Source organism: Diadema antillarum, unplaced genomic scaffold, assembly GCF_040938485.1.
Source record: "Diadema antillarum isolate AM-2024a unplaced genomic scaffold, OU_Dant_1.0 scf00000099, whole genome shotgun sequence".
Lineage (NCBI taxonomy): Eukaryota > Metazoa > Echinodermata > Echinoidea > Diadematoida > Diadematidae > Diadema > Diadema antillarum.
Genome location: NW_027270988.1, coordinates 4,411,315 through 4,529,732, shown reverse-complemented (window position 1 = coordinate 4,529,732; position 118,418 = coordinate 4,411,315). Strand labels below are relative to the sequence as shown.

The window sequence follows — 118,418 nt, the reverse complement described above, 5'->3', positions numbered from 1 at the left end:
ACAGTGTATTATGTAAATGTAAATGATGATACAGGCACCAATAAATAGATATTTAAAAAAAAGAGAATCTCGTAGGTACATTTAGTGTCAAAACGCACCCCTCTTGAAAAAAAGCTGGTGACGCCCCTGATTATTATTCTCCAATCAATGCGATTCCCTTAATTTTAACCTTTCACTCCCATGCCAATACAATAGTAATTAACCCGTAATTTGACTACTCATCTTCCCTTGCATTATCTTTATTCAAATATCGGGGTGCGGCCTTTATTGATAACCAAATGAATCATAACAAAATTCGCGGGAAACCCAGCCAAGCATTTCTTACCGTGCTGCGAGAAGGGTGCAGCTTGCAAACCCTCAATCTCGCCAGCTGTTGGCCTAAAAATTCTTTCTACCTAGACAGTAGCCCACCGTAAACAAGAGGGTAGGAGAAAAGGAGGAAGAAAAAAAAAAACCTTCCGTGCCGTTTACCTCTGACATCCACACACGTAATACACATTCAATTCAATTCAATAGTTTATTTATTTCCATCATCACAAAGAAAAGAAAAGAAAAAGTTGACACAATCCAAAGTGATACATTTTTTTTTCATTTCTCTTACACTCGTCCGATAAAGGATTTTTTCAATACAATATAAAGTATATTATACACGAATGATGTCGTAAAAAAAAACAATGCACTTTGTCATGGCAACAAAAATAGTAAATAATCACAATGATGGAAAACAGTGTTCCACTAAAAAAGCCACGCTTGTAGAACGTGGAACACTGGAACAAAACAACAACAGCACCAATTTGTTATACCAATAAGACATATTCATTTTAAATTCTTCTATATACATTTTACTCATTGATATAATGATGTTGATACTATGAACAATACTTACTAGGATTTTAGGATGCAAACATATAAACTATATAACATATCACATTTGTGGCACAGACACTATGGGGCCAGGTGTGCCAGGAAAATTGAACGGAAAGGAAGATATGCAATCGGCCACAAAAAACAGAACGACGACAACAACAACAACAATAACACAATACACAGAAATAACAGAATTTGAGGAAATGCACTCAGACAGATACTGGACAACGAAGAACGAGGAAAAAGGAGCAGGGAAGAAAAGAGAAGGAAAAGGAGAGGGATGGAAAAGGTCTGTGGACACACTACAAAATCTCAAGGAAAAGTGAAACATGACGGGTTTTTTCATTGAACAGAATTAACTGGTATATTTAGAAAACAAATATTTTTTGAGTTTATACTTAAATGTAATTAACTTCACAGATTCTTTTAGATCATTATCTAAGCTATTCCAAAATCTGGGTCCGGTATAAACAAATGTATTTTGAGTGTGTACAGTTCTAACTAAGGGAAGATGAAATTCTTTAGATTGTCTAGTGGGATAATTATGTACGTGGCTGTTACGGTGAAATAAAGAATAAAATATTTTGGGTAGATGATTGCAGTTGTAATTAAACATAAATTGACCAAGTTGAAACAAATACAACTCTTTTATTTTCAGAATTTTGTGCTCAGGGAAAAGCTTGTCAGTATGTGCTCGGATATGAAGGTTAAAAACGATAATACACACGTAATATACATCATAATACATAATACACACGTAATACACATCATAATACATAATAAAAGGTGAGTTTGCATAATATATTTTCAATTATACTAAAATGCTGGAAATGGGGAGGATTGCTAAAAAAGCAGTGCTTGTAGGGTGCATTCCCCCATCCCACACGAAATACAACAAATTGTTTGATTGATATACCGTTAAACATAAAAAAGAAGAAATACAAATATATTACAGAAACTTAAGTATGGAAACCTTACTAACCTGAAACAAAGACCCTGGACAAAATATCCCTACACTAAGTTGTTGTCATGCAGGAAGAGAAAGGATAGATAGAGAGAGAGATGGAGTGTGTGTGTGAGTGTGTGTGAGGGAAAATTATTACGTGGTGTGACGATAAAAGATAAAAAAGATAGAAGACTATAACAAGACGAGATTTAATGGATGGCTGGAGCCGCTCAGCAGTGATTGCTTGATTTTAAAAGAAAATAGAGTTGGATTTTCCAGTTTTTAGCAACAATTAAAACATCAGCATAATTTTACAATTTCAAGATGTTGATGATACTCAGATAGATTCTTGTAAATAATCAGGAATTTTTTCTTCAAATCATTTTTAAAAGAACTTTAAGTTGGGGACGCATTTTAACTATCACAGAGGTAATTCCAATATTAAGGTCCAACATATGGAAATATAAATTTTGTAAAAAAAAATGTCTTAGTTAAAGGCAATCATATTAGTCTGAGTGACGAGTCGGGTATTTATTGAAGGAGCGGTTTCTCGGAAACATGTAAAAATGGACGATTATAAATTATTGCTGAGTTTGGACATAAACTGGGCAAGATGATAATGGAACGGATCGGTTATCTCAAAGATTCTGTTTGTGGAAAACAAAACATAGGTGTGAGATCTCCAAGATAAGTGACAAATTATTCGAGGTTTTTTTTCTTTTCTTTTTTTAGGGGGGGGGGCGGAGACGGGACAGTCGGTCGAGAAAAGCTGTATGAGTGTTACCCCAAGATATGATACCATAATCAAACTTAGGTAGAATTAAAGCTGAATATAATATTAAAAGGGTTGGAATGGAAAATAATATTTACCTCCTTCAATAACACCAATATTTCGAGATATTGTGTGGCAAACACGATCAATATCTAACTTTGAGGAGAGTGTATTGTCAATAATCAAACATAAAAACATATTTGATGTAACTTACTCAACAACTGTATCATCTATCATTGTATTAGTGGGGAGACAGTTGAAAACATTTAGATTTAAGAAGATTTAAGGACAACTTGTTTGAACTCATCCAACATAACAATTTTCAGTTCAGAGTTTCATTTATCAACCAAAATTTAAGGATCTGAATGAGAAAGAAATACATTTCAGTCATCATAAAACAGTACAAAAGATAAAATATTAGAAGCATTTGTTACATCATTAATGTATACGAAATGAGCAAAAGAGGTCCCATTAAACTATTATTAACCTGATGAACACCAAAGTTGGCAGATTGATTGCAGGAGTTCTGACCAAATAACGAAACGTACTGTTTGCGATTCCTAAGTTAGCTTCTCAACCACTCCAAGGCCTTACTACGAATTCCATTATGACATAATTTCACATTATATTTCGCAACTACTTATATAAAAAACCCTCAAATAGTAAAAAGTTTACATAATTTTTTGATACAATACAATGATCAAATTCTTCTAATTCATGGGATGAGCACTCGCTCTAACAGTTGCTACACATTATGAAACATATATTTACATACATGTAAATATGTGCATGTATTGGATTATATCATATTATGATACCATGAACATAATCATACTAACATCAAATCACGGTTTTGGAATACGTTATTTTTTTTTCTGCGCCATCGTCATGTTGGTCATGTCTGCTATACCGGTTGGTAAGGGCACTTAAGTTTTGATTTTAGCTATAAAATGAACACTTTTATACTGTCATCGCTGCGGTATGATTTTTTAAAGACATAATAACATAAATAATCATGATAACTAAGTAGGTTTTAAACCATCACCGAAGTATTTGAAAATGGCAAGAAAAGAAAAAAAGAGATCGCGTATATGACGAAAAACTACATTTTCAAAGTGGATGATTTTTCATTTGTAAGGTGACTGATTCATTCCTCGTTTATTTCCTCTCTTTGATCACGATTTCGTATGGTTCTAGTATACGTCCGGCAACTGTCTGAGGAATAAGGTTGATAACGTTCTCGCTCTCCTTGCCCGGTACCTTGGAGAAGGTGTAGTTCTGGAGGAACCAGGAGAAGATGAGGAAGAGGTCGGCCTTAGCAGCCGCCTCACCGAGACAGGTACGGCGACCCGCTCCGAACGGCATGAAGCTGGGAGGGTGCTGGCGGACTGTGCCGGCCTCGTCAAGGAAATGGTCTGTTATGGAGTGTAACAACATACAAAAATATCTATTGACCAGAACCTAAATATTGTTGATCTTGGTGTCAATGTTTTACAAATAGATGACAGGTTCATACGAAAGAGTAAAACAAAGCAGTAAAATCTACATGGAGATCATCAACTTTGTTAGATAAAAGATAATCGTACTCTTTTGTGCGGTCTTTTAACTGGTTCGGAGACCATCGAATGTATAAAGGGCCTGTATTGTTTCGTCTATGAAGCCTGCCCACCAGTTCGTTAGAGTTCAATTCTGAAACTGCAAAAGCTTCGTCCAGGGCATGTACTCCTACTTATTGTGAATGTATTCTTGCCCCCTAGGAAAGAAAAAAAATCAGGCATACAGCCATGCCCTTGGAAAGTTTTGGATTTTTTGAAGAAGAAAATCAACGATTTGATGCACATTTGAGTGCAACATTTGGATTTTTTTTCGATAAAGAACTCGATACACTCAATTGGATATCAATAATTATTGCGTTGAAAACACAAACAAACAAACGATTTCTTTTTTGATAGATCAAAATAAATTGCCGGATAAATCCATTACTAAGCGCACGACAGAGCCAGGGGAGGGTGTCCGAGGGGGTATCCCCTTCCGTCACTCTTGCTTGATCTTTGCCCTTTTAGGTTAGAAACTCAACAATCTGGTGAAAACTTCTCGTGGAATATTTGCAAACTTTTCAATCGAAAAGTAAATTGAAACGTTACTTATTTACTTACAAAAACTCAACACAAACACGTCGCTGCCTGCCACCATGGGGATGAGAGTTATTATCATCAAACTTTGTCAAATTAATGTTTTGTTAAAGCGGAATCTGCTCGCCAACAGGGGATGAAGTTCAATCTCCCCCCCCCCCCCCCCCCCACGGGCCTGATGAATCACGACAATTGCAGTTTGATAACTGTCTAAATGAAATATCTCCAATTATCCCATTTCGGAATAGTAGGCAGAGAAATGCCCTGAATACGCTAAGGACCAGGTCCGAGAATTACCTACCTGGCTTGAAGGAGTCTGGGTCATCCCATTCCTGGGGGTCAAAGTGCATCGAATGAAGGTTGATCATCACAATAGCTCCTTTTGGGATGACGTAATCACCTACATCATATGCCAGGAATGTGACAATTATATAATATTGACTGGCCCTGAGGGAGGTACCAGGAAATATTGCCCAAACTGAAAGCATATTGCCCGAGTCGAAGACGAGGGCAATATGTTTTCAGTGCGGGCAATATTTATCTGGTACCTCCCGAAAGAAAGGCCAGTCAATATCATAATTATTACCTATCCCCTAGGTAAATCAAGAAAATATGTGAATACGGCTATACACTATGATACAGATCAAGCCACATTTGGCTACCTGTAGACCATCAACATGTTGAATAGTTGCAAAATTGTTCATCAATGTATATCATTCAACTCCAACTTCAAAGATACATATGTAGTTGTAACAGGCAAACTTCAAACATCTGAACGCTCTTACACTTTATTTTTAATTTTTTTTTTAAGGGTATGTACAGTTCTGGTCGAGGTGAAGATTTAGCTTTTAACGTTTTGTGAGATATTCAGAAACCACTCTAAGAGATGTCAAAGAGCATGTGGTTCTAAGGGTATCAAAAGTTTATTCGATGAAAATCGGTTTTGAAATGGCTGAGATATCCAAAAACAAGGTGAAAAAAAGAGATACTAATAAAGTTGGGGCATGTCACCTTTTATTATTAGCACTTTTTGGGATATCTCAGCCATTTGAAAACCAATTTTCATCAAATAAACGTTGAATCCTTCTTAAAATTACATGCTCTTTCATATTTCATAAGAGGCTTTTCATTATTTCACTTAGGAATGTTCAAAACATGAATCCCTACCTCAACCAGTACTGTACACTCCCTTTAAAGTTGGAGAGTTGTAAAACTAATGGTCACTGTGCAATTACTGAGCACAAATGGACTAGTCATTGTTTGACGCCTAGTGCTGCTGTAAGTGGTCGACCGTATGAGTTGATTTATCAGCGTTCTTCTGCGGTGCGTGTAACTGACACCCTGGGCGTCCTGGAATGTTTTCTTTTTGTGGTCGATCGGAATGTTTACGTTTAAAGCAGGGAGGTGGGGAGAGAGATTCCACTCTTTCTCTTCCCACCTCCCTGTTTTACAGTGCACTCCTATTATAACGACCACGGTTATAACAAAATTCTGGTTATAACGAAGTAAAAACTTGGGCTGCAATGTCATCCACTATATGTATTTCTATTGTTTATTAATTGTTCAGTTATAACAACATTCCGATCTAACGAAAGAAAACTGCCGGTCCCGATGATTTCGTTATAACAGGAGTCCACTGTATATGTAAAACCCCCGGATGCTCGTGATATGCTCTAATGTCGCCTGCTGAACTCCCGACCCCGCAAAATACCAACTGTAATTGCCTCGCAAAACTACCTCGTATAGGTAATAATCATTATTACTGCATTTCTGAGCGGTGTCTATGGTAGTCACGTCCAACACAGAAATCAAATTCACAATCTCAGTACCGGCATTTCACGAAATACCGAACAAAAGCTACGTTGGATTGACTACGGTCAGTGATTGTGGTCTGCCGCACAAAGCCTATACCGAACAATAGCTACGTTGGATTGACTACGGTCAGTGATTGTGGTCTGCCGGACAAAGCCTCCAGGCTGCTATGGCTCAATAGTTTGGAAAACTGTGGCTCTGTGAAGAAGACCACGGATCCTCAAAATTGAGGTTCTCAATTCGACTCTACTGAAACCAACGCTCGTGCCTCGGGCACTGAAAGCAGTCGGAATTAGGCGACGGCCTTATTGTTGCTGATGAAGCATTTATCACTTCCTCAACGGATGCGTGAAATCAACAAACTCGTACCAATGTTTCTGTTTTGAATACTGTGAAAAATAAGTGCTTACCACTATATTTAATATCGCAGTACACGACCCTTTGTAACAAGATTTAATGCCTTCATCGTTGTAATTGTACATTTTTCAATCCTACTGTTAATAAAGCGCAAACTGTTCAAGGGATGCCGCTCAATGTCAAGAATGTGTGTACTGGACAGAATTGTGCTTGTGCTTTGGGTTATTAATGTACGACATTGAAAAACAAACACGAATGATTGAAAAAAATCTCCTCTTACTCTAGCAGATACTGCATTTACTATACTGTCCTTTCAAGATATCATTTTGGCATGGGACATTGCTGGAGCGTAGAGATTAACTTTGTACTCAGATTTAAAAAGTAATGTGTACGAGTCCTCTATTCTATTGAAGAATTGAAATGGTAAAGAATTACGCCACTTGATCAGAAAAGTCTAGTCAATCATTCCATACTTCCACATCTGAAGTAGCTCATCCCGCGAACATACTTCTTTTGTATCCGTCGCTAGTATCGTTGGAGGTATAGCAGCAATAAATCTAGTCATTACGTCGCTAATTCATGAGAATAAGATGACGTAAATTTGAAGAGCCTGGCGATTGATACTCACGTATCTTTGCATCACATATGGTTGAATGCGGCAGGGAGAGTGGACCGACCGTGCTGTATCTCATCACCTCGTACAAAGTGGCCTCGGTGTACGGCAGGGTCCCGCGGTCCTCGATAGTTGGCACTCGATCACGGCCAATAACGGAGTCGATCTCCGTCTGGGCCTTCTTCTGAATCTCGGAGTACTCGGACATCAAGGCAAATGCCCAGTACAATGTGTCGACGGTACTCTGTATACCACCTGGAAGTATTTGTTTTTAAACAAAAAAAGAAATTTTCTGTATGTTTTCTTTATAATTATAGTTCTACGTCTGTGACATCACATGCTGTAGTCGTCTTTTCATTTAGCAGTGACTGCACAGAAATGTAAAAATTCATAACTTTTGAACGGAATGTCCAATTATCCTAAAATTTTCATTTATGTGTTCTAGTATTTGCTGCATTATCTCCATCCACATGTATATTATAAAGAAGAACTTGTCCTGTAATGTTCGGACCTTTAATGATTATGCAGTACATGTGTTCCTGCCATATGAAGAGCCTCGGTTGCAATATATATATTGTGCTGGAATTGATATTGTCTGGGACCAGTGCAGTGACAACAGTGTAAAAGATCATGCGAGAAATAAACGTTAGAAAGGAGCCAAAAGACGAGTTCTTGGATCAAGGAAAAGAACACAAAGTCGTTTGCTTCTCTGGCAAAGCACATTGCTAATTTGAGAGTGAAAACCATCAAACAAGTTATAACCACACCTAGAAGTGCTCTGCTACCCTCCTCGACACAGACACGAGGATGATCTTACACCTGGCAGATGTTTTTTGACCCATTTGAATGAGGAAAACGGCACTACTTTACTCTGCACAGGAGACAGAGACGCAGCATGTTCAGCAGTAGCTACGGCTGGCAAGCTCAAAATCTCAAAACTGTGGTCAACATTCTTGACAGGGAAACACCTTAGCTATATTCCATCCTATGATATCGCAGCACATATTGGGCCAGAGGAGTATCAGGCTCTTCCAATGTTGCATGCATTCATTTGATGTAATACTTTCTTGTTATTCAATACCCAGGGGAAGAAAACGGTCTTGGAAACGTCTGGAATGTATTATGTGCTTGTTATGCCTTCTCATGCAATGTTCTATTTTACGTAACTTTTTTTTTTTTTCAAATAGTCCTTAATTTATGGAGAATTGAATGATCCAAGTAAGGTGTTTGAATCAGTGACTATTTTTAAAAATGGCCGCCATGGATGACGTTTGAAAAGTTTTTCAGGTGGCTCCACCCGGAAAAATACTTCCCCTGCATGTGTTAGTGTATACAACTGTACCAAATTTCGCATTTATAGGTAAAATGCACAATTCCACCGAAATATTTCTGTAATCTGCCGACTATAAGATGCGCAAGGTGAAACGCTTTATTCACCTTTTCTTCACCGAAAACGAAATCTCGTCCGATTAGCCTACACGAATTAAGACATTTTTTATGTTTTATACAACTCAGTGTATAAATGGCCATCTATACAAGAACGAAAGGAAAATTGAGAGTTTGATAAAGAAGATAAAGAACATAAAATATCAAAGGAATGCACACGGTTTGTGATCTTATCGTGGGCTATCCAAAACTGCTAGACGGCATTCGTAAATGCTCGATAGAGAAACGTGCAGTTATACCTGTTATGGCATTTCATGTGATGAGTTGTCGACCAATCGGGATGCAAAAATCTTTCAGGTGTTTAATAATTCTAAAATGCCGAGCACTGTGGCAGCCTAAACCCCGTTTGTTTAAATGTCAACAAAGCTATGGATTTGTTCTTTTCACACAATTTACTCGCATTCAATACGAGGCTTTAGATCAATCTGGCAAGAGTCTTTACCCGAAAAGATGTCCAAGATTGTCTGCAGGATGTGGACATCGGTCAGTTTGTCCACGTTCTCCCCTTCTCGCTTTGCGTCTTCTTGGGCCTTGAGCAACATGCTGTAGAAATCGCTGATGTTGTCTAAAAAAGATATTGAAGGAATAAATCTTACCTTATTCATCATGTCAGTTTGCATGCGTGTTGTATCGGACCCGGCGACCATGATATATTATATTTTGATTTTCATCTTAAGTGTAATTTAACCAATCTCTAATTGAAAAGAAAAAGCAGTGTATCTGTACTACAGACATGATTGTCAAATTCAAGAACTAAAATAATGAGTACAAAAAAATCTTGAAACGTTCTTATCCTCAAAGAAATTTCTAATTCGATTGTTCATTGGAGAAATGAATCTACTTCAATCGATAAAAGTATTGATATGAAATGAAGTACATACATACATAATCTTTAATCTAGTCAAGTGCACACAATCAAAGTACCTTACAAACAGTTCCATACCAGAACTTGGTGATTGCCTCCGAGCCAGAGGAGCCGAGAAAGCAACCTGACTGAGTCGTAAAGCTGTTTATCGAGGCAGGAGCACCTTGGTGATCTTAGTAAAACCAAGGAGGTTGTATCCCCTTGGTGAGTCATACACAGTAAAGCACCTTTGCGTGTACACGTGATGTGTATGGGGTTCTAAATGGTACATAATGTAAGGGTCGTGTATCATCATTTCATAGTCCTTCGTTTAAAAACATTAATTTCTTTTTCTTTAGTGGTCAGGTAGATAGATAATAATAATTCAAATCCCCTAACATTTGATTCAGATCAAATTCAGATGTGCAGGGCTGTATAAGGAGATTGTTGCTGTAGTTGCAGTAGTACGATAGTTAATAGGGTTCGTAAATTGTGTTGCTACTTAATACATTTCACACAAACTGCAACAAATCTGACCAGGGTCGTAGGATTGCTCTTTGTGTTGCGCCAGTTCGGACTCGACGAATTTTTCGAAGTCTACCGTGAGAGCCTTCATCAAACGTGGCCCGCTGGTAGGGAAGTACTTGGCCCAGTAGAAGTAGTCGGCTGCAAGACCGAGACCGAAGTTAGCATTGAGCTCGTCATTCATCCGCATCCAGTCCTTCACGTTAGGGTCGTGAAGGTCGTAGCTAGATTGACAAAGATCAGGATATATTTGGAATGTGAATCGAGATATTAAGGCCGCAAAGAAAGCGTTTCCAAAAAATCATTAGGCCCTACAATTTTTTAGTTCGGGAGTAGGTACGTTTTACCTAGATAGCAATGCTGCGTTGGCCCAACATTGGTTTAAGGCCATTTTGGCTGGCGGGTCAACATTGGCCCACCTAAAGTTTGAGGTTGGACCAACCTTTCATAGACCTTACATCAACTATTTTTCCAACTTGATGCTCCTTTGGCTCAACGTTGGTCCAACTGCACGCCTGTACGTTCGCCCAATGTCAGAAACATGACATTGGCTCAATATTACTTTGGTAGGCGGACCAACATTGTCCCAACAGCGAAAGCTTGACATCTGACCGACGATTTTACAATGTTGATCAAAATAATGTCAGAAATATGACATTGGCCCAACGTTGGCCGGCGGGACAAAATTGAATTGGCCAGAAAATATTTTTTGGCCAACGTCATGTTTTGATGTTAGGCCAGAGTAGGATTGCTATCAGGACAAATCTATACATCTTACATCTCCGATTGCTTTTCTAGTTGTGTTTGTGTTCGAATCAGGGAAATATGAGCGAGACCTCCCTGCTAAGATCACCCGGTTTTCAGGTCAAGTGTAATACCTCTTTCCATAGCACATCTGTGAGAAGACATTGTACATGATCAGAGTAAGGAGGAGTCGCGTGTCGATCGGCTTCTCGCCATTCTCGGCTAGCTCCTTCTCCACCTTCGGGTACACGCTGGAGATCAGCTTTTGCAGAGGTTTTCCGGTCGCAAAGTGCCTTTGATAACAAAACAGAAAATTTAAACAAAATGAGAAAGGCCAAAGATTATATTTTGCACGCAAGCTTGACTAGGATCATTTGGAGTGCGACATCGGGTGCTCGTTACAATCTCGATACCCACGAGTAATACAGCTCACAAGTCTATACTCTCTCTCTTAAAAAAGACGAGTAAAAATGTTCACTCTTGAAGGAGTAAATAACAGAAAAGAGTGATTTAAGAGTGAAACTGGAGTGAAATTTGAGTGTTTATTTTCACTAATTTTCGAGTGAACTGAAGGATCACTCCAAGATTTTCGAGTGATCCCTGAGGTCACTCCAACATTAGTGAAAATGAACATTTCACTAAAAATTCACTCTTTTCTGTCATTCAGTTTTACAATAAAGAACATTTTCACTCGTTTTTTGTGTTGTTTTTGTTTTTGTTTTTTGTTTGCTTTGTTGTTGTTCTTTTGTTTAGAGAGAGAGAGTGATAGAGTATATACAGTCCACGAACTAGACGCCATGGCCCGAATTCACAAAGGTGGTCTAAATTTAAACCATGGTTTATGTATATTTCTTCTGCGTATTTATGATCGACAGATTGCGTACGCTAACAGGCATCCAGTAAAACAACGTGCATTGATGTGCGCATGAATTGGTACGCCTATTTAACGCTTATTTTAGACCATGGTCTAAATTTGTACCATGGTTTAAGTTTAAACCACCTTCGTGAATTCGGGCCCATAAGTCAACACGGCCCACAAGCTCGACGTCTGGTAAAATAGGCCCACGAACAACAATTACGCTAGGCAAATAATTTCCACGAGTAAGACTAGGCTAACGAGGTCCATGAGCTCCACGCGAGGCAAAAGGGCCCATAAGCTCGACATTACATCACGTGGCTTCATTCATGTAGTGTCGAGATCGTGGGACTTAGTTAAGTAGTGTCTATCCCATGGGCGGTATGGCATGTATGCTGTACGTATGACTCGTGGGTGTATGATTCATGGACCTTTTTCCAACGTCTAGCTCGTTGGATGAACCCGAGACATCAAGGCCACATTGTCGAGGAATATTACATGAATCAAATAGCGAGTAACACAGCATACTTAATGTGATTTCTTGTAAAATTTTGCCGGCATTTCCCCTGATCGCCTGCATTTATTGGACAAAATGGTTTCCATAAAATCTGTGAATTTTCTAGAAATGGGCTCTTTTCAAACATGTACGATATAATAATGCATTGCCTCTGATCTTGAAATAAGACACTAAATAGTAGTAAACAGTAAATCGTCCCACAGTATAGACCTACCTGAGTGCCGTGTGTCCTAGTTTCCGATGAAGCTTCCACGTGTCAGTGTAAGTGCTAAAGGCAATGTCCTTAAACCCTTCAGTGAACAGCTCCACTGCAATGACATATCAAAAAGCGATACTAACATGTTCTTTTTTCTAAACATTTAACGAAATGAAACTTCAGCTCCTCCTCATCATAATACAATGTGTACAATCTGACTCATGTAGCTTATATACTGTACATGATACACAAATGCATGTAATTCTACTGCACTGCCGTTTCAGCATCCATCATTACCACCACAACTAAAACAGAATGATCATTCGTCCTTCTTCTACTGCCACTCATCCACTACCCCATTTTTTCTGAATGACTATTGAATAAATGGAAACAACAACAATTACGCAAATAACTGATAAAGCAAATGTTCTTTCCTACCTTCAAACTTGTAAAACAAGAAAGATTGAAAACTAGAAATGTCGTTATCTATGGCGACTGGTATGCTCCCTTATCCATTTATCCCATTAGCTTTACAGTACATATTACCAATGTGAGACCACAATGCACTATGACTGGCAAACAATAATTCCTGGTAATCATACACCCAATTTTCATGGCAACACTTAGAGCCACTTTCAAAATATGGAAAATGGGGGATATTTCAGCATTTTCTTTGACCCAATGGCACAAAACTTCTCCATCATAATAAATGTGTGGTAATGTATGCATTCACCTATAACAAGTTTGATTACACAGGAAGTATATAAGTTCAGTCAGTCGGAGAAAACAAAAATGAAATTTAGCATTTGATAGTACAATTTTAGCACTTTAAGGTGATCTTTTATACTTGATCTTCCACCTTGTGATCCACAACTTCCAAAGAGAATCAGTATCAGGAATTGCATTTATATGTACTAAGTCTAATGAAGATGCCTTGGAGAGATTTTCAAAATATGAACTAACAAAGTTAGATTTTGGTATATTCACTTGATCTTTGACTTCTGACCTTTGACCCCATTGCCCAAATCTTCCCTTACGAATGTTTATTTGGTAATAATACATTTGGCCATCAAGTTCAAGTTCAAGTTCAAATTTATAGAAATGGAGAGTTCCGCCAAAAAGCAAATCTTGTGCGATATGTGACCCTCTCAAAATACATAAGAAAACGAAAAGTAAATTAACGAAACTACAAACCGATATAAAATAAAATCAAAGGAAGCAATGTCAACTGACATGAAATCAAATTAGGGAGGAAAATGAAACTACAACACGTGCCATGTTCGACACAAGCAAACTGGATTCAGTGATGCAAGAGTGATGATAAAATACAATCTGGATTGAATATATTGGAAAGAAATGTGGGATACTAGTAAGAGTGCAGAAGAGGGGACATAAAAAGAGAGAATAAACACAATGGTATATATTCGGTACAATAACGGGAACATCCGAGGAGAACTTGTGTTTGACAGATTATTTTTCTGTAATGAAAAAAAAAAACAAGAATAATGATTAGCATACTATTGTTTAATGTTTAAAGAAATGATGAATTTACTTAAATGGTGAGGTGACCCTTATTCGGTCTTATATTATAAGATTTCCGATAGAAATAATCTTAATTTATTCTTAAAAGAATTCATAATGGTAGCTGAAAATGGTAGCTGAAAATGAAAGATGAAGGTGTTCTGAGCCAGCAAAATTCTCAACAATGGCAAATGGAATTCATTCGATCGCCTTGTTGGACAGCTGTGAACGGATTGATTTATTCGAAACATTGTTTCAAACATATCTTGAAGATTATTTTTGTTATCATTATACACAACTTACCCTAGATTAAACAAATATAAATCTTTAATACTAAATATTTTGTGTCCACAAAATAACGGGTTAGTATGAGACAAAAATGCAGTATATGGCATACGATACAGAGTGACTTCTTTTGTAATAGAAGTAATTCATCTAAAATTGTTTGATGTGAATTTCCCCACACGAGAACACTATAATTCAAAGTAAGGCAATATCAGGGATGAATATAATGTAAGCAGGGACAATAAAGGAAGAAAATGATTCTTAAGTAGTATGTTGTCCACAAAATTGATTACTGACGGACGAACAGACAGCCCGAAAAGACAATGCCTCCGGCGACACTTCGTGGCAGATTCGTCGAACCCCCCCCCCAAAAAAAAACAAACAAACAACAAACAAACAAACAAAACAACAACAACAAACAAACAAACAAAAACACAAACACAAACCTCCAAACAAATAAGAAATCAAGTCAAGTCTGCAAACTACGAAACATTTTTCCACGCAAGAGAGCTTGTTTCCAACGAAAGAAAGCTTTTTTTTTTCTACCAAGAGAGGACTTCTCCCAGAAAAGAAAATGTTTCTCTGGCAAGGAAATTTATTCTCATGAGAGACTTTTTCAAACATGTAAGAGAGTGTAGTTACAATCAAGTAGAGCTTTTCTTATGATACAGACTTCTTTCCATCAAGGGAGTGTTTCACCTAAGAGATTTCTCCTGTTCTTGTTTTTTACCCCAGGTGTTTATTTATCCACCATTATTATCTTTTTACGGACAAAAGAGAATATATATATATATATATATATATATATATATATAGACAGAAGTATTGCAACAAGTTCACTCGGTTGACATCAGGTTCATCCGTATTTTTCATCCGTTTTATTTTCATCCGTTCATCCGTAAATACGGATGAACCTGATGTCAACCGAGTGAACTTGTTGCAATACTTCTGTCTAAAGCTCTTCCTTTGAGGATATCGAGCACTCTTCATAGAAGGATAGAATCACCAAGTGTATATATATATATATATATATATATATATATATATATATACAAGAGAGGTGCAGGTGTTTTTGCATTGGTAGCATATACCACATCCGGCTTAAAGCGGGTTAGGTAGCATTATATAAGCAACATTTCGCAGCACGACAGTCAGAGACAAATGAAATTATCTCCAATACATCTCTTGATAAAAGTAATGGCAACTGTTTCTTACTTGAGTAGAAATCAGGGCGTCCGGCGAACTCAACATCCTGCTTTATCAAAGCCTGCTTTATGACGTCTTTGCGATTTAAGACCACCATCCATCGCTGTCCCACCTTGAGGCCAAAGATGTCACCGTACTTCTTGGCCCATTTACCGAACACTACCTCTGGGTTGTCAGTCATGTCTTGAAAATAACATAAGAAATGGAGAAACTAAACTGGTTCAGGTTAAATGGTTAAACCGTCAAGTTCAAGTTCAAATTTATTTCGTTTTTCGACAATAAAATAATGTATAAACGTAAATCTCACTTTCTCGAGTGACAGAAACAATGCATGTAAAGTTGTACAAAAAAAAACAACAATAATTCAAAAACTTAAAGTAGCGATACATTGAAATAAATGCTGGGGTAACGAAAGTGAAAAATTGTCAATATGCACTTTTGTGAAAGAAACGGAGGGACCCACTAAAAAAGACAATGCTTGTAGAGTGTGGGCCCCTCTTGGATTAAAAGCTCGATGCAAAAATTGATTGAAAACAGCAACAAAGCAGCACAAACAGTTTTGCACAAAAAGTTTGGCTGGCCAATGAGAGACAGACGGACAAACAGTTACACACAAAACAAAAACAAACAAAATGATAAGCATGAGACAAGACTGGGACAGCAAAAGAATAAAATGACCCGACGACACGAGAGGAAACAAGACTATAGCGTGACAAGGAGGTAACAAAATAGACAGGAATATGCAACAGAGACAACGATCCTCGGAGGTTTGAGGAAGAAGAAGAAGAAAAGAAAGAAGAGAGAAAAAATATACAACAAACCCTTCAACTGCGAACTATAGGTTAAAGAAAATCTAATCATAGTCAAAGCTTAGGCAATAGTAGCAATATTAAAAAGAACGGCAATGCAGATTTAAACAGGTTAAACCGTCCGTGTTCTTTGGGTGTCAAATGGGTTAAAAAGAAAGGTCAACCATGCAACCCTGTCTAGACAGCATCATTTATTCAAGTCCTTTCGAGGGAGAGGAATCAGAACACTGTTATTTCACATGAGACCTTCATTGCGCGTTCATAGACCTTCTTGATAAATCTGTTGTTGATCTTTTTTTTTTCTTCAGAGAATCCTATTTTTTTCCAAAGGAATATGGGCCTAACAACTATTTATATATCTTTCTTTTCATCTATATTGATATGTGGATCTCTCCATCTATTGCTGATCTTGACCTATCTCTCATACACTGCCTCTCTGTACATTATGCACACATGTTTGTGCGTAAGCATGTTTGTGCAAACAAACATGCCGCTGTGGGGTACTTCTTATGCAATGGACAGTAGGAAAGGATTGAATGATAAATACCAGACAATCAACCTGCAGAAATCTCTGACGGGACTAGCTTAAAAAAAAGAAAAAAAAAAGAGTTGCGGTCTCCCTGTCGAGAAATATGGGAGAGAACTAAAACGGAAAAAAGGAGCAAAAGAAAACCTCCAAACATCGCCACTTATTCACTCACCAAAAATACTCCCCACAATGGGAAGACCTCTTGGTCCGGGCGGGAACCTGCTTGGTCGGCTGACGCTCCATATTGCCATGGAGACCAGAAGGACTCCAAGAGTAGCTGTGATGGTCAAGCCATTGACCTGTCCGAGACTGGACTCCGTCAGGGTTCCTAGGAAGTCGATCATGGTCGATCACTGCTGCAGCAGCTGACGTACTTGACTCTAATCTGATTTCTGCTTTAGTGCGTAAAATGTTTGTGTGCTAGAAAGCTGGAATTAATAACGCATTGAAACAGCATGATATGAACATCTTGATGTGTATCAAATACCATCTCTGTCATGGTAAAAACTTTTATGACAATGAAATGGACTAAACCGGCAAAACAACACAAAACAAAAATTACGGGGATACTTTGTAAGCGCTAATTTAGCTCTACCTGATTCGTTAGAACTATACAACGCAACGCAAATCCGGATTGATAGCTAGATGATAGAGAAGTATTTTATGCGCTTTTCAAAATTCAGATTGACTTGAATTACTTTCGTTTCGGCGTAGATTCAGAGAAAGAAAACATTCTCTTCTCTAGTGGTAAAATAAGTTACCTTCTTTGGAGGACTCACTTCTACAACATGTAGAAGACGTAGACGTAATTCAAAATTAGGAGTAATGATAAAGACGAAGTGCAAGACTTTGGTTATCCTCATCAGAAGCCTCGACATTCGGAACATGCGATATTCCGAATTTTATTCCTCTTCACAACGCTTCCTTTTAATTCCCCTACCTTATGGAATAATTTACCTCAGAAATTAAGACAAAATCAATTATATAAATAAATTGAAATCTGCTTTGAAAACGCATTTGTTTACAATGTAAGCAAACATGAGGCTAGGTACCATCACTGTAATTGGAATTGTATGTTTTTGTATAATCTTTTCATTTTTTGAGCGCATAGGGACATTATCACTTTATGTTATGCGCTATATAAGCACTGTCAATTATCATTATCATTATTCCCTCCAAAGAGACAAGATAACATTCTAGTTGTAGCGAACAAGAATTCGTGTGTGACGCTTGCCTAGTGTAGTCGATTAATTTCAATGGGGGTCGCAGCGCGGTGCGTGGAGGGACATTATTATTACATAATTTTCATGTAGTGTGCTGAGTGTGTAGGCGGTAGCAATCAGGTTGAATTTACATTTCAGGTGTAGTCAAGGACCTTACCATTACTTTACAACATTATTTCATCCCTTTACTTTGAATTAAATTAAATTCAATTTTTTTTTTCGACAAGTGTATACATATCACTTTCTTTGGTGACAGAGAATAAGGTACGCAGAAACAATGTTAAATGAAAAGAGTACAGAAGAATTGTGGAATCTAATGATTCACTGTCATGACGACTGAAGTGATCAAAATGAAGTACGCAAAGTGCGAAAAATGGAGGGACCCACTGAAAAGGCAAAGCTTGTAGAATGTGGGCCCCTCTGTACTTGACATCAGTATACGGATAAAAGTTGAAACACGGAAAAATAAAATGATCTGGAAGCTCACTGAAAAGACAGAGTATCCGTGTACAAAGTGTATACAAGCGCCAGACTGCAGACAGCAGGTGGCAATCGACCGTTGCAGTCATTTAAAACTTGGGAGCTCTAGATTTGCGACGCGGACCTTTAGACAACGATTGCGTCGGCCATTCTCGCCTCTCCGTGCGTCTTGTTCTTAAATAGCTTTAGATTACGCGAGGACGCAGCCTATACGAACTAAAACGGCGCCACCATAGGATCATTGCTTCAAGTAACTCTCTGCGTCGTGAATTTGAGCGGAAGCTCAAATGAACCAGAACCGACCGGTAAACTCAGACGACGCGAGATCGATTTTGATAAACGATTTTGCGCATGCGCAGTTTTTTCCCCTCTGAACTGCGTCGCGAAATCTAAAGCTCCCTTTTATGACCGCTTTACTGAGGGAATGCACCTGTCTGGCTAGAGATATGACCGCAAGAAGAGACGGATGAAGGAAACAATTATTACTGGTTGTTTCTGCTCCAAAACATTAATGTTACGTTGTTCATAAGGCTGCTTACGTATCCAAAATGTCTCACATACAAAAGTATCAATGCATTTTCAATGTATTTTAAAGTCCTCTGCATTCTATTCGTTTCCGTAGAAATTATGTAACCAATGAAAACCCTATAGAGTCTGCCAAAGGCTTGCATGTGCGGCAGATATTGGCCTTTCAGGGTTTGCTAAGGGCTTGCCTGAACGGACAATGTCTGTCGCACATTCAAACAGAATTAGGCAGGAGCTTTTTAAATGTATATACCACGTGCGAGAAGAGATATTGTGAGGTTGCTTTGCATACATTGCATATATTTGAATTAATGAGGAAACTCATGTACTGATTGGAGCAAATCCATGTCGTACTCACCGGTCCTTGCCTTCGCCCTGTCGAAGAGCTGAGTAGTGGGACGCCCGTGACTACAGAACTGCCCTTTTAAGTATAGAAATGATATACGCGTCATGCATGGCTCTTGCAATATTGGACCAAAATTATTTGCAGCACGTACACCTTGTATGACTGATTGGAAGTTGACACAAGCGGATGAAGAAGAATGTATTGATCAAAGTTCCTCGCTAACTAAACAAGATATCCCGAGCTGTTTGATGTCTCGCGATTCTGCGTCATTACTCATCACAATGTGAATATTATTTGTACATAATTTACATACATACATTCATACATACCCATGCACACTAGAATGCTAGTGACAATAGTAGGCCACGAACGCTCCCCATTAGGCGTTTACACATCAGCCCGATAAAAATCCAAGCTCGAGAAATTTTTCGCGATTGCGATTTAGCGCGCTGTTTCATTTCTTATTCACATCAGCCCGAAGTGAATCAGCCCGAATTTTTGTCGAGCTAATTCGACAGCTGAGTATGTGCAAACAGCATAAGTAATGTGTGTGCCCTCTCAAAAATTCCTCGTGATTTGTGTGCAGTTTGCCTCGATCGATCGGGTCACACGCGCTAGGCATAATGGGATGCATCGCGCTAATTTCTCGAGTCGTTTTTCACAAATATCAAATAGCGCGCTACTATCCCGCTATTTCAGAAATTTCCCGAGTTGGACTCGACAAATTTTCTCGATCAGAGCGATACAATTAGCGCGTAATAATTTGTGTTCACATTATCAAATAGCGCGCTATTTCGCTATCGGGAAAATTTCCCAAGTCAGAAAATAGCGCGCTATTTCGAAACATCGGGCTGATGTGAAAACGCCTAAAGAAAGACCTCCGTTCATAGTCCATATCTGTAGTAGGTCCATGGTTATAGAAAGGAGCCATAAGGAGATACTGGTACTAGACTCGCCTAGTACCTCCTTGATAGGAGTGCGCTGGTTGAGTCAAGTAGGCGAAAGAGACGACTGTTTTGTTTCAACTTATTTGCGCCAGGGCACTTTGTTCATGCAAGGGGGCGGGAGGAAGACTTGAAAAAACCCACTGAGGTCCGAAATTCGAGGGGGCGAGTCATGAAAACATACCCAGTTGACTTGTTTAGGAAGAGAAGACGAGAAGGCGATTTGTGCCAAATCGCCAAGGAACCGTCTTGTCCTAAAAAGCGCCAAGTGTTGTTTTAATGACCTTCTCCTCGCGGCATGATCAAGCTTCCATATTGAATAAGCCAGTTCTGGGTTCCACTTTGCACATGAACAGGAAAACGCCATTTGTATCAACAGGGCGTGTTGTTCTAAAACTCACGAGATAAGCATCTGTGATGTAGTGATTTTTGAAGTAATCATCATAAGTGGTGCTGAGGCTGCGTTCACATAGAAGTATACTATTCGGGTATTCGGGGCTCGTTTTCGAGGGCACGCGAATAGCTTGAATCGAACGATAGGATTTTCTCACACCGGTTCACATAGGAGGGCACTATTCGAAAGTACCGAATAGCTGCGAAAAGTATAGCAAAGTGGGAATCGAGCTTGTTCGATTTTCTTACAGCGTATATCGTCTCTCGTTTAATGAAATAATGACACTTTTGGTCTGGATTTGCCCTTGAGGCTGCGTTTACATAGAAGTATACTATTCGGGTATTCGGGCTCGTTTTTCGAGGGCGCGCGAATAGCTTGAATCGAACGATAGAATTTCCTCACACCGGTTCACATAGGAGGGCACTATTCGAAAGTACCGAATAGCTGCGAATAGTATAGCAAAGTGGGAATCGAGCTTGTTCGATTTTCTTGCAGCGTATACCGTCTCTCGTTTATGAAATAATGACACTTTTGGTCTGGATTTGCCCTTTAGCAAAAATAAGCATGTAGACGACATTCTGATGCAGTTTAGAAATTGTTAATAAGATTTGCTGGGATGTAGGAGGAAGAAATCCTCACTGCATGGGATGGTGAGTTGACGTTGCGGGTGATGGTGTACTCGGTGCCCGAATAGCGAATAGCGAATAGCGAATAGCGAATAGCGAATAGCGAATACCGAATACTTCTATGTGAACGCAACCTTAGCAAAAATAAGTATGTAGACTGTCATTCTGATGCAGTTTAGAAATTGTCAATAAGATTTGTGGGATGTAGGAGGAAGAAATCCTCACTACATTGGATGGTGAGATGACGGTGCGGGTGACGGTGTACTCGGTGCCCGAATAGCGAATAGCGAATAGCGAATACCGAATACCGAATACTTCTATGTGGACGCAGCCTTATGACAGCACATCCACCTGAGAGCAGAGCTTGTATTTGGCAGAATCAATTTATCCTTGGCAAAGTCGAATGTATACGTTTGTGATGTAATTCTTGATTTATTCTGTGTTGTGTTCGTTGGAAAAAAAAAGAAGAATGAAAATAAATGAATCGAATTGAAAATTCATTCATGGACCTGGCACACTAGGACATTCATCTTTTGTTAATTAATTCATACACCTGATTCTGTCAAAAGCATTTCAAGCATGCTTTCCTGTTTAGATATCATCATCACCTTGGCAGCCAGCCTGAAGAAAAATAAGATGGCGCTTTGAGAAATCTAAAGACTACATACTCTCTTAAATCAAAAAGAATGCATGTGCAATTGTAGTGTGCGTTGGGAAATCCTCGCTCAAGCAATTTATTTGCGAAAAGCACGTAGTTTACCCGAGAAAGCAAATATTTTGGCAGGTTGATTGCGATTTGTATTAAAATTGCCCCTATTTTTCGCATATTGTTTCAGAGTGAACATGGACATTGGTCTTACCGGTATAGACTACGTGTGTGTCTTACCACTATGCAACGTTACATGGGTGTCCACAAGTGTCCTCTTCAGTCATTAGCGATTTAGTGACACAAAATTTGACATGATTTAAGGTTTGTTGCTCCCTATCATTGGTGTTTATTCAAAAGCAGTTGAGTCTGAAATGGCACCTCAGCTAAAACAAGACCAAAATGAGGGAAAGCTTCTCAGTGACGATGACCGATTACATTGTCCCAACATGTGGATGTACTGAGGGAAAGCTTCTCAGTGACGATGACCGATTACATTGTCCCAACATATGGATGTACTCATAACGATGCACGTAACCGGATGGCGGCTATGATGATGGGATCAAAGAAAGACCTCCGTTGATAATCCATGTGTGCAGTAGGTCCGTGATGCATTCAATGCAAAATAACGCAATTGATGCCTTCCTAAGTGTTAATTGATGGATCATTCTGGTTACCTGGTCTACGCAAATCCATCCTGATGAATTCCATAAATTATTACGTCGGGTAAGCGTATGTACTTTGTTGCTTTTAAAATGAATGCAATGACTACCTGAGAAAAACAAATTTTGTTTGAACCCATGTGCACATGAGCTAACTCCGGACTAGCTTATTTCGAAATCGAATGAGAGTTACATCATAGACCAGGGGCGATAGAAACAAAAATCGAATATGTCACCAAGGTGTGAGCCAGATCTCTAAATTTCAAGTTTTAAAATGCAAAACCTTTCCCTCGTGTGGGAGGGGGTATTCCTCTTCGAAACCCTTCTCCTCCACATTTCCCTGATTATTTATTTGTCTTTTTTTTATAGAAACAAAAATCGACAATTTTAAACAAACAAAAATCTACACCAGATCTCAGAATTCCCCTCCCACCCCCAAACATTTCCCTGCTTATAAACTTTCTTACTATCTTTTGATAGAAACGAAAATTGAATACTTCACCAAAAGGGATGCACCAGATCTTTGAATTTCAAGTCCAACAGTCTAAAAATGCAAAACTTCCCTCTTCAGGTTGCTCCGCTCCCTTGCACATATATTCCAAGTTTTGCCCCCGCCCATCATGAAAACGGTTCGACGCCCCTGAGATAGGACGATTGTTTGAATCGACTTAATTCAAGGAAATTCAGAAATCAGTTAGAAATAAGGAAATATCTACTACGTATACAGAAATAGACAACCATAATCCATTTTATTCATTTCATTTTATTTCATTTCAATTTATTTACTTTTTGTACGTACACATCGCGCACGTGTGCTTATTATTATGAACTTGCACTCGTGCTATTTGATGACTGTCGCCATCATCCCCCATTCCTCGGTACGGATTAATGCCCGTGTGTGCTTGTACTGTGCTCTAGGGTTCTGTGAATTGAACTGACACATCATAATAAAATGCAATTGTGATGCGTCACTGTTTGCAGCTCAGGGCATTGCAAATAAAGTTATGTTTCTCATGATACGCCTAGAGACAGAATCACACTTTCATCACGTATAGATAAATATGACAACAGTATTCAGAGAAAACGGATGTCTTAAACTACGGTTATCTCCTCATGCAACTGATGGTACTACGACACACACACACACACACACACACACACACACACACACGCATATATATATATATATATATATATATATATATATACATTATTATATATAGATAATACTTTATTTACAGCATCCCATTAAGCACTTCCTGTCATGAAATCTGTGACAGAGTTTCTTTTTCAAGCACAATGCAACCGTGGTAATAGCAAGGGTCAAAATGAAATCCTGGTATTTTTGTTTTTGTACAATTTTTATCTATTATCTCTCCATTCATCCAAGTTTTTTTTTCGGACTTTTATTAAAAACCCAGAGAATTAGTAAATGCTTAAGATATTTTTCTATACGGCGCGACGATCAAATTCCTTCTTTAATTCATGGGATGAGCATCACTCAAATAGTTGTTAAACGTATGAAATAGCCATTACTACAGATATATTAATCATTTGTACATAATGTAAATCAATAATGAACATGAAATATCAACATGAAACCAATAGTTTTGCTTTGAGCTTTTACGTGAACCTTTTTATGATGACATTGCTAAAGTATGAATAGAAAAAATTAATTTTACCATCGAAGTGAACCTATCAACCCATTTCCGTGATCTCTCTCTCTCACCCTCGTGTTTTACCTATAACCACCTTTCCATTTTCTTCTTCTCTCTCTGTTTGAATTCTCTCCCGCTTCTCTATTGCCTTGTCAAAAACTCAGGGTGTAGATTCAAATTGCATGTCAAGTGTATATTGTTTTAGCATGTTTAGTGTATTCTTTTTCAGTTGCTAAACGGTGAATGAAGTAATCTATATCGGTGACTCATCTTTGATAACAACTCTTTGACATAACGTTACAATCACGATAATGACTTGGAGGGCTTTAGATTGTCATCACAGTCTTTGAAAATGTAAAAAAGAAGCCAAACGTATCACGTTTATGATGTATAATCACATTTACCACATTATAGCGTGGTTGAGATTTCCTTATCTTGTCCAAGTAAGAGATATATCAGCATATTTCTGTTTATTTCCTTTCGTTGATGAGGATTTTGTATGGTGTCAGAAGACGCCCAGCGAATGTCTGAGGGATGAGGTTGATAAGGCTCTAGTCCTCCTTGCCCGGTACCTTGGAGAAGGTGTAGTTCTGGAGGAACCAGGAGAAGATGAGGAAGAGGTCAGCCTTAGCAACCGCCTCTCCGAGACAGCTACGGCGACCCGCTCCGAACGGCATGAAGCTGGAAGGGTGCTGGCGGACTGTGCCGGCCTCGTCAAGGAAGTGATCTTGTAACGAGTGAAAAAAAAATCTCGTCTAAGAAATCTAAACTTATATAACAACTTGTGTGTAGAACTTTCATTTCAAAACGTTTGTTTGTTCGTTTGTTTGTTTGTTTAATTTCAATGCTGTTGAAAATCCCCACAATCGGCCTTAGGGTGTTTCTCAGTGAGTCCGCATATCAGTTTATAGCATTGAACAACGCAATATGATATGGTACAAAAAAAGAACATTCACAACGAATGAGATAACATACTGGCAAAAATAAAAAAAAAAGGAACAGAGGTTGAGTAATGTTGTATTGACAGAAAAATGTAGATTAAAGGAGGAACATTATCATTTGCAATATCATAGATCATGTTACGTGACATTTATGTGAATGGACAGAGCAGAAAAATATTTTGAGTGCAAAACTATAATTGTTATAGCCACAGATCTTAATTCAGCTAATTAAAAGGGAGTTTGGGACATGAAGAGATCAATGTTTGACAAAAATCAATTAAGCATGGATTCACTTGTGAAACTAATTTAAAGGTTGTCACAGACTTTGGATGCAACATGCAATGTGCTATTTCTCTTGAAATTTGTGTTTGGTTTGTCTTTCCGCTCATCTCGGCGCATTTCGACACATCTTCGGACATATCAACACATTACGGGACATTTCGAAACATCTCGGCACATTTTGGCACGTCCCCGCACACCTCGGCACATTCGGCATGTTCTGTGTTCGGGCACAATCATGTCGACACTTGCCAGCACCCACTGTCCAATCATATCCTAGCAGAGTGTCATATGGATAATGGTGTACACTCAATGGGACTGATTTTTTCCCCGTGTTTTTGTTGTTGTTGTTGTTGTTGATATTTCCAGAACACTGAAATGCACATGGAGAACATCAGCCCTAATAGTTGTTTTTTAGATGAAATCTTATTTGTTAAAATAGGAGCCAGATAAAAACACCCCACTGAATATGTCGAGGACCAGGTGTTAGGATTGCCTACCTGGCTTGAAGGAGTCTGGGTCACCCCATTCCTGGGGGTCAAAGTGCATGGAATGAATGTTGATCATCACAGTGGCTCCTCTGGGGATGACGTAATCACCTATATCGCATCAGAGGAATATGACAATCGTTGTTTCCATGACCACCAGCGCTATAATCGTCATTACTTATATCAATATTTGTGTAATTAATAGATTATTTGTACTCGCAGTTGATTTATAAGTTGGTTTCCTCTTGTTAATAGACACATTTTGGCCAAAAACGCTTTTTTTTTCATATACTACTACTACTACTACTACTACTACTACTACTACTATAACTACTACACCAACGGCTACTTCAACTGCTACTAATTCAATCGAGAAACCAAACGGTAAATCAGTATTTCACGAAATACCCAAACAGAAGTATTTGTATATTTGTTTATCAGATCCTCTGAGCGGTTGTGGCTTGGTGAAAAAGACCTGAAACTCTCAATCTGAAAGTTCACAAGTCGAGTCCTCTGTACAAAGCAACTCTCAAGTCCTATAGGGCAAGGTAAAGTCCTGAGGAAGGAACCTACTATCGTCACGGCCACTGCGTAAGTCCATTCGTTGCTTTAATTGTTTCCTTTATGGTGACGTCAAATAATTCCATGGTACTGTTTACTGCACACCAGTAAGTACAGAGTATTTTCACCGTGGAAAAATCTCCACACAGCCTCTAACAGTCAATAGTAGATTAACCTTTGTAAAATGGTTTGAAGCATGTTGTCTTGTGATCCTACATGTCACCTGACTATGCATTACCGGACTAACATATTGTGTTGTATTTACAAAGTTAAAGAGAGGGAGAGAGAAGGGGGGGGGGGGAGGGGCAGAAAAGGAGGCAATAATTGAAAAAAAAATAAGTATACAACTTAATTACCCTCTCTGATCTTATAACATATTTTCTGAGTACGTACATTCCCTCAACCCCTTTTCAGTCCCTCAAGCCACTTATATACGTACGATATATATATATATATATATATATATATATATATATATATGTATATATATATATAATATATACATATATGGCGGAGACCAATTTTTCAACTCTTGCGCTTTTCCAAAAAGGAGGAACAGTAAGAGGAATAACGATGTCAAAGCTACGCACCGATTTCTCCTCCCTTTCTCATATCTCACATATATATATACAGTATGAAACTCTAACATCGTGAAAAATCAGCAGTGCATAGGGAGTTATTCGAGAATTCGAGAACGAGAATTCAATCTCTACGGATTGCCCTGTTCCAGTGGTATCCTATACCGTGTTCACAGTGGCCATGGGACTTCGCAGTCGATGCTCCATTTTTCCGCGAATTGTACTTCAAAATGAACTCTCGCACACGCGGTGTGGTCGCGTCTCGCTTCAACAAGTGCACCGTCTGAAATCCTTCAGGTTTGAGGAGCTGGTACAAAAGACCCTCTCGCATCACTTGCGGTTAAAGAGTAAAGACCAATGTGAATACCGTACGAGAAATCACATACATTTTACATTTCGAATCGAAAATAGATCATTTCCCCTTTCCTTTCTGATTCAATGTGGCCATGGTGACTTGACGCCATTCATGTAATGCAAAGATGAATTCAGTCATTACGTAACTGATTCATGAGAAGAATTGGAAAGGTAGGCCCTATATCGAAGTGCCAAGCGCTGAATACTCACGTATCTTGGCATCGCACATGGTCGAATGTGGTAAGGCGACAGGAGCAACCGTGCTGTACCTCATCATCTCATACAAAGTGGCTTCGGTATACGGGAGAGTTCCGCGGTCCTCGATGGTTGGCACTCGATCACGACCAACCACGGAGTCGATCTCTGCCTGGACTTTGTTCTGAATCTCGGGGTTCTCGGACATCAAGGAAAAAGCCCAGTACAGTGTGTCAATGGTTGTCTGTGTTCCAGCTGAGATGCATCCATATAAAAACAAACAAACATAAAATAGCAGCCAAATATCCAGCTATCCGTTCGATTTCCAATCGAGATAGTTCATTATTAGACAAATGGAGTTTTCGTGAAAACGATGCAAATATTTCTCATCGATGTTAGAATCCCGTACGTAGGGATAGGCCTTACTTGACATGTTTCTTTGATTTGCGTGAAAATCCTGTATACTATAGTACCTCAGATATTTGTACGGTTCATTAAACATGTACACGATACGATAGAAACCCTACCTAGATTCACAAGATTGTATCATAACAAAAATAAATTCTACTATGGAGGGTACTTTAAGCATCTAAGAACTGTATAGAAAGGATATAGAATAGCTTAGAGTGTGGTATAACGGATTGCCTGAGAAAGACTGTTTGATGGTGAAGTAAGAGCTTAATAGATCTCGGGGCTACCAGAGGGAAGAGGTAGAAAAAGTGTAGACAATAATTGAGTTGACGTGGTCATACATAAGTTAACGAGTAACACTGTCATGTGATTAATGTGATTTTGTTTGAAAGCGTCTAATTTCACTTTTAAAAAACTCATGATGTGTGTCCTTTCCTACATCGAAATCCGTTATCAGTGACGCATACTATACAAAACTAAGGGACAGGGAGAATGGAAAACTGAGAGTGTGATAAATGAACGTAGTTGGTGACGTCATCTTACACTGCATTATATTGCAGAATGTACAAAGAGCGAACATCTTTAGATTTAATTAGCTTTAGCTAAAACCCCGAAATTTATTATGGCAAGTGTTTGTACCAAGGAAGACGTCCAGGACTGTCAGCAGGATATGGTCATCGGTCAGTTTATCCACGTTCTCCCCTTCTCGCTTTGCGTCTCCTTGGGCCTTCAGTAACATGCTGTAGAAATCGGTGATGTTGTCTAGAAAATTGACACCAAGGAAATTAATATCTTTTCATCATCTCCAAAAGTTTGTATTGCGTCGCGTCTAAAAAACTGCAAGGAATGATGTTTTGATTCCATTCTGATTTTGGTAATCTACCATCAAATCCTTACGTAACGAAACAATGGTCGTTCAGCTGATCTGAAATTGAAATACTAAAAACTTGAGTACTGGTACTTAGCAGTGAAAACGTTGTCATCCTGGATTCTTTGAGTGTTATATTGGAGCAGGGTGCTTCTTCATATGATTGCGATTCTATCAATCCTGGAAGTAAGACGATAACAACAGAGTGGTGTTTTAATGTCATTAAGTACAAACATTGAAATTACTCCTCAAACAATTTCAAACTGCATTTCCACCTAATTTTGGTGATTGCTTAACAGAGCAGTCAAAGAAGCAACTTCTTCTGAGTCGTGGAGGTGTTTTCTATTATGCACGTAACTACAGCTGGCAAGTTTCGAAACTAGTTTTCAATGCTACGTGTAAACTGCCACTAAAATGTAACATATCTTACCAGGGTCGTAGGTTTGCTGTTTGTGTTGCTCTAGTTCGGTTTTGATGAGCTTTTGGAGCCCAACCGTCAGGTCCTTGACCAAACGGGGCCCGCTGGTAGGGACGTACCTGGCCCATGAGAAGAAGTCGGCTGCAAGACCAAGACCGAAATTGGCGTTGAGCTCGTCATTCACCTGCATCCATTCCTCAACGTTGGGATCACGAAGAGCATAGCTGGTGAAGGAAAGGGATGACATCCTTGTTGTATGATACATTATTATCAGAATTGAAATTTCAGCATTATCATAGTGACCTTCCAACTTTCAACGGTATGGCCCGAAACTTTTCCTCAGAGAGTCAAAGTCTGGTATGAATACATGTAGGTCTTTACGCACCAAGTTTCAGGAAAATACATTTCGGCATTGCTAAGACCTAGCATTTGACTTTAAACTTTAATCTCGTGTCTGCGTGTCCTAAAGTTGATGGTACAGTTACGTCCACTCATACATACTTATGCCAAGCTTAATTTGGGCACTTATAAGGCAATTTATAGGTTGGGTCGTCACAAAAAAATGATAAATAAATGAGATGATTATGGAGCGACGGACAACATTAAAGACATAATTCCTCCGGCTACACCTTATGCCGGAAACATAAAAAATAGAAAAAAAAAAACCGAAAAGAAAAAAAACTACACTTAGTGTAGTATTACTTTCTTGTATTCTTGAAGCCAGCATACACACACACATGCACATACACATTATACACAATACACTCGTATCAATCAACTGTGTGTCTCGTTCTGAGATCGCTCGTTATTATGTCGTATCTGTAATACCTCTTTCCAAAGCAAATCTGTGAGAGGACATTGTACATGATCAGAGTAAGGAGGAGTCGAGGGTCGATCGGCTTCCCGTCATTCTCGGCTAGCTCCTTCTCCACCTTCGGGTACACGTTGGAGATCAGCTTTTGCAGGGGCTTACCGGTACCAAAGTGCCTTGATAACAGAAGTAAAAGGTTATTAGATTCTGAAATATGACATTCATAATAACAAAATAATAACAAAAATAATCTAAAGGTAAATCTGAAAAACCCTATTGGAATTAGTATAGTCAATGATAATGATATCTAGTTGTACTAATAAAAGGGTGATAATGAAGGTGCGAACATTTACCTACCAAGATACTTGTGGAGGTAAACTGAAAATTCAAAGCATCCTGACACGTTTTGCAGCGAGCTGATACACGCTAAACACAAGAATGGCACTATTTCGATGCTTCAAACGTGTAGTAAAACCTATGCAAGCAGAACAATGTAGCGTTTCACTTCAAGGAAAACAAAGATAGTAAACTTAAAGCATACAAACCAGCAACAAATCTATCTGAATCTGTTCAGAACATGTGAATATACAATTTTGTAAGTCTAAAACAATGCCATTAGTTGTAATCACATGTAAGATTTTGTCACACCATTTTTGTTGTGACTATTTTTATTCCAAGCATATCATATTCTAAATGTACATTTTTCTCTGACCCATATCCTCCGGAAACCTGGTATACCAAGTTTTCGTTGAGTCATAACTCAAAGACTTATAAAGTCGTATTTATTCGTATCATACAGTCTGAGAAGGGGAAAATACTTTGATCGAAAGGATAAAGTTTCTAATATCAACACTAGGGGCCCTTTTCATAAAACTTGTCATCAGTGACAACTGCCACATTTCTATGACAAATTTGCTGTTAGCCAATCAGATGCAAGGATTTCAGTAGCTTGTCACATCTATGACAACTTGTAACTGATGACAAGTTTTATGAAACGGGCCCCTGGTCATTGTTTGTCTAAAAAAAAATGCGTGTATTTTTATTCTAAATCTACCTTTCCCAACGTTGTGTTGTGCCTGTTTTGCCGCAAAGGTCTTCTAAAAACATACGTAGCAATCGAGGCTATCAAAGCTCACAATAGGTTGATTTTGCTGATTCCATCGCGGCGCCCCTATAAGAGCAAAAGAACTTTCGAGCTCAACGCACGCTTAATGTTCCATCGGCTCGCTTGATTCTATTTGTGCCATGTTTGCACGTCCGACACAGTCAACGGCGAACCAACTTTGCATATCGTGCTCAAAACCACAAACCCGCCAAAACCAATCGATAAATTGCCAAATGCCGCAGTACAATGAAAGCTTTTCTCGAGATTCCTGTCACCTGTGGCTTACACATACAATGTAAGTAATGTTGGCTATCATGTGGTGTTCCCAACTGGATTTGCGAGTAAAGTTTAAGTTTCAGCCACTGTTTTGTGTGCAAAAGTCGTGCCTTCACAATAATGTAGCTATACTGGTCATTGAAAAGAAGAACGATCATTGATTTGTCATACAATTTGCACCGAAGGAAAGCTTGTCATTTTCTCTACGCCTTTGCTGATTACATGACCAGGGTAACTGAAATCTTCTGAATTTACGTAGAATTGAAGAGCAAAAATGTTTCCTCAAAGCATGAGTACGTTACTGTCTCATAATAATGTGGCACACAGGGGGTTTACACCATGGTATATAAATAGTTGATTGCGTGATTGAATACGCACTAGCGGATTACCAACCTGTCCGTTCTCTGCCGACGGGCAAAAACGAATCTCGTCTGGGGGCATTGAAGGAACATGATTATCGATCCTATTCTGATGCATTTGGTTATTTCACCTTCAAACACCGTTAATTTGAGGATAGTTTACCGGAAATCGTCGGATACCTGAGTGCCGTGTGACCTAGTTTCCGATGACGCTTCCACGCGTCAGAGTAAGTAGTGAAATTAATGTCCTTAGATCCACCCGTAAACAGTTCGGCTGGAATGAAAGATAAAGAAAAAATAATGGTGCAATCTTATTACTGTTGAGTAGAGAAAACCAATGCGAAAAGTTGGACATAACTTTTTATCTGCTCAAGTCCGATTCTAGTAGCCAACATGTTTCACAACTATTATTATTCATACTCAAAGTTAATGAGAATTATTACCATTACTTAAACAAAAACCACAGCATTTCCTTTTATCTCTAATACTTAACGCCCTACTCATTTTTAATGATAATATACGTATTGGGTGTTATGCGACTAAACAGAGAGCAGAGCAATTAATTTCTAGAACGTCGATAACGATGCCATTTTCCGCGATTGTTGGTTTTTCTCTGAACTATTTCATACACATATCAGTTGAATTTAACGTCCCTTTTAACAGGTCTAAGTTTGTCACTCTTGCCTTAACCCCCCGGGGTTGGTATTTTGTTTGTGCGAGCGGCACACCTGTGTCGAGCAGGCTGGAATGGCTTGCACCGGGGAAGCAGTAGGTGAGAGGTAAAATGATGAGGGACTGAATTAAATGTTATTGTGTTGCTAGGATATGGGGGCAGTTGGCCTGTGGATTGGATAAAATTTTGGCGCGGTAAGCTGACTGAGGTGTTGTGGAAGGTCCAAACACACAATCTGGGCAGTTTACATCATAGTTTACTGGTTTTTGGGCTGGGTTAACCGTATAGTTTTGTAGTGTGTGCGGGTCGCAGTAGTGTAAGGAGCATCCCGTATGTGGAAATAATTCTTTTGTTCATTTTGCCTTTTTTTTCATTTGACTTGTTTCCTGGTTTGACAAGATAAACTACACATTAAACTGATTTAGTTGAACGTATCTCACGAGTCATCGTGCACTGTGTTGTAGTCATGGTAGTTTTCCGTGGGCAACGCCCTTGTGACAAAGTTAATGGCATTTAAGCGTACTTTGCGTTGAGGGTTTTTGTTTTTTTATTAAAGGTACGGGCAGAGGTGACTCCAAATTGACTTATTCAATGAGGGGCATACCCCGAAATGGATAGTACTTGTGGAAGCAACGAGTCCTATCAACCAGTAACTCGATATTACACAAAGTTAACTTCTGTATAATAGTTTTGCGATCACAAATGTTATCAAAAGAAGGGGGATTATGATGGAAGTTTGTTGAAGGATCCTACACAGACCGTACGAAGCAGGGCGCGATGCCAGAATTGCTTTATGATGGTACAGTCGTTTTGTGTCATCACTTTTATATAACAAAGAAATTCACGTCGTTAACAGTGACGTCACTTTCCAAATAATATAACATGGAGTGTCAAACAGGCCAACATTCTTAAGCAATTGAAAGCATATTCCAGTGCAGCTCTTTCAGCTGATTATCATAGAGGATTAATTTTGATCCAAAATACAATAGAAACTATTTCTTACTGGAGTAGAAATCAGGAAGTCCGGCAAACTCCACACTCTGCTTTATCACAGCTTCCTTTATGAGGTCTTTGCGATTTAAGACCACCATCCATCGCTGTCCCACCTTGAGACCAAAGATGTCACCGTACTTCTTGGCCAATTTACCGAACACTACCTCTGGGCTGTCAGTCATGTCTTCAATGAAATAACGAGAGATGGAGAAACTACACCCTCTTTACTAAAATTTGACACTCACGGAACGCTATCCAGATATGATAATGATAATGATGATGATTATGATGATGGTGATGATGATGATGATGATGATGATAATAATAATAATAAACCACATTGATATAGCGCATGATGACTGAAATACATTGCCTCTATCGACACTGAAGAAATAATTTATAGAATGATGATAAAAGAGAGAACGAAGAGGAACAAGGCAAGACAAAGAAAGACAAAATTCTGACATGCAGTAGGCCTACAAAGCCTGTAGGCTCATCGTCACTAAGTCTTATCAAGAGGAATGAGAACATGATATCACCAAAGGTCGATCTTCTTCGTATTCGTAGTGTTATCTTTTCTTGGTATCCCAGAAAGTTTGCATACTACGAAAGAATACATCTATTTGTCTATCTATCTATCTCTCTCTGAACCTATCTATGTCTCTCTTTGCACGCAAGCATGTATGTATTGAGTGTTGTTATATAATTGTCTACGGTTGGTAAATAATAATGAATTATGTCTCAGGTACCTGACAATCATCACGACCAGGACAGAGAATAACATATTATATTATTTCATCTAGGAGAGAGAGAGGGAGAGAGAGAGAGAGGAGCCATCTTTCTGTCTAAACAAAGAAAAAAAAAACCGTGGAAATAAGCGGGCAGAAATAGAGGAAAACAATGATAAAAATGATTTTAAAAAAATCAAAACAAACGAAATCCAGACAACACCTTAATTCTATCTAACTCACCATAGATGCTACCCACAATGGGAAGACCCCTTGGTCCGGGCGGGAACTTGCTTGGTCGGCTGACGCTCCATATTGCCATGGAGACCAGAAGGACTCCAAGAGTAGCTGTGACGGTCAACACATTGACCTGTCCGAGACTGGACTCCGTTAGGGTTCCAAGGAAGTCAATCATGGTGATGACTGCAGCTGATCTACTTCACTCTGACCTGATCTCTGCACTATACAGTCCGTAAAATATTCGAGTGCAAGATATCTTCATCATCTGCACATGTAAACCGATTTGTGTAAATACTTTGATAATATAGGTTTTCCCATTCAATTTCATACTTTTGTCATTCCAATTCATTAATGCGTAGTCAATTTCACAATGCGCACGCACGCGAAACTATTTGGGCATTTAATAGAATCCGATGATCAATTTCATTTATGGGAGTTTTGTTTAGTTTTTGTCAAATCAGATTCACGCTCGGGCGTTCAATTTCCAAATACGAGCATTGCATTTCCTCCTCGTGCATTCAAATTCACACGATAGTCATGTGATAGTCCCGATGAGCTTGTTTGGAGCGTTCAATTTCATTTTCAGGTGATCGAGTTCCTACTTTGTGAAATCAGTTGAACGAGGAAAATTGAGTAGACTTTTTCTTTAAGAAAGAAGGAAGGGCATACGCAACCCATTAAGGCTTTCATAATAGTGTAATTATAAGTGTTTAAAGGTTCTACATTGTTCTGTGTTCAGTATTCTTTGATTTTCATCTCAGTAAATTGTAAGGTCCAATCAGCAGTGCATCCAAACAACACAACGACAATTTCAAATTCAAACGTTATTTTCACTTTCTTTCTTCAACAGAATGTATAAGAAACAATATCATGAATTTGACATGCGAATCGTTGTAAATATATATAACCAGACAGGATTAACAACATGTTCTTGTCTTCATGATCAGTAAAATAAAGATACATACACTCTATATACACCCTGAGGAGAAAAAAAGTGGAGGTACCCACTCAAAAGACTAAGCTTGTAACATGTGGATACCTCTGAGGGAAAGGGGGAAAATGAGGTGAAACTTACAACTACAAAGGGTGCGGGAAACTGGGGAAGCGGGGAATAGAGAAAAAAAAGAAAGCAAAAGAGTGAAAAAAGGGAACAAAAAACAGTGAAAAGAGGAAGAGAGAGAGAGAGAGAGAGAAAGAAGCCAAAAAATTGTTGATGCATACACCAAGGGCGAAAGCCCACAGAGACAATTAGCCAAGTGTTTTCGAAAGTGACAAATTGTCGAGCAGCTTTCCAGCGGAGGAGATTCAACTGTGAGGACGAGAGAACGAGAGCACGTATAGAATACTACCAGGTAGTAAAAATAATTGATGCCTCAAGAGAACGCAGCCTTACAGTGAAAGAAGAGAAGATGATATCGTGCTCACAAAATATATTACAGAATTAAATACATTCAGTTACATTATAAGACTTCAAAAGAAGCATTTTCAATCTCGTTTTAAAAGAATAAAATGAAGGTGCATTTTTTATATCCATAGGAAGGGAGTTCCAGAATCTTGGACCTACATGAATAAAAGTCTGTTGAGCTAACAAGGTTCTTAACAGAGGTAAATGAAATTCATTTGACTGTCTAGTTGGGTATCTATGGTATGTCCGGTTACGCATAAACATGAAGTTAAATACAAACGGGAGGCAATTATTATCATAAGTATACATAAACTGCCCTAATTGTAATAAAAACAAATCCTTAATTTTCAGAATTTTGTTATAAAAAAACAAAGGATCTGTATGAGAATATGGAACAGTATTACAAATAATGCGAAGAGCCTTCTTTTGTAACAGTAGAATCCTATCCAATAATAATTGATGCGTGTTTCCCCATACCAAAATTCCATAATTTAAATAAGGCAATATCAAAGATGAATACAATGTTAACAGCGAATGCTGAGGAATAGACAGTTTTAATCTATTGAAAGCACCTATGTTACGTGAAATTTTCTTGCAAACATTATCGATATGAAATTTCCAAGAAAGTTTGTTATCAACTGTAACACCGAGAAACTTTATATGGGAAACACTTTCTAAGACAGCGTCACCAAAACAAATGTCCATATCTAAATTATCTAAAGTGTTACTAAAAAGCATATATTTTGTTTTTTGGGATATTCAAAGACAACTTATTTGCTTTGATCCACTCACATAAATTTTCTAATTCGGAATTAACTGTCTGCACAAGAATATTTGGGTCTTCGTGTGAGTAAAAAACATTTGAATCGTCGGCAAAAAGTATGAACGATAACACATCTGACGAAGCACAAAAATCATTAATGTAAACAATAAACAATAGTGGGCCCAATAAACTACCTTGTGGCACGCCACACTTCAGTTCTCTCATATCAGAATTATGATTGTTCAAAAATACATATTGTTTGCGATCAGTTAGATAACTCCTGAACCACTCCAAGGCCTTCCCACGTATACCATAATGAGACAACTTGTAGAGTAAGATATCATGGTTTATAGTGTCGAAGGCTTTGGAGAAGTCCAGGAAGATACCAATCAAATGTGAGCGATTGTTTAAAGCATGTGCTACTTTGTCAACAAAATTAAGCAAAGCGTGACAAGTGCTATGCTTTTCTCGGAATCCAAACTGCGAATTTGTAAAAACATCACACATCTTTAGAAAATTCATCGTTCTTTTATATATAATTTTCTCTAAAATCTTGGACAAACAAGATAATAAAGAAATAGGCCTGTAATTACTAACACCTAACTTATCTCCATTCTTATATATGGAAATAACTTTAGCTATTTCATTTGCTCCGGAAACACACCCGTTAACACTGACAAAATAAAAATATGTGCCAAAGGATCCGCAACAGAAGATATAACACTTTTCAAAATCATATTGCTTATGTCATCATAACCGAAACTTTTTTTTTGTTTTTCAAACCAGATACAATATCAGTAATCTCGTACCTCGTGGTAAGGGTAAAAAATATTGAATTCGTATTATGTCGATTTAAAAAATCAGAGAAATGTTTATTAGTATCGGGAATTTTTTGAGCAAGGTTTTCTCCGATTGTTGTAAAATATGTGTTAAAAACATTTGCTATATCAACAGGATTATCAATAATTTCATCATTAAATCCTATTTTCGAAATACTTAACTTTTCATTTGAAATATTCATTGCTTGTTTCAATACGTTCCATGTACTTTTCATATCACACCTATATCTCTTTTATTGTTTATGATACTATTTTTTCTTTTCAATACGTATTATCTTAGTGAGAGTATTCTTAAACAGAGTATATTTAATTCGTGCTTGTTCAGTTTATTTATTTATTTTTCCTATTTATGGAACGTAAAATAGACTTGGAAATCCATGGAAGCTTTGGAGTTGTTTTATAATTCCCCCGCTTATCCTTTCTTTTAGGAATATGAATATCCATACGATTATCAAAAATTTCCAAAAAATTATTCAAAGCCAAATTAATGTCGTCAGTATCAAACACACAATCTCAATTAACATTATCCAAGGAAGCGCAAAAAGAAGACAAATTTTCTTGGGTTACTTTACGCCTCAAATATCGCTGGGGTGAATTATTACTAACATGGCTAAATCTAAGGTGCGTCATTATTGGAAAATGATTAGTAATATCTGATAAAATTATCGACGAATTTGAAAGGGTTAAAATATTACTAAAAATATTGTCAATTAAAGTGGCTGACTGGCGTGAAACGCGTGTCGGTTTCGAAATAAGAGGTAAGAAAGAAAAGGATAAGAATGTCTCAAGGAATTCTCCCGAGATGTTGTCCGTTGTATGCTTTAACAAGTCAATATTGAAATCACCGAATATAAAAGAGTTTGAGTTTATAAATAAAGGGTTTGTAAGCACCTCGGTGAGATATAATAAAAAGTCTCTGTTGTTGGAATTTTGAGGTCTGTAAATAATACCTATTACAATGTTTTTATTACCGGGAACAGTAATCTCAATGAAAAGTGACTCAACAATGTCATTCATTTTGCTAAGCTCATCAAGAACAGTGCATTCAAAGCAGCGTAAAACATATAAAGCGACTCCACCACCAGAGCGATCAGATCTATTATTCGCAAAAATATTATACCCTTCAAGTGTAAAAGATTGTTTTGGACATGAAGACAACCACGTTTCAGTGAGTCCTATCACTGAAAATAAAAATTTATTCGGATTATCTAACAATAACTGCAATTCTTCAAAATGCTTATTCATACTTCTTATATTCAAATGTACCAATGAAAATGTATCTTGTTATCTAATCATGTTACTTGATGATGCTACATGCTGACAATGCCCCAACACTAACCACACAATGACAATGCATCAATTAAAAGATAGACTGAAACACAAATTATCTCTTATAGTTCCGCAAAAGTAAACCAATAAGATAGCAATAAACACCAAATAAAACGTATACAATATTCATGCTATCACTTTCAATGTAGTCGATTTTTTTTCCCGAAGGTGTCAATCAACCTTCCCTATACATGCTCATCTGTTAGGCCTATACAGTGCTAATGTGCTTGTATATCCCTTATACTGTAAAATATAATCTTCATCATAAATCCATTAGACCGTAGTTTTGTATGGTGTGCCAAGTGTCCCATGACCTATTTCGTTACGAAATCAATCATTTCGTTACCTTCGTCGACGAAATAGGCCAAGCGACACTTGGCGTCCCATACAAAACTACAGTCTTTGTCCATGGTTTAAACCATGGACAAAAATTGTACCACTTTTCGTGCATTTGGGCCTGAGGGATAAAGTGTGTGAATTATTCGACGTACTTCTTGTGCCACTAGGTCTACATAACACTATTCTTTGTACCAAGTAGGCCTCCATGTATATGCCTTGCATTCAAAACCAGGAGTCAAATTAATCAGCTTTTATATTACCTACGATGATGGTGAATTATAGTGGTTTTTTTTTCTTCTAATGGATATGGATGCTCGTTTTTACGCCCCTCTGATCGACGGTGACATATTCTGTGTCTCAGTGGAATGGTAATGTATGGACACATGAATGCCTATATCTAACTGATGTACATATACGATAGAAAAAAAAAACAGGGGTGTGCATGTGGCCTAGATTTATAGCCATTTGTCAGTGAACTTCATATAGTTATGTTATGTTAAAGTTATGTTAACTTCTATGTAATGAACTTTTTTAGTTTTTGTCATCGCAACAGCGCATAAGCTGAATTTCTTGAATCCAAATCGTGTAATGGTGCCATCCTGATTTGTCCTCAAGGAAATTTTAATTAGTCCCGTGCCAGCACACGGACGAGTCATACATGGAGTTTACCTTGCGCTCTGACGACGACATGAAAATAGAAAAAAGTGAAAAACAGTCCAAAATCTAGACTAAGACCCTGTTTACAGTGAGTGAAAAGGCCAAATGCGGTAACAAAATCGGCCGCGCATTTGGCAAAGTGCTGGAGGTCGTCTCGGCCGCGACTCGGTCGCTGCCGAGCCCGGCCTTTTCTCACTGTAAACGCAAACTGGGCCAAATGCGGTACCAAATTGCGACCGGCGCGCTCCCAAATACATGAAATAATAGTTGTTTGTTTACAAGCAGAACGCCACTGCGTAAACGGGGTCTTTAATAGAGACTCTGTGCGACGTAGAGTAGAAAGACAACATAGGAAGTTTGACAGATACTCGTCCAGCACCCTTGAGCGCAGAGCAGACTGTACCCGGATACTCACAATTTGTCATGTCACAGTTAGATAACGATGTAAACAAACAATTTTGTTTCCTCTGTGAAAAGTTCATATTGAATTATGCCTCCAACTTGTTACCGACTTGTTGTATTGCGTGTAATATTACTCCCCTGCTTTCGTAATTAAGGAATTCCACAGGCGCATTTGTGCCTTTGATAATCGCTGCTCGATGCCGCCGTCTTGTTGAGCAATCTGAAAATCCATTTCGCATGTAAACATAATTTTGACTATATTTTGCGTGTTTATTTATCACACGAAATGAAATTTAACTTCATGATAAAACATATAAAACAAAAGTTAATCTCCTCCAGAAATTTGTTCAAAAGTGTAAATCAGACCTGTATCATGTGGAAGTGTTGAAAACTGTACCATACTGGAAAGCCGGTTTAATCACTTTTCCATTTAATTTCCCCAAATGATACTAATTATATGGAATAATCATCAAGTATAACTCTTTCTTGATAGATATATCAAATTTGTGCCCGCCCATGCCCAGTCGAATAATTTTCATGTCTATTTCATCCCTTTTTTTCTCAATTTCTATTTGCGCATCCCCGTGTCTTTTATCACTATATATCACCCATCTTTTATAAGTAGGGATGGCGAAAAATAATTATCATCACAAAGACATATTTTCCGTTGAAAGTGGCTGATGATAATGCAGTGAGATACGAGTCAATTGTTTTCAAATCTGAGCGGCAGATCCAGTTTGGGACATGCTTCAAAATTTTCGACTGGCAACATCGAACATCCCGTTAAAAGAAAATAGAGACGGTCGTGACTCTTTCTTTTGAAACCTCCTTTCCAAGACTATTTCAACAGCATGTAACGGTTGAGAGAATAGCTGTTTGCGAAGTTGCCAGGATAAAACGTGCATATACATCTGAATGATTTAATCGGAGCGAATTTATTAGTCGTACTCACCGGTCCTTGCCAACCCCCTGTTCATAGAGTGGTGGGGTTCCAGTGAAAGAGCCGCGCCCTTCTATAGAGGCAAGATTTGCGTCATTGATAATATTGGTCATGTACGGTTACTGCCACACTGAACTAGTGATCCTTGCCTTTGCTTGCAGCACGTACGGCTGAGTGAAAGTTGACACGGACGGATGGTCAAAGCACGGAAAATATGATCAAAGCACTTGGCAAAACTAAACAAGATATCATGAGACACTCGGCATCTCATGACTCTTCGCCATTGCTCATTTCAATGTGAAAATTTATTCATTACAGTCATATATGCCCGCACATATATTTACATCCATACGGTACATCTGTACATTCGAACATGTACTCATGAATGCATACATCTACATGAAAGAGGCACTTAGTTGACATTTTACCCACACTGTTTCACATATGATAAACCTCTCAGACACTCTTCACGATAATATAATGTATAAAAAACCCAAACAAAAAATAAGGTATTTTTTTTGGGGGGGGGGAGGGGGTATGGTTAAGACGCTGAAATGCCTGGTTAAATCTGTGACAATTTACATTCAGTAACAACCACAGTGTTAGACGGCACTGGAAGTCAAGCATTGCCTGCTGAATCAAAGCTAAACTTATTAGATGGCACTGAATGGGGGATTTTACCGATTTCAAATTTTTCATGTAACATTCACGTTGTTTATTAACTTTAACTGTTGTCTAGTAGTGGATTCTCATTGCGAAATATCCATAACATTTGGACGATGTACTTGAAGTATTGAATAAATCAAAAATCAAATGTACAATAGCCTATCATAATTATCGTTGCTTGATGACGGAACTTCCTATACAATGCAGATACAAATATCTTCCTCATTATAATTATTTCTTCCATTTTATGCTCAGGTTGGTGGTAATTTGATGTAAATCAACTTTCAATAGCAAAAGTTCTTCTTTTTTTTTGCAATTTAGGTATAATGATAGTGATCATAATTTATGTTAGTATCATCAATTTCTAATGATATACAGCAGTTTATGCTTCATTCCCTCAAACGCGTTTTTTAATAAGTGCGCTGATATTCATTCATGTGTTATTTAACACTTTTGTATAGCTGGATTGTTTATAATTGTGTGTAGACAGGTAGACTATTCAAAGTACTGCAACTCTCGGCTGTTCTTCGTGATAAGGTCTTTTATGTTTTTTTTTTCTAAATTAGAGAATTAATCTGTCTTTATTGTTATCTCTGGCATGTTTGGTCACTTGAGTTACGATCAAAACGATTTATGATCATACTACTAATGACAAATAATAGTCTTCATAAGTTGAAACACACACAAGCACACACACACACACACACACACACACACACACACCAAAGAAATCAAACTTCTATTTGAATTCAAACCTCGCAGATGACACTAACACGTATCTCATAACTCTGCATGGCACGCTTGTCACATCAATGACGTAACACTTAAAGAGATAATACACTTTTGGTTGAGACCTAATTTCAGGCTTCTATCATTTTTTTTTTGGGGGGGGGGGGTGAGATAATGAGAAACCTGTTATGAAATATGAAAGAGCATGTAATTCCATGAGGAATTCAACGTTTATCAGAAGTACGATGAAAATTGGTTTTGAAATGGCTGAGATATCCAAAACAGAGCAATTCTAATAAAGTGTAGAATCTACATTTTATTACGATCGCTTTGCTTTACTTTGTTTTTGGATATTTCAGTCATTCCAAACCCGATTTTTATCAAATAAACTTTGAATTCTTCTTAAAATGGTATGCTCTGTACTATTTTCGTAAGAGTTTTCTCTGTAACTCGCAAAAACTTAAAAGCCCAATTCTCATCTCCACCAATACTGTACCATCCCTTTCAGAAGTTTATGGCAAGAATGCTGATTGACAGCAGATGTGATTGTATCAGTGAGCGACTTGACTTTTAAACTCTTCTAGAATGTTATGCTGTTCGTTCCATGCCAACAGTGCATTGTGCTTGCACCATCTGTGCACTGTACCTTCTATGATTATATTGGATTGTATTGGATTACCACGTTTCATACAATGTGACTGATGTGCCATTATCCGCAGCCCAAAACCTTGCTGGTATTAAAGTTATCATATCTATCACTTTATCAAAACAAGAGCAGAAAGATAAAATTTTCCATCACTCATAACGTACATCAGCATCAAGAGTACACAGATGTCACAAACCTAACTTCACTCCTCGACTGAAACTTAGATACACTATCCTACCACTGAAGTTACAACAGTCCCCCTGAAACACTTTCCCAAAATTCCTGTTTGTATTCAATCATAAATCATCTTATCCAAGCACAATACATTCTATGTTTTGATATTGCAACGTGAAATAGAGATTTTTTTCAGTACAATTTCATCCATACAAATAATCTATTGGCTTTTCACACATATTTCACATGGACTTTTATCAAAACACAAAGAATCAGCAGATGTTTAAAATGTTTTTGAATTAATTTTGATCAACAAATTCGTTCCCTAATCTATATAATAAGCCTATGAAAAGAATTAATCTACCCTAAAATACACAAGATGAGGCAGTAATTTGACAAAAAAAAACATTAAAGATTCCACTAAATTTTAACTTTCTAAAAATGAAAAGTGCGCATTCAGTCACTTGTTTGACATGGCGTTAAGTGTATGGTTATTCACCTTGCTTTTAACTAAACACAGCCCTGTCGCTGTACACAAGTGTCGCTTCGCACGGCGTCTGGTCGGGCTACCTTTCTTTCTGAGAGGGGTAAGCCCCCGTTCCACTATCACGATCTGCACCCCGATCTGTCCCGATCTAGCAGATCGGGAGAGAGCGTCAAAAGCGTACGGGGATCGGAAGTATCGTAGCAACAGCGTGTGGAGGTCGGGGTTGGAGCGGGCATTTTTTCAAATCGGGAAGAAATTTTGAACCTGTTCAAAATTTCTTCCCGATCTCCCCGATCAAAACTGACCTATTTTTAATCGTACGGCAAGCGGGGAGAGCGTAGTGATAGCGTAAACGCAGCGGGGAGAGCGTAGTGACAGCGTGAACACAGCGGGATGAGCGTAACAAGGTCTTTCTGAGCGTAGTAACATCGGCACAAGAACGGGAAGAAAACTTACACAAAAACGTCTGCCAGAAGAAGATCAAGGAGATCGAGAGGCAGAACTGTTGAGGAGGAGGATGGCATTGTCGCTGCACCTGTCAGGGCAGAACATGAAGAAGAAGGAGCTCAAATTTTCGAAGAAGGAGAAGAGATGAAGAAAAAGAAGAGAAGAAAGCAGCAAAGCAGCTACCCAAAAAGGCGAAGAAAGAGAGACTGCACGTGATGCCTAAAGAGGAGGAAGAGGACATAGCAGAATATTTTGAAGAATATGAAATCATCTACAACTGGAGGAAGACGGACTATAAAAGCAAGGACATCAAGAAAAAGCCTTGGAAAAATCAGCACGTCTTTGTTCATAACAATGCATTGCTGCAAAAAGAACCGGGAGTTGAGGAGCCTTCTCGAGGTCCACAATATATTTCTTTGGTTCTCCATGCTAATAAGTTGACTGACTGCAGATCGACAGTCGAATCGGGGTACATCGGGGCACATCGGGCACTTTTCAGCTCTCTGAACGGGGTGACAGCGTGATAAGATCGTATAGATCGTTCAGAGCGTAGATACAGCGTGCATCGATCGGATAACATCGGCAACATCGCACTGACAGCGTAGTTACATCGTTCTAAAGCGTAGCTGCAGCGGCAGAGATCGTAATGCCTCATTCCCGATCATCGTAGTAAGAGCGTAGCAAGCACGTGGTAGTCGTAACTGCAGCGTACTTAGAGCGTTCTAACATCGTACTGTGTCCAGATCTGCTCAGGTTTTACCCGATCCTTCCCGATCTGAGAAAATTGTCAAATCGTAGCGAGAATGGCATAGTGGAACAGGGGCTTTATTCGTGTGTTTTTTATTATTATGCTAGAAAAAATTCAATTAAAGTCTTCGCGGTCTTTTGTCGTGCGGTCACATTCATCTGGCAGCCAAACTTGGATCAAGAAGTTTGCGCACAAGAAAGAAGAAAAAGCGCGCCGTCTGATGGCTAGTGATTGTGACGTAACAATGCGTATCTGTACATGACCATGGCCTCGCGCTTCTGAGACACCGCCCGCAAACGGATCGAGAAGTTTGTCAGGGGTGAGGGAAATATCCCTAGTGGGAGAGGGAAGTTTCGTGAGAAGCTTTGCGAGAAGTTTCGCGGGAAGTTTGCTGTCACACTGGCAAAACTTCGAGATCATAAAGATCGCGATCTTAAACTTCTCGATCTTATGCCAGTCCAGGGAGGTGATGATATTGAATTATCTTTGTATTTTCTTTATACCGTTGCCACACCAGGACATTATCTTCTTCTCCAGCAATGACGGTACATAACAAAACTTGAAGATTCATAACTTCTGAAGGGATTGTGCGATTTTGCTCAAACTTCATTGATAAGCTCATCAATTAACTAAAGGTCCTGTCACACCTTTCCGGGCAAGCCTTGCTTGTGATTTGCGGGAGAGCAATTTTTGCTAACCGGAAATCCTCGCAGATAGCCCGCATATGACAGTAACTAGCACGCAACTAGCACGCATCAGCCCGTAGTTGCCCGGAGGTGCGCACGCAAGTACTATTTACCCGAAGCCATGTAGGCCCTGTCACACCTTTCCCGCAAACTACGCGGGTTTGTTGCGTGTGGGGACTTTCCAGCATACAGGACAATTTCCGAGGGCGGACAAGGATTTGAGCGAGTATTGCATGCGTCTAACCTACTGGACGCGTGCTACTTAAAGTTCTACTTGCGGGTATTCTGTGTGACCTGCGTGCCAGGCGCGTGGGGGCTGACAATCAGTGAAGGAATTCCTCTGAACGAGTATTTATTTGGCAGGAGGTCACAGAGAATGTCATTATCCTGGCCGTAGCCGACTCTCAACTAACTAGCAGAATGGCAGTAAGTGACCCTCAGCGTGCACGCAATTTGCCTATATATCTCGCTCCATGCCTGCAAAACTGATCAGGTACACGGGTGTTGGCAGCATCGACACCGTTTCTTGCCAGTAAAACACACGTTTTATGCTCGTAGAATGTTGTCTGCGTGGACCTCTTCTGGCAATCTCCGTGACTCACCCGGAACAAGTTTTGTGCATGCTCAAAACTTGGCTGCGGGTAAAACGGACTTGCGTGCGCAACTACGGGCGACTATACGTGCTAGGGACTGCCACTGTGCAGGCAATCTAAGGGGACCTCCAGGTAGCAAAAATTGTTCCCGGTCAGTCAAAAGCAAGGCTTACCCGGAAAGGTGTGACGGGCCCTTGAGCATGCTCAAACATGATCCGGGTGAATCGCGGGGGTTGCCCGCAGAGGTCCACGCAGAACACCAGTAGAAGGGCCGTAGCGGTAGCACCTTGCAGGCAACTCCCACGCAACTTGTCCGTTACCAGAACGTAAGTAGGATGTAAGTAACACAGAAAATTATCCTGCGTGCTGGAAAATCCATACACGCGACAAGCCCGCGTATAGCTTGCCCGGAAAGGTGTGACAGGGCCTTAATATTTCTGCTTTTACTGAAATCCAAAGGTATTTTGGGTAGATAATTCCCTTTAAACTTCAAGCTCGCGAGATGTGTATTTGGTTGTATTTGGCAGTATCAATAGAAAAAGATTGTCAATACATTCGTGGATATACTACAAATGGACATTCATCATTCGTTAATTACATGTAATTCATAGTGTCCTCTTTAGTAATTACCAATTTAGTGACACAAAATTTGCTGCACCCCATCGTTGCTCCCCATCATTGACGTTTATTCAAAGGCAGTTGAAAATGTTTCTTACTTTTTTTATTTTGAATTTCACCAAAAATGTGCACCAGACCTCTGAATTTCAAGTCTGAAGATGCAAAATCTCCCTCGTGTGGGAGGGGGTATTTTCCTCTCGCACATTTCCTACAGATCATATATTTACGTTTCATACATTTTTGAAAGAAACAAAAATCTAATATTTCACCAAAAGTGTGCACCAGATCTCTGAATTACAGATCTGACGATGCAAACCTCCCTTGTTAGGGAGGGGTAACCCCCTCTCACACCCAACCCCGCTCGGTCGCTCCACTCCCTCGCACATCTTCCAAGTTTTGACCCCCCCCCCCCATGCATTATGAAAGCGGATCGTCGCCCCTGCACGGAACTGATTGTTTCAATTGATTTAATTCAAGAAAATACAGAAAATCCGTTAGGAATATGGAAACATAATACACAACATACAGATGTATACAGAAATAAATATCCATATAACAATTATTCATTTCATTCCATTTCATTTCATTTCATTTCATTTCATTTATTTATTTATTTATTTATTTATTTTGTACGTACATGTACACGTCTCGGGTATGTGCGTATTATGGGCTTGTACTCGTGCTAACTATGTGATGACTATCGCCGATCATTCATCCCCCCTCCTCCTCGGCACAGATTTACGCCCGTGTTTGCTTGTACATTGTACTGTGCACCAGGGTTCTGTGAATAGGACCGACACATCATATGCATTTGTCAGTGACGTGTCATTGTTTGCATCTTAGGACATTGGTTGCTAGTATAGTTATGTTTATCATTATACTACTCCTACTGAGAGAATCATATTTTTCATGACATATAGATACATAAAACTGTATTAACACAAAACGGATGTCATAAACTACGGTTTTCTCTTCGTGCAACTGATGGTACTACGACAGTCATATATATATATATATATATATATATACATATATATACTATATAAATATAGTATGTATATAGTATATATTATCAAAACTTATTATCATCGTCATTTATATATACATTATATACATATATTCATATATAAAGAGTTTGTTCGTAAAAACCGATAAGTCCATTTCTGAAGATTTTGAAGTGCGGTCTCTGTCATAATGTACAAAATAATACCTTTTAAATGATATATTGGTCACTACATATAAAGGTACATTTAAAGTTATGGTCAAAAGAAGCAAAAATTTTCTTATTATTCTCTTTATTTTTCTTGATCTTTAATCGCAAATATCTCCATTTGGCAAATATGGACTTGTCGGTTTTTGCGAACAAACTCTTCGTATTATTTACAGCATCCCATCAAGCACTTCCTATTACGGAATCTATAATAGATTTTCTTTCTCAAGCACAATGCAACCGTGGTACAATATAGCAAGGGTCAAATTTGATATCCTGATATATTTGTTTTTGTACAATTTTCATCTTTTATCTTTTTGCGGACTTTCATTAAAATCCCAGAGAATCAGTAAATATTTAAGATATTTTTCAATACGATGCGATGATCAAATTCCTTCTTTAATTCATGGGATGAGCATCACACGAATAATTGTTAAACGTATGAAATAGCCATTACTACAGATATATTTATCATTGCACATACTGTAAATCAATAATGAACATGAAATATTAACATGAAACTAATATCATGCTGGAAATATTAGATCTTCAAAATTATCATGTTGGTCCTTTCTGCTATATCGGTAAGGGCACTCAAGTTTTTTTTAATGTTAATTTTCTGTGATTTATTTAAGCAAGTCACAGTTATCTTAGAGCTTTAAACATAAGCAATCACACCATTTTACCTACAAAATTACCTTAAAATATAATTCTTCATACAAATCTCCCTGTATACACTTTACCACTTGTCTGTCTATATGATTATGAGTATAAATTTACATCAAGTGAAAAAAGATAGGTGCAATGTATATTGTAAGTATACTCTCTATAAACCTGTGATATGTTTTAAGGGCACTCAAGTTTTGATTTGAGCTATTACGCGATCCCTTTTTATGATATCATTGCTATGGTATGAAGACAAAAATAATTTTACCATCGAAATGATAAAAAAAAAGAAGCCAAAACGTATCACGTTTATGATGTATGATCACATTTACCACATTTTAGCGTGGTTTAGATTTCTTTATCTTGCCCAAGTAAGAGATATATCAGCATATTTCTGTTTATTTCCTCTCGTTGATCAGGATTTTGTATGGTGTCAGCAGACGTCCAGAGGCTGTCTTAGGGATGAGGTTGATAAGGCTCTCGTCTTCCTTGCCCGGTACCTTGGAGAAGGTGTAGTTCTGGAGGAACCAGGAGAAGATGAGGAAGAGGTCGGCCTTAGCAACCGCCTCTCCGAGACAGCTACGACGACCCGCTCCGAACGGCATGAAGCTGGGAGGGTGCTGACGGATAGTTCCAGCCTCGTCTAGGAAGTGCTCTGGTAGCGAGGAAAAAAAAAGCATATTCTGGTCAAGAAAATCTAAACTGATATGACAAATTGGGTGTTGAACTTTCATTTCAAAACGTTTGATTGTTTGTTCAATTTCAACGCTGTTGAAAAAACCCACAATCAGCATCACGGATGTTTCTCAGTGAGTCCCCATATCAGTCTATAGCATTAAATACCGCAATATGATATAGTAAAAAAAAGAATATTCACAACGACGGAGATAACATATTGGCCAAAAAGACGAAAAGGACAGGGGTGTTGATTACAAGTTGTATTGACAGAAAAAAAAGTAGATAAAAGGGGGAACATTATCATTTGCAATATCATAGATCATGTTACGTGAAATCATGTGAATGAACAGAGCAGAAAATATGTTTGAGTGCAAAACTATAATCATTTTATACAGATCTCAATTCGGCTGATTAAAACGGAGTTTGGAAGATGAAATGATCAACATTTGACAAAAAATCGATTAGACATGGGTTCACTTGTATTACAAGGCTGTCACAGACTTTGGATGCAACATGCAATGTGCTATTTCTCTTGAAATTTGTGTTCGGTTTGTCTTTCCGCTCATCTCGGCGCATTTCGACACATCTTCGGACATATCGACACATCCCGGGACATTTCGAAATATCTCGGCACATTTCGGCACATTTCATCGTACCTCGGTACATTCCGGCACAATCACGTTGGCACTTGTCAGCACCCATTGGCCAATCACTCCCTAGCACAGTGTCACATGGATAATGATGTTCACTCGGTGGGACTGAAATATTATATTTTTGCATTTTTATGCTTCCAGAACACTCAAATCTATACACGGAGAACATTAAATAGCTCTTCTAGTTGGTTTTTAGATGAAATCTTATCCTACAGTCACAATGGGTCTTTCCGAGGATGACCGAATGATGTTATCACAGGGTTGCTGTGTAGATCCTTTCTGAATAAGATATCCCCTAAATAGGAAGTAGAAAAAAGCACTGAATATGCCGAGAACCAGGTCTTAGGATTGCCTACCTGGCTTGAAGGAGTCTGGGTCACCCCATTCCTGGGGGTCAAAGTGCATTGAATGAATGTTGACGATCACAATGGCTCCTTTGGGGATGACGTAATCACCTGTATAATATTAGAGGAATGTGAAAATGATTATTCCCATGACCATGAGCGCTATAGTCGTCATTACTTATAACGATGAACGTATAATCTATGGATTATGTTACTCGTAGTTGATTTATACGTTTGTTTCCCTTGTTAATAGAAACATTTTGGTCAAAAGTGCTAATTATTACCCTTTGTAAAATGGTTTGAAGCATGTTGTCGTCCTACATGTCTCATGCCCCAGACAAACATAACAATGTTTTGAGTTTACACACACACACACACACACACACACACACACACACACACACACACACAAAGAATGGAGTAATAATTGGAATAGAAAAATAAGTATATAGAACTTACCCTCATTGGTTCTATTACACATTATCATTTTCTGAGTACATGCATTTCCTCATCCCTTTTTCAGTGTATAGCCACTTTCATTACTTTTGTTTGCGTACATTTCGAGACTGTATTACCGTGAAAAATCATCAGTGTATATGACCTTATTTCGTGACGAGAATCCGATCTCACTGGATTCCCCTGTTCCAGAGGTATCCCATACCGTGTTCACAGTGGTATCTTATACCGTGTTCACAGTGGCTATGCAACTCCGCAGCCGATGATCCATTTGCCCGTGAATTGTGAGGCACCGATGCTGAAATTAAAGTGAACCCCGGTTGTGAACACTCGCATACAGTTTTAATATTAGGCGGTGTGGTCGGTCTCGCATCAACACCGTCTTAAACTAATCCGGCAGGCTTGACTGAGGAGCTAGTACAGAACACTGTCTCGCATCACTCCCGGCTCAAATTAAAGGGCCAATATGAATTTCATTAATTTTTTTTTTTAAACATTCAAAATCGAAAATAGATCATTTCCTCTTTCTTATCTCATTCAATATGGCTTGAAGCCAGTCATGTAATGCAAATATGAATTCAATCATTGCGTAACTGACCCATGAGAAGGAGAGAAAAGATATATCGAAGTGCCGAGCGATCGATACTCACGTATCTTGGTATCACACAAGGCTGAATGTGGTAGAGCGATAGGAGCGATCGTGCTGTATCTCATCATCTCATACAAAGTAGCCTCGGTGTACGGCAGGGTCCCGCGGTCCTCGATGGTTGGCACTCGATCACGGCCGACAACGGAATCGATCTCTGCCTGGACTTTCTTCTGAATCTCGGGGTTCTCGGACATCAAGGCAAAAGCCCAGTACAGTGAGTCAATGGTTGTCTGTGTTCCAGCTGAGATGCATCCATATAAAAACAAACAAACATAAAATAGCAGACAAATACCGAGCTATCCGTTCGATGTCTAATGGAGATGGTTCATTATGACACAAGTGACATTTTCTTGAAAGGAAGCAAATATTCCTCATCAATGCTAGAATTCCATATGTATTCTTGACATTTTTCTCGGATTTGCGGTAAAGTCCTATATACTTCGCGTATCGCCACACCTTCCCTTATGAAACAAACACAGGGTCACACACAGTGTGGTTTAGGAGGAAATGTCCCAATTTTACATAGTTACTATATGAAATTGGGACATTTCCACATATACCACACAGTGTGACCCTGTGTTTGTTTCATAAGGGTTATTATATAGTACAAACCTGGTGGGTTGTTATCGATATGACAGAACGCAAAAAATCCTACCTGGATTCACAAAATCCTCCCTAGTTTTACAAGATTGTATCATGATAAAAATAAAACCTATTATGGAGAGCACTTTAAGCATCAATTCAACTGTATAGAAAAGATATAGAATACGCTATGAGTGTGGTATAACGGATTATCGGAGAAAGACTGTTTGATGGTGAAGTAAGAGCTGAATAGATCTCGGGGCTACCAGAGGGAAGAGGTAGAAAAAATGTAGACAATAATTAAGCTGACGTGGTCATAAGGTAACGAGTAATACTGTCATGTGATTGATGTGATCTTGTTTAGAAGGGTCTAATTTGACTTCAAGAACTCATGGTGTGTGTTCTTTCCTTCATCAAAATTCGTTATCAGTGACGCATATCATACAAAACTAAGGGACAGGGAGAATGGAAGACTGAGAGTGTGATAAATGAACGTAGTTGGTGACGTCATCTTACACTGTATAATATTGCAGACTGTACAAAGAGCGAACGTCTTTAGATTTAAAGGGGAAGGCTAGTAACTGATCAGTGGGAATCAGTGGAAATGCTGGGAGTTGATTGTTCCAATCCTTATGGGATTCATTCAAGAGTTCATTGTATATCTATTGTTGTGTGAAAATGATTTGCTTCAGAATGGTCTCATATTCAAGTAATGTGCAGTTTAATGCTTCCAGGTTAGCGTCCCTGGTCAGTGACGGAGCATTAATCTGCACATTACTTGAATATGAGACCGTTCTGAAGCAAATCATTTTCACACAACAATAGATATACAATGAACTCTTGAATGAATCCCATAAGGATTGGAACAATCATCTCCCAGCATTTCCACTGATTCCCACTGATCAGTTACTAGCCTTCCCCTTTAATTAGCTTTAGCTGAAACCCCGGACTTTAATATAACAAGGGTCTGTACCAAAAAAGACGTCCAGGAGTGTCTGCAGGATATGGACATCGGTCAGTTTGTCCACGTTCTCCCCTTCTCGCTTTGCGTCTTCTTGGGCCTTCAGCATCATGCTGTAGAAATCACTGATGTTGTCTACAAAACAGACACCAATGGAATGAATATCATTTTATCATCTCCAAAAATTTGCATTGCTTCGCGTCTGAGAAACTGCAAGTAATGATGTTTTAATTTCATTCTGATTTTGGTAATCTACCATACAATGGTCATGCAGCTAATCTGAAGATGAAAAACTGAAAACTTGAGTACTGGTACAGTACTCTCCGCATAATCGGGTAGGCTCGGGCAGAGCGTTTCTTACCCGACTAAGCGGAGTACCCGATTACTGAGTAACAGAACACGTCTTATTCACAATTGACACACATAAAGTGTATGTACATGCATTGTACACTGCACCAGACACCTACATTGTATGCTTAACACGCGTGCTTGCATGGAACACTACCAGTATACATACACCTTTACCTTACACTTGCCGTCAGTCACGAGCAATAATTTGCACTCTGTTTATGGACAAATATGTCTTCAGAAAACTTTGGTGTTTTCCGAAATTAACACGTCTCTTTGCGTGCAGTAGTCACGTAGAACGTCGGGTTACTTTTCGAGAAGTGACTGGGGAAAAGCAAAATAATAAAGCTGCATGGTGCGTGTGGCCTGATTTTCGTTGCAAACTTCTCTTATTGTAAATGTTGTTGCGGAGCAAGGGAGGAGTGCAAGCGTGTTCAACTCCTGTCTGTCTATGCAACTGTGAGTGCCAGCTACATGTGTAATATTCAGTTCTACGTGTGGCAAGTTGGTACTAGTATACATGCGTTTTCATGTTTAATCGCTCCCCAAATGGTTGGTCTTTACAAATTAAGTATATAGAGAATGCGACTAGCCGTGGAAAATTTGACATTCATGATATCTTAAAGTGTTATACGTACGATAAAATGTGGGTAGAAATTAGATTAGAAGAAAATTATTTACCCATTTATGCGGAGAGGCAACCCGATTATCAGGTAATTTTAATGTGCATTGGAACTGATTTTGACATTACCACCCAATTAAACGGAGTACCCGTTTAAGCAATACCCGATTACGCGGAGAGTACTGTACTTAGCATTGAAAACGTTGTCATCCTGGATCTTTTTTTTTTGTGTGTGTGTTATTTTGGTGCAGGGTGCAACTTCAATAATTGATTGGGGTTTTATCAATCCTGGAAGTAAGGTGATAACAGCATTTTAAACGTAATTAACTGCAAACATTGAAATTACTCTTCAAACAATTTCAACCTGCATTTCCACCTGACTTTGGTGATTGCTTGGCAGAGGAGTCAAAGAAGCAACCTCTACTGAGTCGTGGAGGTGTTTTCCATTATGCACGCAACTACAGCTGGCAAATTTCGAAACTCGTAATGCTACGTGTAAACTAACACTAAAATGTAACATATCTTACCGGGATCGTAGGTTTGCTGTTTGTGTTGCTCCAGTTCGACCCTGAGGAACTTTTGGAGCTTACCCGTCAGGTTCTTGACCAATCGCGGCCCGCTGGTAGGGACGTGCTTGGCCCAGGAGAAGAAGTCGGCTGCAAGACCGAGACCGAACTCGGCATTGGCCTCGTCATTCAGTTGCATCCATTCCTTCACGTTGGGATCATGAAGAGCGTAGCTGAAGATGAATATAGATCAGAATACAGTGTATGCTCGTTATACGATAGAATATCATGGTAATTGAGGTATGATCATAATTTTGTATGACAGAGAAAACGTCAATCACATTTATAACGCTGAGATGGGGAGGGGAAAACTGCATGGAAATTTCCTTTTCTCTTGCCTAAACAAAAAGAATTATGTTTCAAAGATCCACTTTCTCTTTGTTTGTTGTTGTTTTTTTCAGTGCAGTCGCTCTAACACACAGTGAAAAAACCCCACGAAGAATCTGAAAAAGTGAATTACGTGAATTAGTACAAGAGGAAAGGAACTGAAAAAAAAGAAAAACTTCAGTTTGTCATTCTATTTGTTTCCCCTTGACTCTTTCTCTTTACTGCTTTCTGTCATTCGTCAATGTTCTCCCTGTAACAAAACATACTTACATGTATATACGCATATTTTTACATGAATTAAAAAAAAAAAATATATATATATATATATATATATATATATATATATAAAACAAGAATATGTCGGTGGTATGTCTCTAACAAATCGCATTATTTCCCAATTGGTCTTTCATACAGTAGAATAAGTTACTTCTCTTTAAAAGCTTTGATTTAAAGTCCCTTTTTAAATTAAGGTTTGTTTGTTTTTTTAAAAACAATCTCCTCCCTACAACTCCATGTACCTTTGGTGAGCTCATGAATCTCATGCCACACGTGTCCTGGTTTTGACTCACCATCTCCTCTCCCTTCTTCCTTTCCTGTCCACTTTAGTCTCTGCCTCTCATTCCTATCACACTTGAATAGCTGCTTTCTTTTTCTTTTACAAGAGAGCTGCCATGTGTTGTTTGTTTGTGTCTACTTTTCTGTCTTTCTCTTCTTCTTTTCTCAGGCACATTGCCTTCTTTTTTAGTTGTGTATTTAGTAATCTTATGAAGGGACTGCAAACTGCAAACGCCTTGTTTTTATTAGTCACCACCCCCTCCATTTTGTTTCGGTAGTAGTCAGAAAAGTTACAACATGATTTGAATCTTATAGTACGGTCTGCTATGTCGAAATATTGGATCCCGTGAGATTTTCGTGCCAAAATTGATTTTTTTAGCTAACTTTGTCAATTTGGGGATGCTGAATCCAAAAAATTTTGATTCCATTTTTTTCGACCACGTCTTCAGCCGCCATTTTGAATTTCAAAATGGCAACCATAGCCAACTGTATTTTGACCCAGTTCTCATAATTTGAGCATCACAGAAAGTTCAAATTTGATGCAAAGAGCATGTTTATGATGTTAGACATTCTGATACACCATTTGTTGATATTGTAGATTGTTTTAATACAATTTGAGGGCTGCCATCTTGAAATTCAAAATGGCCGCCATAGCTAGATGTATTTTTACCTCTATCTCAGGTTGTAAGCATTATGGAAAGTATAAGTTTGAGGCAAAAAGCATGCTTATGATGTCAGACATGCTAATATATACATTTTTGTTTTAAATGATGGACTGTTTTTGTTGGCGGCCATCTTGAAATTCAAAATGGCCACCATAGCAAATGTAATTTGGCATATATCTCATATCGTATGTAGTGTGTAAGGTTCTCACTTGGGGCAAAGAGCATGCGTATGCTATCAGACTTTCTGAAGCATCTTTTTCTGAAATGATGATCCATTTTGATATTATAGGTGGCCATCTTGAAATTCAAAATGGCCGCCATACCAGAATGTACATTTTGACCCATATTTCATGTTGTAAACTATACAGAAAGTTCACATTCCGGGCATAAACCGGACTCATGATATTGAACATTCAGATGCACTTTGATCCCCTCCCTAAAATTGCAGATCATCATTTTTGAGGCTGCATTTTATCATTCAAAATGGCTGCTTTTCAGCTAATATCTGGTCTTACAATCAACTTTTAGGCATATCAATGCTTATGGTGGTGTACATTGGACATTCTTTTACAAGCACACACACACACACACAAACATAATTATACATTCTGTAATAATGGATTATTCGCATTGGCTGCCACTCTTGAAATTCAAGATGGATTTCGGCCCATATATGGTGCTGTCAGATCTTTACCCTGCAAACTCAAGCATGCTGGAGCACTTTCATGTATAGGACCTATGTGGAAGTCAATAATAAATAGTATTATTATTCCACAGGCGTGACTGCTTTCCTGTAGGTACACTGCCATGTTGAAAGGCAAAATGGCTGCCATGGGACACAGAGCATTACATTTGGGGAAAAACTTGTGAATGGAAATCATGTGATTCTGGTGTCAAAGCAAATGACTTTCAAAAGTGCGTCAATAACTGGGTCTGAGTAACTAAATGCCCCCATTTAGACGATTTGGGTGTGGAGTATAATAAACAATATCAGCCATGTACTAGAAAACTTATTGGAAATTTACTAAGTTAATGTCTTCTAGGCTCGTTCCCTGCATGTGTTTTTGAAGTCACAGCACTTGTATAGGGCTGTACACCGGGGAGAATTGGTTCTAAATTCTTCCAGAAACAATGACTTTTGCATTTCTTGCCATAATGAATATGATAATGAATCATGTGGCTACCGTTGGTGTAGAAAGCTCAAATCATTTAATTTAACAGTTTATGTATATCCGCTGAGAATAACTACAATGTACCATATTATATTCCCCTGTAAGTAGAGGCACGAATTAAGTTGTAAAGGTTTATGAGGTTTGTTCTCTGGATGTGTTATATCAAGACTCTACGAGAGCAAAGCGGGAGATTGTCCAGGTTGGAGTCATCAACGCCAAACTCTGGAAGGCACGGACTGTGTCATTGCACATTCTGCACGATTCAAGGTTTAGAGAATTCTTGATCCATCTGCTCTTTGAGACATCCTCATATTTTCAACGTCAGCCTGCGCCATGAAAGGCATATCCGAGCAGACATATGTTTTTCACAACAATTTGCAGAACATAATCTCTCAACAATATCAATTGTACTTTATCATCTCCTTTTCCAGTGATGGAGCAGAAAACATGCGATATAGTATTAAAAGTAAAGCAAAGATCCATTGAATTAGGAGAATGAAAATGTCGGTGTCTATATGTAATGATCATCAATATCTTTGAAATTCCCTGTTGCTCTTAAAGTAACATTCTAGTACATGCAATGGAATGAGGATATCTGCTTCCTCGTTGTGACGGGTGACAGCTCCCATGGCATCTTTGATAAACCCTTTGTTTGTTTGTTTTTCTGTGTCAGATGGAATTGACTGATACGTATTTCAAATTTCAGGCTGATTATTTGGCTCAGTTTTGTGGGTTTCTATCCCATGGGTATGAAAAATAAACCTTTATTAGTGAGAATGAGGCGGCCTTTAAATTATGAGATGAAGAGTGATTGTGAAATTACTTAGAACAGTAGAACTTATAACTTCCGATAGTTGTATCGTCCAGTAAAGACTGGAAAATGACAGGTCTATCAGATTGCTGTACCAGCAGAAATGTTATAAGAAGTTGGTGGTCCTCTCAAGTTTAATGACTTTTGATCCAATCTTAAACGGTGTATTTCAGTTTCAAGAGCTGAATGGTTGGCCATTCTCACATTATCCCAGACAATTTTTTTTATAGATTCTTTCAGATACAAATTCTTAGTACAGAACATGAAAACTTCCCTTTTCATCTCTTTCTAGAATATCCTCCTCGAATGTTTCCGATATCTGATTGCCAAGCACCAAATTTATCAGTTTCAATGTAGTGACAATTTTTTAGATTACCCTCTTGTGATGGTGTTCTAATTGTTGAGGAATTCTGATGCATCCAAAGTGCCACAGAACTTAGTTATTATTGCTCCTTTGTAGTTTTAGAATCATTGGCGGTACAGCAGGGAAGCATCTTGGAAGTCTTGATAATTGAGAATGACCCACACAAGGGCAGTCAGGTAAAACCTACTCATTGGCATTCCTTATTCATTCTGTGTTATTCCAGAAATACATCCAGCAATTATGAGCTCCCTGATGAGTTGTTTTATTTTGTGGTCAACGTGTATGCAAGCTTGTGAATGGGATACCTGGTAGGGTAACCATGACATTTTTTTTTTTTTTTTGCCATTGTGAGACTTTCCCTTGTTTGTCTCCATTCTCTCGAGGCAGCATCAAGTTTTTGAAGATCACCTTTAATGGTATCAATGCTTGTTTTTGTACAAACATTTAATAACTGGGATTAAATATAACTGTTAACGAGGTTCCATGACACCAAATAATAATGTTTTGCCTGCATGAGAGGCAAAAACAAATCCCGTGTACGCGAACCACATACCCGCTTGGCTATTATGGGACGTGGGATGTAACGCTTACACGCTTGCCCACACTTATGGGAAGTGGTATGGGACCCCTCCCCTCCTCCCCCCACGCAGTTTTTACCCCTGAGGATGGCTTGATGACGTCATCGGAATCTCGTCCTTACAGTCTGAATTTAAGGCGGCCATTTTGAATTAAGATATGACTGTCGTTCTGCGTGACCTGAAAATGAATTTGGTCTGACTAGGACAATTTTAGCAAATTCTTCTAAGGCGCTTACCACAGTATTGTATGATTTTCTATGGCCGCCATCTTGAATTTCAAGATGGTAGCCTATCTAATGATCCACAATTGGAAACAGCTGTACTGGAACGTTGGACACTACATACATGTGCATTACTGAAAATTTGATGCTTCTACAATAATTGCAACATGAGATATGCATAAAAACGCTATGGCGGCCATTTGGAATTTCAAGATGGCAGCCTATAGATTGTATCAAAACAATCAACAATATCAGAAAATGATATATCAGAGCGTCTGACATCACCACCGTGCATTTTACACCAAATTTGAAGCTTCTACAATGCTCACTGTCTGAGATATGGTTCAAAACACTTTTTGCTATGGCGGCCATTTTGAAATTCAAGATGGCAGCCTACAAATTGTATCAAAACAATCAAAAATATCAGAAAAAGATATACCAGAGTATCTGACATCACAACCATGCATTTTGCACCAAATTTGAAGCTTCTACAATGCTCACTTAATGAGATATAGATAAAAATACAGTTTGCTATGGCGGCCATTTTGAAATTCAAAATGGCGGCTAAAGACGTGGTCGGAAAAAATGGAACCAAAGTTTTTTTGATTCAGCACCCCCAAATTGACAAAGTTATTCCAAAATATCAATTCTGGCACGAAAATCTCACGGGATACATAGTAGCCTCTACTATTAGCACGCAGTTTGTTTGTTTCGTATTACATTGTTGTACTAAATTCGTGTCATTATGTGTGTTCAAAATTTTCATTGTGAAATCAATAACTTGAATTCAATTGGTCTAGAGTACATCTGGCCGATGTGAGACAACAATCTGACATGATTAGCAAATATTCGTTAATTGCCATGACAAACATTTGAGTCATTTTTGAAATATGGAAACAGGTGAAATTTGACCATTTCACTTGCGCTTTTACGCTTTTACGCTTTTACCTTTTTGCTGAGACTTAGCATTTGACTTTGACATTTGAACTCGAGTCTCTGCGTTCAAATATTGTTAGGCACAGCTTCGTCCACTCATACGTAATCATGCCAAGTTCCATTTCTAAAAGCGTTTCATAAGTTACGTTGTCAAAAAAGACACAACGATTACGCACTAGCGGACGGACTGACGGACGGACAACAATAATGCCTCCATCGACACCTCATGCCTGAAGCATCAAAAAGGGAAACAATATTTGTTGTATAACTTCCTTACAAGTTTGATATTTTTTTCTTTATAGACACACACACACACACACACACACACACACACACACACACAGTGGCACACACTCATAACCACCAAGTGTGTGTGTTATACTGAGATATGTGTCGTGTGTAATACCTCTTTCCAAAGCACATCTGTGAGAGGACATTGTACATGATCAGAGTAAGCAGGAGTCGAGGGTCGATCGGCTTCCCGTCATTCTCGGCTAGCTCCTTCTCCACCTTCGGGTACACGCTGGAGATCAGCTTTTGCAGGGGCTTACCGGTTGCAAAGTGCCTTGATAACAGAACAGAAAGATCAATAGATTTTGAACTATAACATTTACGATAACAATGAAAATAATCTTCATGAAAATGAAAAAAAAATTAATGGAAATGGTATGGCCAATGATAATAATACCTGTAGTTGTACTGCTGTAAGGATGATAATGAAGGTGCGAACATTTACCTACGAAGACATTTGTGGAGATAAACTGAAAATTCCGGCTGATTTTCAGACTTTTGCATTTGAACAACTATAAATTGGTTATACTGGGTATGAAGTTTCAGAATTTATAGTACTAGTAATTGGGATAAGGAATACACTCAAAAAGAATGTTTTCAAAATTTGTAACAAGTCACAACGAGAAAGGATGATGACAAAGCAGCGCCACGATAGGAATACATGGGTGGGGGTTCAAGGAAGCAGAGCAAAATATGAAAGCATGATATAGGTGACCATGGACCTTTTCACACGTACCGAGTTGTTTTATTACAAACTTGATCACAAACTTGTTTGCAATTGAGCTTCAAATCACCGTCCGTTCACAAGCAGGGAGAAACTTCGCGAATTCTGCGGTATTGAATATCAGAGCGAGGAGAGGAGGTGTGGCTTCTTTACAAGTTCTCGTCAATCACTCTTGTAGCCTGTGTAGTAGGACCGGTTTTCTCAGGAAGTGGTTGAAGGGTCACGTAAAGCTCCGGCCCCAAACTTGATTGGAGGTCAATCACGTTCATACACTATAGTCTCGTGACCGTGATTTGAAACCTAATTGTAATTAAGTTTCAAATCCCCCTCCGCGATCCCAGTTTCCATTCACACGGCAAATTTGCTTAATTACACATTTGATTAGAGTTTGCTTGATTACAAAATTATTTCAAATTAAGCAAACTCGGCACGTGTGGTGGCTCGGCATGTGAAGCAAGTGGTATATATTGTGATGGAATTAGATTGCCATATGAAAGCCTCCTACTCTTTTAAGGACCCTGACACATTATGCTGTGACCTGATACACGCTAAACACACACATGACACTACTTCGATGTTTCAAATGGGTATGGTAAAACCTGCAGGTGTACGCAAGCAGAATGCGTCACTCTAAAGGAAATATGAGAGAGTGAATTCAAAGCATAAAAACCAACAACAAATCTTTTGAATCCGTTCAGAACATAATTACATTTAGATATGGATGTTTTTACATGTATGTCTAAAATGATGCAATTAAATGTAATCACTGTGAGATATTGTCACATAATTTGTTGTGATAATTTTTACTCCAAGCATGTTACTAATCATTCTAAACAATCTTTTTTTTTTTTTCTGGCCCATTTCCTCCGGAAACCTGGTATATACCAGGTTTCCGTTGCGTCATATCTCAGAAACGGATATACCTGGTATATTTGATTGTCCAAATGCAAAAAAAAAAAAGTGTCTGCATTTGTGGCCTGAAGTGAAGTTTAGTTGTATTATTAAAGTCCGAGAAGGTGGGGAAAATACTTTGATCAAAAGATGACAGTTTCTGCTATCAACACCTGGTTATTGTTTGTCTAAAAAAAAAAAAAAATGAGTGTATTTTTATTCTAAATCTATCTTTTCCAAACTAGTATTGTGCCTGTTTTGACGAAAAAATCGTATAAAACACGTATACGTAGCAATCGAGGCTATCATGCTCACAACAGGTTGACTTCGCTGACCCCATGGCGGTGCCCCTACAAGAGCAAAAGAACTTTCTAGCCCAACGTACGCTCAATATCCCATCGGCTGGCTTGATTGCTTGACTGAATACGCACGAGCGGATTATCAACCTGTTCGTTCTCTGCCAACGCCCCCCTCCCCCCCCCCCCAAAAAAAAAAAAAAAATCTCATCTGGTGGCATTGAATATTCACCGAGAATTGATAAAGGAACAGGGTTATCGGTCCTATTCTTACGCATTAGATTATTTCACCTTCGAACACCGTTAACTTGAGGCTAGTATACTGGAAATCATCGGATACCTGAGTGCCGTGTGACCTAGTTTCCGATGAAGCTTCCACGTGTCAGAGTAAGTACTGAAAACAATGTCCTTAAATCCATCTGTAAATAGTTCGGCTGTAATGAAACATAAAAAGAATAATGGTGCAATTTCATTATTGATGAGTAGAGGAAACCAAAGCGAAAAGTTAGTCATAACTGTACATCTGTTAAAGTCCGATTCTCTAGTAGCCAACATGACTTCACTACTATATCCATACTCGCAAAATTAATCAGAATCGGTCAGTAGACTACCATTACTTAAACAAAAATAACACCACTTTCCTTTTCTTCTAATACTTATCCCCTACTCATTTTTAAAGGATAATTTACGTGTTGAGTGTAATTACGACAAAAGCTGGAGCAATGATGATTGCTTGTATGTCATAACGATACCATTTTCCGCAATTGTGGGTTTTCTTTGAAATATTTCTACACAGATTACTTAAAATTAATTCCCCTTTCAACATTTCTCAGTGAATGGCACACAAGTGTACTTTGCCTTGAGGGTTTTCGATGAAAGCTATAGGCAGAGGTCACTTAAAAATAGCATTGTTCAATGAGGGGCACACCCCGAAATGGATAGTACTTATGATGGCACCGAGGCCTATTAACCAGAAACTCGAAATTACACAAAGTTTATTTTTTTATATTTGCGATCAAAAATGCAAACAAAAGAAAGGGGGGGGGGGGAGGTGATTGTGATAGAAGTGTTGTGGAGGGATCCTACACTGACCGTACGAAGAAGGGCGCGATGCCAAAATTACTTTGTGATGGTATAGTGCACGATCTGAAAAATGTCGTCATAAACAGTGACATCACTTTGCAAATAGTATACCATGGAGTGTCAAACTGGCCAACATTTTAAAATGGTCGAAAATATATCATTTTCAAGTGAAGCTCTTTCAACCGATCCCTACAGAGGATTGATTTTGATCCAACATACATAGAACAGAAAATATTTCTTACTTGAGTAGAAATCGGGGCGTCCGGCGAACTCCACACCTTGCTTTAGCACAGCCTCCTTTATCAGGTCTTTTCGATTTAAGACCACCATCCATCGCTGTCCAATTTTGAGACCAAAGATGTCACCGTACTTCTTGGCCCATTTACCGAACACTACCTCTGGGCTGTCGATCATGTCTTCAATGAAATAACGAGAGATGGAGAAACTACACCCGCTCAACTAAAATGTGACACTCACGGAACGCTATCCAGATATAATAATGATAATGATAAGGATTATGATAATAATTATAATGATAATATGAATAATCCACATTGATATAGCGCATATAACTGAAATATATTGCCTCTATCCATTGAAGGAAGAACTTGAAATAGAAATATGGAAATGAGAGAAAGAAGAGCAAACAAGGTAAGAAGAAGAATGACAAAATCTGACAAACAGTAGGCCTAGAAAGCCTAAGTTTTATCAAGAGGAATGCAAACATGATATGATAAATGGCCTTCTTCGTGTTCATAGAGTCATCTTTTCTTGGTATCCCAGAAAGATCTTATAATGGTCTACAAAAGAATTGATAATATCTAGATAATACCTACGAAGCTATTTGTCTGTCTATCTTTCTATCTGTCTATCTGAACCTATCTGTATCTCTCTCGGCACGTATGCGTGTGTGTTTGTGTGTTGCTATACACTATAATTGTCTACGGTTGGTAAATAATTATGAATTATGTCTGTTACCTGACAATCATCATAAACAGGACAGAGAATAACATATATTATTTCATCTAGGGGGATATATATATATATATATATATATAGAGAGAGAGAGAGAGAAGAGCCGTCTTCCTGTCAAAAGAAAGAAAAAAGGTGGAAAGAAGCGGGCAGAAACAAGGAAGAAAACAAGAAGAATGAAAAGTTCAATACAAACGAAATCTATCTAAACTCACCATAGATGCTACCCACAATGGGAAGACCCCTTGGTCCGGGCGGGAACTTGCTTGGTCGGCTGACGCTCCATATTGCCATGGAGACCAGAAGGACTCCAAGAGTAGCAATGACGGTCAATTCATTGACCTGTCCGAGACTGGACTCCGTTAGGGTTCCAAGGAAGTCGATCATGGTGGTGACTGCAGCTGACCTACTTCACTCTGACCTGATTTCTGCAGTATTCAGTCGGTAAAATATTTGGGTGCAAGATATCTGTATTATCTGAGCTGGTAGGCCCTAAACAGATTAGAAAACACTTTGACATGTAGTAAACACTATATATAAATTATGTCTATCACGATTTAAAGACACAATCATATGATAAGAAATGGACTATAAATTCAGGCCCTACTATATTAAATGGGAATATAAGTAAAAATGATTAAAAAGGCATGCCACCTTCATGAGAGCTAATTAGCTGATAATCCCTTCACATAATGCAAGTCGTTATGATGAATGACCTTAAAGAATTTTACTCTTCCTGTTGAATGCAGAGGGACTGTCACTATGTTGATCGGTTCAGACTTTACGAGTGATGAAACCATAGTATTTTATAAGGACATACGTACCTACTTGCTGTAGTGCGAATATGATTGAAGTTTGAACGTCACTTAATTAGATTTCGGAGTACTGATAAAGTATTTATAGAGAAGCGAATACCGAGGTTGGCCGTCTTTCACAAGCAGTCTCGCTGCAGCCTATTCGGGCAGGGTAGCCTACTAGTATGTTACGCTGAGGAGTTACTGGTAGACTTCCTGTAGTAACTCCTTTAGTTACACCTGCGAGGTAGAAAACAACGTTCCCATATGCTCCTTGGCGGTATCCACTTGCCTTATAATGTGTCTCGCATTTAGTAGATCAACGTGAATTCGGTACCATTTCCCGTGTATACAAGACAAAGATACCAGCTGCCAATTCAACTCACCGACGGTTGTGTATCCTGATCAATGAATGGAATCAGTGACAATGATTAGACTTTGTGTTAGAGGAATTGGGCAAAAAACTCTGCTCGTCCTGCTTCGCTTCTCCGCGCTCTCCTCTCGCAAATGTGCACTGTACTCTTTTTCCTTATTTGGGGGCACTGTATTGAAGAAAGAAAACACGAAGGGGGTTTGGGTTAGGGTTGTTCCAAATATTTTCCGGGTATGCTGGACACTGAGTTGATAAAGTATGTCAATTATTCTACGAACTTCTTGTGCCACTAGGCCTACATAACACTATTCTCTGTGCCAAGTACATGTATGTATATGCCTTACATTCAAAACTAGGAGTCCGAGGCTGAATAATTATAGTACTTTTTTTCTTCTAACAGGTATTATAGGATTGCTCGTGTTTGCGCCCGTCTTATCGACCGTGACATATTCCGTGTCTCTGTAGAATGGTACTGTATGGACTCATGAAGACATATATCTAACGATGTACATACACGTATACTATAGAAAAAAGCAGGGTGTGCATGTGGCCTAGATTTAAAGCCATTTTGGCAGCGAACTTCATAAAGGCTAGGGTCTGTGGTTCCCCCAAGGTAACCAGAGAGGTCGCGTGACGATGGAAAAGTTCGTAGGCCTTCTTAGTCTATATGTTGTGAACCTTTGTTTTTTTGTCGTCATCGCAACAGCACGTATAGGGTAAACTTCTTGAATCAAAACTGTGTAATCGTGCGATCCCGACTTGTCCTTAAAGAATTTATTTTAATAATTGTCCCGCGCCAGCACACGGAGTCGTACATGGATTTTACCCTGCGCCATTATGACAACGAATAACGAAAACAGAAAGAAAGTGAAAAACAGTCCCAGGAAATTTAGACTAAGAGACTCTCTGCGACCTGGAGCTAAATAGACATCAATAGGTTTAATTTTACAGATGACTACCAGTACCCTTGAGCGCAGAGCAGACTTTGTACCCCGACACTCACAGTTATTTGTTATGTCTCAGTAGGACAACGATGTAAACAAGCGATTCTGTTTTCTCTGTGAAAAGTTCATTATGCCTTCAACTTGTTACCGACGTGTTGTATTGCGTGTAATATTACTCAGCCCCTGCCGTCTAAAAGTAGTAATTGGAAAAAGCGAATTATGGTGCTTCTTCATTAGAGCCTATATGCCAGAAAGATATAAATATGTTGAATTCTCGTTATATATATTTCCTAATATCTTTGTCATATTATGAAAATAAGACTACATTTAAATCCTTTGAATGGAACAAAATATAAACCACGACAACTTACTCTCTAAAAAAAAATCGAGTGAAAATATTCACTCTTGAAGGAGTGAATACAAAAAAGAGTGAATTTAGAGTGAAATTGGAGTGAGTTTTGAATGAAAATGTTCATTTTCACTCTTTTTAGAGTGACCTCAGGGATCACTCCAAAATCTTCGAGTGATCCCTGAGGTCACTCCAAAATGAGTGAAAATGAACATTTTCACTCAAAATTCACTCCAATCTCACTCTAAATTCACTCTTTTTTGTATTCACTCCTTCAAGAGTGAATTTTTTTAGAGAGTGGTAAGCCTGCCAGAGTCTTGTTTGACAGCGACAGGGTAACAGCCTTGTGAATAGATTAGGCAACTAACAAGTGAGAGAATAGCTGTTCGCCAAGTTACCAGGATAAAACGTGCATACATCTGAATGTTATGATCGGAGCGAACACGTACTCACCGGTCCTTGCCAACGCCCTGTCCAGGAGAGTAGTGGGGTTCCGTTCCCGAAGAGCCGCCCTTCTATAGAAGCAGGATTTGCGTCATGCACAGTTAATTGCGACATCGGACTAGTCAGTGGTGCTTGTCGTACTGTATTTGCAGCACGTACGGCTGAATGGATGTTGACACAGACGGATGAAGAAGAATGGATCGTTCAAAGTTCCAGACAAACTAAACAAGTTATCCTGAGACGCTCAACGTCTCGTGATTCTTCATTATTACATTTCATTCTACAGATTTCATTTACATTACATTTCATCATACAGATTCGATTTTGTGCTTTAGGTGGTGGTAATGTGATAAACTTTCGAAAGCAAAAGTTTTCACTGCATGTATATAATAACTAATGTCTATATGTTAGTATATATACATATATATATATATATATATATATATGAATCTTGATTTAATTTCTAATGATTAAAGCAGTTAAAGCTCCATTTCCTCAAGTGGTGCTTCTTTTGATGGTTGCGTGGGTATTCATTTCTGCGTTATTTAAATTTTTGTATAGCCGGAATATGAATTTGTGTGTAGCCAATTAAAAGTACTGCAACTCTCGGCTGTTCTTCGTGATATCTCCGCTGTTTAACTTTATTTTGTTAGCAAATGACACGAGCATCTTCCTTTCTCATAAAAACCTACATACATCGACTACAGTTGTCAATTCAGAATTATTAAACGTTTTAACGTGCTTTGAGTGAACAAATTATCACTGAATATTGAAAAAAAAAACGAATTATGTTTTCTTTAGAAATAGCCACACACCAATGGATGATATCATGTTCCAACTCCTGAACACTGTATCTCATCGCTTTTCTTCTCTTCTCCTCTCTTCTCTCTACTCTCCGTATTCGGGTCCCTTATTCTCGTTTTGTTTTTGTCTTTTTAAATTCCACCTTGTGTTGTCCTTTTTAGTCAAATGACATTTAAAATACTTTAAAGATTTACGTTATTTGTTTTACGTGTGTGTTTTCCGTTCCTTTAGTTAAAAAAAAATGTTACAAGGCATAATGTTCAGAGGCCGTTGTCCAAGTCAAGCGATTTGGTTGTTGATAACGGTCTCTCCCCACCTGTGTACTTATAGATCTGTAATGAAATTCGTGTATTTTTTTAACATGATTATAATTGCATAATTCTAATGTGAAGTCTTGTTTGTATTTTCATGGTTTGTGAATAATATGTTCGATATTGTTATACTTATTTTCTGTTATGCACAAGTGGAGAGATAAAAGTTACTGAAACTGAAACTGAAATGTTTTTTATGTTTTTCTTTCTGTTAAAGTAAGAAATAATTTTTCTTTATCGTTATCTTTGGTCGCTTTAGTACGACCAAATTGATTAATGATCATACTACTAATGACAAATAATTGTTTTCATAAGTTGAAACACACACACACACACACACACACACACACACACACACACCAAAGAAATCAAACTTCTGTTTGAATTCAAACCACGCAGATGACACTTACACATAATTATCTCATTACTCTTGCACGCTTGACACATCAATGACCGAACGCACAAAAGTTTATGGCAAGAATCCTGGCATTGAAGCTGATTGAAGCTGATTGACAACTTATGTGGTTGTATCAATACTACTTGATTTACATCATTTCATTAAACACTTTTAATTTGTTTTTTTTTATTCAATAATAATCTTCTTTTCCAAGCACAATACATTCTATGCTTTGATATTGCAGGGTCAACATAGAATAGAGATATTTTTTCTTGTACCGTTTTTCTCAATACATACAAATTTATTGACTTTTCACACATATTTGATACGAATTTTTATCAAAACACAGAGAATCAATATTCAAAATGTTTATGAAAGAATTGTGATAATAGAATTCTAGTCTTATGTATAGATTGATCCTCACTCCAACAATAAGAATATTATGAAATAGAACAGTAACGACATATTATAAATCAATAATAATTCATAATGCTGTAGGTCTACTTGTTTCTCAAAATCGTAATGCGTAATGTTTGGCAAAGGCAGTGAAAGTATGGTTTGATACTCTTTTATGGTGCAATTGCCACGGTATAGGAATCGGTACTAAACGGAAAGTTTACCATCGGATCGAACCACTTCTCTAATCGCTCTATCTCTCCCTCTCTCTTTCTCTTCATGGTGTTTCTAAACCCATCTAATTTTATTATCTTCTTCTTCTTCTTTCTCTCTCTGCATTTCTTTCTCACCTCTCTGTCTCCTTCTCAAGAAAGTCAGATTCCATGTACAGTTCGACCTCGATTATCTGGCCCCCTTTTATCCGGAAATCTCTATTATCCGGACGCGCTCACGCAGTAAAGGACTTTTTTTTCATCCGAAAAATGAGAAAAAACAGTGATTTTGAAACATCTTTTCATGGATCTATTTCACTAATTTCATAAGATGTGCATGATAGGTTTCTCAATATCTAATGAGGTAAAACATGTATGATTTTCACATAAAGATACTTTATATTTGTAAAGAAGGGACTACAATTTTGCGCAGCCTAGCGTAGATTGCACCACCGTTGCGGGGTACGCTACCTGCCTAGCTGCCAGTGCACTGGGACGGCAGCTTGGACGGCAACTATATGCATTAACATTGTGTCTCCCATATCCGGCCAATTCGCTTATCCGGATGAGCGCCGGTCCCGACATGGCCGGATAATCGAGGTCGAACTGTATGTCAAGCGATGTAGTGTTTCATTGTATTCTTTTACAGTTGCCAAGCAGTGAAGTATTCGATATTGGTAACGAATGTGCCCTTTTGGATTCATCTTCAACATGTTCAATATTTACTCTTAAAATTACACAAAAATATATGACCAAAAATCTACAACATAAAATCATAGTGGCAATGCACTGTAATTTGAGGTTAGGCACACTTCCATCTCGTGTTATTTCCTCTCGCTAATTACAATTTCGTATGGTTTCAGCAGACGCCCAGCGATTGTCTTCGGGATAAGGTTGATAAGGCTCTCGGTCTCCTTGCCCGGTACTTTGGAGAAGCTATAATTCTGAAGGAACCAGGAGAAGATGAGAAAGAGATCGGCCTTAGCAACCGCCTCTCCGAGACAGCTACGGCGACCCGCTCCGAAGGGCATGAAGCTGGGAGGGTGCTGACGGACCGTTCCTCCATCATCTAGAAAGTGTTCTGGGAGCGAGAAGAAGAACACAATAAAATATTTGTTGGCCAGAAAATAATGATAGTTTGGTTTTTGAAGTAAACGAATGCTTCAATACATCAAAGTCAGTAAGGAGGTTCCTACGAATCCTAAAGTAGACCCTACCAATGACAAACGCCAAGTGACACAGTGCCATGACGTAACAAGACACATCAGTCAGCGTGACATGACATGACGTGCCAGGACACGGCCAGGCTTTCTCAACAATTCCTTTAGCTGGTGCCCGGGTTGGTGTTATTCTCTCTCCCGTATGCTATGTTGAATACGAGCGTTTTCGTCACGTTCTATTTTAATCACGCTATTTAGTGTGCAATATAGCCTACTTTGCTACCGTTCATACTCTCACACTCGTAGTCACAATGCATATCGCGGCATAACTAGGCGCATCCCACGTATAGTATACTGTACTTATTAGAGATAATTTGAAGCATTACTCTCGAGCCAGCACATATTGGTCATTGTCAGATTCTATTTCATTTTCTGATTAAGATGTTCCCCTAATATCAGTGCAGAATTAGTAGGCTCATAAATGTCCTGAATACCCTAAAGACCAGGAGGGTGATCTGATGTGGTATACTCATCACAATTTCCATAATTCAGCACAAGAATTTATCACCAGTCGCTCGTAAGTTGTTTGTAACTTTACGAACAGCTTTATGAAACAGGGCCCAGTCCTTAGGATTGCTTACCTGGCTTGAAGGAGTCTGGGTCATCCCATTCCTGGGGGTCAAAATGCATGGAATGAATGTTGATGCCCACCGCCGCTCCTTTAGGGATGATGTAGTCACCTATTTCAAGTAATCAATGAGAACATATCATTGTCCTTACGTCCATAAAGTGGTAACTTCGACAATTTCAAATATACAATTTAACAATCAGAAAGGTTTACTTTTATAGGACACAACCATTACATTTCCGTAATGAAATTCCGAAATTTAAATGTATCTATGTTAGAGATTTTCTGGAAATTCATTACTTTATTTCACAGTATACATTATACTCCATACACAAAAGAATCATTGTCTTTTATTTTTGGTTTGCCGCTGAGCTAATTCATCTAGAAATTGCGTGACTGACGCAACAACTGACGTATATCCGACGTGCCTATCGATCGATACTCACGTATCTTGGTATCGCACATGGTCGAATGTGGTAGACCTAAAGGACTGATCGTGCTGTACCTCATCACCTCATACAAGGTGGCCTCGGTGTAGGGCAACGTCCCACGGTCCTCGATAGTTGGTACACGTTCACGACCGACCACGGAGTCGATCTCCGCCTGGGCCTTCTTCTGAACTGCAGGGTTCTCTGACATCAAGGCACATGCCCAGTACAATGTGTCAATGGTAGTCTGTGTTCCAGCTGGTAGCATATAAGAGAGAGAGAGAGAGAGAGAGAGAGTGACTGAAATGTCTTGCTGGGTAGAGACGAGACGACAAGCAATTGATCCACTGGTTCTCCAGATTGGGAGTTAGGCACAGGGCTAATAACCCTGTCCTCAATAAAGAAAAGTTTTACGGAAAACCAAGAACCAAAAAGCTAAGAACCTCAGGCGTGATGGGCTTTCAGTTTCATCAATGACAAAGTCAAATATAGATCAACTCCTGGTTAGGACCAACAGAGTGGATAGATACTGCGAGTTTCATATCTGTTCAGATGAACCAAAGAACATGTCTGATCATCTTCCAGTTAAAGTGTTGTATGACAACTGCCGAGACAGGCCAGGCCCACGCAAACAACAGCATAGCCCCTCCTCAGTACCAATTATGGAAGGAAACTTCCTCGACTCAAGATAAGATGGGAAACTCTTGACCCTGCATCCATAGAAATGCTGTACACACGACCCCTAGAAAAGCTATGCAGAGAGACCTTGTCGCACCTCCCCATGGAATCCAAAATTTTACACCCAGAAGTCGCCGAAGAGCTCCTCAATGAGATATCAAACATCATTCTTCAGATTTCAACCTCCAACCTGCCTCACTCTTTTTCTAGCACCCCAAAGCCAGGAAGCCAGAATGGACTGAAGCAGTGGATCAGACATACAGCCACATGAAGTATGCCTGGAAAAACTGGAAGGAGCAAGGTCGTCCTCCGAACAATTCATTTGTTTGTCCAAAAACTGTAGGGGGTTGCAACATGAACCTGATTTCATATGTTTCAATGCAAATGGAGATGTGATTGTCTAAAATAAAAATAAAAAGTGCATTGTACAGTCAATGTGTACATGTCAAACTCAGCAGGGCATCTTACAATTTTGTGTGAATCACCCAATTGGCAAAGAATTGTATTGTAGTCAATTGATGAACTACATACAGGCAAAGAAAAGGTACAGACGCCATCTACGTCAGGAAAGGCAGCGTGTGCAAAACAAGATCCTAGAGGAAGTTGAATCTTCAAGGGAAGATGATTCCCGACTGTTCTGCAAGCTAGTCAGGCAGCACAAAGTCTCCTCAGAAAAAGGTGCAGAGACAGACTCCATAGTTGTACGTGAAAGAACATACGCAGGTCATCAAATTCTCGCAGGATTGGAGGAGCACTTTTAACACCGAAAGATCTCCCCCCGTGTCTAATAGACCAGGAAGAGAGTATTGCAGCGAAAACCCTTCAGAGAACCCAACTGCGTATCACCACCTCACACTTTAATAAACAATGCAATCTGCAAGTTGAAGGCAGGAAAAGGTGGCGGGCAAGACCAAATCTGCCCGGAACACATCGTACGTCTCATCCTTGTGCAGGTATTCAACTCGTTTGTATACCACTGCCACGTCTCAGCCAGCTTCAAGATCAGCCTCATCCTACCCGCACACAAAGGAAAGGGAAACCGATGAATGACCCCTCGAATTAAAGGGCTATCTCTCTGACATCTGTGTTCTGCAACTCAAAGAGTTGCTCATAAAACCACACATAGAGGAGACTCTTCGCAGACCGAATGTGCCAGATGATTTGCAAAGTGGATTCCAGGAAGATCACTCATGTATGCTGCGGGCAAGCACCCTTAACATCGTCATTGAGAGTAACTCACTTAACAAGATGCAAACCTTTGAGGCCTATCTAGATGTAGCAAAGGCCTTTGATACGCTATGGCACAATGACCTGCTACTAAAGCTATTTAAAGCAGGTGTTCATGGAAACCTCTGGCAACTCATGAAAAATCTGTACGAAGGCCTGACAGCCAAAGTCTGGTGGAACGGCAGAACAAGCGAATCCTTTCATGTGAGGCAGGGTGTCAGACACGGCGGATTCCTATCCTCCTGCTCTACCTGGTGTACATAAATGGTCTCATCACAAGACTCCGGGACTCAGGGCTTGGGTCTATAGTACACTCTATCTACACTGGTATACTGGTTCTGGCAGATGATGTTGCTCTTGTACTACAATATTGTCCCGAGACGAAGATGGAAGTGGATTGGGAATGTACTCAGGATGGATGCTCAAAATATCACTCATGTAGCACTTCACTGGACACCTGAAGCAAAGAGCAAGAGGAGACGTGCTAAGACCACCTGGAGAAGAACAGTATAGAGGAAGAATTAAAGGCCTTTTTTATTCATGGGGATCTATCTAGAGATTCGCCTAGGACCTCTAGAAGTGGAGGATGTGTGTTGCTGCTCCTAATGCCAATGGAGGCATATCGGGCAGTAAGTGAGTATTTACTGGACAGAATTTTGAACAAAATGCTAGTATTTCAATGGAAGACGGACATAAAACCAGAACAAAAGAGATTAAAAAAATGAGTGAAAATGAGTGAACCAGAACAAATGAGATGAAAAAGAATGAATATGAATCACATTGAACGGCCAGAGGGAAAACTGTCACTTTCAATGATGGTAATGGTAATGGTAATGGTTTATTAAAAAAAATTCATTTGCAACCATGAACATGGCTGAATTGCAGAATTTTGTACTGTGTAATATTTCATTTTATGGTAACATACATAATCATACAATCAGTCTACGATTAAAAGATAAAACTACACAATTATATACATACATATAGAAAGCCACCTGATAACCAAAATAGCAGAATTAATCAAATACACTTATACACACACATTGAGAAATATGCTAGGAAAATTATACATAATCTTCATATCACCATCATATACATACACAAACGTATAGACAAAAATATATCAAAAATACACAAATCATTACACTTCTCCGACAACTTTCAAATTTTGTTTACATCTTGTTTACATCAAATACATGTGCTGAAAAAAAAATAGGCCGGCAGTGATAACATATAAGAGATGTCAAACACTCGTGTATGGAAACGGAGATATATATATATATATATATATATATATATATATATATATAAACACACAAATCATTATACTTCTGCAACAACTTTTATATTTTGTTTATACATGTGCTGAGAAATAATTTAAGGGGGCAGTGATAACAAGAGATATCAAACACTTGTGTATGGAGACGGAGAGAGAGAAACACATAAGGGGTACTTGTAAAAAGGAGATAGCAAGAAAGATAGAAAGAGACAGAAGAGAATACTAGGGAAGAGATATGCAAAAAGATATAAAATATCAAATATATTTGTTTTCATCTTCTATTTCTATCAAAATCATCATTTCAATCCATATAATCTCTTAACTTTGCTATCTTTTTAACAATACTGTACATCATTATTGATCAAAATTAGATAAAAACCAAACTACCTTATCCATATAAATCGTATAATAGATATAAACTATCAATCTTATGAATGCAGATGTGAAATACACACAAAATATATGGATCAGAAAAAAAAACATTCCAAAAACTCACAGAAAATATTACAATATCATAACATTCAGGAATAATTATTGCACAACAAAAATATTGTAAAAATGTGGCTTATTAAATTTCGATCGCATGATTATCATTATGACCACTGATGGACGGGGAGGGCGCCCCATGAAACCGTATCAAACGGACATTGTCATATTGCTTGGTATACTCTTTTGATGTAGAGGTATGAATATTGCAGAAAGATCTCTAAAGACAACCAATAAACTCTGTACACCCCTGAGAACCATTATTTAGATGGCGATTTTTAAAACGTTGCGCTATTTCGCGTAAAAGTAATTTGAAGAGAGGGAGAGAGAGAGAGAGAGATAGGAAGAAAGAAGCGAGGGCAAGAGAGAGGGAGAGAGATAGGAGAGAGCGAGATAGGTATAAAAGCCCATTGCCATAATGCCTCATAAATAGTGCATCCGAACAATAAAATATAAATTATGTAAATTATGTAACATACAAACAATCTGCAACTTAGTTTGTACAAAATACCATGCAAATAATATATCATTACCAACCTGATTAAAAAGAATTCAACAAATCAATGGGATACGGTACTGATCCAGGACCCGAATCGCCTCAAGTCTGAATCTCTAAGTGGTCTTGTTATCCGTTTTGAGGTAGAGTTTTGATAATGAGGAGGGGTACTCGGTGACCATACCACCATGTTGTGATCACTAGCTCCTAATGGGCAACAGACGAGTGGTTGGTCATAGAAGTTAGGGAAGTTTGTCACTATCTTGTCCAAGATCCTACTATCTCTCGTTGGCGTCTTGACAACTTGTGTGAAGTTTGCGTTAGCAAGCAACGTAGTTAAGTCAAGCTGGTTGAAATCTCCCATAATCGCTATGCCAGTATCTGGATGTTGGCTTAAGATCTGGTCCATGGTATCCTGTAAGTGATCGATGAGTCTGTCTGTCAGTACACTGTCTGGCGGATGGTATACTACTGCTACGATCAGTTGCGAAATTGCTCGCGGAAGCCGTTGAGGTCGCATTTTCACCCAAAGAACCTCCAGTTCTGTGGGCACTTCAATTTTCATTTGTTTTGCGTTACATGTTTCCAGCACATAAAGCGCAACACCACCACCTTGTCTATGCTGTCGCGACTTTGTGAACAAGTTGTAATTAGCTATTTTTGCGACGTGCGTTGGCATATTGGATTTGAACCATGTTTCCGTTACCGCTGCTATAGCGGTTTTGTTTTCTCTTAGAACTATTTCCATTTCATCTAATTTGTTATTGAGTGACCTCGCGTTGCATAGAAGAAAAGATGGGAGATTCAAATGTCTTTTTTGATGAGATGTTACAGAGTTATGGCAGCGTTTTGTCGTCTTTATCTGCACAAGGTTTTCATACCGTTTCATTATTTTCTTATGTCGGTACCGGCGACAGTAATTTATTACGACGTTTATTCCTGAACAGTTTTCCGTTGCTCGTAGTGTACTTTCTCTCACCTCTGATTGTCTTGCTGGTGTGCCTGTTAGAGGACGGAGGTTATTCAGGTTGACCCCATTCTGTCCTGGAGTTGCCCTTTCTCTGCTGACCGATGCTGTTGTTACAACTGCTATCTTTCTCTGTTTTCTCCTTCCACATCTCTTTCCTCTCCTTGTACGAATAGAGTGTGATGGGCTGATGCCGAGTGCTGTGATGTGTTTCCGTACCTGTTCTGGAATATTTCCTCTTTCGCAATGATTCCAAAGCGGGTTGCATGTGAGCAGGGATGATCGCTCATACCTGATTCGCTTAGTGTTTCCACTAGGTAATTTGTCATCAAGTGCATATACATGATTGCCGTTTCTGGTTGGTCCTGGGTTTGGCTTCACATCCCCGGACACGAGAAGTCGTAGTTGAAATGTTGCAGTAGTGTTGGCATGATATGATATCCTTGCTCCCAAAAATCTGCACTCTCTCAAATCGCTACTGAAAAGTACATAGGGTCTACTTGGTGGTTGTGGTAGTACCTGAATACGTGCACTTGGGCCTGCGACATTCCCCACAGCCCAGTCGGACAGGTTAACAATAAACACAATAGCGATGAGCTTCACTGGTTCCATTACTCACCCTCCTCTCAATTCCAGCTGCCTATACACTGCTGTACTCCAATTTGATTCTGGTCAAGCATGACTGTCTAGGGCAATGTGGTGTAGCTCATCATGGCTACTAGTGGGAGGTCGCCACAATTATAGACAAACCTTTCAGTCACAGATGAGCTCAAAGTATCACGAAATTTCCAGCCAAAATTGTCTCACAGCATCCAGGGATTCACTATAATGCTTTGGTATCATCAACAAATATGGTACTTGAATGAGAACTGCAAAAAATTGCAAAATACACGAGAGCGGTACGGTGGCATCAGCCTGCTAGGCGATTGCCAATAGAAAAGATGATAGAAAAGTAAAACTAGAAATTTCTTTGGTACATGTAATGATTTGTATCATTATAAATATTCATCCATTTTGATATGTGCATACATGTAGGTATTAAGAAAAAAACTGAAAAAAAATGTAACATGCAGCAGGTCAAACTGATTATCAAATTCGAGGCTAGTTGGATTATTTGTGTTTAGCTCCACAAGACCACAACTACTACTAATAATAGTGGTTACTTGTATAGCGCAAATGTCCACTTTTCAGTGCTCATGGTGCTTCAAAAATGAAAAGACAAATATAGACAATCTTAAAAGAATTGTATTTGTATTCTCCACAGACAAATATAAACACTGATTTTCATCTGATCTCATCAGATATTGATAAATCAACTGCACAGAGAAATTAAGTTATTCAATAAAATCATCATGACGAAATTACTGAAATAACACGAAGCACACTTACATGAGTCAATAGTGCACAGAGGTCACTACGTGTTTGTAATTTTTCGTAGGAATAAAAAAAAGTGGAAGCGTAAATACTTTGAAAGCGATGACAATATCAAACCACATCATAAACTGTCTGATTTCTTTACCGTTGAAGATGTCCATTAAAGTCTGTAGAATGTGGTCATCAGTCAGTTTGTCCACGTTCTCCCCTTCTCGCTTTGCGTCTTCTTGGGCCTTCAGCAGCATGCTGTAGAAATCGCTAATGTTGTCTTTAAAACAGACACCGACGGAAAAATGTATTACTTTATTCATCACGTCAATTTGCAATTGATGTTCTCAGTCTAGAACACAGCAATAATGACGTTCTTGATTTCTCGGATTTGAAAGTAGATCAACCAAAACATCAGGTAGCACATGTGAAATGACCGAATACCTTCGACAGGTATTGAGTGACTGCGATTACATTTGAATTCCACAAAAACGATATTATTTAATGTAATTTACACATTCCTTTCCTTTCGTTACTGACGTAATATGTTGAGGCCAACATTATTTTCCCTTATATCTGATAGAAGTAAGCCAGATGCTCTTTTATTATGCTGAAAACATGAAATTAATAATAGTGAGATTCTCTTATAGAAGTGTGTTTTTCTTTTATTGCCAGGTTATCCTACAGTGATATCATGAATTGTAGTTCATTGCACTCTTCTTATCCAGCGATGAAAGTACACAGCAATCACAATTCAGACAGTCGTGGAGAAAGGGTTTGACGTGAGACAACACGAGAGGACGGGATTGGCAGAAGGGACAGGTCGTGATAATGCGTTAATGGTAGAACGAAGCTGAATTGACAGCACTTGAAACTTGGGGTTGTCCGTACTGGAACGCGAAATTTCCCGTCATCTCCAACTCCCTCTTATAGTTCTCCTTATACGTACTTAGTTCGTATAACGACGGAAAACGGAGGACCGTGTTATATTTCTGCTCTGTGCTTTTGTGCAATAGTAATAGTCGCCTGTATGAAAGTAGCTCACCAGGGTCGTAAGTTTTCTGTCTGTGTTGCGTCAATTCGGATTTAATGAACTTCTGCATCTTAGCGGTGATATCTTTGATCATACGGGGCCCGCTACTAGGGACGTACTTGGCCCAGGAGAAGACGTCGGCTGCGAGACCGAGACCCAATTTGGAATTAGCTTCGTCATTCAACTGCATCCATTCCTTCACGTTGGGGTCATGAAGAGCGTAGCTGATGATGGAGATGGAGATGATGGAGAGTATGAGTATAGAACCATAAAACTATTTAGTACTGTCAAAAAAGTAAAAACATTGGCGACGATTAGATAGGGGTTAGTATAGAGGGCAATTACCCCCGAGGGCAATTACCCCCTGATAATATAGTGATAAGGTTAGAGTATAAGATTATAGGGTTAGGGTTAGGTTTTAGGGTTAGAGTTTGGGTTAGGGTTAGGATTAGGTTTAGGATTAGGATCAGGGTTAGGCTTAGGGGAAGGGTCCGGGGTAATTACCCGGGGGTAATTGCACCAGACCCGTACAGAGTATTGGGATTCATATCTTGTTCGAACAGGATGGACTAAGACAAAAAGGTTTTCTCTGTCTTTTTCCCGGAAATGTATCCAAAAATCTCTAGAAGAAAGAAAAGCTTTGCGCCTCGATAATAAAGGAGAAGAATCTCACTTTGTGTATCGTTTTTCTGTCAGCGTGTGCGTCTCTATTTATGGAGTATTATTTCAACTCTGCAATCACTGTGGATATGCTTGGCAAACCTCAAATTATACGACTCGTATACTTATCAAATTTCATTGATTTTCTGTCACACATCATTGGTGTGTACTTATGTGCACATTGTGTATGTTTTCCTGAAATCACCCGGTGCTTATGCCTTGTGCAATAGTTACCTCTTTCCAAAGCACATCTGTGAGAGGACATTGTACATGATCAGAGTAAGGAGGAGTCGAGGGTCGATCGGCTTCCCGTCATTCTCGGCTAGCTCCTTCTCCACCTTCGGATACACGCTAGAAATCAGCTTTTGCAGAGGTTTTCCGGTTGCGAAATGCCTTGAAAATAGAACAGAAAAAAATGAGCAGAATACATATTGACAACTGGCGATACTGTGGGAAGAGTAATGACGTAATCATGATGCTGTTAGAGTACTATTACCAATAACAATAATATTAGCGATTACGGTAGTAGTGTAGATATTTACAAATAAATACAAATGCAAACACACTACACAGTCACGCAGAAGTTATTCAGCAAGTGTAGAAAAACCCCTGCCAAATTACTTTGCTCAAAAAGATTTTATAGAAAAGTGACGCTACACGCTGGGTTGGATTTGTTGTGCATTGCGAATGCTAGCGAGACAAAGAAGATTTTCGGGTGTTAAAGGAGAAAGAAGTTTCATCTTAACTATGTCAAAGTACTTATCAGTCTAGATAGAGTATACAATTAAATGGGAAATCGTCTTACATACCTGAGTGCCGTGTGTCCTAGTTTCCGATGAAGCTTCCACGTCTCAGAGTAAGTTCTGAAGGCGATGTCCTTAAATCCATCCGTGAATAGCTCGGCTGCAATAAAATCATAACAGAAAGTAATAATTAATGATAATCGTAAACAAACGATGGCTAATCATAACCTTCGTTCATTCTCTTCCTCACCTTCCATGACATTTGCTATAATCCGAACTGTGAGTGTAGATCATGCAACATCTGTATTTACATTCCACTTCACATTGTACATGTTGTATAATTCAATGTAGCTACAAATAAACGCAGAGACAAAAATCAACACTAATCCTTCTTGTATAGTCATCAACTACTTGTGCCTTCTCTGTAATAACATTATGAAAAATGGAAGCAGTAACAAAATGTGATTATATGAAAGGCGAGGTTGACACAAGTTGCACGTAAAAAAAAATCACGATTTGGGTACAATGATCAGACTAACGATTATTTTCTTTAAGTCTTTCAGGATAAAAAAAAAAAATATTCATCCCTACTTCAGAAATCGATAGAACACGTATAATTCTTTTCCTCATGAGTATAGTACATAAAAAAACCCCAAGAGACTAAAGCAGAGGGGTGAAGATGTGTTTTGGTGTGCTTTTTTAACAATTTTCTCCCTTTGTACGACTGTATTTGTAAGATAGCAAATGCTGATCTATTTTTAACAAACTTGTCGGGGAAATGAAGTCAGCAGCAGATCAGCTGTATATACGAACTTAAAAATATATTTGTAGAGAGGGAGACATGTGATAAAAATCAAAGCACAAGTAAAACATTATAGGATATCAAAAGAGTTTCAGCCCGGGTTTCCGGTTTGGCAAAATACATTGTAGATTAGGTGGCAATCTAATCTAGCAGCATGGTACTGCACACTCAGCTAACCCATTTCTAAGATATATTTTTCAGCAAACAGCAACTGATTCTTACCCGAGTAGAAATCGGGGCGTCCGGCAAACTCCACACCCTGCTTTATCAAAGCCTCCTTTATGACGTCTTTGCGATTTAAAATCACCATCCACCGCTGTCCAATCTTGAGACCAAAGATGTCACCGTATTTCTTGGCCCATTTCCCGAACACTACCTCTGGGCTTTCAGTCATATCTTGAATGATATAAGAGATGAAGAAACTAAAATGTCTCGAACCCAGTGAATAAGACGCACTCACTGATGTCCGGGTATGATCATTTTATCAGTCATGAAAATCAGAACCGTCACTAAACGGCTTTCGTAAACTGTAATTATATGTGGATTGTTGTTTCAAACAGTTAACAACGAACAGTGCATAGATATACATCCAGTATAATGCAAGCAGAAAACCGGGTAAGGCTAGAACACGTGTACCGGATTAGAACGAAAACACGAGGAGAAGAGAGAGGGACAGGCTGGAGGGAAAACACAAAATGGGGCTGCTTGAAGAATCATACAAAATATAAAACAATCAATCACACCAATTGGCATAGCTTATAAGTGCCGCTAAAATTGGACAGTCTCTTATGTCCAATGAGTGAGGGGAGTCACAACCTCATAGTCTCACGGTATGCAAATTAGATGAGGTTACTTCACGATCAATCTCTATCAAACCTGCACAGAAAGGTTCACTACTTCTTTTCCTGATTTCGATGAAATGAAAATGTAACAAACTAAACCAAAACTATATAAAAAAAACTAAAACTTAATCGTAGTGTTGAAATAATTTGCCAAGATACTTTATTGTGGAGGGATTGCCTACGATATTGACCAAAAAACGTAACTGTTATAAAATACTGCAGTCGCAACCGAACCAATTGGTGAGCTGCGGGGAGAGGATTCATTCACTTTTCTGACAGTGTCACCCATTGCTTGAAAAAAAAGAGAAGAATCTTTTAATCCGGAAACATACCTACTCTATTATGGAAATCTGGGATGAAACATTTATCATTCGGTCTTTTTTGACAATACTATCCATTAGCGATGATTACCAATGATTAAAGTCAACAGAGCGTGGATTGGCTACATGCAAACTCACCGTAGATACTACCCAAAATGGGAAGACCCCTTGGTCCGGGCGGAAACTTGCTTGGTCGGCTGACGCTCCATATTGCCATGGAGACCAGAAGGACTCCAAGAGTAGCTGTGATGGTCAACCCATTGACCTGTCCGAGACTGGATTCCGTTAGGGTTCCAAGGAAGTCGATCATGGCGGTGACTGCAGCTGATGTATACTTCACTCTGATCTGATCTCTGCAGTATTTATTTGTGTGCGAGATGTCAATACATAAGGCACTCAAGCACCGTTGTGTAAACATCTGGACTGGTATGAATGAATGATTATCTCTAACGATCAGCCAAAGTCAGGGAGTAAAGGATAATGTGCAAGCTAACAAAATAATGATTGTAAGGTCAAGTGCATGTGTACAAGCCATTTTAGTGAAATAGAATACATGTATTATGATAGGACCATGATAGAACTGACCTTCTCAGACAATCCGATTCCCTTCGAGAGGCGCTTGATGGGAATTATACAATGAACTTTTTTCACGATGAAGAATCAGGTTTGTGGTGTGCGCGTAAAAGCAGAACTGTTGTTAAACCGCCATCCTTATGAGCAGTGCACGCCACATATCGCAACTGTGTAATGTGTATATTATGTCGGATCAGGAAAACACAGGCACACAGTACGATGGCGGCCAGTGACGCTTCACGGAGTCGGTCGGGTCGGAGTAGTCCGAGCGATGCTGACACACAGGACAACGCGCTGCATACATCAAACCGGGAGGTGGAAGAGACCTCTTCCATCTCCCCCTGATCACACTGAATGAGATAGCTAGCACTCTCCTGATATTGTAGATTGTTGCGTGATATGTCGCGTCATAATACATTTAGGATTACCCTAGAATTATGTACGTTTAGTGTGGTGCAACTGCATGGATCTCTCAAGTTATTGCTTTTAATCTTTTTGGGGATAATAATTGTATAGCGGACATTTCAATCAGCCTCATGGCAATCACATAACACCATATCACCACGCCGAGTCGACATCATTAATTCACGCAATCACAATCGAAGTACATGCGAAGGAGAAGATATACAAGACAAGACACAACTGCGATCGCCGCACGAATAACCGGAGGGCCAAACCCCAAAAAGTCGCTTACTTAACGAGTGAGTTGCACTCTCTCTACAAACTAAGTAGACCATGCTTATTTTCAAGTTTTTATTGTAACAAACAACATTCCACTGGTCTACCTCAAAAAATTTGTTGCGAAAGCCTCCAAATCCAAGATGGCGTCCAAGATGGCCGCCATATTTACTGAATTTGTTATTTGAAAGATAGAATTTGATTGAAAAATCAGATTTCAACAAATGTGATGTCATGTGAAAGAGAATAAAATTTTCTACAAGTTGATACCATTTTTGTGGGTTATTGTGATAACTGGATTGAGATTTTAAGGAAAAAACACTCATTTTTTGATATTTTTCTTAAAAAAGGAAAATCATGAAAATGCTTGATTCAGCATAAATCAAAGAAAGACTGAAGGATTATCTTGAAACGTTTCAAGAATTTTGTTTGACATATAATTAATATTTGAAGAAAATTAGGGGTCAGTGCCGTTTTCGGTTCAGGAGTTATAATGTCTCAAACTTGAAAACTCACTATGTAAAAATGGCCACTTTAGTTGTGACAAGACCTTGTTGGTCGTAAAAAAAGCCTGCGCGCGCCAAGACTACTACACGCACCACTGCCACTGGCGCTTGTAGCAGTGCCAGTGGTGCATGTAGTAGTCTTGGCAAATACAGACTTTTTCTTTGACAAACAAGGTTTTGTGCCTGCAAACTAACTTTTCATACCAAGTGGTAGCTCAGATGACGCTGATTGCTATTATTTCAAAGTAGATTGTTCTGAAGCAGATGAGATGAAGCAAAACATATCTTTCAAATAGAGGTAGAAGCTTGAAACAACCTTGCTATAGAAAGTTTAAAACAAAATTTGGATCAATCACTCAAAAAATTCTAGATTGCAGGCCATCAAAGTTGACATAGTGTATTGCGCCAAAGTAAATGTATCATTTCGATTTTGATACAATTTTGTCTGTTTTGCTGTCTATTCATTTGGTTTTTATATATTCTGAACATTTTAATGCCATTTCAAACCATCTTAAGTTTTTATGGAGACATTTTTCAGAATGCACCATGAATATTTCTCTAAAAAGTTAAAAAAAATAAGATTAAAAATGTTTATGAAAACCATGCAGAAATTAACATCTTTCCCATATAATCAATATTTGGAGAAAATTAAAGGTCAGTATTGTATTTGGTTCAGGAGTTATAATGTCTCAAACTTGAAATCCCATTTTACATAATATGTTATTTACACGCATCTGTTCCCAAAGACGTCAGAGAGGGTCAAATCCAAGTTCGTGCTTACTTTTCGAGTTCCACTCTCTCTATAAACAAGACCATACATAATATTAAGCATATTAAGCAATGTTCCGTAAGTACACCTCAGTAGATTTGTTGCAAAGTACAGATGCGGTCCAACAGGGCCGCCATTTTATTGAAATTAACATTTCAAACATAAAATTTGATAGAGACATTGGATTGCAACAAATTTGATGTCATATGAAGGAGAGTAAAACTTTCTAAAAGTTGATACCACTTTAGCTGTGTATTGTGATATATGGGGGGGATTGTTTGCTTCTCTTTTTTGGGGGGGGATCCATATTTGTATATTGTTTTGAAAAAAGGAAGAAATATAAAAATGCATGATTTAGTATTTATCAAAGAAGAACTGACGAATTATTTTGAAACCTGCGATTGAGATTGAGATTTACTGAGATTGAGACATAATTCATATTTCTGGAATTACAGACAATATCATACACTGTTGACAAGTTAACATCTAAAACTTGAAAAAATTATATTTATGCATTATGAATTTTGCTTACAATGTGTTTACATGGTCACATGTAATACTGTAATGGTCTAGTGACTTGCAAGTACCTGCAAACTAACTTTTCATGCCAAGTGGTAGGTGACGTTGGTCGCTATTACTGTAGCATTTCATCATAGTAGATTGTTCTGAGGCAGATAAGATTGAACAGAAAGTATTTTCCAAAAAGAGATAGGAGCTTAAAATTTGGCACAAATTTTGCCAATGTGTAATATTTAGCGATAAAAATAGTATCCACACAAAATTCAAGATGGCGGTAATTAATCGAGGTTGTCGTTCAAGGCATTATTTACCATTAGTGCACGTAAAACAAAAACCCAGCTTTACTTAATTCCTCAAACTAGTTCTAAACTGTGAGTTAAGGATTAATGTACAAACTTAAATCAGTATAATTAATGCTAAATATTGTTAGATATATTAAATAGATCTGATAAGAATGTTTTTTTATGTCAACAGTTATCATGGTTACGGTTTCTTGAAAAGAAATGGTAATATCTCCGTATGTTTTAGGCTGTATTATAATTTTTTTACATGGTAGAATGTTTTGTAATACAACTAACCTGCACATATAAATCGAATGTGATATCTCTCCCAATGGTAAACAATACCTTTAGTGTGTTGCGTCAAAGTTATCTCAACTTATAACTTATAATTTGATATTTTTTTTAATCTTCTTCTATTGCTGTCTATTACATGTTTGTATACAACCGAACGATATTGTACTAGTGTAAACCATATTGAGGTTTCTTTTTTGAGGGGGGGGGGGTGGGGTGGAGCTCATTCCAGTGTTTGGGTAAGGCCCAATCTTTGATAAAAAAGAAATGCTTCTGTATCAAAGATATGCTTTTTTACTTGTATGTTACTCTGCTGTTGTAGAAACGTGAATGATGATAATAATGTCTGATCCGTAGATGCCCTTGAAAGCCCTTCTGATCCGGTCCCCCCCCCCCCCAAAAAAAAAAAACCAAACAAACAAACAAACAAAAAAAAACCAAAAAAATCCAACATATGGCGGCAATTTCTCAACTTTGCTCTTAAATGTGTTCAACTGTTGTGCGAAATTACTTTTCAGTATATTGTTCGAATAAAATTGTCCAAATTGATTATTCGTGCTGTATATTGACATTTACAAATAATCATGCCGAAACTGTATTTTCCGTTATCAGATTTTTCTTACATTGTTTTTAGGCTGATTTCATGTGGGTTATAGTGTCACAATTGATCTGAACTTATGCCATTGGTAGATGCTTTCCTATACATGTATTAGATATCAGGATCACTCGAGAGTGAAAATGTTCATTTTCATTCATTTTAGAGTGACCTCGGGGATCACTCGAAGAGTGACGAGTGATCCCTAAGGCAGGGCTCGACACTAACGGTGGTCCGGTGGCCCGGGGCCACAAAAAACGCACGTCGGGCCACCAAAATGTCAGAAATGAAGAATTTGGTGGTCTAATCGGGCCACCAAAAAAGGTCGGATATTTGCCTTTGGGCCACCAAAAATAAAAGTTATTGTGGAGCTCTGTGTAAGGTCACTCTAAAATGAGTGAAAAAGAACATTTTCACTCAAAAGTCACTCCAATTTCACTCTAAATTCACCGTTTTCTGTTATTCACTCCTCACATCAAAAGTAAAAACTTCCACTCAATTTGTTTTTTTCTTTTTCGGAGAGTAGAATATCACTGGTTTAAAAAATGTGTCCATAAAAACTTAAGACGGTTTAAGATAGCTCAACAGACAAATTTGTTTCAAAAACGAAATAATACATTTAATTTGGCGCAATACACTATGTCAACTTTGATGGCTGTCATCTTGATTTTTTTTTTTTTGTTGAGCGGTTGATCTAATATCTGTCTTAAACTATCTATAACAAGATTGGTGCCAAGTTTCAAGCTACTACCTCTATTTGATTTTGTTGTTTTTTTTGCTTCCTCTCATCTGCTTCAGAACAATCTACTTTGAAATATTAGCGATCAGTATCACCTGAGCTACCACTTGGTATGAAAAGTTAGTTTGCAGGCACAAACCCTTGTTTGTCAAAGAAAAAGTCTGCATTTGTCAAGACTACTATATGCACCACTGGCACTGCTACAACCGCCAGTGTCAGTGGTGCGTGTAGTAGTCTTGGCGTGCGCAGACTTTTTTACGACCAACAAGGTCTTGGTCACAACTAAAGTGGCCATTTTTACGTAGTGAGTTTTCAAGTTTGAGACATTATAACTCCTGAACCGAAAATGGTACTGACCGCTAATTTTCTCCAAATATTAATCATATGTCAAACAAAATTCTTACAACGTTTCAAGATAATCCTTCAGTCTTTCAGTGATTTATGCTGAATCAAGCATTTTCATGATTTTCCTTTTTTCAAAAAAATATCAAAAATGAGTGTTTTTTCCTTAAAATCTCAATCCAATTATCACAATAACCCACAAAAATGGTATCAACTTGTAGAAAATTTTATTCTCTTTCATATGACATCACATTTGTTGAGATATGATGTTTCTATCGAATTCTATCATTTAAATAACAAATTCAGTAAATGTGGCGGCCATCTTGGACGCCATCTTGGATTTGGAGGCTTTCGCAACAAATTTTTTGAGGTAGACCAGTGGAATGTTGTTTGTTACAATAAAAACTTGAAAATAAGCATGGTCTACTTAGTTTGTAGAGAGAGTGCAACTCGACCTCTGTTTTTAGCTTTTGGCCCCCCGGTTAGAAGGGCCGATACACACAACGTACAATGCCTTACAAATTTTCTCGTACTACCCGAGGGAAGCTGAGCTCGGGTTATACCCCGTTCCCACTGCCGATCAGATCAACTCGATCAAGCGAGATCAATCCCTATCACCAATTTTTACCAGAGCAATCCCGACCAAATGATCGATCGTCCTTCAACACGATCCCTTCCCGACCGCTATTCGATCTTTTACGATCCACACCCGACCATTCTCGACATCTCCAGAATCTCTCCTCGACAACCACACAGATCTCTACTCGAACATCCCGATCTACACACAATCAATACATCAATGCATCGAATTGGTCGGCAGGTTCGTACACTGATCGAGTGATAGAAGAATTGGTTGCAGTTATTCGTTTGGTTATATAAGACAACACAGTTGCTTGTATACGGTATGGCCCAAAAGAATGCTATAAAACTGACTCTTAATTGCAAAAGCAAGAATGAACGAAAGAAATTATCATCTTTAGTAGTTGATAGACGAACACCTTTTTTGAAACAACAATCATCAATTCTCGTGCAGGCATTTCGATTCTGCAGTAATTTTTTCCTGAAAACTTGTGATTTGCAGTTTTGATATTTTTGCCACCCTAGCCATTCTTGACAGAGGGACAACTTTGACAACTTTGCAAGATAAAGTTTCCGCCAAAATTGCTGCGCTGGTCTATAAATCGATGACAAAGACTGATCACTATTGTTTGTGAGCCACTCAAAAAGGTACAAAAATGCATTCAGTTGTATTCATTCATTTTATCCGTTTTCAGTAGCTATTTTGGATGCATTCGTTATCAGTTTTATGGCTTCACTATTGCTCGGTCAAGTAGGATATCAGTGCCCAAAGTTACAGATTTTGTAAATCACAAATTTTCAGGGAGATCAAGGCGAAGGTTTATTCTCATTGTGTCAAATAAAATTTGAAGTGTTCTTTCTATTAGATAATGCTACAATCTCATTCAGTCGCTCATATCTTTTTATATAAGAGACAGTTTTGTAGCACTCTGTCTGCCGGGACACCATGTATGATATAATAGGTTCGTTCACATGCATTCAATATTTGCAGTATATATAAGAACACCTCTCGGGTCTCAGGTTCGAATCCCGATGGAATCCCTTTTTTTTTTTTTGCTCATTTTTCCACTAAAATATATACAGTAGTCCTTCTGGTCAGTTTATTCTGTCTTTATTTGTTACATACTCAAAAAGCTGCATCGCTTCGGTGATCCCTCGCATTTATCCCAAAGTTGAATTATCCTTCGGGTTTATGCCAGGTTTAAGCGTGTGTGCATGTCACACACAAACACACTGCTATACCTTCTGACCATCCGAGCATTGGGAATTAAGGTTGTTGGTTTTTTTTTTTTGCTTTTTTTTGGTTTTTTTACGAACACTGAACTAAGGCTTTGCTAGGGCTTTTTTATGTATGTATTCATTGATAAAGTATAGGCCCAAGAGTGTGTAAAAGAAAATACATGTACCATATTAATTTCTAAATTCATGAAGTGTGCTGATATGTGAAAGAGAGTATATCATTATTAAAATAATGCATATATAACATTTCATATTAGCGAAAAAAGATGAAAATCTTGGTTGTTTATTTTTTTTTTGTCAACTCATCCCAGCCAATCGATATCAAGGTAGCCTTCAAGCAATGTACATACAACTCTCAATAACCAAAACCTTATCAAGCGAAGCAAAAGTGTAACATCTACGTAAATAGAAGTAAAGTAAATAACTGAGCATTTATGAATCTACGTTACAACTACTGTTTTAACAGGTCAGCATAAGAAATAGATTTTATATCAACGTATCCAACTTCAACTTTGAAACACACAAGCAAGTAAAAAAATTCAAGAAACATTTCTCAGTATATAAGTAAAGTAACTAATGTAGAAAATTTCCTTTCACATTACAGTCATATTGCCAGTATGCCGATTTTTTAATCAATTTATTTATTTTTTTAGTTTCAGTCGTGTTTCCTTTCTTTCTTTTGGTATTTTTGTCTGGAGAGTCTAATTCTGCCATGTCTGCTGTTTGTTGTCTTTTCTCTCTTCGTGGCCCTATTCTTTTCTTCAGTGGGCCAGGAGTGGCTGAAAATACTGACGATATTTAACTTTCTTACGTGGCCAAGGACTGCATGTAACTTTTCTTAATACCTGAACAATAAATGAGTGCTAAGAAAGTACGTCTGCACATGCTGCAACCACTGTCAAAAAAGTGTTCCGTATTTGATCGAGTGCCGGTCGAAGCGTAATCGAGTTTAGTCGAGTATCAATTAAAAGCAGTCCTGTATCGGTCGTATAGCGGTCGAGTTATTCGTGAAACTGATGAATCCTGGATCGAGATGATCTGAAATCAATCGTGTAGCATTCGAGTATAACTCGAGATGATCGGGAACTGAGCTCGGGGGAAAATCCGTCCCGACCACACTAGATTTCTATACGATCGATTCCCGACCAGCTCGATCTCTTCTCGATCACTACCCGAGCTGTTGATGTTCGGGCTTCCTACTCGAATATTTTGGACATGTCCAAAATTATCGGGAAGGAAGCAGGAACGATGCCGATCAAGGTAGATCGATCTCGAATACCAATGCCGAGCGAGCCCGACCAGGCTAAAAAGACTTGATCGGGATTGATCGAGTTGATCTGATCGGCAGTGGGAACGCACCATTACCCACGTACGACTCGACGCATGCCCCCCCCCCCCCCCACGCAACCCTCACGGTCATGGTAGAGTCCCAAGGTAATGGGGTCACCGCACACCACCTACGTCCTACTAGACGTACACGGGACACTGGCTTGTGATCTAAACCCATTTCATGACAATATACAGCGCATATCAAGAAAAAAAAATCAAATTTTAGAGGGCTACTGTTTCATAAATAAGGAGAGCGCAATGTTGGTAAGAGGAGGGGGGACTCTTTCTCTTTCCATTGATACCTAATTATGTTGGAAAACGACATGCATGACAGAACATTTAACTATAAAGACAACAATGACAAGTTGCACTTTTTCCAAGTCATTGTGAAGGAACATTGCACATCCCACTGAAGTGGACGAGGCCTGTCAACGAAAGTAATCCCTCACGACTGCGGGTTTGTGTTTATAGAGTTTTCTCTCACTTTTTTATGGTCCATAACCTTTAAACCTGGCGGATAACCTGGCCACTCCCGCAAAGGCCAAACCACTCAATTCATTTTCTCTGTTCATTTTCAATTAGACATGGTATGTCGCTGCGAGCTATGTGTGAGACAAAAAGAGTTTGATAATATAGCAGTCAGTGTCATCAGTTTCATCCAAGCATCATCACAACTTGATTGACAATATTGATAAGGACAATTAATGATCTTTATTACTGAAAGAAACTTACATTAGAAGTCAAACCACATAGTTACACTAAAACATTATTATGATTAAATTCTTACATTTGACGTGATTTCATCCTTTCGCAATTATGACGTACGTACCGTGACGGAGATTTATATAAATTCTGCGTCTATTGTGAAATTGCATTATGTCTGCTCACTTATTGCAGTTTAGATCAACTGTCAATCTCTACATGTAACGCCGTCATTACTTAATAGGCTCGAAAAAAAAATGTTTATTGACAATTGCCCATACCTAGAGTGTCATTTGCCTGCATGGTATCTTATGATTCTTTGCCTTTTATTAATACATGCTTTGATTGACACTGTTATGTCGCTGTGGTGGTGGCCGTGTTGTTTGACCACAAAGTTGCATGTCTTACATTATGACAGTGTTATAGAGATTAAATCGATATGTGTAGGCCTATTGCTTTCTCGCTGTTGTTTTGAAGGGCGCTCTCGTGCGACGGATGACGCTTAGAGAGGCATCATTCTATTGCATGTACATATACTAAACATCTTATTACATACTGAACATATTGAATCATTTTTTTTTCTCAATCACTATGCAGCTGTATTCAACACCAAGAACCATCGTTCCACCCAAGCATTTCTGTTTCTTTTTAGTCTTCTTGCAGTCATTCGAATTTTTTCTTTGTTACTCGAATACCTATTCTAGAACATAAATTGGCGTTTATTTTTTTCACATATCACATGACATTGTTATATTATGTTATATTATGTGTATAACTGCGATTTTCTGCATCTTAATGATTGATTCCTTTCTTACAGTAAACTGATTAATCACCACTCAATTGTTTTTGCATCTAGAATAGTAAGGAAAAGACACAGTAATCAACAATAATTCACCTTAACATAAGTGTACAAAAAAACAAACATGAAAGCAATGCTATTCTCTTTGTCATGTACAATGTATACTCAAATATCGTCATGATGGTCATGTTTCCTACTTGCGGCAATGAAACTCGTGTTTGAGACTCTCTCTACGCCTTACTACCTTTCTACTTATCTGTCTTTCCTTTCTTTTTCTTTTCCCGTTTCTCTCTTTGTTTTTTCAAGAAAAGACGGTTTGTATTTTTTTCATTTGATTTTTTTAATGTTGTAAAGCCTGTCAATGATTTCATTCTCAAACATTGCAGCAACGAAGTGTTCAATATCGATGGTCAGTTTAGCATTGAGGTTCATCTTACACGGAAAACCGGAAACATGAAATGTTGCAGTTTCTTTTGACATTCTTTATTCGTTCTCATTTCGTTAACAAATACGCATTCGCATATTTCTAAAGTGAGAGTACATCAAAATAACAACTTCAATACATTAAACTGAATTCATCAAGCATCATATACACACGAGTAACAATGGTGGTATCTAAGAAAAGAAGAAATAAGACATGGACTCCTTTAACTCCTTACAAATAATACTTCCATTGCCATCAAATTATTTGAAAAATAAAATGACAAGAAATAAAACAAAACTGATACCATATCGCATTTGTCAATGTATCATTTGTCTTAAAAAATGTTCTTCGCCTGTTTATTTCCTCTTGCTGATCACAATTTGGTATGGTGTCAGCAAACGTCCAGCGACTGTTTTAGGAATGGTTTTGCAGAGGTTCTCGCTCTCTTTGCCCGGTACCTTGGAGAAGGTATAGTTCTGGAGGAACCAGGAGAAGATGAGGAAGAGATCGGCCTTAGCAACCGCCTCTCCGAGACAGCTACGGCGACCTGCTCCGAAGGGCATGAAGCTGGGAGGGTGCTGGCGAACGGTTCTTCCATCATCTAGGAAGTGTTCTGTAATCAAGTATTATTTGGATAGGAATGGAAAATAGCTCGTTCGTAAATTGGAATATAATTATTATGATGACATCATGACATTAGTGGAATTGATCCTGTCTGTTGCCCACTTGTCTTACTCAAGAAATGTCAGGGCATACACTTATCGCGATTTACTGAATGATCAACTCAAAGTACAATGTACAATTATTGTATTCGGGCTGTATTACCGCCCCCCCCCCAAAAAAAAAAAAAAAAAAAATCAACGCATTATACATTGCTTTTAATTGGCAAATCTTATTACTGAATGGATCGTGTCAAACATTGTTCCAGATAATAACTCTTTGTTACGAAACAAGAATAATTACTAAATTTACATAACATTCTCTAAGCAGTCATTGACAGGATAGTATTATGTTAAAATCAATACTTTTCCTTTTGCGAAAGAGAAAAAACTTTGGAAAAAAGACATCAGACTCTGCAAATTTTCTTACAGTGAACATCGCGTTACTGAATAAGCCGTAGTACTATTTTTTGAACAATTCAAAAGTGTTGTTGTCGGGGGTATTCTTAACAGCAGATATACTTTAACTGAAAGAATCTTTGTTCAAATTCATCAAAATCATATTTCTTTGTATAGGGTGTTCTTACTCATCACACGTGAGAAATCAAAAGAGTGTTTCATCAAATAAATGCACTTAGACTCATCATGAAAAAATAACAAAAATAATGTCTTTCAGACTAAACTTGTAATCCCAATTCTGTTGGTAATGTTCTCTCTTACGGTAGAGTGTAGGAAGCTAAATTGACATGTCGGATTTTTCTTTGATTATTTTTCACCTCGGGAAACATCAATGAGATCACTGCCTGCACTGACAAGACTTTAAAAAGTGTAACAACAACAAAAATCGAACAATGTCTGCTTATTTGCATTAATCGTCCTACTCAATGAAGTCAAACGATATACAATTCTCTCACGGATTTACCTAAATAATCTCATTTTTTCCAGCTTAATGGATTTACATGCTGCTATGTCAACGATGCTTTATTGTTGTTGTGTTTGTGTCTTTCTGTGTGTGTGTGTGTGTGTGTGTGTGTGTGTGTGTGTGTGTGTGTGTGTGTTTGTGTTTTAGGCGGTTCTTTTCACCTGGCTTGAACGATTCCGGATCACTCCATTCGTTGGGGTCAAAGTGCATGGAGTGGATGTTGAGCATGACGGTGGTTCCTTTTGGTATGGAGTAGCCACCTGCAGGGGAAGTGTGTTATTTCAATCATAAATGTGATTCACTGTGAATCAAAGCTGTGCCACAAGAAATGATGACTAAATCACGTTTTTTTTTTAGTAAGTTCTTCCATCAAGACATCTTCTTTAAACCTACGAATACACAGTGAGCAGCACACACTATTACATGATTGAATCCTTTACATCAATGGATTTGCCATCCTCAACAGTTGTATTTCCACTAAAAGGACAAAATGTGAAATAGAACATACCAGATCTATTTGCTTTTAACTGCCTCAGTAAACTAACACGACTTTCGTTATCGCTGATGTCCTAGCGACTTATATGAACCGGAGAAATACATTCACAAAATAGTTTATGGTCGCAAATACATTTGTATTATTCTGTAGGTAGTCAGCATAGAATGGTGAACGATAAACCTTGTCTTCATCCAAGTTTGTAATAGCTTGTCTTTCGGTGTTAACTCTAAATCTTGAATGCGGTAAAGCAGCGAGTGAACTTACGAAGTGTAGTATCGCGAGTGGTAGAATGAGGCAGGGCCATTGGCACAATAGTGCTGTACCGCATCACTTCGTACAGTGTGGCCTCGGTGTACGGCAGCGTCCCGCGGTCCTCTATGGTTGGTACACGATCACGGCCGACCACGGAGTCGATCTCCGACTGGACTTTCTTCTGCACCTCAGGTGTCTCGGCAAGGCAGGCAAAGGCCCAATACAGTGTGTCGATAGTGGTCTGAGTACCAGCTGGATTTGGGGGAATAGATGCGGGAGTGGTGTATCAAAATGGCAGATGTGAAACTATTATTCATGGACGCTCGGTTCAGAAAATTGTGTCAAACGAAAGACATCTTTCAAATATAGTATTACCACTTACACTAAAATGACATGTCTCACACAAAACAGAGTTGAAACAACAGTACCTGAGAGTGAGGTGAAAACAAACACATATACACATTAATTATATGTATACACACAAAAACCCAAAGACAACCTGTCATCATCATCACTGTCATCTTCATCATCATCATCACCATCATCATCATCGTTATCTTCGCTGGTGTTGGACAGTTCACTTCCTTCATGGTTTTCTTCCTAACCATGCTAACCCTTTGGTCAATGTGGGTAACATCAACCACTCTTCTGTCTTCTTTGATTGTTTCTTCCTATGCCTTTCTGGGTCTTCCACGTAGGATTCTTCCCAGCAGCTAACGGGAAATTCAGTATCCTCTGCAGCGAGCGAGTATCTTCTCTCTTAGCCATAGCTGTAGTCTCAACTCCTCTGGCATCTAATCCGTCTCCAAGGTAACAGAACTTGTCCACATCTTCAAACTTTTTATTCAGGAGTCCGAGTTCCCCTTTTTTTGTGTGGATGTGTAATAGTTCTCCGTCGATTAATGATGATTATGGTGGGGGTTTTTTTATATTCTTGAATCAAGTATCTTCTTATATTTTACTTAATTCTCATACTTTTTTTTTCATTTTATTTTCATACTTCTCATTTATGAACATTACAACAGAAACCAGACAAGTTCTTTTACCTTGTGAACAATGTGCAGAAAACAAACAATATACATGGTGATAACACAGTAATTACATGTAATGATAACTGGTCAAAATCGAAATCGAAATGGGGTTGATCAAAGAGAAGTATGACGGGACCTACATGAAAGCGAGCTTGTTTGGCTGTAAGCCCCGAGTAATCAGTGTTTGTGAAAAAGAAACGGAGAACGGATAGAAGACCAGAATGATGATGTAAGGTTGCCAAATTTTATGTAATAAAAAAGAAGAAGAAAAAGAAGTAGAAGAAAAACAAACAAACTATACATTAATATGAACTTACTGTGACCGAGCCATCATTATTATACAGCCTACTTTGGTGTATATACTATAAACTATTGTTGCATTAAAACTTTCACCAGGATATGATCAGTAAGACACAAAAAGTAACATGTACAACTATTAAGCCATTTGGTGCCTGCCGTCAAGCTCTGCATAGAAGGTTAGAGAGGGGCAGAGGGAAAGCGGAAGAGAGGGAAACGAAGTAGAGTGTGGAATTGCTAATGATGAATTCAGAGAGCCCCATGGCAAGACCCTAAATGGAATCTGTAACGTGTTGACAAAATGTTTGATTGGACAATAACATACCACAGTATTACATAAGACATTACGACTGTTCAGTGTCTGCAAAATATGCACTCAATAAAAACTCTTTTAATTTATAGTCCATGGGCCAGGCCAGATATTGGTACCATCTGAGGTGGCAAAACCTTTTTGGTGTCATTTTGTTTGTCGGGCATAGATATGCTTATCAAGCTATGATAGCATTTCCAAATGAGTAGCTTAGTCATAGTAAATGAATTTTTAACCAATTTGGTCTCGTTGTTATATCCCTATACTTCTGAATCGAAACTAACCGCCATACAAAGAAGAGCACTGTCTTCTGTATGTTCCATAGAGCTGTAAAATGCAGCTCTATGGTATGTTCACAGGTGTTCTGTTGTAAACGCGGTGCGCTTAGTCTTTATTCAAGGCAGCGAAGGGAATATCCAAAGGTTATGATGTCCACAGCGCTTAGTCTTTATTCTAGACGGCGAAGGGAATGTCCAAAGCGTATGATACAGTGTATATCCTTTTATCTAAAAACAACAACAACAACAAAAGCAATTCCTCGTGAATTTTACCGTATCTTTCAATTATTTATCATTTTCCGGCGAAAACGCTACGGTTAAAACGTTGATACCACGCCAATGTCGCTTTATATCCCTCCAACAATGAAAGATAATGCAAAAACAATGTACCGGTACACTACAATACATTATAATAAATAACATCGTAAATGAACAGAGTGATTTTTGTTTGAAACTGATGTATTTGTTGATAGGGTGGTATAAAAACAGTATAGATAATCCCTTTTATGAGGAACTTTAGATATGATAACGGTACATTGGTCTAGTTAAAGAACTATGCGCACCGCGTCACAGCTGTGGACATCATAACCCTTTGGATATTCCCTTCGCTGCCTTGAATAAAGACTAAGCGCACCGCGTTTACAACAGAACACCTGTGGACATACAGAAGGCAGTGTTCTTCTTTGTATAGCGGTTCAGTTTCGATTCAGAAGTATAGGGATATAAATACGAGACCAAATTGGTTAAAAATTCATTTATTATGACTAAGCTACTCATTTGGAAATGCTATCATAGCTTGATAAGCATATCTATGCCCGACAAACAAAATGACACCAAAAAGGATGTGCCACCTCAGATGGTACTAACAACCCATTTTTTGGGTCTTGGCCCATGGACTATTACGTTTAAAGGAATATAAAGACGAGCAGCTTGTTATTTCGGGGGAGAGGTCATTCCAGTATCTAGGGCCCGTATACATTATCGTTTTTTTAGCGAAAATTGTTCGAGTACGTGGAAGGTGAAATGCGTCACTTTGGCGGGTAGGATAATTATGAATCAAATAGTTTTTTCTGAACATGCTAGTAAAAACATCCGGTAACTCGTTGGCAGAAAATCTGTACATAAATATGCCGACGTTGTAACTGAACAGATCTGATATTTTCAGTATTTTATTTTTCAAAAATAAATCATTCGTGTGGGACAAATATCCGACATGGTTGATATTTCTGATGGCACGTTTTTGAATACGGAACAGTATATCAAGAAGATTTCTAGTTGCATTCCCCCACACAAGAATACCATAATTAAGGTACGGAGTAATCAAAGTAGAATAAAGATTAAGCAGAATTTGACTTGGAGAAACACTCTTAAGTTTATTAAGAACACCCGTATTTTTAGAAAGAATATTACTTAAATAACTAACGTGGGATTTCCAAGATAAATCACTATCAATAAAAAGCCCTAAAAATTTTATACGACTGACTTGATTTAATTCAGTTTCATTAAACTTAATATGAAAAGGAAGGGTTTTAAGACTATTGCTAAAAAGCATACAATGAGTTTTATCAATATTAAGTGACAATTTGTTGGCGTATATCCAAGATTGCACAGATTTAAGTTCTTTATTCACTGTGTTAACAAGAGTATAAGGATCTCTGTGTGTAAAAAACAGATTGGAGTCGTCAGCAAAACATATAAAGGAAAGAATTGGCGAGGAACTAGGAAGATCGTTAATGCACAAAATGAACAATAGTGGGCCTAGTAAGGAGCCCTGTGGAACACCACATGAAATTAACTTTAACTGAGAATCACGGCCATTTATACTCACAAATTGTTTTCTGTTTGATAAATAATCTCGAAACCAGTCCAAAGCCTTCCCACGTATACCATAATGTCGTAGCTTGTAAATCAAAATATCGTGGTCAATTGTGTCGAAGGCCTTCGAAAAATCAAGAAAAACTCCAATAGTGTGGGAGACATCATCTATAGCATGAGCAACTTTATGGATAAAAGTGAGTAAGGCATGGGTCGTACTGTGGTTTTTCCTAAAACCAAACTGGGAGTTACAAAAAACTTCACTCTTTTCGAGAAATTTGTGTGTGCGCGTATATACCAACCTTTCAAGAAGTTTTGAAAATGAAGTTAACAAAGATATAGGGCGGTAATTTGTCACAGATTCTTTTTGTCCTTTTTTTAAAAATTGGTACTACTTTAGCTATTTTCATTTTTTGTGGAACTATGCCAGTAGATAACGATAAATTAAAAATGTGTGTTAATGGTATAACTATTTCATTAATGATGTTTTTAAGGAGAAAATTGGTGATTCCATCACATCCAGAGCTTTTCTTAGTGTTCAAGTTTTGCACTATATCTTTGATTTCTTCTTCAATGACAGGTTCCAAAAAAAGAGACTGCTGATTCTGGTCTTTTAGAAAGTAATAAAAATCAGTATTTGAATGCGGAATACTGCTGGCAAGATTAGGTCCTATGCTTACAAAGTATTCATTGAATACTTCTGCCACATCAGCTTCATCTTCAATGTACTTATCATTATTAATAATATGCCTAGGTGGTTCGATGTTATTTTTAGTGTTCAGCGCTTCATTTATCACCTTCCACGTACTCTTGATGTCATTTTTATGCTTGATAAATTGCTTTGAAAAATGCATTCGTTTGGCTAAACGTATGGATGATGTAAGAACGTTGCGATAATGCACATACCGAGACCGAGTTCGACTGTTAGGATCACTTCGGTATTTGTAGAAAAGAGCATTTTTACGGTTAATAGAGCTCAGGAGAGATTTCGTAATCCATGGTTTCTTTGGAACCTTTTTACGGTTTAAACGAGTAAATGGCTTAACGGGTATAATGGAATTGAATGCGGATGATAATATTTGTGAAAAGTGTTCAAAAGCTAAATTTGCATCACTTTGGTTATTAACAATTGACCAATTAACGGATCCTAGTCTCTCCCTAAGCCTATTAAGATTAGTTTCTGACATTTCTCGAAAACCAGAATTGGGCGAATAAAAAGAGGCATTACTTATGTTAACATTGGGCAGAACAGCGAAAATCGGAAAATGATCGGATACATCAGACACTATTACACCAAACGTGATATTGGAAAGAACTATTAACAAAAATGTTGTCAATTAGAGTTGCTGTGACATCTGAAATTCGAGTGGGCTTCTTTATAAGAGGTGAAAAGGACTCGGATAACATCACATTGAGGAAATCTTGGCATGCGGAGTTGGTATGACAGTCTAAAAGGTTGAAATTGAAGTCACCCATGATGAAACAACTTTTATTCTCCAAATATTTATCAGCTAAAAGTACGGATAAAGATTCAATAAATTCAGTGGGGCTTGTATTTGGAGGTCTGTATATTTCACCGACAACAATACTTTTTCTATTTGGAACCCTAATTTCAATGAAAATACTCTCAATAACTTCAGACATTAAACTGAATTCGTCTAAGAGTTCATAATTCAAATTCTGAGTGACGTAAAGCCCAACTCCGCCGCCTTTTTTACCTGCCCTGTTTTTTGTCAAAAGTGTGAAGCCATCAATGGTAAATAGCGAAGAAGGTGATGTTTCATTTAACCAGGTTTCACTGATTCCGATAACCTGACTATCAAATTTAACTTGATTCACGAACATATTGAATTGATCAAAGTTTTTGTTTATACTCCTTATGTTAAAGTGCGAAATAAAAAATTGGTTTGGATTAGAATGAGATAATGAAATTATGTCGTCTTCAATGTGGTATTCTGTAGGTGGTGTTTGACGACTGGTGTCGTTTACATCAGAATCAAGTATCAGTTCGTGAGCTTGTGAGTTCAAAAAACTAATTATATCAGGGTTCTTACCCGCTTCGCTATTTGTGGCATGTACGGGTACATCCTCTTTGTCTTGTGCATAAGCAGACATAACAACGATTCCATTATTCATATCATTCACACTATTTGACTCAGCCATTGTGAAAAAGTTTCAGAACAGTGGGTATTACATAAACTTGTTGACACAAAACTCTGCTTTTGAACTTGTTTGCTGCTTGCTGTTTAGGGAGAAGACGACATTCACCTGTTTGAGTTATATAAGATGCTTGAGTAGCTGGCAAAGGAATGTCTTTAAACAAAACATGAGCAAGCATTATGCGTAAACCAAGCTTGAAGTGCGAGTACGATTTTTGTCTTGAGGTAGGGATTTCACGGGATGATTTACAAAGAAAAATACCTGTGTTTGTCAGTACAAGCAGCAAGAAAACTGTATAAAAAGCAGGGAGAGACACTGGAATGACTATTTTCCCCTTTGAAGAAATGTGACACATTTGAGTAGCTACGTACGTACAGACATTGACAGCAAAAATGTCGGTAATACAGTGTAAGATTTGTTGACCAATACCTCCGAAAATCGTCAGTGTTTGACGATAGAATTGTGACGAAATAATTATGCGAAGATAGTTGAGGCGAGCAGGTTCACCCCCTTCCACCCTCACCCCATGGGGGAATCCCCCTCATACTTATCTCAGTAAACGCTTGTCATAAACATCATCATACAAAAATATGAATTGGGCGCAAATTAGGGCGAGGAGTTACAAAAAACAAGATTATGACACAATCGACAGCTACATGCATATTTATTTCATTTTTGTCTTATCAATTACCAGAAAATATATCGATGATTGTCATCAAGATGTGAGCATCGGAAAGCTTGTCCACATTTTCACCTTCCCTTTTGGCGTCCTCCTGGGTCTTTAGCATCATGCTGTAGAAATCATTGATGTTTTCTGAAATGAAAATGAAAAAGAAGACAGAAAGAGAGAGAAAAAGACAAAAGAAAGAGAGAGCGAGAGAAGAAGAAGAAGAAGAAGAAGGATTCATTTTAAGCAGCCTTAAAGATATTTCGCACACACATGACTAGATGTAGACATTTTTTTTTACAAAGAAATTTCATTCAATTATTAACATTCAGTTACAAATAAACATCACATCATACGACACATAAAGACAAATAATACAATTTGACAGACAGCTACAAACAGTCTAAATCATATGAATACGATTCCAGTTAATATTGGATTTTCAGACATAATTATATTCATCTACTTTCTCCGCTTGTTTTAAAAATTGACAAAATTGGCGAAAATCTAATGAGATGGACTACATCTAGTTCTAATGCACCAGATGTAGAAATGACATGTGTAAGACACATTTTTCGAGACAAGCATTGACTAGCGGGAAATTGTATGCAATTATTGTAACAGTGAATAATGACCATGAAATCAGCAGTAAATTGTACTCATTATTTACAGTATAATGTTTAAAGTTAATGTTTATCATTCTCAACAGAGCACCAGCACAGAAGTGTTAGAAGGGGTATAATCTGCTTCAGTGATATTTCTAGTTTACTTGCCGCTTGTTATTTAAAAGCCTTCTGAATATAGACGCGCGATGTGAATCACAGTACCAAAGAGGCTAATGGTACATTGCATTACCGATAGAGCTCTTTGGATAGCACGCAGTGATCCGACAGATCTTCGTATATTATCATTATTATTTTCTTCTTCTTTTTTTACCATGAACCCGCCTGACCAGTGTGGCATCTATTCATCATCTGGGTTCACATTTACAGCACCCGTATTTGCAATGTACACAGTACAAAATACACAGGGAGAAAACGAGAAATTGCATGGCTCTCATCGGATATGCAGTAGTTAACTGTTGAATGATTACTAAATCACGTTTTTTTTAGTAAGTTCTTCCATCAAGACATCTTCTTTAAACCTACGAATACACGGTGAAAGAAAAAGGAAGAATTAACGTATACCTGGATCGTATTTCTTTTCCCGGTGCTCGGCCAACTCGGCGTTGATCATATCTTTGAAGGCCTCTATTCCTTCCTTGATAAGGCGTGGACCCGAGGTTGGTATATACCTCGCCCACCTAAAGAAGTCAGCCGCCAGACCCAGCCCGACACTTTCGTTCCCCTCATCGTTTATTTCCATCCATGCTTTGACTTTCGGGTCGTGCAGCTCATAGCTACAATGGAGTTCAACAGTTGAAATTGTGAGGAAATACTTTCAATTCTTTCAGGAAATGAATCAAATCTAAACTGCAGCGACGTTGATACACCTTCAAAGAGAAAGATTGTAATTAAAGCGATAAACAGTTGTAAGTAGAAAGAGTTTCGTTGCATCAACACATTTTATTCAGAGCTCTTATTTTGAGTTTTAATTCAATAGACATGCTAACTTACCTAAATGTGTTTTGAGGTTGTCTGAAATTTTAGTTCAGTATTGAGTATTCTATTTAGATATTTAGGAGAAGATGTAGTCATAAAAAGCATTTAATTGACAGATTTTAAAATTTTGAAGATCAAAATTGTATTAATCGATATCCAGCTTCCTATTGAAAACTGATGAATGGGAACAAGAGTTAGAATATTTCAACGAATTAAAAACTGAAGGATATATCACAAGATCAAGGGCCAATTGGTAAAATACGGAGAACAAAATGTAGAATAAATTCATGTCTTTGGGGGGAGATCAATGTTGACATACCACACCAAATTTATCTACTAGGATGATATCATTTTGAATTGCAGAAAAGATATACGTAATGCTGAAAATTATTTCTCGAAAAACTATACAGCTGAAAACCCCCATTAATAATTTTGACTGAATTTTCATCATTAAATCACCCGAAAATTATCTACAGATTTGCAACAAAAATGTGCAGGTGAAATTTCACTTCAAACTACGCCCTATAGTAACACCACTGGTACTAATGGTTTTCACTCTGAATTCTATCAGTTTTATTTGATACTTAGGACAAAGTCTGATTTAAAGTCTTCATTATTTTTTTTTACACAATAGAGTAACATTTGATAAAAGGAAATGCGTTATGTATCGTATTCCACATTAGGATAAACATCTATTATACCTATAGAATTGGCGACCGATACTGATTTTAGATACAGATTATAAAATAATTGCGAATTATTTAGCTTAGCCAAGTTTCAGTTAGGGAGGAAAAAGCAAATTGAAAGAAAATCAGTGAATAACAGTAACGAAATAAAGACGCAACAAGAATATGCAATATCTAATTTGTTCGACATCATCAGAGTATATCGATATTTACACCGAAAACTATGCGACAAGATGAATTATTTCAGTCACTCATATATGAATAGAAATGAGTAGATGCATGTAATCAAAATTTAGACTAGTTTAAAAAGTACGATGACAAAGTACAATCTAATCTGAATAAAAAACTTCGTTATTGGCAATACAAAATGTTATATAGAATACAATGTACTAGTAATTAAGGTTGATAAACAATGGGCATATCTGACCATCATCTCTTAGTACATTATTTGTTCGAGCTCCATAGAAACAATTTCTGGGTTTTCTCTGTTTACAATTTAGAACTGTTGTATGTATTCATATATTCAATCTGTATTACTTCTCTGACATTTAGCGCAACATAATGGAAGGAAGGAATTCCCATGAGTGAAATAATTGAATAAACATGTGTTTCTATGTGAAGAGAGAATATGCTTGTCATTTTTATTTTAAACATAAAGAGATAATTCGACGGGAGGTTAGGGCATCTACCAACCTTCAGTAATTTTTCAATAATTCAATGATCAGAAAACAAGCAGATGTTACAGTATGTCACGGTGTGACTACTTGGCCTGAAGAAGTCCATCACAAGAGTGGATGGAAGCTCGCCAAACTTACTAAGGGTTGACCTTTGATCATCCCGACCAATGAAAGTTTTTTTTTATCATTAAGAGACAACACGTACAATAAATCACAGTTCTTATATCAAAGCGACTTGACACAAAACGTTGTGATGTACTAATGACCTATAACAACAACAAACGAACCCGAACGTGGCTGAGAAGGAGTTCACATGCAGGTAAAGAAAACATTTTCACATCAAGATACCTCATCCCAAAGCACATCTGTGTGAGGACATTGTACATCAGAAGGGTTAAGAGAAGTCTTGGATCGATCGGTTTTCCCTCATTCTCGGCCAACTCCTTTTCCAATTTTGGGTAGACATTGGTAATCAGTTTCTGCAAAGGCTTGCCCGTTGCAAAGTGCCTGGAAATGAAGTAAGATGTAACTAATAAGTTAATTTGTTGAAGTTCATGTAATATGAAGTGAATGATTAAACAAGAATAATTTTGAATAAATTTAACTGGACGAAAGACGTACATGTATACATTAGCAATCATCCAATTAAAAAAAAACACACACACACTTCAAACTGCTATCTGCTCTATCTAATTTCATAGCAACATTTTCGACTTTTTAATCACTCTGCTGTAGTTCATTCTCTGCACAAAAAGCTCAGGTGTTCCAGTTTGATTGATAATTTGATTAATAATTTTCATTATGAGCTGTGGTTAATAATGGTGGATTTGTCTTCAAAACACAAATCATTTTCAAAGAATGGACACGCTTTCTTTGACATGTAGAGAGACTGCATTTGTTTCGGCATAGCTTCCCAGACGAGGTAAATCAAAATAGTGGAATTGTAGTCTTTCTTGAAGGAGCTTCGAGTGGAATGTGAGTAGGATCACCCCCTTTTTTTTGCATACACTTCATAACCAACTGATAACTGTAGTGAAGCAGATTGGGTGGTTAACTTGAATACCAAGCTAATAGACTTGTTTTTAAGCTCTCAACTCGCTTCTATATGGATTGGGATTGTGAAATGCAACAGGATGACGCCACTCTGAAGTTCCGCGCATGTGTAATACCTCCCTTCCCTACGAAACAACTGCTATACTGGAATGTCGAGTAAACTTGACTGCGGTCTTTTCCTTTTTTCTTTCCAAGCCGAAACCTTACGCTATGTGTGTGGTTGCAATATTATTAATCATAGATAAAACATCCTTCTAGCTTGAAATTCATGCCATGTAATCAAACAATATCGTGTCTCATACCTCCTGCAGTATATCATGAAGAATGTTTTCAGCTTTGAGAAAGATGAACAAGAAGACAGGCTGATAACTTGTGGTAATTTCTATTGTTTGCCTTCTGAAGATTATTACTTCACGACTGGTGTTAGAATCATGCTTTACGCAATGATAAACTGATTTCAAGATATGCAGGGGCTATTTACAAATTAAAGCATTTTTTTTTTCAATTAGAATACTTTTGTCGCTATATTCACCTATAATTTAACCATATCTAAATTTCGGAATACTTGCGTGGGAAAGCTCAGCCAAGATCAGTATTGATAAGCTATTGATCACCCAAAAGGGAGCTTTAAGACGTAAATATGGACGTAAATTATGTGCGCATACTGATTCACTTTTCTTAGAAAGTAAATTCTGAAAAATGCAGTACATGATTTGTATTTAATGAATTTAGGAGTTTTGATGCATAATAGTTGTGAATTGCCTGAAGTCTTGGAGTCTTTATTTAAGAAAAAAAAAAAGAAATACATAAATATCCAACAAGACAGAGTGATATGTACCATATACCAAAAATTAGATTATAATTTTTTGCAAAATACTTATATCTCTTATGTTCATTTAAACGTAAGCATAAAGATACGTTTTTTTTTTCTCTCTGTTTTTGGCAATCTGGTGACAGCATGAATCAACAGATGATTTGAAATATAACTGCCTAAGACTCTTCTCCATGGTTGCTGAACAGGTTCACATGGTCTCATTTCCAGCATTTTTTTCTTTCATATTTTCTTTTTCTTGTATAATTTTCTTTTCTCTCACAGCTGCAGGCAATGCCATTGTTTTCTACTTGATGCCGTTCCAACGACATTATTGTTGCTGTTTTCTCTTTCTCCTTCTTTTTTTCTCTCTCTTTTTTTGTGTGTGCGTGCACACATGCTTGTCCAGGTGCACCTGCGTACGTGCAGTGTGTGTTTGTGTGTGAGTGATTGTGTTTCTGATTTTTTTTTTTTCCTGGGGATCTACTCCCACAAGCATTTCCTTCTATGTACGTTCCCCCACATAAAATCTTAATCATCCAATATGAACGTAACGTACTCTAGATTGGTTTTAAATTCATTCTGTGACATGAAATATAATTCAAAGTCTCGATAAGTATATGAATTTACGAAAATATTATGTTACTTCTCTTTGATATCTGGATGTACGTTACAAATATAACACTGTATGATTTGTGAGGAAACTTAATAAAAGAAATTAAACGAAAATGAGTCTGATCATAATAGTATGCAAAATTTATCCCTGGACATTTCCTGAGATCAATGGTAGTGTTAGCTCACCCAAATGAACTGTGAATGGGACCTGTTAATGCACGTATAGTGATGTCAAGACCTACATACCTGAGGGCTGTATGTCCAAGTTTCCGATGGAGTTTCCACGTGTCGGAGTAAGAACTCATTGCGATGTCCTTAAACCCATCACTGAACACCTCGACTGCACGTAAAAAACAAAAACATAACAACAACATAACAACAACATACAAATCCATTAACAATAACCCAAAACAAAAACTCACAACAGGATGTATACGCTTAAAAAGTATGTTGACCTCATTACAATACATCTATACATCTTTGATAAGAGACGAGCTAGACTTCCGACAATAAGCCGATAAGCAATGATAAAACTGATTCAACTGCATAAACTAAATGCGTTTAAACTTATGTTAACATCACGGAAACAACTATTATACATCAACCCTCTGTACAGCAAACACGAAACCATCTTTCATTCTCTTGTTATTGTGCTAGTGCTACTACATCCTCTACAACAACTACACCAGCAACTGCTCCTGCTATCAATCAGTATACCGGTATCATACATATGCACACACGCACACGCACACGCACACTCACACACATACACATATGTATAGTATTGGCATTGCCACAGTGAAATCTAAACACAAAGGCAAGGGAAATCAAGTCATTTCCTCCTATACCGGGTGTCCCAAAAAAAGCGGAACGGTGGGTTTTCAGTACTTTGCGTTCTAAAAGTGATATATTTTTTGACATCATTAGAAAGAGAATTTTCCGCAGAAGACAATGATACCAAAATCATTAAATTTGGTTCAGTATTTTTTATTCTACGCCAATTTCTGAAAATGCAGTCATTTTCAAATTTCGTCGGATTTGGGGGACTTATGAGATAATAATTTGAGTGCAACACGCGATCCATACGCTGAATATTGTGTAAGCTCGGTGATCCATGTCAACAAAAGATACAGCTCTCACTTTGGGCACTGGCCAGGAAAAAGCAGTGTGTGTCTGTTTGTGCGCGCGCCCAATATGAAAGCGTTATCTTTTGTTGACATGGATCAACGAGCTTATACAATTCGCCGTACGGAACGCGTGTCGCATCCAAATTATTATCTCATAAGTCGCAAAAAATTGAAAATGACTGCATTTACAGAAATTGGCGTAGAATAAAAAGTAATGAACCAAATTTAATGATTTTGGTATCATAGTCTTCTGCGAAAAAATTTCTTTCTAATGATGTCAAAAAATATATCACTTTTAGAACGCAAGGTACTGAAAATCCACCGTTCCGCTTTCTTGGGACACCCGGTATATATACCGTACTGCAAATAGATGATTATATTGAAGATATGCAGTCTTTAAATTCACTTCAACGTTCTTAACGACATAATCTATACATTTGGATGTAATTACTGTTGCACAGCGCCAAACAAAACAATCATCTTTTTCTCGACTTACAAGAGTAAAAGTCTGGGCGACCGGCGAACTCCACACTTTGTTTCACGACAGCCTCTTTGATAACGTCTTTGCGATTTAAGACCACCATCCATCGCTCCCCAATTTTCAGCCCGAAGATGTCACCGTATTTCTTCGCCCAGTTGCCGAATACAACTTCAGGACTATCGTTCATATCTGAAATCACGAGTGATGGGGAAAAATGAGAGAATCAAAGAATATCATGAGGTCCTTTTTGATAGAAAGTATACACCACTAGTAAATGTAACATCCTGCATGCATATCATTGATTTGTACCATATGATTATTCAATGCTTCTGCAAATTAGCTTCATTATAATATTTCCCTTCTTTAGTTCTTGGTCACTGCATACGTGGTGTTTGAAGCGTTTATCATGCCTGCCAACTTTCACATAATAATCATAGTTTAATGTATAATATTAATGTTTAATGATATGATTTTAGCTATGTGTGTGTGTGTTTTTTTTTTTGTTTTTTTTTTTTTGCTTTTCTGTCAGTGTCGGTCTCGTGAGCTTTTTTTTATTTGGGGTCATCCCACCGGACCGACACCCACGAGTCATACGGTCCACGAGACCGACATAAAAAATAGGTCCATGAGTCATACAGCCCAGTAGTTATTATGGCTCACGAGTCATACAGCCCACGAGTTCGACACTACGCAGAAAAGGCTAACGAGACCGACACTGCGCAAAGAAAGCCCACGAGACCGACACCACACAATTAAGGCTTATGAGACCGACAGTACGCAAAAAAGGCTCACGAGACCGACACTATGTAAAGAAAGCCCACGAGACCGACATTAGGCAAAGAAAGCCCACGAAAACGACAGGATGAACAGCACCATCAACATATCAATTACAAGTATTGACATGTACATGATGTTCCATGAAGGGGGAAAACAATAGTGGCTGGTGCAATTTCGTCACGCTAACGAGCGAGAGATTGTAACTAATTGAACAGCGACATCAACGACATCAAGTATGTATTTCTGGGGTCATCCCACCAGACCGACACCCACGAGTCATACGGTCCACGAGACCGACATCAAAAATAGGTCCATGAGTCATACAGGCCATGAGTTATACGGCTCACGAGTCATACAGTCCATGAGTTCGACACTACGCAGAAAAGGCTCACGAGACCGACACTAGGCAAAGAAAGCCCACGGGACCGACACTAGACAAAGAAGGCTCACGAGACCGACACTAGGCCACGAAAGCCCACGAGACCGACACTAGGAACAGAACTTAGAAGGCTCACGAGACCGACAAAATGAACAGCTTCATCTACATATCAATTACATATATGTACCTGTACAGGATGTTCCATGAAGGGGAAAATACATACTGGCGGATGCAATTTCGTCACGCTAGAGCGAGAGATTGTAACTAATTGAACAGCACCATCTACATATCAACGACATCAAGTATGTATTTCTACACGTGTGGCTTTGGGGGCACGTCACGAGACGACACCCACGAGTCATACAGCCCACGAGTCATACAGCTCACAAGTCATACAGCCCATGAGTTATACAGCTCACGAGGCATACATCCCATTAGTTCGACACTAAGCTAACAAGGCCCGTGAGACCGACACATTAAGCCCCGTGTTGTATCTGTCGAACTGGTGGGCTATTTTTGCCTATAGCGTCGAACTCATGGGCTGTATTACTAGTGAGCTGTATGAATCATGGACCTGTTTTCCATGTCGAACTCGTGGGCTGTATGACTCGTGGGTGTCGGTCTGGTGGGATGACCCCGTGGCTTTTAGGGGGCAATTCTGTCACGCTACGGGGAGCGACATTGTTATCATTGAAAAAAAATAAATTGTCCTCTTCATGGGATGCCCTCCCCCCAAAAAAGTATGAACGAACAATAGAGGACAAGAACGATGTATATGGTTTGATTCTAGATGCCATCGTGCTATTTTCATTAGGCTTTCCCAATTTATAGCTTGACGGTGGACAGGATGTAAGTTTTCTTTCTCCCTTTTCTTTTTTGCTTCACTCGTTAAGTAGGCCTTATTTGATATCCTATCCGCCTGCTTATACCCGCCTGCTTAAGAGTTCAATTTGTATTTTCTCTGTAACTATAATGTATGACAATCAACGGATAAAACGTTTTATATCGTTACAGCGATTCACCTCGATTTGTGGCTTGTAGAATTATTCTCCTCTAATTATTCTCATGAAATAGAATAGCTGTAAAATTCATGGATGTATCTTCTTTTTCCGAACCCTTAACGCTACCTTGATATCATAGACGATTACATAATTTTCCGTGAATTATACTAAATCATTGCATATGACTACTCCCCTCAATATCATGTAAAGCTGGTGTGCACTGCAACACTGACCATTTTATGAAATATTTTCTTGTAAACTTCATCTCATCAAGTAGGTGTGTACCGGTAGTCTTTTACGGAAAGAAAAAGGAGGGTGTTTTGGCGTTTCGAAATTAATGTGGAAAGATCTCATGCACACTTTTACTGAATTTTGATATTTTTTTTTTCACAAACACTCACACACGCAAACACAATTAAAGATCTTGAACAGTTCAGGGGGTGAGGGAGGGCAAATAACGGGGTAATACCCTAGCAACTCTTCTTTTCCATCTCTCATTATCGTCCTTATGCTATTATCTGGACACCGTATACAATTAATTGGTCTATAGGTGGCGCTGCTCATCCTGTCGGTCTCGTGGGCCTTCTTTGCCTAGTGTCAGTTTCGTGAGCCTCTTTTGCCTAGTGTCGGTCTCGTGAGCCTTTTAAGCGTAGTGTCGGTCTCATGGGCTTTGTCTGCTTAGTGACAGTCTCATGAGCCTTCTGAGCGTATTGTCGAACTCATGGGCTGTATGACTCGTGAGGTGTATAACTCATGGGCTGTATGACTCGTGAGGTGTATGACTCGTGGGCTGTATGACTTGTGGGCTGTATGACTCGTTGAGGTGTATGACTCGTGGGCTGTATGACTTGTGGGCTGTATGACTTGTGGGCTGTATGACTCATGGGTGTCGGTCTCATGACGTGGACCAGTATTTCTACACTTGTGGCTTTTGGGGCAGTTCTGTCACGCTACACTGAGCGACATTGTTACCGTTTTCTTTTTCAAAATATAATTGTACTCCTCATGGGACCCCTCCCAGAAAAATAAAGAAAAGAGGACAAGAACGATATGTATATATATATATATATATATATATATATATATATATATATATATGTTTAATCTTAGATCTTTGGCAATGGCACCGTGCTATTTTTTTTTTAATAGGCTTTCACAATTTCCAGCAAGAAGATGGAGAGGATGTAAGTTTCTTCTTTTCCTTTTCTTTCTCGCTTTTTCACAAACACACTCGCAAACATGAAATAAGTTGAACATTTCAGGGGGTGAGGGAGGGCAACTGACAGAGTAACACCCACCAACTCTCCTTTTCCATCTCTCATATCTTCCTTGTGCCATTATCTGGACATCCTGTACAAATAATTGGTCTACAGGTGCGCTGTTCATCCTGTTGGTCTCGTGGGCCTCTTTTGCCTAGTGTCGACCTCGTGAGCCTTTTTTGCTTAGTGTGAATCTCGTGAGCCTTTTTTTTTTTTTTTTTTTTGCTTAGTGTCGGTCTTGCGAGCCTTTTTGGCGTAGTGTCGGTCTCATGGGCTTTGTTTGCTCATTGTCGGTCTTATGAGCCTTTTCTGCGTAATGACGAACTCATGGGCTGTATAATTCGTGGGCTTATTTTACTTAATGTCGAACTCGTGGTGTTTATTCAATTTAGTGTCGAACTCGTGGGGTGTATAACTAGCGGGCTGTATGACTTGTGAGGTGTATGACTCATGGGCTGTATGACGTGTGGGCTGTATGACTCGTGGGTGTCGGTCTCGTGACGTGTACCCTTTTATTTTGCGTAGTGTCGAACTCGTGGGCTTTAGTGTCTAACTCGTAGGCTGTATAACTAGAGGGATTTATGACTTGTGGACTGTATGACTCGTGGGCTGTATGGCTTGTGTGGAGTGTGAAGGTTTTGATAAACAACTTTGATTTTACGGACGAGAAAGTGATGGAATTGTTTGTCCGCCCGAGAAGTTCAAATATGATTTGGAAATGCAGGGAGTTTCAGTTTGTGTTATTATTTGGGGCTAAATACCAAAGAACATCTCAAGAAAGTTTGTTTCGCAGCAGATAGCGTACTGCTCCTTTTGTCAACAGAGACGTCTTCAATATTGCCTTGCAATAGAGTTTACAAAATTGATATTTGTTAATGAACACATTGATATGGCTGAATTGATGAATATCGTGTATTGGCAAGAAATATTTCTGGAATCACGGGTAATTTTGATAGATCTAAGTGTGTTAATAGCCTGATGTTTTTGTTCATATATGCTATTTTGATCTCTAGGTCAGAAAATTACTTACCAACGAGAGAAAACATAAGTAAAGATCATTTCGGACTTTAGAGAGGATGAACAAACTTAAGCATGAAAAGCTGGTCGCATTTACATTTTACAAACATGGGAGTACATAGACCATCACGAGTGATTGACTTGGTCCACTTCTATATACCACTATATTTTGCTTTATAAGTTAAGCCATTACGGCATTCGTGGGACAGCTCTAGATTGGTTTAAAGACTACCTTACTAATGGAAAGCAATATGTTTATTTAAACGGCTACGAGTCTCTCTTGAAAACAACTTCTTGTGGTGTCCCCCAGGGTTCCCTACTTGGCCCGTTATTTTTTTATTTTGTACATAAACGACCTCCAAAATTCGTCTCAGATTCTTTCTTTCACATGCTTTGCTGACGACACAAATTTATTTCTTTCACATCATAACTCTAACACGCTTATACATTGTGATTATGTTAAACGATGAACTGAAACTTGTTCAGTCCTGGATCCACGCAAATAAGTTGTCACTAAATATTGATAAGACGCATATTATGCTGTTCAGCAAAAACGTGCCATGAGAATTATCAATATCTATCTCATACAAATGAATTTTTTTTTCACAACAATAAAATTTTGAAATTGATTGATTTGTTTGATTACAACCTAGGTATTTTTATGTATGAATACTCAACGAATGATCTTCCTGATGTTTTACTTCACATGTTCAAAAGAAACTTCTCAGTTGACAATTATCCCACCCGCCAACGGGACGCTTATCACCTTCCACGTACTCGCACAATTTTCGCGATGAAAACAATTATGTATGCGGGACGGAAATACTCGAACGATCTCCCCTCTGAACTCACAGGTTGTTTATCACTATCATCCTTTAAATGCAAATTAAGACAGTATTTATTGAATAATTACATTAATTCAGCTCATTGAAATTCTGTTTTGTGCTGTCCAGGACTATACCGCTGTACTGTACTCCAGGGTTGTTGTCATGTTAAACCAGATTTTAAGAGGCCAGCCTGTTTGCGCCCTCAAATTCTGTCACTGTGTTCATGACCTATTGTATATTCTTCCTTCTTTAAAGACAATTGGGGCGAGGTAACAGCTGGTATCTTAATTCTCACTGCACTGTAACTGGTTGTTGAATGTCTTCCTTTTTTTTTGGGGGGGGGGATTTGCAGGTGCCTGTGTTCCCTTCTTAATACACGCAATGTATAAATTTCAAATACTGTCTAAACCGTATCATTGTTACTATATATTGAGTCATATTGTTATTATTGCCAGAACGACAATGGTTCATCCGCCTACAGCATGTGGCTTATCCGACCCCAAAACCTGCATTAGAGAAGAATTTGCTATATAACTGTATAATTGTACTTTTTATTTTTTGTTTTTCTCTATGTTTCGGTCATTGTCGTACCCTTTAACTTCAAATTTAACTTTAAATTCATAGATTCCAAACTTCATAGATCGACCACTATATGTTGTATATATTTGCAATATTCTATGTATGTCTCCAGCTGGATATCATGTATTTCATTTAATTTTGTTGTATTTGATGTATTTTTTCATCGAGAAATATGAAAATAAATTGAAATTGAAAATTTACTCCGGCCTATTTCCTATTTCCAACACATTCTGAGTCTTGAATTCTGTATGTTCGTGGCGTTGCTTATATCTCATTCAAATATTCCAGTCAGGAATGTGGGCAGAAGTGGACACCGGATGAGATAGTGATGTGGGATGAATAGGTGGAACAGGATGTGTATTGGGCTCCTTGAATGTATACGTGCCGTGTGTGTGTGTGTGTGTGTGTGTGTGTAAGGGGGGTGTATTGTGTGTGCGTGTGTGTGTGCGTGTGTGTGTGAAGAATATGAGGAACATTGACATTCCATAACGTTCAATTCTTCTTTGATTGAAAGAAACAAACCCAGTACATACACTGTACTGCTTGAGGTTTTTTTCAATGAATCAATCATCATTCATCAACACATTTACTGCAGGGAATATATGGGTAAATATCAAACATGGCTTATGAATATGTACAAGGAAATGGCAAAACCAATGCCTGAAATCTACCAATAAGAGAATAAGTTTCTTATTTCAATGTTTTTGTCAATATCATGAATAATACAGAAAGAATGACTAATTCAAAAGAAAAAAAATACCTAAACGACACCGAAACAAAAGTACAAAGGTCACTAAAGTCAACGTGAAAATAGAAAGAAATTCCACGATTTTTGTACATCATGGAAGATGTATATGTGCTCTTTCCTTATGCTAGAAAAATAAAAATATGCCAAATTTTCGTACACACGTCATTTTTACATAATAACATCACAAAGATTTGTAACTTTTGAAAAGATTTTCGATTTTCATCCAACTTGACAGTTGTTTTCTGATATTTCTGCATTCAGTATATCCACACAAAAATTCTATGCATTTGGGATACATTTCCCTTTAATGCACTGAATATTTGGAGTAAATTTTGTATACACCAAGTAGCAGCTACGTCAGCCAAGTCTCAGGCAACCGCATAGTCATCATAAAGAGATCTATTTGAATACTATGCTGGTCGTGAACCGGGCTACTCTGAGATCCACGTAGGATTATAATAATTGGCAATCAAGAGAAAACTTCCTTTTGGCACAGGCTTGCGAAATGTGCGTGCATCCGTGCATCTGTGCGTACAATCAAAGTCAACAAGGGCAGGGTTATAGACAGTAGTTATACTGCAAAATTAGTGGGGGTGGCTGTCCCAATCTTTCCGCAAGCAGCTCTTCGCAGTGGTTTGCTGCATGAACAATTTTATATGCGTTAGTCCATGACCATGATCTAAATAACGTTCCTAAAATAACTTATAGTGAGCAATGACTCTAGACTCTAACCAACTCGTCGGGTAAACGATACGACAGATTTAAACCACTAGATGTCGTCATATTCAGTAACATCTCGCTATGTATATCTGAGATAGAATCAAACGTATATTTATAAAGTTGCACAGAATATTCCACCAAATGCTGCTTCGTTGATTCATGTATTAATGTAATATTGTTTTGCTTTCAAGCGTTTTACTCCGCCAAAGGTCAACAGCTTCATGGTAGCCTTTCCTCAAGTCTGCACGTAGCTGTATTTTACATTTTTATAATAGTTCTAGCACACTTGGGTAGGAACTTTCCCATCTAAAAGCGTTTTTTTCCCTTCCAGGACAGCTCGTGGATCGGTCTTTCAGAAGAACTCCAAGATCGGTTTACATTATAACTTTTTGTTTATATAGACCTAATGAACCCCCATTGATTATTACATTATTTTCCCTCTCGAATATGTTTTTTTTTTTTTTTTAATTTTCCTGTTTCTTTTAACAACCTAATCTTCTTAACGCGACACTTTTTGAATCATGCAACTCTGCTGCTGAGATGGAAGCCAATATGGCAGGATTATCATATCAATAACTACCGGTATGTGGGGTATTGATTTGATAGGAACCAAGTGATAAGGGATTGGTTTAGGGATTAAGTCCGAAGAATTTGTGTATTAGCTATACACTCAGCGTGATGGAGAATACATGTAGGTACGTAAGGCTGCGTTCACATAGAAGTATACTATTCGAGTATTCGGGCTCGTTTTTCGAGGGCACGCGAATAGCTTGAATCGAACGATAGGATTTCCTCACACCGGTTCACATAGGAGGGCACTATTCGAAAGTACCGAATAGCTGCGAAAAGTATAGCAAAGTGGGAATCGAGCTTGTTCGATTTTCTTGCAGCGTATACCGTCTCTCGTTTATGAAATAATGACACTTTTGGTCTGGATTTGCCCTTTAACAAAAATAAGCATGTAGACTGACATTCTGATGCAGTTTAGAAATTGTTAATAAGATTTGCTGGGATGTAGGAGGAAGAAATCCTCACTGCATGGGATGGTGAAGTGACGGTGCGGGTGATGGTGTACTTGGTGCCCGAATACCGAATACCGAATACCAAATACCAAATACCGAATACCGAATACCGAATACCGAATACCGAATACCGAATACCGAATACGAATACCGAATACCGAATACCGAATACCGAATACCGAATACCGAATACTTCTAGACTCTATGTGAACGCAGCCTAATGCACTCTTCGTAAGCTTGTTCCCATAGTAAAACTAGTCTAACATGTCCAAGCGCAGTGGCTGTGCATGTAGAGAGAGCCGCTTACCAAAGATGCTTCCTACGAGCGGAAGACCTCGCGGCCCAGGAGGGAATCCACTCGGCCGCATGACGCTCCAGATCGCCATCGAAGTCAGGATGACTCCAAGAGCGGCAGTGATGGTCAAGGCATTGACCTGTCCGAAACTGGACTCCGAAATCACTCCGAACATATCGATCATGATGGCGTATATAGATACCTGCTGAAACATGTGAAATGTCAATGCAGTATTTGGCTTTACCACATTGTGAGCACAAGAGAGGGGCTGGTATGTACCACTGCGATAAGCACAGTTCCATGCACTAATGCTCCCTCACTATTTCTAATGTGCATACGTCACATGTGGGATCTGCGTAGAAATCCCTATTCCACACTTCGTGCATGACAATCAAAGCGCTCTTGCGTATACATGTACATTGTCCTATTCAGAAGCAGATATTGGTACATGTACGAAATCAATTGAATCCAGTTCTGTCGGTTTTTACATTGTTCGTACTTCCATTGA

General features: G+C 38.4%; 5 protein-coding genes across 6 annotated transcripts; all 5 read right to left on the bottom strand.

The window, feature by feature from the left end:
* Positions 1-2,861: 2,861 nt before the first annotated feature.
* Positions 2,862-17,362, bottom strand: LOC139718712 (steroid 17-alpha-hydroxylase/17,20 lyase-like). Its single transcript, XM_071630174.1, has 9 exons — positions 17,150-17,362; positions 15,649-15,822; positions 12,646-12,739; positions 11,193-11,351; positions 10,327-10,538; positions 9,388-9,510; positions 7,515-7,754; positions 5,019-5,117; positions 2,862-4,000 (listed from the first exon to the last, which is right to left on the bottom strand). The coding sequence occupies exons 1-9, from the start codon at positions 17,319-17,321 to the stop codon at positions 3,744-3,746; spliced, it is 1,530 nt and encodes a 509-aa protein (XP_071486275.1). The 5' UTR covers positions 17,322-17,362; the 3' UTR covers positions 2,862-3,743.
* Positions 17,363-25,032: 7,670 nt separating this feature from the next.
* On the bottom strand, positions 25,033-34,962 carry LOC139718800 (steroid 17-alpha-hydroxylase/17,20 lyase-like). Its single transcript, XM_071630265.1, has 9 exons — positions 34,763-34,962; positions 33,802-33,975; positions 32,306-32,399; positions 30,403-30,561; positions 29,587-29,798; positions 28,928-29,050; positions 27,893-28,132; positions 26,202-26,300; positions 25,033-25,208 (listed from the first exon to the last, which is right to left on the bottom strand). The coding sequence occupies exons 1-9, from the start codon at positions 34,932-34,934 to the stop codon at positions 25,033-25,035; spliced, it is 1,449 nt and encodes a 482-aa protein (XP_071486366.1). The 5' UTR covers positions 34,935-34,962.
* Positions 34,963-48,332: 13,370 nt separating this feature from the next.
* Positions 48,333-67,268, bottom strand: LOC139718738 (steroid 17-alpha-hydroxylase/17,20 lyase-like). 2 transcript variants are annotated; one of them, XM_071630203.1, is made up of 10 exons: positions 65,673-66,018; positions 65,064-65,276; positions 64,119-64,292; positions 63,134-63,227; positions 60,998-61,156; positions 54,924-55,135; positions 53,439-53,561; positions 51,885-52,124; positions 50,791-50,889; positions 48,333-49,758 (listed from the first exon to the last, which is right to left on the bottom strand). In XM_071630203.1, the coding sequence occupies exons 2-10, from the start codon at positions 65,233-65,235 to the stop codon at positions 49,502-49,504; spliced, it is 1,530 nt and encodes a 509-aa protein (XP_071486304.1). In that variant the 5' UTR covers positions 65,236-65,276; positions 65,673-66,018; the 3' UTR covers positions 48,333-49,501. The 2 variants fall into 2 exon arrangements, with proteins under 2 accessions (XP_071486304.1, XP_071486303.1); XM_071630202.1 differs by lacking the exon at positions 65,673-66,018 and adding an exon at positions 66,029-67,268 and having other exon boundaries at positions 48,334-49,758.
* Positions 67,269-70,696: 3,428 nt separating this feature from the next.
* Positions 70,697-83,293, bottom strand: LOC139718740 (steroid 17-alpha-hydroxylase/17,20 lyase-like). The gene is made up of 9 exons (XM_071630207.1): positions 83,122-83,293; positions 82,044-82,217; positions 81,086-81,179; positions 80,511-80,669; positions 79,629-79,840; positions 78,741-78,863; positions 72,107-72,346; positions 71,674-71,772; positions 70,697-70,953 (listed from the first exon to the last, which is right to left on the bottom strand). Exons 1-9 carry the CDS (start codon positions 83,291-83,293, stop codon positions 70,697-70,699), a joined length of 1,530 nt encoding a protein of 509 aa, XP_071486308.1.
* Positions 83,294-93,661: 10,368 nt separating this feature from the next.
* Positions 93,662-118,161, bottom strand: LOC139718711 (steroid 17-alpha-hydroxylase/17,20 lyase-like). Its single transcript, XM_071630173.1, has 9 exons — positions 117,923-118,161; positions 109,302-109,475; positions 107,925-108,018; positions 105,548-105,706; positions 103,423-103,634; positions 102,260-102,382; positions 95,690-95,929; positions 95,091-95,189; positions 93,662-93,961 (listed from the first exon to the last, which is right to left on the bottom strand). Exons 1-9 carry the CDS (start codon positions 118,122-118,124, stop codon positions 93,705-93,707), a joined length of 1,560 nt encoding a protein of 519 aa, XP_071486274.1. The 5' UTR covers positions 118,125-118,161; the 3' UTR covers positions 93,662-93,704.
* Between the last annotated feature and the right edge of the window lie 257 nt (positions 118,162-118,418).

Excerpts from the sequence above, each read along its gene's own strand:
- LOC139718712 (XM_071630174.1), bottom strand. The coding sequence starts at position 17,321 with ATGATCGACTTCCTAGGAACCCTGACGGAGTCCAGTCTCGGACAGGTC. Across the intron at positions 15,823-17,149 it reads CATTGTGGGGAGTATTTTTG|ACATGACTGACAACCCAGAG; the intron begins GTGAGTGAATAA and ends GTTATTTTCAAG. Across the intron at positions 4,001-5,018 it reads CCCAGACTCCTTCAAGCCAG|ACCATTTCCTTGACGAGGCC; the intron begins GTAGGTAATTCT and ends ACTCCATAACAG.
- LOC139718800 (XM_071630265.1), bottom strand. The coding sequence starts at position 34,934 with ATGATTGACTTCCTTGGAACCCTAACGGAGTCCAGTCTCGGACAGGTC. Across the intron at positions 30,562-32,305 it reads CTAGGTCACACGGCACTCAG|GCACTTTGGTACCGGTAAGC; the intron begins GTATCCGACGAT and ends TCTGTTATCAAG. Across the intron at positions 25,209-26,201 it reads CCCAGACTCCTTCAAGCCAG|ATCACTTCCTTGACGAGGCC; the intron begins GTAGGCAATCCT and ends ACTCGTTACAAG.
- LOC139718738 (XM_071630202.1), bottom strand. The coding sequence starts at position 65,235 with ATGATCGACTTCCTTGGAACCCTAACGGAGTCCAGTCTCGGACAGGTC. Across the intron at positions 52,125-53,438 it reads ACTCCTGGACGTCTTTTTTG|CTGGAACACAGACAACCATT; the intron begins GTACAGACCCTT and ends GATGCATCTCAG. Across the intron at positions 49,759-50,790 it reads CCCAGACTCCTTCAAGCCAG|AGCACTTCCTAGACGAGGCT; the intron begins GTAGGCAATCCT and ends CCTCGCTACCAG.
- LOC139718740 (XM_071630207.1), bottom strand. The coding sequence starts at position 83,293 with ATGATCGACTTCCTTGGAACCCTAACGGAATCCAGTCTCGGACAGGTC. Across the intron at positions 81,180-82,043 it reads ACGCCCCGATTTCTACTCGG|CCGAGCTATTCACGGATGGA; the intron begins GTAAGAATCAGT and ends ATTTTATTGCAG. Across the intron at positions 78,864-79,628 it reads ACAGAAAACTTACGACCCTG|ACAACATTAGCGATTTCTAC; the intron begins GTGAGCTACTTT and ends TCTGTTTTAAAG.
- LOC139718711 (XM_071630173.1), bottom strand. The coding sequence starts at position 118,124 with ATGTTTCAGCAGGTATCTATATACGCCATCATGATCGATATGTTCGGA. Across the intron at positions 103,635-105,547 it reads CAGATGTGCTTTGGGATGAG|CTATGAGCTGCACGACCCGA; the intron begins GTATCTTGATGT and ends ACTCCATTGTAG. Across the intron at positions 95,190-95,689 it reads CACTCGCGATACTACACTTC|GTGGCTACTCCATACCAAAA; the intron begins GTAAGTTCACTC and ends CTTCCCCTGCAG.